Source organism: Rhinoderma darwinii, chromosome 1, assembly GCF_050947455.1.
Source record: "Rhinoderma darwinii isolate aRhiDar2 chromosome 1, aRhiDar2.hap1, whole genome shotgun sequence".
NCBI lineage: Eukaryota > Metazoa > Chordata > Amphibia > Anura > Rhinodermatidae > Rhinoderma > Rhinoderma darwinii.
Genome location: NC_134687.1, coordinates 233,918,508 through 234,062,686, shown reverse-complemented (window position 1 = coordinate 234,062,686; position 144,179 = coordinate 233,918,508). Strand labels below are relative to the sequence as shown.

General features: G+C 43.4%; 1 protein-coding gene across 1 annotated transcript; it reads left to right on the top strand.

Moving 5' to 3' along the window:
- Positions 1-27,141: 27,141 nt before the first annotated feature.
- On the top strand, positions 27,142-119,705 carry MFHAS1 (multifunctional ROCO family signaling regulator 1). The gene is made up of 3 exons (XM_075862331.1): positions 27,142-30,513; positions 100,885-101,215; positions 119,271-119,705. The coding sequence occupies exons 1-2, from the start codon at positions 27,633-27,635 to the stop codon at positions 101,013-101,015; spliced, it is 3,012 nt and encodes a 1,003-aa protein (XP_075718446.1). The 5' UTR covers positions 27,142-27,632; the 3' UTR covers positions 101,016-101,215; positions 119,271-119,705.
- Positions 119,706-144,179: the final 24,474 nt, after the last annotated feature.

Here is a 144,179-nt window from a genome sequence, read left to right as displayed (position 1 = left end):
CCCGAGGTCCTGCAGGGGATTTTTGAATCAGTGCCTGATCCACTTCAGACTTCATGCCAGGTCCTTCTCTTCGGATGACGTCAGAATCGCCTTCATCATCTCTCTCCTTACTGGCAGAGCCCTGGCATGGGCTAATCCTCTGTGGGAACATCATGGACCAGAGACCCGTGACTTGCAGTGCTTCTTACCGATCTTCCGCTCAATTTTTCAGGAACCTGGGAGAGTTTCTTCGGCTGCTGCATCTCTGCTGATCCTACACCAGGGAGACCTCTCCGTGGGCGCATATGCCATTCAGTTCTGTATCCTGGCTGCTGAGTTAACCTGGAACAACGAGGCTTTGGTGGCCACATTCTGGCAGGGACTGTCTTCAAGGATTAAGGACGAGCTGGCTGCTCGCGATCTGCCATCTAGCCTGGACGATCTTATCCTACTCGCCACCTGGGTTGACATGAGGTTCCGGGAGCGTTCCCAAGAGGTTTTCCGGGAGAGAGAACTTCCTAGGCTGGATTCTACTTTCCAGCAATCCTCCTCAGTCATCCCACCAGAGGATCCTATGCAGAGTAACCATGTCAAATTGTATATCCAGGAGAAACAACGCAGACGCACTTCTGGACTTTGTCTGTATTGCGGCCTCAGAGGCCATATTGTGCGTCTGTGTCCCCAGATCCAGAGAGACCCCATTGCCTAGGATTGGTTGGAGAGAAAACCCTAGGTAGAACGGTACCTAATAAAGCATTCTGTTCCAAGCGGACTATTCCTGTGACCCTAGTATCCGGCGAGAGTACACATCGGTTTTCTGCCTATCTTGACTCTGGGTCTGCGGGAAACTTCATCCAAAAGGCGCTGGTGGATCATCTTCAGTTGCCCACAGTTACCCTAGAGACATCTTTGGCTGTTGCCTCAGTGAATTGACTGCCTCTGCCGGATCCCATCGTTTCTAAAACCAAGCCGTTGAAGCTCCAGGTTGGAGTCCATCATTCTGAACTGATTTCTTTCCTTGTTTTGCCCATCAATCCTGTTCTGCTGGGCCTGCCTTGGCTTCGAATACATGCCCCAGTCCTGGACTGAAATTCTGGAGAGGTTCTCCAATGGGGCTCCAAGTGCCTTGGTCATTGTCTGTTGCAGATCCATCCTGTCCAGCCTCCTCTACCTCAGTCACTGGCGGGACTACCCCCCCAGTTTGCTCAGTTTGCAGATGCTTTCAGCAAAAGGGAGGCTGAGATGCTGCCTCCACATCGGACTTATGACTGCCCCATTGAACTGGTTCCTAATGCCTCTCTCCCCCGTCACAGAGTATATCCTCTCTCCTTGCCAGAGTCTTTATCCATGTCGGCCTATATCAAGGAGAATTTGGAGAGGGGTTTCATACGAAAGTCTTCCTCCCCGGCCGGGGCTGGATTCTTCTTCGTTAAAAAGAATTACGGATCCCTTCGACCCTGCATTGACTACCGTGGTCTCAACCAGATCACGGTCAAGAACAAATACCCGTTGCCACTTATATCCGAGCTGTTTTATCGCATTAGAGTAGTCCAAAAATTTTCTAAGCTAGACCTGCGGGGGGCTTATAACATAATCCGGATTCGCCGGGCTGACGAATGGAAGATGGCATTTAACACTCGGGAAGGGCACTACGAATTCCTAGTGATGCCCTTCGGACTGTGTAACGCTCCCGCAGTGTTTCAGGAATTCGTTAATGATATCTTCTGAGATCTCCTCTATGTCTGCGTTGTTGTTTATCTCTATGATATTTTGATTTTCTCCCCAGATCCAACGACTCATCGGAGGCATGTCCGTCAAATTCTACTGCGATTAAGAGAGAATCGTTTATACGCCAAGCTGGAGAAGTGCGTCTTTGAGAGGAGTTTTCTGCCCTTCCTGGGCTACATCATCTCGGATCAAGGTCTCAAGATGGATCCTGAGAAGGTGAGAGCTGTTCTGGAGCAGCCCCGTCCTCAAGGCCTAAGGGCCATACAGCGGTTCCTGGGATTCGCCAATTTCTACCGGCAGTTTATTCCAAACTTCTCATCTCTGACGGCTCCCATCTCTACCATTACCAAGAAGGGTGCGAACGCCAAGGTGTGGACTCCAGAGGCAGAGTCCGCATTTATTAGTCTCAATAAAGCCTGACGTATCTCAGCAGTTCTCATTGGAGGTGGATGCTTCCTCTGTTGGGGCAGGTGCACTTCTGTTCCAGAGGAGCTCCAAAGGAAAGGCAGTAGTATGTGGCTACTACTCAAGACTTTTTTCTTCTGCTGAGCGCAATTACTCGATTGGAGATCGGGAGCTACTGGCCATCAAATTGGCTCTGGAGGAGTGGAGACATCTTCTAGAGGGCGCAGCTTACCCCATCCGGATCTACACCGACCACAAGAACCTTACCTACCTTCAGTCCGCTCAATGACTAAATTCCCGTCAAGCCAGGTGGTCGCTGTTCTTTACCCGTTTCCAATTTGTGCTCCACTACCGTCCCGCTGACAAGGATGTGAGGGCCGATGCCCTCCCCCGATCGTTTGAGACAGAAGACACGGTGGAGTCCCTTCAGACTATCATAGACCCGTCCTGCATTGTCACTGCTAATCCTCTGCAGGTTAGAGACATCCCTCCGAGGAGGACGTTTGTTCGGTTGGCAGACAGGTGAAGAATTCTCCACTGGGGACACAGTTCTAAACTGGCTGGGCACGCTGGTGTCCGTAAGACCTGAGACCTGATTGCTCGTCACTTATGGTGGCCAACGCTGCCCAAGGATGTTGTGGACTTTGTCTCTTCCTGCACGGTGTGTGCTTCTAACAAAGTTTCTCACTCCAAGCCTGCCGGCCTGCTTCAACCTCTGCCTGTACCCAATGCCCCCTGGAAGCACATTGCGATGGACTTTGTCACAGACCTTCCCCCCTCAGCAGGATGCAACACTGTCTGGGTGGTGGTGGACCGGTTCTCTAAGATGGCACATTTTATCCTGCTGACCGGCCTACCTTCTGCTCCCCGACTGGCGAGTCTCTTCCTTCAACACATCTTTCGCTTGCATGGCTTGCCTCTTCACATTGTGTCCGACCGGGGGGGGGTTCAATTTACCTCAAAGTTCTGGAGAGCCCTCTGTAAACTCCTGGATGTGAGATTGGATTTCTCGGCCTATCACCCCCAGTCCAATGGGCAAGTTGAGAGGATCAACCAGATCATGGATAATTATCTCCGCCACTTCATCTCTTTACAGCACGATAACTGGGTACAACTTCTTCCATGGGCCGAGTTCTCGTACAACAACCACACAAGTGAGTCCACCACTTCAACTCCATTTCACATTGTGTACAGTCAACATCCTAGAGTCCCTCTTCCAGTGTCGACCACATCTCAGGTACCCGCTGCTGACTCTGCATTTGGGGACTTTCTGCAAATCTGGCAACAGACCCGGTCCCCTATTTTGCTGGCAGTCGATCGCATGAAGCGAAAAGCAGATACAGAGAAAAAAGCCACCTCAGTATCTTCTGGGTACCAAAGTCTGGCTTTCCTCTCAGAACATTCGTTTGAAGATGCCTTCATACAAGTTTGCTCCCAGGTTCCTTGGTCCTTTTGAGATTCTGCAACAAATAAACCCTGTCTCCTATAAGCTGCGGCTGCCTCCTACCCTCAGAATCCCCAACTCCTTTCATGTGTCCCTCCTGAAACCTGTGGTCCTGAACCGCTAAGGCAAGACTTCTAGTTCCACAGTTGCTCCCAGCGGTTCTTCTGGGTGAGGGAGATCCTGGACTGCAAGGGGGTAGGAGGAAGGACTTTCTATTTGGTGGACTGGAGAGGGTTTGGTCCTGAGGAGAGGTCCTGGGAGCTGGAGGAGAACCTCAGTGCTCCGGCTCTCATTAAGAAATTCCTCTCTCGCTCTGGCCCGTCTATGGCCACGGGCCGTCGGGTTTACTCACCTCCCGATGCCCGCAGCCATGGTTCCGTGAGCGCTGGTCCCCATCTCCTGCCTAGGAGACGCCAGCGCTCACTTCCGCTCCGGTATGCTGTGTACCGTAGGGTGCGCGCACATGCTCGTGCCTGTCACGGGCACAGGGTATGTGGACCCACTAGGCCGCTCCGCCGTAGCGGGGAGGCAGCTGACCAGGTCACAGTCTAAGCAGAAGTAAATGGCAGACAGTATGCTTGGGTACCTGAAATAGTCCGGGCGGTGGCTGTGGCTTCAGCGCGGATGGAGGCAGGTGCGGCAAGTGGTGCCAGACGTGGTGGGCAGTATCCGATGACACTTGACGTGGCAGGTGGCACTTGACGTGGCAGAAGGCACTTGACGTGGCAGATGGCACTTGACGTGGCAGAAGACACTTAACGTGGCAGATGGCACTTGACGTGGCAGATGGCACTTGACGTGGTAGAAGACACTTGAACGCGGGTAGGCACAGGAACAACACGGAATACAGGAACGGTAACAGGGCAGGGGTAACAGCTGGAACGGGAGACACTACGGAACCATTTGCGAGACAGACTGGGAAAGACTAACAACGCTCTGGCAAGGATTAGAAGACCAGGGGCCTTCTTATAGACCAGGAAATCGTGGCAGTTGATGGTGATGACGATTTCCTAATTGCGCGCGCTGGCCCTTTAAGGCCGGGCGCGAGCGTGCGCGTGCACCCTACGGGATCCAGCCGAACGGAGCGGAAGTGAGCGCTGGCATCTCCTAGGAGGGAGACGGAGGCCAGCGCTCACAGATCCATGGCTGCGGGCGTCGGGAGGTGAGTAAACCCGACGGCCCGCGGCCATGGGCGCTACAGTATCCCCCCTCTTACGCCCCCTCTTCTTGGGGCCAGAGTGAGAGAGGAACTTTTTAATAAGAGCAGGAGCACTGAGGTTCTCTTCTGGCTCCCAGGACCTCCCCTCAGGACCAAACCCTCTCCAGTCCACCAAATAGAAAGTCCTTCATCCTACTCTCTTGCGGTCCAGGATCTCCTTTACCTCAAATACATCAGAAGGACCGCTGGGAGCAACTGTGGAACTAGAGGTCTTGCTGTAGCAGTTCAGGACCACTGGTTTCAGGAGGGACACATGGAAGGAGTTAGGGATTCTGAGGGTAGGAGGCAGCCGCAGCTTATAGGAGACAGGGTTAATTTGTTGCAGGACCTCGAAAGGACCAAGGAACCTGGGAGCGAACTTGTATGAGGGCACCCTCAAGCGAATGTTCCGAGAGGACAGCCAGACTTTAGTCCCCGGAAGATACTGAGGCGGCTCTCTTCTCCTAGTATATGCCTTTCGCTTCATGCGTTCGACCGCCAGCAAAATAGAGGACCGGGTCTGTTGCCAGATTTGCAGGAAGTCCCCATATGCAGAGTCAGCAGCGGGTACCTGAGATGAAGTCGACACAGGAATTGGGACTTTGGGATGTTGACTGTACACGATGTGAAACGGAGTGGAAGTGGTGGACTCACTTGTGTGGTTGTTGTATGAAAACTCCGCCCATGGAAGAAGCTGTACCCAGTTATCGTGCTGTGAAGAGATGAAGTGGCGGAGGTAATTTTCCATGACCTGGTTGATCCTCTCAACTTGCCCATTGGACTGGGGGTGATAGGCAGAGGAAAAGTCCAAACTCACATCGAGGAGTTTACAGAGGGCTCTCCAGAACTTGGAGGTAAACTGAACCCCCCGGTCGGACACAATGTGAAGAGGCAAGCCATGCAAGCGGAAGATGTGCAGAATGAAGAGACTTGCCAGTCGAGGAGCAGAGGGTAGGCCGGGCAGCGGGATAAAATGTGCCATCTTAGAGAACCGGTCCACCACCACCCAGATGGTGTTGCATCCTGCTGAGAGAGGAAGGTCCGTGACGAAGTCCATAGCAATGTGCTGCCAGGGGGCACTGGGTACAGGCAGAGGTTGAAGCAGGCTGGCAGGCTTGCTGTGAGTCACTTTGTTGGAGGCACACACCGTGCAAACAGAGACAAAGTCCAGAACATCCTTAGGTAGCGTGGGCCACCAGAAGTGACGAGCGACCAGGTCTTGGGTTTTACGGACACCAGCGTGCCCAGCCAGTTTAGAACAGTGTCCCCAGCGGGGAATTCTTTTTCGGTCTGCCAACCGAACAAAAGTTCTCCCCGGAGGGATATCTCTAAGCTGCAGAGGATTGGCGGTGACAACGCAGGATGGGTCTATGATCGTCTGAAGGGACTCCACCATGTCTTCCGTCTCAAATGATCTGGACAGGGCATCGGCCCTCACATTCTTGTCAGCGGGACGGTAGTGGAGCAGAAATTGGAAACGGGTGAAGAACAGTGACCACCTGGCTTGACGGGGATTCAGTCGTTGAGCAGACTGAAGGTAAGTAAGATTCTTGTGGTCGGTGAAGATCAGGATGGGGTGAGCAGCGCCCTCCAGAAGGTGTCTCCACTCCTCCAGGGCCAATTTGATAGCCAGTAGCTCCCGATCTCCAATGGAATAGTTGCGCTCAGCAGAGGAAAACAGTCTTGAGTAGTAGCCACATACTACTGCCTTTCCTTTGGAGCTCCTCTGGAACAGAAGTGCGCCTGCACCAACAGAGGAAGCATCCACTTCCAGTGAAAACTGCCGAGATACGTCAGGGTGATGGAGGATTGAAGCTGAAGTGAAGGCTTTCTTGAGACTAATGAATGCGGACTCTGCCTCTGGAGTTCACACCTTGGCGTTCACACCCTTCTTGGTAAGGGTAGAGATGGGGGCCGTCAGAGAAGAAAAGTTCGGAATAAACTGCCGGTAGAAGTTGGCGAAACCCAGGAACCGCTGTATGGCCCTTAGGCCTTGAGGACGTGGCCATTCCAGGACAGACTTTAGCTTCTCAGGGTCCATCTTGAGGCCTTGATCCGAGATGACTAAGCCCAGGAAGGGCAAAGACCTCTTTTCAAAGGTGCATTTCTCTAACTTGGCATACAAGCGATTCTCTCTTAGTCGCAGAAGAACTTGACGAACATGCCTCCGATGGGTCATCAGATCTGGGGAGAAAATTAGAATATCATCGAGATAAACTACAACACATGTATAGAGGAGATCTCGGAAGATGTCATTAACGAACTCCTGAAATACTGCGGGAGCGTTACACAGTCCGAAGGGCATCACTAGGTATTCGTAGTGCCCATCGCGGGTGTTAAATGCCGTCTTCCATTCGTCACCCCGGCGAATCTGGATTAGATTATAGGCCCCCCGCAGATCTAGCTTGGAACATTTTTTGGCTCCTCGTATGCGATCAAACAGCTCGGAAATGAGTGGCAACGGGTACTTGTTCTTGACCGTGATCTGATTGAGACCGCGGTAATCAATGCAGGGTCGGAGAGATCCATCTCTCTTTTTAACGAAAAAGAATCCTGCCCCGGCCGGGGAGGAAGATTTTCGAATAAAACCCCTCTCCAAGTTCTCCTTGATATAGGCTGACATCGATAAAGTCTCTGGCAAGGAGAGTGTAATGGCAGGAAGGAGGTGAAGGGAAAGTGAGCCCTAATCTACCCACCGCCCTGTCCCTGCCTACTTGCAACGACCCGCCCTAGGCGACGAGGTACAACTGGGCGGCGGTCCCTACGCTGGCTAAGTGCACTGGAAGACAAACAGGGAACACGCAAGGGAAGGGGCAGTAGCCACGGAACGCCACGAGGAAACGGGGCGGCGAACGAACAGTCAGGACCAGGACGAAGTGAGTACACCCGAGCGGGCACGGAGACCGAAGCAAGCCAGGGCAAGCAAAGCAGGTCAAGCAGAACTGCAGCAAGGCAGAAGCACGGCAGAAGCAGGCTGGAGCAAGCAGCAGTGGGGCCAGGAATCCAAAAGAATTACAAGCACTGAGGGAGAGCACAGGGCAGGTAATAAAGGGCAGGGGGCGGAGCTAACTCCGAGAGACCAGGCCGCGATAGGCTCTCCCACTCCTGAGCCTGCCACCCTGGTTGGTGGGAGATGGTGTCAGTCGGACAGGTCTGGCCTCAGGTGTGGATTGATTAATCCCAGGAGTATAGCTAGATGAAGTACCTGGCAGATCCCTAACAGTACTCCCCCTTTTATGAGGGGCCACCGGACCCTTACTAAGGGGACCCGGTTTAGTGGGGAAGAGGAGGTGGAACCTCCTGATCAATACCCCAGCGTGAACATCACAGGCAGGTACCCAAGTCCTCTCCTCCGGCCCGTATCCTCTCCAATGGACCAGGTACTGGAGGGAGCCCTGGACCATCCTACTGTCCATAATCTTGGCCACCTCGAATTCCACCCCCTCAGGCGTGAGAACGGGAACAGGAGGTATCCTCGAGGGGGACCAGGACGGGGAGCAGCGTTTAAGGAGGGAGGCATGGAAGACGTCATGTATGCGAAAGGATGGGGGGAGCTCCAGACGGAAGGATACAGGGTTGAGGACTTCAATGATCTTATAAGGTCCAATGAATCAGGGAGCAAACTTCCTGGACGGGACCTTAAGGCGCAAGTTCCTGGACGACAACCAGACCAAATCCCCGACGACAAACCGGGGGTTAGCAGAACGTCTACTATCCGCCTGAATCTTTTGTGCGCTCTGGGACGCCTCTAGGTTCTTCTGAACCTGGGCCCAGACAGTGCACAGTTCCCGATGAACCTCCTCTACCTCAGGATTATTGGAACAACCAGGGGAGACGGAGGAGAACCTTGGGTTAAACCCGAAATTACAGAAAAACGGGGAGACCCCTGACGAGTTACTGACCCGGTTATTCAGGGAAAATTCAGCAAGGGGAAGGAATGAGACCCAATCGAATTGACAGTCAGAGATAAAACACCTTAAATATTGTTCCAGGGATTGGTTGGTCCTTTCCGTTTGGCCATTAGTTTCGGGATGGAAGGCGGAGGAGAAGGACAGATCAATCTCCAACTTTTTACAAAAAGCTCTCCAAAATAAGGAAACAAATTGTACCCCTCTGTCAGAAACGATATTGACTGGGGCCCCATGGAGACGCAGGATGTGTTTCACAAACAAAGAAGCTAACGTCTTGGCGTTAGGTAGCTTCTTAAGGGGCACAAAGTGGCACATCTTGCTGAAGCGGTCGACTACCACCCACACCACCGACTTGCCCTGAGATGGAGGCAAATCGGTGATAAAATCCATGGAGATATGGGTCCAAGGTCTCTGGGGAATGGGCAAGGAACGTAGTAGGCCCGCAGGTCGGGACCTAGGGGTTTTGGACCTAGCGCAAACCTCACAAGCGGCGACGTAAGCCCTAACATCTTTAGGCAACCCAGGCCACCAATAGTTTCTGGTAATGAGGTGTTTGGTGCCCAAGATGCCAGGATGACCAGATAGAGCGGAGTCATGGTTTTCCCTGAGTACCCTCAGCCGGTATTGCAGGGGAACAAACAGTTTGTCCCCAGGGACGTTCCCGGGAGCTGCAACCTGATCAGCCGCGATATCAGAAGCTAAATCAGAATCCGTGGCAGAGACGATTATACCAGGGGGTAAAATACAAGCGGGATCCTTCTCGGAAGGAGGATTGGCCATGAAACTACGTGACAGAGCGTCAGCCTTAATATTCTTGGACCCAGCCCTATAGGTAACCAAGAAATTAAATCTGGTAAAGAATAGTGCCCACCGAGCTTGTCTAGGATTAAGCCTCCGGGCCGATTCTAGGAAAACCAGATTCTTGTGATCCGTAAGGACCGTTACCTGGTGTCTGGCCCCCTCCAGGAAGTGCCGCCACTCCTCAAAAGCCCATTTAATGGCTAGAAGTTCGCGGTTGCCAATATCATAGTTACTCTCCGTGGGCGAAAACTTCCTAGAGAAGTAAGCACAGGGGCGGAGATGGGTGAGGGAGCTGGTACCCTGGGACAAGACGGCCCCCACTCCCACCTCGGAAGCGTCAACCTCCACAATAAATGGCTCCTCTTGGTTGGGCTGAATCAGCACGGGGGCCGAGATAAAGCACTTCTTGAGAGTCTCAAAGGCCTGGACGGCCTCAGGGGGCCAATGGAGGACATCGGCACCCTTGCGGGTGAAGTCCGTAAGAGGCTTAGCGACGACCGAGAAGTTGGCAATAAATCTCCTGTAATAGTTGGCGAACCCTAAAAAACACTGTAACGCCTTAAGGGAGGCAGGTTGGACCCATTCCGCCACAGCTTGAACCTTGGCAGGGTCCATGCGGAATTCATGAGGAGTGAGGATTTGCCCTAAAAATGGTATCTCCTGTACCCCAAAGACACATTTTTCAGTCTTAGCAAACAGATTATTCTCCCGAAGGACCTGGAGCACCTTCCTGACATGCTCCACGTGGGAGGACCAGTCCTTGGAAAACACCAGTATGTCATCAAGGTACACAACAAGAAAATTACCCAGGTACTCTCTCAGGATTTCATTAATAAAATTCTGGAAGACAGCAGGGGCATTACACAACCCAAAGGGCATGACCAGGTATTCGAAATGACCCTCGGGTGTGTTGAACGCAGTTTTCCACTCATCCCCCTCTTTGATGCGGATAAGGTTATATGCCCCCCGTAGATCGAACTTAGAAAACCATTGGGCTCCCTGAACCTGATTAAAAAGATCCGGAATCAAAGGAAGTGGGTACTGGTTCCTTACGGTGACCTTATTCAGGTTACGATAATCAATGCACGGCCTAAGACCACCATCCTTCTTCCCCACGAAGAAGAAGCCAGCACCTACAGGAGAAGTCGAGGGGCGAATGAAACCCTTGGCCAGGCATTCTTGGATATACACCCTCATCGCTTCACGTTCAGGACATGAAAGATTAAATATCCTACCCTTAGGAAGCTTGGCACCAGGCACCAAATCGATAGCGCAATCGTAATCTCTATGGGGGGGCAACACCTCGGAGGCCTCCTTAGAAAACACATCGGCGAAGTCCTGAACAAACTCAGGAAGCGTGTTTACCTCCTCCCGGGGAGAAATAGAGTTAACAGAAAGACATGACATAAGACATTCATTACCCCATTTGGTGAGATCCCCAGTATTCCAATCAAATGTGGGATTATGCAACTGCAACCAGGGAAGGCCTAAAACCAGATCAGACGATAATCCCTGCATCACCAGTACAGAGCACTGCTCCAAATGCATGGAGCCAACAAGGAGTTCAAAAACAGGAGTATGCTGAGTAAAATAACCATTAGCAAGGGGGGTTGAGTCGATACCTACTACAGGGATAGGATAAGGTAAATTAATACAAGGCATCTTTAGAGACATAGCAAATTCCACAGACATGATATTAGCAGATGAGCCAGAATCCACGAAAGCACTGCCCGTGGCAGACCGGCCAGCAAACGAGACCTGAAAGGGAAGCAAAATTTTATTGCGTTTCACATTAACGGGAAATACCTGTGCGCCCAAGTGACCTCCCCGATGATCACTTAGGCGCGGAAGTTTTCCGGCTTCTTATTCTTGCGCCTGGGACAGGTGTTCAGTAGATGCTTGTCGTCCCCACAGTAGAAGCAGAGACCATTCATTCTGCGAAACTCCCTACGTTGTCGAGGGGACATGGAGGCCCCGAGTTGCATAGGTACCTCCGAGTCCTCCGTGGAGGGGCGAGGAGACGGGACCTCGGGGGGAATCGCAGAAAAGTCAGAGGGGAGCACACTGAAGCGTTCTAGCTGACGTTCCCTGAGACGTCGGTCAAGTCGTACTGCTAGGGCCATAACCTGGTCAAGGGAGTCAGGCGAGGGGTAGCTAACCAGCAGATCCTTCAGGGCGTCAGATAATCCTAACCTAAACTGGCACCTTAGGGCCGGATCGTTCCACTGAGAAGCTACGCACCACTTCCTAAAATCAGAACAGTATTCCTCAACCGGTCTCCTACCCTGACGTAAGGTCACCAGCTGACTCTCGGCTAAAGCAGTCCTGTCAGTCTCGTCGTAAATGAGTCCGAGGGCAGAGAAAAAACGATCAACAGAGGAAAGTTCAGGGGCGTCAGGAGCCAAGGAGAAGGCCCACTCTTGGGGCCCTTCCTGGAGTCGGGATATGATGATACCCACCCGCTGGTTCTCGGAACCTGAGGAGTGGGGCTTTAGGCGGAAATACAGTCTGCAACTCTCCCGGAAGGAGAGAAACGTCTTACGGTCCCCTGAAAACCGGTCAGGTAACTTGAGGTCGGGTTCTAGAGGTGAGGTGAGGGGTACTACTAAAGCAGCGTCACCCTGATTGACCCTTTGGGCCAGGGCCTGGACCTGTAGGGAGAGGCCCTGCATCTGCTGGGTCAGGGTCTCAAGGGGGTCCATGATAGCGTCAGCGTAGGAGAAATGGTAGACTAGGTAAGGGCTTGTAATTATGTAATGGCAGGAAGGAGGTGAAGGGAAAGTGAGCCCTAATCTACCCACCGCCCTGTCCCTGCCTACTTGCAACGACCCGCCCTAGGCGACGAGGTACAACTGGGCGGCGGTCCCTACGCTGGCTAAGTGCACTGGAAGACAAACAGGGAACACGCAAGGGAAGGGGCAGTAGCCACGGAACGCCACGAGGAAACGGGGCGGCGAACGAACAGTCAGGACCAGGACGAAGTGAGTACACCCGAGCGGGCACGGAGACCGAAGCAAGCCAGGGCAAGCAAAGCAGGTCAAGCAGAACTGCAGCAAGGCAGAAGCACGGCAGAAGCAGGCTGGAGCAAGCAGCAGTGGGGCCAGGAATCCAAAAGAATTACAAGCACTGAGGGAGAGCACAGGGCAGGTAATAAAGGGCAGGGGGCGGAGCTAACTCCGAGAGACCAGGCCGCGATAGGCTCTCCCACTCCTGAGCCTGCCACCCTGGTTGGTGGGAGATGGTGTCAGTCGGACAGGTCTGGCCTCAGGTGTGGATTGATTAATCCCAGGAGTATAGCTAGATGAAGTACCTGGCAGATCCCTAACAGAGAGAGGATATACTTGCCCACGGGGAAGAGCAGCATTGGGAACCAGTTCAATGGGACAGTCGTAATTCCGATGTGGAGGCAACGTCTCAGCGTCTCGTTTGCAAAAGACATCCGCAAAACTGGCATACTGAGAAGGTAGATCGGAGAGTGACTGAGGCAGAGGAGGCACAACTGGACGGACTTGTAACAGGCAATGGCTATGGCATCTGGAACCCCATTGAAGAACTTCTCCAGAACTCCAGTCGAGTGTCGGGGCGTGTAGACGGAGCCATGGCAGACCCAGCAGGATAGGATTGATAGCCTTGGGTAGTACCAGGAATGAGATCTGTTCCGAGTGAAGAGCTCCGACCCGTAGTGTCAACGGCTCAGTGATGAGCATGATCGGATCAGGCAACGGTAGACCATTCACAGAAGCAACTGCCAGGGGTCTCTCCAGACGGACTGTGGGTAGTTGAAACCGGTCCACTAGATCCTGGTGGATAAAATTAGCAGCCGCTCCAGAGTCAAGATAGGCGGAGGAAGGATGTGATGCCTGTCCGGTGACGATGGCCACAGGTATCGACAATTTGGAAGAGGTTTTAACGTTTGGAGACGTTCCACCTAGAGTTGCCTCTCCAATCAACCCTAGGTACTGGAGTTTCCCGGTTTCTGTGAGCATTGGTGCACAAAATGACCCTTGAGGCCACAATACATACAAAGTCCAGAGGAGCGTCTGCGCTGCTTCTCCTGTTCAGATAACCGGACTCTGTCTACCTGCATGGGTTCCTCAGGTAGCGCACTAGGAGTGGACAATAGTGGTCTCTGGGCAGAGGGTGCTGGTCTGTGGGCCCGGCTCTCCTGACGAACCTCTTGAGAGCGCTCCCGGATTCTCATGTCAACCCGGGTGGCTAACAGGATGAGGGCATCCAAGGTAGAAGGAAGGTCGCGGGCTGCCAGTTCGTCCTTGATGTGAGAGGACAGTCCCTGCCAGAAGGTCGCCACCAGTGCCTCATTGTTCCATGCCAGCTCGGCTGCTAAGGTACGGAAGGAGATAGCATACTCCCCTACTGTGGAGCCCTCTTGCTTGAGGGTCAGCAGAGTGGCTGCGGCAGAGGATGTTCGACCGGGCTCCTTGAACACGGCACGAAAGGACTGCAGGAACAAGGCTAGGTCCGCGGATACAGGTCCTTGTTGCTCCAAAATTGGGTTTGCCCATGCGAGGGCCTTGCCAGCGAGGAGGGAGATAATAAATGCCACTTTGGCCTCCTCGGAGGGGAAGAGATTAGGCCGTAGCCTAAAATGCACTGTGCATTGGTTGAGAAATCCTCTACATGCTCTGGGGTCACCGTCGTAGCGAGGAGGAAGAGGCAGAGGAACTGAGGATCCGGAACAAACAGGGGGAGCAACAGGCAGTGGCACGGCAACAGCTTCAGGGGGAAGAACCTGGGGTGGAACAGCGAGTAGATCCAGGCGGACCAGGATAGAATTCACCGCCTCAAGGAGTTGATCCTGACGTGTGCGGAGGTCCTGCATCTCTGTCTGAATCTTCTGTACTGGGGTCTTGGGCTGGCCAGCGGGTTCCATGGCCTGAGCATACGGTCACGGGCACAGGGTATGTGGACCCACTAGGCCGCTCCGCCGTAGCGGGGAGGCAGCTGACCAGGTCACAGTCTAAGCAGAAGTAAATGGCAGACAGTATGCTTGGGTACCTGAAATAGTCCGGGCGGTGGCTGTGGATTCAGCACGGATGGAGGCAGGTGCGGCAAGTGGCGCCAGACGTGGCGGGCAGTATCCGATGACACTTGACGTGGCAGGTGGCACTTGACGTGGCAGATGGCACTTGACGTGGCAGATGGCACTTCACGTGGCAGAAGACACTTGACGTGGCAGATGGCACTTGACGTGGCAGAAGGCACTTGACGTGGCAGATGGCACTTGACGTGGCAGAAGACACTTGACGTGGCAGATGGCACTTGACGTGGTAGAAGACACTTGAACGCGGGTAGGCACAGGAACAACACGGAATACAGGAACGGTAACAGGGCACGGGTAACAGCTGGAACGGGAGACACTACGGAACCATTTGCGAGACAGACTGGGAAAGACTAACAACGCTCGGGCAAGGACTAGAAGGCCAGGGGCCTTCTTATAGACCAGGAAATCGTGGCAGTTGATGGTGATGACGATTTCCTAATTGCGCGCGCTGGCCCTTTAAGGCCGGGCGCGAGCGTACGCGCGCACCATACGGGATCCAGCCGAACGGAGCGGAAGTGAGCGCTGGCATCTCCTAGGAGGGAGACGGAGGCCAGCGCTCACAGATCCATGGCTGCGGGCGTCGGGAGGTGAGTAAACCCGACGGCCCGCGGCCATTGGCGCTACAGTGCCCGCTCTTAAAGGGCCAGCGTGCGCACCTGTAAAACAATCATCATTATCAACCACATGATTAACTGGTCTATAATAAGGCCCCAGCCCTTCTGATCCTTGCCTGAGCATTGTTAGTTATTCCCAAGTCTGTTTTGCAAATGGTCCCTTAGTGTTTCCCATTCCAGTTTTTTCCCGTGCCCTGTTACCTGTTCCTGTATCCCGTGCTGTGTTCTTGTTCCTGTGCCTACTAGTTGGAGTCGTGTCTACTGCACCTGCTGTTGCTTTTCCACGTCCCGTGTCATCTGCCACGTCCAGAGGGATTCACCATGTCTGGCGCAACCTGCGGCACCTGTGTCATCTGCCATGTCCTGAGGGATTCGCCACATCTGGCGCAACTTGCAGCACCTGCTGTCATCCGCCACGTCTGGCGTTACCTGCTGCACCCACCTCCATCCGTGCCAGAACTGCTGCCACTGTCTGGACTATCCAGGTATCCTTGTGCGGGACTTTGTATTTACTGGGGTTCCTGTTGTTTGGCCAGCTGCCTCCCTGCTACGGCGGTGCGGCCTAGTGGGTCCACATACCCACAAACCATGGCAGTATGTACCTTATAAAAAAAATCATAACATAATTACTTACCTGTTCCCACGACGGGTGGAGGATGCATCTCCTCCTCTGCACTGTCCCATGAGTGACTCGGTGCAGACAGGCGCGATGACGTCACTGCATCGTGCCTGCAAGCGCCGAGCCGCTCACGGCAGAGTGAATGCTGGAGCGAGGCTCCAGCATTCAACCTAACAGAATCTGCGTCCTGAGGACGCAGATTCAGTTGGAAGCGGGACCAGAACGGGCAGCGATGTGTGGCAACAGGGGCCCTTTTTAGGGGTCCGGTCGCAACCGCGACCGTTGCGACCCCTATAGCTACACCACTCCCCACAGCGGTAGTTAGCAGCGCTAGAGCGCTGCATAGTTTTTTAAGATTATGTGCGATTCGAACCACCCATATGATGATCCGCCATTGGGTCCGCGGGCCGGAGGTTCCGCACCCCTGCTTTAAACTATGTTGTTGCAAGATATCCAAGGATGATGTCCCGGACAGAGAAGGCAGATCTTTGATTGTTTCCTCTACATATGTCTTTCCTCTCTGCTGGTCCCCTTGCCTATGTTGGGACATCATTGCACACAACCATCAGCATTGCAAAACATTATTGTTACAGATGCACAGGCACAGACTATTTATTTCTTATCACTCTAGTTACTTATTTATTCAGTGTATATATATTTTTATATGTGCGTGTATCCTCGACTGCTGTGCACAACTACTAGCAGTATAAAACATCACATGTCCCAGGACGCCCTGGTGTTGTCACAAAGGGTCCCATTTTAACATTTCTTCACCAAGAAGAGGGACAGTCCACCCCCATTATTGATGGCCATGGGGTTCCCAGTAGTTAGATCCTACTGATCAGGCATTTATGACATATTCAGTGGGTATGCCATAAAAATATATAGACGGAAAACCCCTTTAGGTTATTTAGAGATGAACAGCCATCTAGCAGCTACAGCTCACCTGTAACTATGTTCCTGACCTGATTTCTACAGTCAGAGATAAGAACATTTTACTAGTGCAGACTTGACATCTTGGGACTATGGATCACTGCCAGTAATTTAAGACTATACTATGAGGTTGGTAAGTCAGTAGCTACATGGCAGTGGCCGCTGTAGCTACGTATGCAAGTTACAGCAGAGGTTAAAAAAAATAATGCACATGTTTGCAGGATATATGACTATTTATTTAGTAAAATCTCTTAAATCTATGCCACATCCACAACTAATATAATTCCCTGCTAGTCACAACTGCACCAGCTCACCATGAAGTTTGATCAGTATCAGGTGTCTTGGAATGTATGGAATGTCTGTGCTCTCTGTATTTCCTTTGTCCAAGTTCTTTTTACAGACATTGTATGGAATTCATGAGGAAAAGGTGATTGTAGGTGCAGCGAAAATGAGTCACACAATGGAGGAAAACATTGTGCATTTAAATGGTCAACTCAAGAGAATATTTAAGAAACGGAGATACATGCTTATAGATGGCAAAATGGAGATGACCACACTAGACTGGTGCATAAGGTGTAACATCAATATTAATCCCATTGATTAATAATAATTAACTAATTAATTAATTAATAAATGTATATATTTATTTATATAGCAGCAACATATTCCACAGCACTTTACAATTCAGAGGGTAACATAGTGACAGAATGAATGAACAATTCAAAGGAGGACCCTGCTCACAAGAGCTTACAATCTATAATGAAATAAGGGCGACACAAAATGTAAAAAGTGCTTGTTAAGTACAATGGTCCAGCCATCTTTTATACATATCGGGTAGTACACATGAGCGTTGGTCTTAATGACCAAGCATTTTTTTCTTTTTCGTTTTTTCATCTTCACATTCCAAGAGTCATAACGTTTTCATTTTTCTGTCGACATAGCCGTATGAGGGCTTGTTTTTTGTGGAATAAGTTGTTTTTTTCCAATAATAACGTTTTATTGAGGTTTTATAGAAAGGCAATAGAATGATAGCATTAGGAGTAAAAACTACAGAGTACACAGGATACAAGTAACTATTAGGACTCACATTCAGAAGACCAGTGTCATATCATCTACAGTAGAAAAACAAATTGAATAATAAGGTAGTATGAACGTTTTGGTTTTGTTCTTTTCACTGTCACCGAACATCGAGGGAGGAGACTAATAAGTAGAAGAGGGTGAGAAGTCTCACAGCAAAATACTAATTATGATTTTCAGACAGAGTTGGGTCTTCACACCAAAGGTGTTTAAAGAGGCTCTGTCACCAGATTTTGCAACCCCTATCTGCTATTGCAGCAGATAGGCGCTGCAATGTAGATTACAGTAACGTTTTTATTTTTAAAAAACTAGCATTTTTGGCCAAGTTATGACCATTTTTATATTTATGCAAATGAGGCTTGCAAAAGTACAACTGGGCGTGTTGAAAAGTAAAAGTACAACTGGGCGTGTATTATGTGCGTACATCGGGGCGTTTTTACTACTTTTACTAGCTGGACGTTCTGATGAGAAGTATCATCCACTTCTCTTCAGAACGCCCAGCTTCTGGCAGTGCAGACACACAGCCGTGTTCTCGAGAGATCACGCTGTGACGTCACTTCCCCAGGTCCTGCATCGTGTCAGACGAGCGAGGACACATCGGCACCACAGGCTACAGATGATTCTGCAGCAGCATCGGCGTTTGCAGGTAAATCGATGTAGCTACTTACCTGCAAACGCTGATGCTGCTGCAGAATCAACTGTGGCCTCTGGTGCCGATGTGGCCGACACGATGCAGGACCTGTGAGTGACGTCACAGATCTGCACTGCCAGAAGCTGGGCGTTCTGAAGAGAAGTGGATGATACTTCTCATCAGAAAGCCCAGCTAGTAAAAGTAGTAAACACGCCCCGATGTATGCACATAATACACGCCCAGTTGTACTTTTACTTTTCAACACGCCCAGTTGTACTTTTGCAAGCCTCATTTGCATAAATACAAAAATGGCCATAACTTGGCCAAAAATGCTCGTTTTTTTAAAATAAAAACGTTACTGTGATCTACATTGCAGCGCCTATCTGCTGCAATAGCAGATAGGGGTTGCAAAATCTGGTGACAGAGCCTCTTTAAAGCAGTCATTTTCGCAAAACGCAAACCAGGGTTCCCAGTTCTTGTGGTACTTGGCATGAGAATTAAATTCTAAATGTGAGAACTCTTCCATTCTCGCAAGTTGGGCTCCTTTACTAAGCCAGTGACTTATTGGCGGCGCAGCCTCGTCTTCCAATACAGTGGTATCTGAGATTTGGCTGCAGAAAAGGGTTGTAACCATAGCTCCTTGGGAGTCCCCCTAGGGTAAGTTGGCCGCATGTTTAAGAGCAACGCTCAGGGAGTAATATCGATGGAGGAGTGTGTGAAGTATTAAGGGTATTCCGTATATGTTCCAAGTAAGGAAAAGTTTTCTCACATTCCCACCATAAGTGTAGATAAGTTCCCGGGGCTTTATTACATGTCCAGCAGTTAGGGGAGATTTCAGTACATATTTTATTTAACACACAAGGAGTCTTATACCACCTAGAGGTCAGTTTGTATGAGGAGTCTTGTAATTTAATACATCTAGAGCAGGGGTCTCAAACTCGGCCGCAAATTGACGGGCCGCATTACTTTCAAATTTGATACAATACAAAGTTATTGTTAATCAATTAGTTATTTGATCTATTATAACACTATATTACTATAATAATAATAATACTACATTACTATAATACCGCTAGAACCCCAGAGCCGGAGTCCCGGAGCAGAGCACTAGTATATGCTCTGCGCCGGAACTCTGGGGAAGCCATTAACATCAGTGTCCATATATGGACAGTGATGTCAGGGGCTTGCCCAGAGCTGGAGTCCCAGAGCAGAGCCGCTTCTAGCAATCTGCCTGGGATTCCAGCTCTGCTCCTGACATCACTGTCCATATATGGACATGGATGTCAGGGGCAACCCCGGAGCTGGAGTCCCGGGCAGAGAACTAGTAGGCTCTTCCTGGGACTCCAGCTGTGCTCCTGACATCACTGGGACTGCTGATCTGGGGAAGCCCCTGACATCACTGTCGATGTATGGATAGCAACGTCAGAGGCTTCCCCAGAGTCCCAGAGCAGAGCCTATACTAGAGCTCTGCCCGGGACTCCAGCTCTGGGGAAGCCCCAGACATCGCTGTCCATATGTGGACAGCGATGTCAGAAGATTCCACAGAGTCGCGGAGCAGAGCCTATATTAGCGCTCTGCTCGGGACTCCGGCTTTGGGGAAGCCCCAGACATCGCTGTCCATATGTAGACAGCAATGTCAGGGAATTCCAGAGTCCCGGAGCAGAGTCTGTACTAGCGGCTTTGTGTCCCGCGGGCCGCAGATGTCCGCGTGCTTGAGACCCCTGATCTAGAGGTTCCAAAGCAGTTTCTAAAAATCTCCTTGAAGTAGTATTCAGATCCAACTACCAAGATTAAGATAGATAGATACATACATACAGAGGACCGGACAGTCTCCAAACCTACTAGTTTGTGACAGCACAAGGTCTTAGACCCGACAAGTTGTTTTTTTTTTCCAATGGCAGCATTTGCTTATCTTTTATTAACTTTTTTTCGGGAGGGAATTAAAAAAAACAACAACAGCTATTCCAGCAATGTTTTTCGCGTTTTAACTATGTTACGTTCACTATGCGGCGTAAATAACATGTTTCCTTTATTTTGTAGGTCAATTTTATTACAGCAATACCAAATACGTAGAGGTTTTTTATGTTTTACTACGTTTGCACAATAAAAACTTTGAAACAAAAATAATTTGTTTTTGCTTCGTCGCAATCTAGGAGCCATAACTTTTCCTATTTCTGTCGATGTAGCCATATGTGGTTTTTTTTGTGGGACAAGGTGTAGTTTTCATTGGTACTATTTTGTGGTACATGGGACTTATTGATTAACTTTTATTATATTTTTTTAGGGGGGAATGGAATCACTGTTGTTTTTTGCATTTTTTTGTGCGGTGATCATGATTTGGTTTAATAAATGTATTAATGTGGTTTTTTACACTTTTACTAAGTAAAACTACTTTTTATGGAAAAAAATGGGTTTAATTTATTTTTACTGTGCACCTTTTTTTTTTTTTTTAATTAACTATATTTAACTGTTTTTCATTTTCTTTATTTGTCTCACAAAGGGATTTCACAGCTTGATGTTCTGATCGCTGATATAATGTTTTGGTATACTCAGTGTACCAAGGCATTAAATGCCTCTGGCACGGCCTAATAAGCATATAGTAATGGCAGGCCTGGGGGCCATTGCTAGGCCCCCAGCTGCCATGGCAACCCATCGGCGGCTGGCGATTGCGGATGAGTGACAGAGGGAGCCCCCTCCCTCTGTAAACCACTTAGATGTCACGGTCGCTATTGACTGCGGCATTTAAGGGTTTAAACGGTCGGGAATGGTGGTTTCTCCAATCCAAGCCATTGCAACAGGAGTCCGGCTTGCAGTCACAGTTGGGCTGCCGCGGTAATCGTGCAGACACAGCTTCAGTGCCTGCACAATCACCATTACGTACATGCACGTCGGAGTGCGGGAAAGTGACACTTCCCAGGACATGCATTTATGTGATAATGCCGAAAGGGGTTAAAACTGTGAGTGTTGGGAACTAATCTTGTTGTCCAGGGTAGCGCATTACAGAGGACTGGTGCAGCACTAGAGAAGTCTTGGAGATGGTAGTGGGAGGTTCAGATTATGGAGGATGTTATTCTTAGATCGTTGGCAGAAGGTAGAGCATGGATAGGGTGGTAGACAGAGATGAGGGAGGAAATGTAAGGAGCTGCCCATCTGAATATAACTGCACTAGCAACGTGAATAAATGAAATCTGCTGCTCTGGATCATGAGGGCTTAAAGAGGACCTGTCACTAGGTCATATAAGTTGAACTGGTTGACTGACCGAATATCAAGTGGAGACATAGGCTGTATGGCAAGTCACCATAGGATGCCCTGGGCAGCCACAAGTTTTGGTAAAAACTACCGATATCTGCCCTAAGGGACAGGGTAAGTGGGAAATTGGCTGAACTCCACAATTTGTATAGTTATTTATATTTATTATTGCATTATCCTGAGGAAAGAGGCCACTGCCATTAGAAAATAACATTTCATGAAGGGGTGTACTTGATCTGTAGCAATGTTTAGGTAGGTGATACGTGTCAAAATAACATCCACATGAATGCCAGGACCCAAGGTTTCCCAGCAGAACATTGTCCAGAGCATCACACTGCCCCTGTCGGCTTCCTTCAATAGTGTATCCTGGTGCTATCTCTTCCCCAGGTAAACAACAAACACGCACCCGGCCATCCACATGTTATAAAAGAAAATGTGATTCAGTGGAACAGGTCACCTTCTTCCATTTCTACATGGTCAAGTTCTGATGCTCACATGCCCATTGTAGGTGCTTGGTGGTGGACAGGGGTCAGCATGGATACTCTGACTGGTCTGAACAGCCCCAGATGCAGCAAGTGTGTTCTAATACCTTTCTATTACAGCCAGCATTCACTTTTTCAGAAATTTGTGTTACAGTAGTTCTTCTGTGGCATTGACCCAGACGGGCAAGCTTTCGGTTCATCCGTTGTCCTTCCTTGGACGGCTTTTGGTAGGTACTAACCCATGGATACAGGAAACAACCCACAAGATCTGCCATTTTGAAGATGCTCTGACCCAATAGTCTAGCCATCACAATTTGGCCCTATCGAAATCGATCAGATCTTTACGCTTGCCCATTTTTCCTGCTTTGAACACATCAACTTCAAGAACTGACTGTTCACTTGCTGCCTAATTTGTATCATCCCTTGACAGGAGACATTAAAACAAGATAATCAAAATGATTCACTTCACCTGTCAGTGGTCTTAATGTTATGGCTGTGCCTGATTTGGTCTTGGGGTACTTATAGTTCTCAATTTACATGTAAAGTCTATTTGTATACAGGTAACAAAATTAAAGAATGTTCACAATTTCTTCCATAATCCTTCTCTAGTTTGCACAGATTAACGATTAGCTTACATTTGGCCTGTAGCTGTGAATTATTAACAATAGGTTATAAATAAAACATGGATTAAAAAAAACTATTTAAAGTAACATTGGTCAATCCGTAAAAATGAAGACCAAAGATCAGTCTAATGAAATGAAAGATAAAATTATCGACATACTCAACATAGGAAAAGCTTACAAAATAATATCACGTTTTTTGATATCCCAGTGAGCACTGGTGAATCAATTTAGCGGAAATAGGAGCTTCATTATATATAGGCACTGCCTGGAGCATTTTGACCAAAATTCAAAACCTAAGTAAGCAAAAAAATAAATAGGAAAATGATCCCATGGCCACAGCAAAATAGTAGTGGGTGAATAACTAAAAGATGAATCTTTTACAATGTCCAAGCCAAGAAATCAAACCAATTTGGAATCTATGGTACTAGTCGACAAGCGTCATCCAGCAAATCTTCCAAGAAGAAAGGGCAAAAGCAATGTGCAAAGCTGGTAGAAACTTACCCCAACAGACAAAAAGTTGGTCTTACAAAGTACAATTTTGAAGAGGATGAATAGCATGGTCTGCAGCGCTATTCTTGCTATCAAACACATCAGAACCCCAATAAAGACATGATGGACCCCTTTATAGGTTAATGGGATCATGCCGGCCATGGCTCAATTAAGATTTGAAGCCATAATTGTAGTGTAAATATATCCTTAGGCTAAATTCACACCATGTCACATACATAGACACATACCAACATGGTATATCTGTATGAACAGGTCTCATTTTGGAGGATTGGTGCATTTGCTAGGGCATGGCCATCATCCAGCAGAGTTGTCAGTGTGAACTGCTGCCATGTTTTGTATAGCCAAGCATGTATAAGGCAAAACACATATTGCCCAATTCAACACAGATTCTGAATATATTTGCTCAGAGAGCGAGTTTTTAAATAAAGCAAATTTCTATACTATAGTACTTAAAGCAATGATCACCAAACATTGCTGAACAGTCTACATACTATGAATTGTAGTATTAGTGAGCTCCAGTTTTTTTCAGAACTGCTCTGAACTGTTAAAGGGGTTGTCCCACGAAAATCATGTATCACCTATTCACAGACTAAGTAAAAAATGGTCCCGTGTACCCCCGTTTCTATGTAGCAGAGGACACTCATGCGCATTACTGCTTCATTAGTTTTTTATGGTACTCACAGGGATAGTTGAGCGTTGTAGTCAACTATTTCCGTCAGTCCATAAAGAATGAATTGAGCGCACACATGTTCACCGCACAAGTCAAATAGGGGACACAGGACCCTCGTTCTCATGATCGCTGGGGTCCCATTAGTTGGACCTTCCGTGATCATACATTTATCACCTATGCTGTGGATAGGTGATAAATTATTTTATTTGGACAACCCCTTTAAAGGGGTATTCTGCTTTTAGCATATAGGGATAATGTAAACAGCATTGGTTGGTTGAGTAGGGACAGTGTTTCGTGGTAGTTTATCCACTGCTGTATATGCAGCTATAAGGACAACCCAACCCCACATCCAGAAGCCTAAATTAAAGCACCCAATGTAAAATCTGTAACATGGCCCCCCACATACCATGTGCCATTAATGATACTGGTGCCTCCTTATGTGGCAGAGGGGCCTTTGGGCCCCTTAGGGCCCATGTTCAACTCTGCAGCCCTATATCTACACCCTGTCCGCTGCCTATGTTTGTGCTACAGGACTGCCTGCTCTCTAAATGTCACCGGAAACAGATGCAGGTCCATGTTTGTGCCAATTATTGTGAATCTCCAGTTCTATCACATCCCAATGGTGCTCCACTGGATTGAGATCTGGTGACACTAGAATACACTAGTCTCATTGTCATGTTTGTGGACCCAGCATGCAATGACATGGATATTAGTGCCATCCACAAAATCGCCCAAACAGTGCCAACCACACTGGTGAGTGCGTCTACAGGAAGAGATAAGCGGTTCCTAAGTAGCATTGTGGATCTCTGTATCTGACGTCATAATGTACCGATTATACAGTGAAGGAAATAAGTATTTGATCCCTTGCTGATTTTGTAAGTGTGCCCACTGTCAAAGTCATGAACAGTCTAGAATTTTTAGGCTAGGTTAATTTTACCAGTGAGAGATAGATTATATTTAAAAAAAAAAGAAAATCACATAGTCAAAATTATATATATTTATTTGCATTGTGCACAGAGAAATAAGTATTTGATCCCCTACCAACCATTAAGAGTTCAGCCTCCTCCAGACCAGTTACACGCTCCAAATCAACTTGGTGCCTGCATTAAAGACAGCTGTCTTACATGGTCACCTGTATAAAAGACTCCTGTCCACAGACTCAATTAATCAGTCTGACTCTAACCTCTACAACATGGGCAAGACCAAAGAGCTTTCTAAGGATGTCAGAGACAAGATCATAGACCTGCACAAGGCTGGAATGGGCTACAAAACCATAAGTAAGACGCTGGGTGAGAAGGAGACAACTGTTGGTGCAATAGTAAGAAAATGGAAGACATACAAAATGACTGTCAATCCACATCGATCTGGGGCTCCATGCAAAATCTCACCTCGTGGGGTATCCTTGATCCTGAGGAAGGTGAGAGCTCAGCCGAAAACTACACGGGGGGAACTTGTTAATGATCTCAAGGCAGCTGGGACCACAGTCACCAAGAAAACCATTGGTAACACATTACGCCGTAATGGATTAAAATCCTGCAGTGCCCGCAAGGTCCCCCTGCTCAAGAAGGCACATGTACAGGCCCGTCTGAAGTTTGCAAATGAACATCTGGATGATTCTGAGAGTGATTGGGAGAAGGTGCTGTGATCAGATGAGACTAAAATTGAGCTCTTTAGCATTAACTCAACTCGCCGTGTTTGGAGGAAGAGAAATGCTGCCTATAACCCAAAGAACACTGTCCCCACTGTCAAGCATGGAGGTGGAAACATTATGTTTTGGGGGTGTTTCTCTGCTAAGGACACAGGACTACTTCACCGCATCAATGGGAGAATGGATGGAGCCATGCACTGTCAAATCCTGAGTGACAACCTCCTTCCCTCCACCAGGACATTAAAAATGGCTCGTGGCTGGGTCTTCCAGCACGACAATGACCCGAAACATACAGCCAAGGCAACAAAGGAGTGGCTCAAAAAGAAGCACATTAAGGTCATGGAGTGGCCTAGCCAGTCTCCAGACCTTAATCCCATCGAAAACTTATGGAGGGAGCTGAAGATCCGAGTTGCCAAGCGACAGCCTCGAAATCTTAATGATTTACAGATGATCTGCAAAGAGGAGTGGGCCAAAATTCCATCTAACATGTGTGCAAACCTCATCATCAACTACAAAAAACGTCTGACTGCTGTGCTTGCCAACAAGGGTTTTGCCAACAAGTATTAAGTCTTGTTTGCCAAAGGGATCAAATACTTATTTCTCTGTGCACAATGCAAATAAATATATATAATTTTGACAATGTGATTTTCTGTTTTTTTTTTATTTATATATATATAATCTATCTCTCACTGGTAAAATTAACCTAGCTTAAAAATTCTAGACTGTTCATGTTTTTACAGTGGGCAAACTTACAAAATCAGCAAGGGATCAAATACTTATTTCCTTCACTGTACACGTTTTTATACTATTATCACAAACATGTCAATAGGAAAATCCCATTGTTGTGTTTTTATCTGCATGTATATCCATTAGACTTATATAGACAGTATGTAGTATATTTAGAATTCTTAGGGTATGTTCACACGGCCTATTTACGGACGTAATTCGGGCGTTTTTGCCCCGAATTACGTCTGAAAATAGCGCCTCAATAGCGCTGACAAACATCTGCCCATTGAAAGCAATGGGCAGACGTTTGTCTGTTCACACGAGGCGTAAATTTACGCGCCGCTGTCAAATGACGGCGCGTAAATAGACGCCCGCGTCAAAGAAGTGACCTGTCACTTCTTTGGCCGTAATTGGAGCCGTTATTCATTGACTCCAATGAATAGCAGCGCTAATTACGGCCGTAATAGACGCGGCGTTCAAGCGCCTGCACATGCCGGTACGGCTGAAATTACGGGGATGTTTTCAGGCTGAAACATCCCCGTAATTTCAGCCGTAACGGACGCCCTCGTGTGAACATACCCTTAGACATATGATAGTGGGCAAAGTCCTATTTGAACCACCAGACTCAGCGTTCTCTATAGAGACTACCATGTTGCTATTCTGCACGCCGGTGACTGTCTTGCGCCTTACGTCTGGAGACAGCTGCAATTATAGCCGTAAGCACTAGATGGCGCTTGATTTCCACAGACACCAGCAGGGAAGTGCAGTTTCACTTGTGATATGTCTCCTTCCCAGTCAGTCCCCACCCTGTGATTTTAGAGGGAGGGGTAAGAAGCAGGTTAAGAGTCATCTCCACAGAGAAGGAGAACTGACAATATAGCAGCGAGGCGCCGGCACTCCGCCTTCACCAAAGACATCCCCTCATTCTCAGTCCAGGGGAGAGCAGACGTCTTCACAGACAATAGCTGCATCCCCTCCCTGCGGCGCCTTCTATCTGCCACCATTGCCGTAGTATCATTGTATCGGCAGGAGGGAGGCGGGAAGGCAGCGCTAGCTTGTGGCCGTCATTTTTTCCCGGCACCTTCCTCCTATGGAGGGGGGTGAAGAAGCATGTCCTGGCCGTCACCATGTCAGCGGGCGGCTCCTGTGTGTGAGTGGAGGTGCCGTGCTGTGTGCTCCAGCCTCCTCCTCCCTCCAGTCCTGAGGCGGTGCCACCATCGCTGCACTAGGCTGTCAGTATCACATGCAGGGTGTGTGGTGAATGGTGAAGAGCGCACCATGATGCATCAGCAGCGCTGACAGGCGCCCCCTCCCCGTCTTCATGATGATGGCAGCAACAGCAGCACCAAAGGATGCCTGTGACCTGAAGACTGCCAGGCTATGGAGGGACGCGGCTCTGCGCTCCAGGAAACTGCGGAGCAGCCTCCGCCAGCTCACCCTGAGCTGCAGCGAGCAGAACAAGCTCATCCTCCCGGAGGACCTGGGCGATGTGGAGGTGTTGAATCTGGGCAACAACTCCCTGGAGGACGTGCCCGATGGCTTGCGGAGCCTGTCTGCGGGCAACCTGCACGTCCTTATCCTGCGCAGGAACAAGCTCCTCAGCGTCCCCTCTGCTGTGTACGAGCTGGGCAGGCTCACCGAGCTGGACATGAGCCACAACCGGCTGACCTGCCTGACAGAAGCGGTGGGGTTGCTGAGCCAGATGAAGAAGCTGTGCCTGAGCCACAACAAGCTGCAGACCTTGCCCAGGCAGATCGGCTCCCTGGTGCACCTGGAGGAGCTGGACGTGAGCTTCAACCGTATGAGCCACCTTCCTGACACCATGCAGAGGCTAGCCCGCCTCAGAGCCCTGGACCTGGACCACAACCAGATGGGCAGCTTCCCTCAGCAGATCCTGCAGCTACCTGCACTGGAGGAGCTGGACTTCTCTGGTAACAAGATGCTCTGCAGCAGCTGCTCCGGCTCCCTTCCTGATGGCATACGGGCCATGAAGCCTCTGAAGATATTGTGGCTGAGCAGCACTGGCCTCTGCGACTTGCAGGACTCTTTCTGTGAGCTGGACAATTTAGAAAGCCTCATGCTGGACAACAATAACCTGTCGTCCTTACCTGGGGGCTTCTGGGGGCTGCAGAAGCTGAGGATGATTAACCTGTCCTCCAACACCTTCCAGGAATTCCCCAGGACCCTGCTGCGTCTCCAGGAGCTGGAGGAGGTCTACCTGAGCCGGAATCTATTGACTGTGCTGCCAGAGGGCATTTCCAGCTTGTTCAGGCTGGTCACTTTGTGGCTGGATAACAACCGAATAAGGTACCTGCCAGACACCATTGTGGAGCTCGGCTTACTGGAGGAGCTGGTATTGCAAGGTAACCAAATAGCCATTCTCCCAGATAACTTTGGGAAATTGTCCAAAGTCAATATCTGGAAGATCAAAGACAACCCTTTAATTCAGCCTCCTTATGAGGTGTGTATGAAAGGGATCCCTTACATTGCTGCTTATCAGAAAGAACTTGCCCATTCACAGCCTGCAGTCAAGCCAAGGTTAAAATTAGTCCTCACAGGCCTGAAGGATGCTGGCAAAACTGTGCTGAGACATTGCCTGACTGATGGTCAGCAAGCCAGCTGCATTCTGGGAAATACAGGGATTGAGGTCACTAACTGGACAGCTGATGCAGAGCGAGGACTTACTTTTATAGTGTATGACTTAGCTGGGGACCAGAGCTATGACATCATCAACCCTTTCTTCCTCTCCCCCGGTGCTTTATATATCCTAGCAGTTAATCTAAAGTCCTATGTTTCTAAGCGCTTTTATACATCTGTAGGCTATTTTCTACATTTTATCAGTGCCAAGGTACCACATGCAGTTGTATGCATAGTAGGGACTCATGCAGATTTATGTCAGGAGATGGACATTGAGGAGAAATGTCTTGATATACACCACCAGATAGCTCTACAGGAGAAGAAGGATTCGGAGACCTTACAAAATCTGGCACAGACTGTTGATGAAGCTCTCAGCCAAGACTATGACATGCGTGCCTCAAACCCTCATGCATCTTATTATGGGGTCAATGATAAGAATCTGAGGAGGAAGAAAGCCCAGTTCCAATATTTAATGAATAACCGTCTTCAGATCCTCTCCCCGGTCCTCTGTGTCAGTTGCCACAATCACTCTAATATTAGGCGCTTGAGGGAAAAGCTCCTTTCTGTGGCGGAACACAGAGAGATTTTTCCAAATTTGCATAGAGTTCTTCCCAAATCCTGGCAAATGCTGGAAGAATTGCACTTTAAACCTCAGGAGCTCTGGCTGACCTGGTGGGACTCGGCTCGCCTAGGCCTACAGGCGGGCCTAACTGAGGACCGGCTGCAGAGTGCCCTATCCTACTTACACGAGAGCGGCAAGCTGCTCTACTTTGAAGACAATGCAACTCTTAAAGAGTATGTTTTTCATAATCTGACAAAACTGATCGACATTTTGAATGTCTTTTTCCAGAGGGATGCCTCTGTGCTATTACAGAAACTTATGGGTGACCCTAATGTGGACGACTTGAGGGTCACCCAGTTACATCATTACGTGGAAGGGTTTCTTCTTCATGGACTGTTGCCCACTCATGTCATTAAGTTACTACTTAAGCCGCATATCAAAACACAACAAGACTTGCAGCTCATACTAGAACTTCTGGAGAAGATGGGACTCTGTTACTGTATCAATAAACCCAAGTCTAAACCATTGAATGGGGCCACTGCTTGGTATAAGTTCCCATGTTATGTAAAGAACGAGGTGCCTCACGCAGAGGCTTGGATCAATGGTACAAACATATCAGGACAATCTCTTGCGGTTGAACAGCTACAGATAGAATACAGCTTTCCATTTATATTCCCACCTGGCTTGTTTGCCCGCTTTACTGTCCAGATCAATAGTCATATAGTGCACCGTTCAGATGGAAAGTTTCAGATTTTTGCCTACAGGGGGAAAGTGCCAGTTGTGGTGAGCTTTCGACCATCAAAAGGAGCCTTACAGTCCGACATTTTGTCTATTGCCAGCCATGCCTCACTGCCTAATATATGGACTGCATGGCAGGCAATAACACCCTTGGTGGAAGAACTGAATGCACTATTACAAGAATGGCCAGGCCTATACTACACAGTACATGTTCTATGCTCCAAGTGCCTTAAGAGAGGATCACCAAATCCACACACCTTCCCAGGTAAGATTTTGTTTGTCATTTGGAAAACTTTTATAGACGATGCTGTTCATTTCAAGTAATTTTTCACTATGATGTTTTGTTTAATGGATTGTGCTAGGAGGCATTGGAACATGTATATTGAGTTTGTTATAAAAAAAAAAAAAAAAATGTGCAAAAAAAAATATTCTTCGATGTGGCCACCTTAAGATGCAAATATGTCGGTTCTGGTTTGAAATGTAATGGATTGTTTTCTTGACCGTCTGAATGTCCCACAACAATGTTCTTCACCAGTACATCTAGTAAGCAGATCGGCGCCGTACTATTACGGTGCTTTGATTGAGTGGGCACTGTCATTGTGCCCACTCAATCAGGAGCAGGACTACGGCTGTAATACACCGCATCGGTCCTGTGTAAACGACGGAAATCTTAGAAACCTCTGATGTTCGTAGTATGACCTCCTGCATGCTGCGATCAAAGCAGACTGCAGCATACAAGAGGAAAACAAAGGGGGATCCCCATTTGTTAATATCACAGGGATATCCTGTAAATGATCTAGACCCATACGCAGATAGATCGTAGTCCAACATATTTGTACCCAAAATTGTTCTTTATTTTGATGCTGTTATGAGACATGTTACAGTTGTTTCCAAGACTCCATACTGAATATATGTACGATGACTAGATTTACAAATGTAATTTACAATTAAGGGGTATTCCCACATTAGGCATTTATGGCATATCCACGGAATATGCCATTAATGTCTGATAGATACGGGTCAAAGCTCTAGGACCCGCAACGATCTCGAGAACAGAAATCACCCGACCCAGCCGCATACAGCCAGATGAGGTAACCGCAACTCCAGAATTTCTCATCGTAATTAAGCATTAAAGGGGTTTTCCCAGAATCATAAATTATCACTTAACCACAGAATAGGTAATAATTTTCGCTGGGACCCTCACCGAACGCGAAAATGGGGGTCCCAAACCCCCAGATACTCCTCACTGCGCCCTCTGCAGTGAGGAGGAGCTTGAATGGAGCGGTGGTCAAGCATGCGGCCGCTGCTCTATTCATTGCTTATAAGAATGATACAAACAGCCGAGTGCTGTACTCGGCTGTTTCGTCATTGCCATAGACTTTGAATGGAGTGGCAGCCTGCATGCTTGACCGCCGCTCCATTTAACGTCCGCCTCACTGCGGTCGAGCAGTGAGGAGAAACGGAGGGTTCGGGACCCCCATTCTCACGATCGATGGTGGCCCCTAGCGATCAGAAAATTATCAGAGATCCTGTGGATGGGTGATAGTTTATGATTCTGGGAAAACCCCTCTAAGGAGTCTGTCACACCCCACAATGAGTAACTTCGCAGCTGCAAGTGGGTGACAATTCTGGATTCTTGTGGAGATCAATTAGCCCAGCTAAAACAAGGCCTCATACAAGTATGTCGTCCTCAGATAAAAAAAAGTTATGACCGCAAGAATGCTGAGAGGTAAAAGCGATAAAATTCTTTAGTACCTTAAGGCAAAAAATGGCTGGGTCTTCAAGGGGTTAAACATCTTTCTTAATAATAATAATTTCTTAACATCTTAGAAATAAAGCTGGTTAGTCATGAATGCAGAAGAGCATGTAAACAATGGATGTTTTCTTTCCGGTTGCCGTGGTTATGATCAGAGGCATCTAGTGTAGACTGTAGAAGATATGCTTATGTGTATACGTAGATTCATGGGCATAACCATGGCAACCATAATGAAAGTATCCATGGTTTATATTGCTAGTTTCAACAAAATCAAAAATAATCTCCATTAGTAATAAGGTTATTATTACAAAGTTAGATCCTTTTTCTAATTCGTGAAAAAAAAACCTGCCTAGATGATAGTTTTCTGAATCTTTAGTTCAGAAAATAGTGTTTATTAAATTCAGTCCTAAAGTTCTGATCTCATGACTTTGTCATAAGGCCGGGTCAACACGTAGCGGAAATACTGCAGATTTTTGTGTGGATTTGCATAATTGTCACCCACTTGCAGGTGCGAAGTTATTCGTTGTGGAGTCTGAAAGACCGTTTAATGGTTAATTACCATTAGAAATTCTGGAGTTGGGGTCCTCTCACCCAGGGGGATGGGGCTGGGACGAGTGATTCCAGTTCTCAAGATAGTTGCAGACTTTTATGGCATGTCTCGTGGATCTTCCATAAATGTCTAAGGTGGGAATACCCCTATAAATTATATTTGTGAAACTATGTACCAGAGGTTATACTCCTTTATGAATATATATATATATATTTAGTATTGAGTCTTGGAAACAGCTGCAACGTGTCCCATAATAGCATCACTAGACGTTTTCCTGTTTCTTTTGAGGTCATTGACACATGTTTTCACATTGAGATGTTTTCTAACAAAATGATTTAGATAAAAACATAACACAGCCTATAAGTGGAGGATGAGGATGTTCTGACATCTTGGCTCGTATGATCTAGAGTACATGCAGGCTATATCAGGGACTATAGAAGAGCCTAATCCTAGATGATGTAGAACAGACCTATGAAGGTAAGAGAAACTGGCAAAGATATCAAAGTTTGGCTGGTTTCCTTTAGTATGGATTGATTACTCTAAAATTAGCGGCTATCGCAGATATTATTTTTTTGTAACTGCGATCGGTTTTCTTTTCTCCTCTCATGCGGTTGCCATTACAAACGACAGGCAAATGGCGACACGATCATTTTTGGGTCAGCATAAAAGATGCGATCAATGACAAATGAGCGAATTATCAGTGATCGTTCGCTAGATGCACATGTTCACATTGGCCAATGATTGGGAATATTCACTCACACTAACAATCGTTCAGACGATTATCGCCCCCGTGTAAAAGGCATTTAAAGGGGTATTCCGAGAATCGACAATTATTACCTATCCACCGGATAGGTGGTCATTGACTGACTGATCACTGCCGGACCGCTGGGACCCTACTGATCACGGGAACTGAGGTCTGAAACCCCTTCCTTTCTGCTCAACGCACTCCCGCAGTGATGGGGAGATTGAATGGAGCAGTGGTCGAGCATTTGCCCGCGGCTTCATTCAATGTCTATGGGACTGATGGAGACAGCAGATCTGTTTTTCAGATTCATTTTTAGCCTATTAGAAGCAATTGTTTGTGGATTTCTCAGTTATTTCTTTACTTGTTCTGAAATTGTTGATCTGATTCCAAGTAACACTTTGAAAAGGCTGAAAATCCAGCTTGCGCTCGGATTGAAGGTGCCCACCCCAAAGCCTTAGGCCAGGGCTACACCTAGAATTTTTGTAGCGCTACTGATTGATTTTAACTATTGAGCTACAGCTGTAGTGCAGGTAAATAAAGTCCCAGGCAATTTTGAGGACTGCAGCTGCAGGGCTTAACCCCTTAATGACCGGACCATTTTGCACGTTAATGACCAAGGATTTTTTTTTTTTTTTTCACGGTCGCATTCCAAGAGTCGTAACTTTTTTTTTATTCCGTCGACATAGCCGTATAAGGGCTTGTTTTTTGCGGGACGAGTTGTAGTTTGTAATTGTACCATTTTTAGATGCTTATAATATATTGATTAACTTTTATTAACTTTATTTAAGGAGAGAATTGAAAATAAGCAGCTATTCCAGCATTAATTTTCACGTTATAAATTTACGCCGTTTACTATGCAGCGTAAATAACATGTTAACTTTATGCTATGGGTCGGCACGATTACGGGGATACCAAATATGTAAAGGTTTTGTTTTTTCTACGTTTGCACAATAAAAAGCCTTTTAGAAAAAAATTACTTGTTTTTGCATCGCCGCATTCCAAAAGCCGTAATTTTTTTATTTTTCCGTCGATGTGGCCGTATGTGGGCTTGATTTTTGCGGGACAATGTGTAGTTTTCATTAGTACTATTTTGGGGTACATAGGACTTATAGATTAACTTTTATTTTTTATGGGGAGAATTTTGACGTTGTTTTTTGCGTTTTCTTTGGACGCCGTTCATCCGGCGGTTTAATTAATCTGTTCATTTTATTGTTCAAGTTGTTACGATCGCGGGGATACCATGTATGTGTTATTTGTTTTGACAGTTTTACTAAATAAAACCACTTTTTGGGCCAAAAAAGTAGTTTTATTTGACTTTGACTGTAATTTTATTTCTTTTTTTTTTCACAAACTTTATTTAACTGTTTTTACATTTTTATTTCTTTTTTTGTCCCACCAGGGGACTTCACTATGCGATCTGCTAATCGCATATATAATTCTTTGGTATACTTCGTATACCGAAGCATTATTGCCTGTCAGTGTAAAACTGACAGGCAACCTATTAGGTCATGCCTCCGGCATGGCCTAACAGGCAGATGCTGAAGACAGACCTGGGGGTCTTTGTTCGACCCCCGGCTGTCATGGAAACCCGACGGCGACCCGCGATTTGTTTGCGGGGGCGCCGATCGGGTGACAGAGGGAGCTCCCTCTCTCTGTCAAACACATTAGATGTTGCTGTCACTATTGACAGCGGCATTTAATGGGTTAAACTGCCGGAATCGGAGCGCGCTTTCGATTCCCGCAGGAGCCAGGCTGTGTATAACAGCCGTGCTCCTGCCGCTGATCGAGTGGGTACAGTGGCAGTACCCGCACCATCTGAGGACGGATATATCCGTCCTTCGGCGTTAAGGAGTTAAACAAAATAACATTTTTAATAAAACTATATTTGAAATATGTTTAGTATGCCAAAACACATGCATTACATAAAAAAAAAAAGTCATGAAAGGTTTTCATAGCGTTTAAACCAGTGCCCCAAAAAAGTGTCCTGTATGACTACTGGGTACATGTCTAGACATAACTGTGAGTAATGGTTACTTCTTAGCTATCCCTGAATATCGCTTGTAAATTGTGCTCTCAAAGTCTGTCCCATAAAATATAGGGGGACTGTCCTAAAAGGGTAAGGCTATATTCACACGACATTATAAAAAAATCTCCATTAAAAACCGATCAGCTGTCAGTTTTTCATGGCCATTTTGCATCAGTGTGTCTCTCTAAATTTTCATCCATTTCCAGCCTGCCTGTCCATCTTTCAAGGCTGTTCAAAAAAAAAAAAAAAGGATGGATTTAATTTGTCTGTTGTTTATTTTTGTCCCAACCCCCTGAAAACACCACAGTGCCCATGTAGATAGTGCTTCAATGTCCCTGTAGATAATGCCCACATAGTACCACAGTGTCCACATAGTACCGGAGTGTCCACATAGTACCGCAGCGTCCAAATAGTGCCACAGTGCCCAAATAGTACCACAGTACCCACATATAAAGTGCCAGTGCCCACATAGTACTACAGTGCCCATGTAGATAACGCCACAGTGTCCCCTGTAGATAGTGCCACACTCCCCCAAATTAGGGTTGTCACGATACCAGAATTTGGACTTCGATACTGATACTTCGTGTAGTATGGCGATACTCGATACCAAAACGATACTTTGCCAACAATAGTAAAAATAAAAAAAAGTTCTTTCATTTTCTGATGTGAGGCACGAGGAGTGATGAATTTTGGACCTCCATGTGCTTCACATTAATAGTAATTAACCCCATACATGATGGGGTTAATTACTATTACTGTGCGGCACATGGAGGTTCAAAATTCATAATACCTCGTGCCTCATATTAAGTGAAAGAAAGCAGTTTTTATTTTATAACCGCGTCAAAATCATAAATGATATATTTTTGTTATTACCGTTGCGACGATTCCAAATATGTGTATATTTTGTGTATTGAGACTTGTTTTAATGTTTGTTGTAAAAATGTGTTCATTTTTTTTTTTATTTAACATTACTTTTATTTTTATTTTTATGTAACATTACTTTTATTTATTTTATTACTTTTTTTTTATTTTTAAACTTTAATGTACTAGCATATATGTATGTACTGATAATACACAGGCAGTTGTTAGGACATAGCGAAGTGTGCCCTAACAACAGGAAATATGGTCAGACAGCCCTGAGGTCCTCAATGGACCCTGGGCTGTCTGTCCATATATGGTATGTCCTTTGATCGCGTCACAGGGATTCCTTGTGATGCCCCCCCCCCTTCTCATTTTCCCCTTGAATGCTGCGGTCCGCTTTGATCGCAGCATTCAAGGGAATAGTGGCGGAGATGAGAGGTTTCTCTGATCTCCATCGTTAGAGCTGGGCTGTGTAATATAACCATTGCCCTGCCCTGACAATAAGTGCGTGCGCGATCAGCATGAGGTGAGGTAGCCGGCACTGAAGACAACATGGGGCGTTTTGCAGTGCGCCTGCCATGTTCTGTCTTCAGTGCCGGCGCTCATTAGTGCAGCGCTGGTCGCATCACATCATGCTGACCGCATGCGCACTTGTCAGGAGCGGGGCAATGGATGTATTACACAACCGCAGCCCGGCTCTGACTAAATTCATGTGTTACAATACTAAGCTGTGTGGCCGCATAGCTTCGTATAGAAATACATTATGGTATTGAACCGTTTGGGGGTGCACGGTATCGAAATAGTGTCGAAATTTCGATGCATTGTGAAACCCTACCCAAAATAGCACCCCCCTGTAGAAAGGACGCCCCCTGTAGATACCAGCCCCTTCCCTGTAGATAGTGCCACTGTAGCTCATTGTAGGAGCGGAATCCCTCTGGCCTGGGATACCTCATAGATGTGACGTCAGGAGAATTCCTCAGTGACGTCAGGAGAGCGGAATCCCCAGCCAGAGCGGGCCAGGGATTCCACTCCAGGAGTAACCACTTGACGTCACTGTCCATATATGGATAGTGACACCTTAGGCTTCTCCAGGAGCGGAATCCCCTGCCAGAGCCGGGTCTGGCTGTTGGGGATTCCGCTCCTATTGGGAGCTACAGTGGCGCTATCTAAGGGGGGATGGGGGGGTTTGCTATCTTCAGGCAAGGGGGTGCTATCTACATGGAGGGGTGCAATATACAAGACTGGAGTCCCCGGCCAGAGATCTTTCGATGCTCTGGCCGGGGATTCCATTGTTGAAAGCTCTGACTTCACTGTCCTTATATGGACAGTAATGTCAAGGGCTTCCCCGGGCTCAGTGCTCAAAGTAGTGCTGTGTGTGGGAAGTCTTCGGCCAGGATCCGTTTTTACCGGCCATTACAAGAATTGTTTCCTGAAAAACGGCCTGTAAAAACGACTCTATTGACTTCTATGGGAGCCGTCTGGCCGTGAAAACGGCCAAAAATAAGACATATCCTATTTTTTGACAGCCAATATTCATGGGCCATTAAAAAAACGGCCGTGTAAATACACCCATAGAACTTCATTGTTCTAAAAAATCGGCCATCACACGGAAGTGTGGATATTCTGGAATGGGCAGATTTTTTTAATTGTCTTTGTGCCTCGGTTCTTTGTGCACCTGTTTTCTTGGCGCATATGTTGTTGGCCAAAGCGTGCTTCAGAAAAAACCTTGATATGTGACATGCTCGCTGTGTCCGTGGTGGATTTGTCGAGTCCTGAAATGCGGCAGATTTATTACTTGCATGTGCCAGTTTTGTGCCGCCAGTTTTTATACTAATCTAAAGTATACCACCCAATAGGTGTAAAGAAGGGAAGGAGTCTAACATGCGCCATATCTATCAAACAGCGTGCACGTCATTAAAAATATTTGGCGCATCCTCAGTCTAACACCTCTAGCTTTAGGGTGTACTCACGTTGAAGTATGTGCCTTGTATTTCCTCAGACAAATTTCTCTAGTTCTTGCATTGCAAAATATTTTTCCAATAGGCATACATTGTAAAGTTTTCCGCAATAATATTTTTACGCTGTGAAATTACAAGGCACCTACGCCACGTGTGAGTGCACCCTATCAATCGATCGATCTATCGGCCATTATTAATAAATCTGCCCTTATCTGTATCTCTGTGTACAGGTAGTCGTTCATATAGAACGATCTATGATACTAAATTGCCTTAACCATTTCAGTAATTGTGAATATCTCCTCTTTTATACCTTGTGGTGTAAATATATATTTAGAACAGGATTAGAGTAGAAATCCAATTTATACTGGAAAATAAAAATATAATAAATGCCATAAAAACTTTTGTTTTTCATGATTTCAATTGCTAGGTAGTGGGATGAAACAATTTTTTGCCTCTGTTCACAGATATTCATGCTTACGCATGATTGATGATTTACAGAAATGTTAATGGTTTAAACTTTTATTATTATTATTAATAATAACCGTTTAATAATTGCTTATTCCTTTTTTTTTTTTTTTTTTTTTTTTAGTTTTATGGTGTGAAGGTAAAATTGTAGCATGAAAGTATTTAGGCTCTTTAGGGTATTTGCAGAAATGTTCAGCATCGGATCTGGATACGATTGGCACAAAAAGCTGCTGTTCGTAGAACAGTCGCTAAATGAAGTTGTTACGGAAAGAAGAATAATTTGTGTTCTCCACAGATGCATAGATACATGGACATAACTGTACTGCGGCGCTCGAGAACCTCGTTCTTACACAGATGATTTACTGCACAGCTCAAGACTAAACATTTTCTCGCTCTGGCAGTAGGCCTTAGAGATTCCTTGAATAACTTGGTGTTGGATTAAAGTCAGCTCCAGTATGCGCGCCATGGCTAAGCACACTGTGTCTGTGATCGTGACGTGTGCACGCTAGCATACCTACATCTCGGGATAGTCCTTTCTTGTGACCCATGTCCCTCTTTGCTTCTGAAAATTCCTGTTTTTGGAACTGATCAAGAGATTTGTGTTAATAAATGTACTATATTGCCGTAGTCTCGTTCCTAGGTCCCACCCTGTACACTGTTTTTTGTGTTTTTATTACTATTTCATGCATATATATTTGTTTATTTAGCTGACTTTTGTGGTAATGGATAAAGAATGAATTAGTGGATCTTTTGCCTTATAAATATTTACCGTCTCTCTTTGACCATGTGAAATGTAGGGAGGTATGACGCTCTAGTTTGGCATTTGTGACCTTGGCTAGTAACGGTAGCTTGTAACACTAATGCACAGACACAACTCCCATTATGCAGCTATTTGTTGTAGCTGTGACATGCAGAGTTAACATGAAAGAATTGTTGGTTCTGGACATTGTTTTGTGGATACAGGACTACGAGTACGTGTACACAGTGCTTTGTGCTTCTGATGATACTGAAAGCTCTCCGCTGAATAGACTTTTTTGGTTTGACTAGTCGAGCACAAAGGAATTCCTGCTGTTTATTCTTTGGAAATGCTTCCATGAGGAAGCTTAAAGTAAACCTGCCACTCAGAAGGAATGTAAACCCATCAAGTATCAGAGCATAGTTTCTATATAGAAATGGTGCGCCGCTAGTTTACAATTGATAACTCTCTTGTATAATCCGGTCCAGTTTTTATAACAATATCTATGTTTAGTGGATCCAAAAAGTAGGAAAAGTATAAAGAAAATACTGATATTTCTTCTTTCCTTTGTATCCATTCCTGTGTTTGGCTAAAAAAAAAAACGACATCAAAAACAGCATGTGTGATTCCAGCCCTAGGCCTCGGCATTATGACGGAGACGCCAAAATGAAACTAGATTGTGTGCCATGTATAACACTGTAATCTCTAAAGCTGGCCATACAAATCAGAGAAAAGCCGATCTCGTCGATCGGCCAACTGTCTATGCTGTCGGCGGAAAGAAGGACTTGGCATTTTGGATTTCAACATGCCTGATCCTTAGTTTCCACAGAAGATAAGCCACTGCTGCAGGAGTCTAGCAGCTGCTTATACCTCTCTCCAATAGCTATCTAATGTGTATGGCCAGCTTTAGAATCACTGAGGACTAACTGTGCTTCTAGAGGGGGATGTGGTTCAATATACAGCATCCAATGGAGCATACAGTTTGTTTTTAATAGGGACACTGTAGGGCTAGGTGAGTCATTTAATTTATTCCAATCATTTGCCGTTTCAATGCTCCATTGTTTGTTTTTTAACAAAATCAGAAAATCTAACTTTGGCCTGACCCCCACGGCAGTGGCTTCTCATCCGCCGCTGCCAATTCTTGGAGGTGTTGACATCACGTCGTCCCGTGTCTGTGCCCTCACAAGACCGCTTTCATGCTTCTTCCAAAGTGCACAGAACGCAGATGGGTGACCGGGAAGGGCATGTGTAGCGTCTGTCTTGAGAGGGGGTATCTTTTCTGGGGACTCTGGTCCATTTTGTGGATGACTGGTCTGGGGTTCGTATTGATAGTGTTATCTGCTCTGGGGTCTCTCAAGGAGTGGGTCTGCTCTGGGATCTCTGAGGGTGCCTGCTCTGGGGTCTCTGTTGAAGGGGGGATGCCTGCAATAGGGTCTGTTTGGTCCATTTTGTGAACGGCTGGTCTGGGGTCTGTCTTGATAGGCAGTGTCTGCTCTGGGGTCTCTGTTGAGTGAGGTCTGCTCTGGGGTCTGTGTTTTAGGGGGGGTTTGTCTGATCCATTTTGTGAATGGCTGGTCTGTGTTGAGTGGGGGTCTAGTCTGTCTGGAAAGGGGGTGTCTGCTCTAAATAGCGGCAAAATTCCGTAAATTCTAGTACGTACATAGGTATATTTGATTGTTTGTAATAAGTGTACGCATCTAAATAGTGAGTGTGCATGTTTTGTAGGTAATTAATGTGTGTTCCACAATGTTGTGAGTGTGCATGTGTAGTGAATATGCGTACGTGTGTGTGTGTACAATGCATTCGAAAAGTCTTTGGACCCTTTAAATGTTTTCACAGTTTGTTATGTTGAGGCCTTGTGCTATAATTTAAAAAAAATTCAAGCTTTTCCCCATCTTTCTGCACTCAATACCCCTTGGGGAAAAACTTGATTTTTTTTTTATTTTAGCACAAGGCCTCAACATAACAAAGTGAAAGGGTATGAATACATTTTCCGAATGCACTGTATGTATGTAGTAAATGAGAAAATGTATGTATGTGTGCATGTAGTAGTAAGAATGTATGTGTCGGTACATCTGGGCATACCTTGCTATAATGAGCGTGCCTATGTGTAGTGTATATCTGAAAGTGTATACATAGTAAGTATTCATGTATGTAGTGAGTGTGCACGTGCATCTATGTAGGACATCATGAACTGTTAGGCCTTGTTCACACAGTGTAGATTTGCTTCAAATTTTGCATGCATTATTTAAGCCAAAACTAGTATTCGATCCAGGAGAACAGACCTATAAGGCCTTTCTATCTATATATATATATATATATATATATATATCTTCTGTTTAGGTTCTGTTCCTAGTTTTGGCTTATGCAATATCTGCAGCAACTCTTTGCAACTGAAAATCGGTTCTACTCATCTGAATAGAACTTGCAGAAATCCATACACCTGCTGCAGAGAGAACCGCATTCAGATTAAAGGAAATTTCTGCAACAAAATCGTGACAGCACCCTAATACGGCCCTGTTTCCAGGTGATTCTACTGAAATTTTATTTTTAGGCCATATCGCCCTGCCCTATGTTTTGGTATGTTTTATAGTTAATTTAGCAAGAAAAAAAATTATCAGAATTATAATTTACAATTGTCCATAAATGTAAAAAAAAAAAAAGATTTATTTTAGGCCCTAGGACGCTGTTTTATGAAGATAAAAATATAACACTATGCATGCCTTCTTGGGAATGAACGAACACCTTATTAATGTTCCATATGCTGGGCAGGGAAGCAGTTAAAGTTTCCCTATATTCAATATTTATACAGTATATGCACCACCATATGAATCCAACAGAATAAAAATTGTGCCATGTTTCATCAGAGCTATTCTCCTCTAGAGGCATTGGCTCGCAGGACAACGGTGGGAAATTAGATTCTTTACCATTCCTTGATACCGGATCTCTGCCACTCATGATAGGAACAATTCTGCTAATAGAAAAATATTAAGGCATTACCGTATGTGAAGTTGCCTAATACATAAGCATATGTTCACCCAAGGTAAAGATCGTTTTCTTTTCATTATATATGTGTGTGTTTTCATCACTGACATGTGCCTGACATAGAAATAATGGTGGATCTTATCCATTGGGCAGATCAATGTGTGACTTAGACATTAATTACCAGTGACTGCAAGCCTCATTTTACATGCAAAGTTGACATTTCAGCCCAACCGTTTCTTGTACACTTGTTTTTATGTGCAGGTTCAAAGAGACTAGGCGTGGCACATGAGTGTGTATTGTAGCGAAGAAGGAAATAGTGACAGTAAATAGAGTATTGCGTGATTTATAAAGCATGTGAGGCAGCATTTCCTGCACCACATAGGAAAAATGGCACACAGTGATGTCATAACTGCGCCATGTTAACTATTACTACCACTTAAATTGCCACAGCATAGTTATTTTGAACGGTGGTACGGATGATATGATTAAATATATCACATTACTACTTTCTGTAGCTTCCTGAAGGCTACGTTAGGCTGATCACTGTGGGTCCAACTTCAGAAACCTCCGGCAATCGGTAGCAAGCCCCGGCTGCCCGTTCACTTCTTCTGCAGTGGAAAGGCTACACCTATTGATGCTTTTGAAAGATACGTTCCTTACTTACAGATCAGTCTTTTAAAAATGCACTTTCAAAATAGTGTAGTCGCTAAGTGGCCACAAAAGGTATTCATGATCTATATTTAGCACTGAACAAATCCCAGGAGCCAAGTAGCCAATGAGAAATTGGTTGGCGGTGCCTAACTTATTGGGTTATTTTCTATGGAGATCTATGGGAGTTCTTTTTGCCTGGCTGCTAGAAAAAGAAAATACTCTACTGGCTCTTGGAATAGTCTTATATGCTTTTTAAAATCTACAGAACCCTCTACTTTAAATTAGATCTTCACCGGTGCCCAGCCCTTAGTTACGGCCCTGCCCTTTCCATGTGTTCCCTAGCTTATAGAACCTATAATACCTAGACTTGTCAATTTTCACTTTAGCAATTTAAACGTGTCATCCTGGAATCGACAATTATCACATGATGGATAATAATTGTCTGATTGTTGGGAGGCCCAGCGATTGTACCCCACTGATCGCGAGAACAGGTGTACCCCCAGATCCTCCTAAGTGTAACCCAACAGAGAGAAGGAGCTTGAATGGAGCGGCAGTTGAGCATTCACCCGCTTCTCCATTCATTGTCTGTGACTGTCGGAAATAGCGAGCGCTGCACTCATCATTCCCATAGACTTTGAATAGAACGACAGCGGATATTCTCGATTGCCACTCCATTCAATGCCCTCCTCACTGCAGTATAACTGTGCAGAGGAACGAAGGGGTTCGGACCTCTGTTCTCATGATTGGTGGGGATCCCAGTGATCAGACAATTATCACCTATCCTGTGGATAAGTCATAATTGTCGATTCTGGGAATACCCCATTAATGCTATGTGCACACTGCTTTTGCGGCATACGTTCGATGCATGTGGCGGTATGCCAAAAAAGTGTCGTCCTGCGCCAACATACCACTTTCTCAACTGCACTAAAAAGCACAGTCGACTAGGTTTCTTTGCGGGCTCCCGCTGCACTGAAAAGTATATAGTGGGCAGTATAGGTTTGTTATGAATGGGACCCAATTGGTATCTTTGTAAAATTTTTACCTTCTATAAATCACTTCAATGTGGCACAAATCCGTACATAAATATGGTTTACGGGCACGAAAATGTCTCATTTACCCCTCCTTTTTTCAGACCTAGACATTTTCTAAAGCTTCACAAATGTTCCTTGCAAATATCCAGTGGAGATGTGGAATTATTGACTCAACAGAAAAAAGTTTGTCCCATTCTCTACCTGTTTTCTGGCATTTGTCCAGTCCTACAACATTACACATAGTTTCCATCTTTTGCAGAAATGGGAATTGAATAGGCTTCCCACAGTATTAATATTATATGGCATTATGCCTTGTTCCCATCCTTCATTACTTCTGTTCTTTTCATTTGTAGGTGGAGATGTTAGTTCTTCTCTTTAAGGCTAGATTCACACGAGCATGGGGAAACTGGGACGTGAAAAACGTGGCGTTTTTCACGTCCGAGGGGGCCCCCGTGCGGGTCCTGTTTTCATGGATCCCCATAGACTTTAGCCTATGGAGGGATCCATGAAAACGGAAGATAATAGGACGGCCCCATTGAAAAACATGCGTCCGTGTGACGGCCATTGTTTTAACGGCCATCACACGGACGTATTCAACGCTCGTGTGAATAAGGTCTTACATAGAACCCAATTCGGAAACTAGACACCACCTCAAAACTTTCCCGTACACAGGAAAATCCCACTCGAATTTGACATAATTAAACTATTGAGCTGAAAATCCAGTGCAGATGTCTGTAGTATGCGGATTCTAGAAGGCTTGTATCTGGCAGAAAGCTTTTATAGACTTCAGCTAAAGATATGATCATTAACATACCCTTCTGTTTTCTGTCTCATTTGATGTCATGTAACATTAGACATTCCCGCTGCACTGTTAGTTATGCTCAAATTAAGAAAATGCATTAGAGGAGCTCTTAGTGTGCGCTGTGTGACCTCCTGGACTAAAATGACTTGTACACAATCTTCTGTATTGCCTCTTACTAGTAATAGATGCTGGTTTCTATAGAGCTACTGTAGATTTGCAGAATAAATGATATCATATTTATCCGGATACCCATTAGTGTTTAATTCACAACTGTATACTATAGGACTTCTCTGTGTTTATGGTACAATTTGCCTAAAATTGACATGACTGATGTAGCAACCCAGTAGTCTTAACCCCTTAATGACCAGCCTATTTTAAACCTTAATGACTAAGCTATTTTTTACGTTTTTCCATCGTCGCATTCCAAGAGCTATAACTCTTTTATTTTTGCGTCGACATAGCTGTATAAGGTCTTGTTTTTTGCGGGACAAGTTGTATTTTTTAATAGCACCATTTTGAGGTACATATTATTTATTGATTAACTTTTATTAACTTTTTTTGGGGGGGGCATAGAAAAAAATCTGAAATTGTTCCACTCTTTTTTGCGTCCTAAATCTACGCAGTTTACCGTGTGATATAAATAACACAATAAGTTTATTCAGCGGGTTGTTACGATTGCAACGATACCAAATTTGTATAGTTTTTGTATGTTTTACTACTTTTACACAGTAAAAACGCTTTTTTTTCACAATTATTTGTTTTTGTGTCTCCATATTTGAAGAGCCGTAACGTTTTTATTTTTTCGCCGATGCAGTTGAATGAGGGCTTTTTTTTTGCGGGACGACTTGTAATTTTTATTGGTACCATTTTGGAGTAGATGCGACTTTTTGATCACTTTTTAATCAAATTTTTTTTAAAAGTCAGGATTCACAGAAAACAGCAATTTGTCCGTCGTTTTTTATTTAATTTTTTACGGCGTTCACCGTGCGGGTTAAGTAATGTAATAGCTTTATAGTCGAGGTCGTTACGGACGCGGCGATACCAAATATGTGTAACTTTTTAACTTTATTTTGGTTTTTAATACTAAAGCAGTTTGTCAGGGGAAAAAGTGGGTTTTTCATTTTTTTTTTTTTTCAAATTTTTTTTTAATTAACTTTTTATTAAACTTTTTTACTAGTCCCACTAGGGGACTTCACTGTGCGATCCTCTGATCGCTATTATAATACACTGCAATACTTTTGTATTGCAGTGTATTATGCCTGTCCGTTTAAAACGGACAGGCATCTGCTAGGTCATGCCTGCGGCATGATCTAGCAGGCAGTCGCTACAGGCAGACCTGGGGGCCTTTATTAGGCCCCCGGCTGCCATCGCAGACACAGACACTCGGCGATCTTATCGCCGGGTGTCGGGATGAGAGGGAGCTCCCTCCCTCTCTCCAAAACCACTCAGATGCGGTGCTCGCTATTGAGCACCGCATCTGAGGGGTTAAACGGGTGAGATCGATACTAATATCGATCTCACCCGGCAGAGCAGGTACGCCCCCAGCCCTCAGCTGCCTCTGGCAGCTGAGAGCAGGGAGATTTGACAGTTCCCTTCTCTGTTTACTTATTCCGATGCAGCGACGTAAAAAGTCTATGGCATCGGAATAAGGCCCGTTAGTGACCAACGTAAAAAGACTATGGGCCGGTCACTAACTGGTTAATAAAAGCTCACTAGACCGAATTTAGAAATGTGAGTATATGTATGTAAATGTTATAAAAACAACTGCTATTACAATTCACAGAATTGTATATTGGTGTTCTGGAGGTAGAAGTGATCATGCGAACAGACTTTTTCAGGACTTCTAGTCAGTGATGACATTACAATCCTCCTCAATCCGAGCTAAAATGACTGCTATATACAACCATAAATTTCATCGAACCGTACAGCACATTAAGATATAATCCACTTAATTGAGTAATGAGTAATTCGGGGTGTTGTCTAGTGCTTTTCAGTGTACGGAAAATGGAAAGTTGAATAACAGAGATTGTGGTCCACTTCTATTCTTCAAAACAGGCACAGGAGATAGCGGAGGGGAGAATGGGAGAAAAGATGGTAGTGTTTTACAAGAAGGTGTGCACAATATTACCCTGTAATCCAGAACTCATGAAGATTTGTGAAATCTGCTTCATGACTCCTAGTGAGTCAGACTCTGTTGGTGTATACTAAATGCACTCATGTCCGTACAGGCATTTTTTGCTATCGCTTTATAACGCATTAAACTGTTGTGTAAGGGGCAGTTTTGATCATTTTTAGACTGTTTTGAGTCAATAGTTTTGAGTTTTGAGTTCAAGTCCAGGCTGGATTTTCAGCATTTTATCAGTGTCTACCGGTTATTTTATTCACTCGGTGCAGATTTGTTGCAGAAGTTTCTGCGACTGAAGAATCCATTCCATACATCTAAATGGGGCTGTTTCTGCAAGATCCTTTCAGATGAATGTCCCAGTCCAGATATTTCTGAACTTTAGACATGTTGGCTGATTCATTCTTAAAATGAGCTTACACTCTCTACAGGTGAACCCTTTTGCTTATGGTTTTGGTAAACTTCTTCTTTTATGGCAGAACTAAAGATCTTACACGTGCTTTGGGTTGTTGGTACATGTTTGTCAATGAGTAGACAACTATCTTATTGGCAGACTAAACGCCATTTAAACGGTGCTTGTTTCCTCCATTCACTCAGCAATGATCAGAATGCCGGCAGCACATCTACCTGTGTAAGCAAGACAAGCGACCAAAAGATCCGTTTTTTTCGGCTGATCACTGCCCTGTTTACACCGTCTTGTTCGTGAGATCATCGGCCATGTAAAAGAAGCAGTTTTTCGGCACATTATTACACTGAGAACGAGAATGCGGGCAGTCACAATGGGACAGCCTTAGGATATCCATTAAGGAGTCCAATGTTTTTATAGCGTAACCAGGATTTTGTATGTCCTATTTATTTATTATTTCCACTTCTAAAGTAGGTCAGTTAATCTATTAACATAAATATAAAATACAAAAAAACACATGGATATTAAACAGTTTTGCAGCCCTACAGACCAGAATATGTATTTTATAGATTGCTGCACTTCTACTTATGCATAAAATATATAGCCACGACATATGCAGCTGTATTCCATACAGTTGGATATTTTACCCATCAATTGCTTTTTAATACAGTAAAAAAAATACAAATAAAAAAAATTATGCCAATGTATAGCACTCGAACGTATACTAAAGTCTTTTGCTATATGTTGAAGAAAGACTGTATATGTGTACGGCATTTACTACTCCTTGTCAATGAATTAGAATATCATCAAAAAGTTAATTTATTTCAGTAATTCAATTAAAAAAGTGAAACTCGTATATCATATAGATTCATTACACACAGAGGGATCTATTTCCAGCATTTTTTTCTTTTAATGTTGATAAATATGGTTAACCGTTAATGACAACCAAACATTTAGTGTCTCAGAAAATTAGAATATTAAATAAGCCCAATTTCAAAAATGATTTTTAATACCGAAATGTTGGCCTACTGAAAAGTCTGTACAGTATTTGCCCTCAATACTTGGTCGGAGCTCCTTTTGCATGAATTACTGCATCAATGCGGCGTGGCATGGAGGCGATCAGCCTGTGGCACTGCTGAGGGGTTATGGAATGCCAGGTTGCTTTGATATCGGCCTTCAGCTCGTCTGCATTGTTGGGTCTGGTGTCTCCTCTTCCTCTTGACAATACCACATAGATTCTCTATAGGGTTTGTGTCCGGTGAGTTTGCTGGCCAATCAAGCACAGTGATACTGTGGTTATTAAACCAGGTGTTGGTGCTTTTGGCAGTGTGGGCAGGTGCCAAGTGCTGCTGGAAAATGAAATCCGCATCTCCATAAAGCTTATCAGCAGAGGGAAGCATGAAGTGCTCTAAAATTTCTGGTAGGGGGCTGTGTTGACTCTGGAAGTGATAGAACACAGTGGACCAACACCAGCAGATGACATGGCTCCCCAAACCATCACTGACTGTGGAAACTTCACACTGGACCTGTAATGATGGGGTAAGGAGACAGACAGGTGAGCCCTAATCTACCCGCCACTCAGTCCCTGCCTACTTGCACGACCCGTCCTAGGCGACGGCGTACAACTGGGCGACGGTCCTTACGCTCAATACGCGCACGAGAGACAAACAGACAAGGGTACACAGAAGCTAAGGGAAATGGGGCATTTGCCCACGGCAACAAGAGTAGTGAACGAGTAAAACCAGGAGTGTACGAGGTACCAAACGCAGAGCAGGAGCGTCGTCCGTAAAGCCAGGGTCAAAATGAAGCTTAGGTCAATAGTAATAGCTGGAACAGCAGAGCCAGGAAACGAGAGAATCCCAGGCAAAGACAAGAAGCAAATGAAGGTATACATAGACCGAGGGCAGGAGCTAGAACCGTCTGGCCAGGCTGTGATAGGGTCTCCCACTCCTCAGCCTACCAGCCTGAGTGGTAGCAGATCGAGTCACTCTATCAGACCTAGGAGCAGATGCAGACTGATTAACCACGGGCGTCGACACAGAAGCTGTGTCTGGCAGATCCTTTACAGGACCGCAAGCAACTTGGATTGACGCCTCTCCACTCTTCCTCCAGACTCTGGGACCTTGATTTCCAAATGAAATGCAAAATTTACTTTCATCTGAAATCAGGACTTTGGACCACTGAGCTGCAGTATTGGTCCACTTTGGTCCAGAGTCAGCACAGCCGTCTACCAGGACATTTTACAGCACTTCATGCTTCCCTCTGCTGACAAGCTTTATGGAGATGCTGATCTCATTTTCCAGAAGGACTTGGCACCTGTCCACACTGCCAAAAGTACCAATAAATCTATAGAATATAAGTTTCACATTTTGAATTGAATTACTGAAATAAATTAACTTTTTGATGATATTCTAATTCATTGAGAAGGACTAGTATATTAAATCTATTATGGTTTTCCATTAGCTTGTTTTCAGCTTTTGCTTATTGTAAATATTTCCAATATTACGGAAGTAGTAATTACACTTCTCATGAAACATTTTCATTATTTAGTTTAACAAACTTTAAACTGATGAGCCAAAGCATTAGTCAAGTAATTTTACATTGGGTTCTCATGTTTGCTCAGTGAATATCAGATGTGTTCACCAGACGCTTATCTTTTCTGCCTGGACATATCCATCACCTAAATGAAGTTTTGTCATTTGCACGAAGGAAAGTCTATCTGCACATCCGTCCGCTATGGAATTTCTCAAACTATGAATATTTACCTGATGATTGCTAACTGTAGATATAGCTACAGAGGTTGAAATGTAACTGCGCGAATAGGTTGCTCCATTGTATTTTCAAGCCGGAGACTGACAACATATATCCAGGTAACACTACCTTGTATGTGCAGTATATCCCAAATGCTTGCTGTGCTACTGGTCCTCTGTGAAATCTGCCAATAGAGAGGTTCCACGTACAGTGATCACCATGTAGCAGAAATCTGCTGTAGTGCGCTGTGTTACCTGCATGCTACCATCTATGTACCTGTAGCCTAAAACATGCATTAAATGGAATGGCAAGAACCAAAACCGGGAAATAGAAATGTACACTTACAGAAACTATCTGCAAATAACTACTCATGATAATTATCAGAGTAGATGCAGAGAAGTAATGGGATAAGTAAGTGGGGATGTATGGGGAGTATTCTATAATTGTCTCACCAGGGACCATAAACTGATCAATATCTTCCTACTTTACCACCATCCTATACTATCTGTCTGTATGCATAATAAACTTGGCTTCTTGTAATCAAAAATACGTCAGAGGAACAAAACATTTCCTAGTAACCAGTTAAGGGCCTGTTCACATCAGTGTTTGGTTTCCGTTGTTCAGTTCCATTCAACATTTTTATCGGAGGGACCAATTAATGGAAAGCCGAACGGAAACTATAGCTTCCGTTTGCATTACCAATGGTTTCAATGGTAATGTTTCCGTTCCATAAAGTTTCACATTTTTTTTCACGGACACAATAGCGTAGTCGACAGCACTTTTGTTTCCGTGAAAAAAAACTGAAACTTTACGGAACAGAGACAAGCGGAAACCAAATGCAACGGAAGCATTACCATGGGTGAACGGAAACCAAATGCTGATGTGAACACACCCTAAGGCTCTGTTCACATCTGCGTCGGGGTCTCGTTCTGGCGTTCCGTTCGGGCGTTTCGTAGTCGAATACGCTATTGCTTCCGGCAAAACGACGGGTCCGGCGCACAACAGAGACAAATGGAAACCATGGGCACCGGATCCGTCACCATTGAAATCAATGGTGATAGAAATGGCAGTTTGTGTCTGTTCGGGGTCCCGTTCTGATGGAAAGCTCCGACGGAATGTCAGAACGGGACCCCAACGCAGATGTGAACAAAGCCTAAATCCGATTTTTCATTCTTCCACTGCGGTTTAGAGAATGAAAGCTGAACTCTGCTTGGTTGCTGTGGGCAGCTTGAGCACAGTTGCCCCAACTTTCTCACATGAGTATACAGTGTTACATTAATACACATTTGTTACGTTTGTGCAAAATTAATTTCCAATGTGTTTGTTTGAGATGTATCTTTTTTCCGTATTAGTTATTAGTATATTTTCCTTTTTATAGATCATCTTTGCGAATTAGCTGAAGTTTTTTTGGTTTCCTACTACAACTAAACTTCTAGATATTAGACTACTTACCAGAGTAATGGCTTAGTGGAGCGAGGCTGTATCTGTAACAACCTGCAGCCGGCTGACTTCCAAAAGATGATCTGTTCAAAATTTGATCTGCCATGTTGGATTTGTCTGTTTGTAATCTCTGATATTTTTGATTTGAATGTCCGATTTCGGCGAGAAAGCATTATGACAGAGCAAGCTTTTCCCACTAGGGGCTATTTTTACTGAGTTCATTATACTGTACTAAAAAAGAAACACACCGTATGTGTGTCCGTTTTCAGAAATGTTTGTGAAGGGCCTATCCGGTAAAACTGAAGTTGTATGACCAGACATCCAATGTATATGGTCAGTTTCTCAATGGAAGGTATTTGCAGAACACCGCGGAAAGTAAAAATATCAATGTATACTGCAATTCTATTCCATCAGGGAACATTTCATATGTGGAAGAAAATGAAAATCAATGAGAAGGATTGAAAGTGAGAAGCTGTGATGAGTCATTCTGGCTCCAAGTCCTGTCAATCTGCCAGTAAACTGAACAATTACTATAACATTAGTAGAGTATTTAGCTTACCTAACAGGAAGGTGGGGAGCTCTGAAATAGGATTTACAAGCCACATCGTCCCACCTTTGTGACTGTTCCCCTCTCGGCTGGGCTGAGACCTGTCCGTTACTAGCTGCGGCTTAGTAAAACTCTGTACGGTTTACTATAACTAATAGGAGCCATGTTAAGAAGATGAGTGGAGGTCATTTCATTTCATTTTCCATGTTTCTGAGGTAAAAACTGCTCAAAAGTCATTTTAGTGGTAGATTTCGGTCTGCAAAAATGGGGCAATTTTATTGTAATAAAGATCAGCAGTTACATGCAGAGCTATTGAATCCAGCACCTATGAACAATTCCGTCAAACATACCTGTCAATAGATAATACATCTAGTATACTTGGTGCATTACTGAAATGTCACAAAATAAATGAGATGTCACATCTTACAACTCCAGTGTGCTTCACCTCACCCCTAAATATCCCTTGTAATGGGTGCTGGGAGTCATGATTATGCTTTATACCAACAGAGCAGCCTAGCGTCTCACACCGAAGCAACAGTACAGCTTTTACAATCCTAATATCAAAATGCTTTTTTTTTTTGTTTTGTTTTGTTTTTTTAAGTGATCGCCTGTAAGAGTGTGATGGTTTTTCATTCTATCCGGTAGAGAGTCAACCATCATTACTGTGCATAAATACACTGTTGGGACTGGTGGAGTAACAAGACCTAAATGGACTGCGTAATTTCTCCCCAGGATAATGTCCAATAAGCTGCAGGGCAATGTTGTAAACGGAATATAATATTTTTGCCTTATAAGTCAACAAGTTTGTAAATGTACAGATTGAAATAAAAAAGGGCATTGATAAATATGCCCTTGTGTGTCTGTCTTCACATGCTGCCAGGAAATCGGACTAAAGTATATAGGTTTTAATTGGCTACAATCCTGATTTCTTGATATAGTAGTGCCGGAGCATTTAGGCTATGGCTACGTGGCAACATCTGCCCTTGCTGCTGCACAGTAGACCGCATCCTACATGTGACTATGCCACACTAGTGAGATATTCTGTGCCCTATTGTATAGCAGTCGCATTACATCTTACATGTTTCTAGAAGGGTATGATTTAGTTATTTTTGTTCTGATAGGATCTGACATGAATATAAAATTACATTACGTCTATTGTTTCCATTTAACTCTAGCCTTCGTTCCAGGTAAATTTTGGAAAACCCTTTCACTGTTCTAGACGTGAGAAAATAAAGATCTTTTAAAGAAGACCTCCAGTGGAAACACAACTTTCCATGTTTGCATTCCCCACCTGACTATATATCACGCTCTACACTTTTATGTAAACTGGACTTACTTTTTGAACTGCTGCCTTGTCTGTGCTTTAAAAAAAGCCTCCACCTTGAGTCTTAGATTTCCACAGCTTTCTCTTCCTGTCTGCTTTGCTATTAATCCCATGATGCTTCAGCACAGCATCACATAACTAGCTAAAGACCATACCATTTCTGCATGCTGGGGGACACTGTGATTATCATTCTCTCTATATTCTCCTAAATAAGCTGAGAAATCATAAGTATACAGACAGGGAGGCTGCCCTATATTCTTCTACATCACACTAGTCAAACCTGTGGCCTTCCAGCTGTTGCAAGGCTACAACTCCCAGAATGCCTTAAAAGCATGCAGCAGCCAGGGAATGCTTGGGAGTTCTAGTTTTGCAACCGCTGGAGGGCCACAGGTTTGACACCACTGTTCTACATTATACCTGTGTGACAGGAACCTGTCTTTAGTATCAGTGGTAGCTGATGACAGAAGTTTCTGTCCCCCCCCCTGTGCAAAACTAGTGTGGTACAGGAACTACTGAAGCCTGTGATGGGTGACACACAGATCTTCATAGAATCGAGTAGAGAATGCGTGTCACCGAGCCAGATTCACGCTGCTGCTAAGCAACCATCCCGGTCTGATATATAGAGATAGAAGCAGCAAGAAACATAACAGGTGAGAGATTGACACATGGAATACCATAACGGTACACCTGGGGAAAATTTAGTTTTGGCGAGAGTGTCCCTTTAAATAAACCTACAGTATATTTACACTGCTGTGGCCCGCTGCTTCAGCCGGCACTGGGCGTCACTTCCCATGGCCAATTATGGCAAGGCACTGTGGATGCAAAACATTATATTCAAACTTAATTGTAGTTCTATGAATAGTGCGATCTCATTATGTGGCCCTTGGGCTCAAAAATATATGCACCCCTATCTTTGGGCACCCTGAATATAATGTAGTCCTGAAAACTTTAATTGAAGCTAAAGTGTTCATCACTGATCAAATGAATGGCCATAACACTAAGCCAGACAGTTGCTAAGTCGTCTAGCAGTACATACAAGTGCACTGTAAAGTGGAGGCATTAGATAGGAAGGAATGACCTCACTCTGTAGATGACTTTGTTAATCACGACTGACTGTGGATTGTTTTATGAATAATGAATTAGTCTGGAAAAGAACATCCTGCAAGACACACTTCTAAAAATACAGAGCTATGCTGTCCGGAATGTTCTTCATTTTATGGCTATGTTACTGCCAGGGTGTGTAAGAGACCTACTAGTTTGATATTCTTTATTCTTGGATATTAGAAGCTATACACTGTTCAATAATAGGACTACTTTGTTTATACTCTGGGTTCTTACAATTCCTTGGTTGGTTTTTTCATCTTAAGATCCATATAAATAAATTGTAAGTTCTGACAGCTCTTGTTTTAATAACGGCCCAAAATGTGTCCCAAAAATGATTATAATAATCAGAAATGTACAATTTTTTTTAAATTTTGTTGCCAGTTTGAGATACCTTGACTTTTTACTAGGCCATCTTGGCACATAGGCTACCTGACTTCCTCGATTTTGTTGAGCCCTAAGGCCCTGTTCATATCACATTTGTGATGTATGTTTAGCGAGTGCACCAGGAAAGCTACCGACATACACGCTATAGGTGTTAATTGGGCTCCAATACCCAGTGGAGGCTAAAAGAATGTAATTTTGGCCTCCGTCTGGCTGGTATATGTTGGTGTACTTTTTTTTTTTTTTCCCGAGTTATGGAATAGCGTAGTAGACTCTGCTATTCCATACAACAGGATCCTGCAAGAAAAGTATACAACGTGGTATTTTTCCAATACATTAACTAGTTGCCGACACAGGATGAGAACACTCGTCCTGAGTGGCAGGTGCTTGGCACATTAGGACGAGTATTCTCGTCCTCTGTGACAGCCAGTCTCCCGCGCGCCATGATGAGCGGGGCAACGGCTGTAATATGCAGCCGCAGCCCCGCTCTAACAGCGGAGAGAAGAGAAACCTTGGTCTCTCCGCCGTTAACCCCTTTAATGCCGCCAACAAAGCTGAGCACGGCATTCAAAGTGAATAGGAGAAGGGGGGACTGCCCTTTCTTCACGTCACAGGACACGATCAAGGCCCATAAGTTGTATGGCCAGGCAGCCTAGGGTCCATTGAAGGACCCCAGGGCTGTCTGACCATATTCCCTGTTAGGGCTTGCTGAGGTATGTCCTAACAACTGCCTGTGTACAATCAGTACACAGGCTAATGTACTGGCATATAGATATATGCCAATACTTTAAAGTTAAACAATTTCAAATATAAAATCCCTCTATGGGATTTTAAAAAAAAAGTTACATTAATTTAAAAAAAAAAAAATTGTAAAAAAATACACAAATACAATTTTGTTACAATGAATAAACTTTTTAAAATATAAGTCCCACAACATGAAATAATATAGACATATTTGGCATCGCCACGACCGTAACAACCTGTACAACAAATGTATGAAATTATTTATGATCGGTGTAAGGTGTAAAAAAAAAAACATTAACTGGGTTTTTTTTTCTTCTACATTTTTGCCAAAATAATATAAGTTATATAAATTAAACGATAATGTATTCGTACCAAAAAATGGTACCTACATAAATACAACTTGTCCCGCAAAAAAAAAAAAGTCATGCAACTACGTCGTACAAAAAAATTATAAGCGCCGGGATGCAAAGAGGGAAATATAAAAAAATTGTTCTGTCCTCAAGGCCACAATTGTCCGTGTCCTTAAGGGGTTAAACTGATACGCCATGAGCTTTTCAATAGTATTTCATGACGTATATGTTAAACAGATGTCATAATAGTCTATGGGTTACGGATAACACTGTTAGGCAGTTACATAGTTACATAGTTACATAGTTCGTACGGCTGAAAAAAGACACATGTCCATCAAGTCCAACCAAGGGAAGGGAAAAGGGAAGGAAAAATTTCTACACATAGGAGCTAATATTTTTTTGTTCTAGGAAATTATCTAACCCTTTTTTAAAGCCATCTACTGTCCCTGCTGTGACCAGCTCCTGCGGTAGGCTATTCCATAAATTCACCGTTCTTACTGTAAAGAAGCCTTGTCGCCTCTGCAGCGTGAACCTTTTTTTCTCCAGACGGAGGGAGTGCCCCCTTGTTTTTTGAGGGGGTTTTACAAGGAACAGGATATCACCATATTTTTTGTATGTGCCATTAATATATTTATATAAGTTAATCATGTCCCCCCTTAGTCGTCTTTTTTCAAGGCTAAATAGGTTTAATTCTTTCAATCTTTTCTCATAACTTAAATTCTCCATGCCCCTTATTAGCTTCGTTGCTCTTCTTTGTATTTTTTCCAACTCCAGGGCATCCTTTCTATGAACTGGAGCCCAGAACTGAACTGCATATTCTAGATGGGGCCTCACTAATGCTTTGTAAAGTGGCAATATTACATCTCTGTCCCGCGAGTCCATGCCTCTTTTAATACACGACAATATCTTGCTGGCCTTTGAAGCAGCTGATTGACACTGCATGCTGTTATTGAGTTTATGATTTACAAGAACACCCAGATCCTTCTCAACAAGTGAATCCGCCAGTGTAGCTCCCCCTAGGACATATGATGCATGCAGGTTGTTGGTACCCAGATGCATAACTTTACATTTATCTACATTAAACTTCATCTGCCAAGTGGACGCCCAAACACTTAGTTTGTTTAAATCTGCCTGTAATTCATGAACATCTTCCATAGTCTGAACTATATTACATAGCTTGGTGTCATCTGCAAAAATAGAAATAGTGCTATTAATCCCATCCTCTATATCATTAATAAATAAGTTGAATAGTAGTGGTCCCAGCACTGAACCCTGGGGTACACCACTTATAACCGGTGACCATTCAGAGAAGGAATCATTGACCACAACTCTCTGGATACGGTCCTTGAGCCAATTCTCAATCCAATTACAAACTATATTTTCTAAACCTATAGTCCGTAATTTACCCATTAGGCGTCTATGGGGGACAGTGTCAAATGCCTTTGCAAAGTCCAAAAACACTAAATCCACAGCGGCCCCTCTGTCTAGACTTCTGCTTACCTCTTCATAAAAACAGATTAGGTTAGTTTGACAACTTCTGTCCTTAGTAAAACCATGCTGGCTGTCACTTATAATGCTATTTATTGTCACATAATCCTGTATATAGTCCCTCAATAGCCCCTCAAACATTTTCCCCACGATGGATGTTAAGCTTACTGGTCTATAATTACCCGGGGAAGACCTAGAGCCCTTTTTGAAAATAGGCACCACATTTGCCCTGCGCCAGTCCCTTGGCACTATACCAGTCACTAGAGATTCTCTGAATATTATGAAAAGGGGGACAGAAATAACTGAACTAAGCTCTTTAAGAATTCTAGGGTGTAACCCATCTGGTCCCGGAGCCTTGTGCACATTTATTTTATTTAATTTAGCTTGGACCATCTCTACATTCATCCAATTCAGTATATCAGCCGATATATTAACAGCACTGGCACCGGCTACATCAGCTGCTCTTTCTTCAGTTGTATATACAGAGCTAAAGAACCCATTTAGTAACTCTGCCTTCTCTTGATCCCCTGTGATCAACTCCCCATTACCATTATCTAGGGGTCCTACATGTTCAGACCTTGGCTTTTTTGCATTTATATGCTTGAAGAATTTTTTAGGATTTGTTTTACTATCCTTGGCCACCTGCCTTTCATTTTGTATTTTTGCTAATTTTATTACATTTTTACAGATTTTATTAAGCTCTTTATATTTTACAAAGGCTACAGCTGTACCCTCAGATTTGTATTTTTTAAATGCCCTTTTTTTGTCATGTATTGCCCCTTTCACAGAAGGTGTAAGCCATGTGGGGTTTAATTTGAGTCGTTTATACTTATTACCTGTAGGAATAAATTTTGCACTATAATAACTCAAAGTAGATTTGAAAATCTCCCATTTATCATTTGTTCCATTATTTGACATTAGTTCTTCCCAGTCCATATCCTGAATTGCAGCCCTCATCCTGGGGAAATTGGCTTTCTTAAAATTAAATGTTTTTGCCCTCCCAGCCTGCGTTTGTTTTTTACAGTATAGGTAAAATGTAACTATATTGTGATCACTGTTACCGAGGTTTTCACGAACATTGACATTCCCAACAAGATCTGCATTATTAGAAATGACCAGATCCAACAGAGCTTCACCTCTAGTCGGGTCTTCCACAAACTGGCCCATAAAATTTTCCTGCAACAGGTTGAGGAAATGTCTCCCCTTTGCAGTTGAAGCCGAACCATGACACCAATTAATATCCCGGAAATTAAAATCTCCCATTATCACTACAGTACCCGCCTGTGCAGCCCGCTCCATCTGTTTATATAGCTGAACTTCCATCTCCTCAGTTATATTGGGGGGTCTATAGATTACACCATAAGTAATTTTTTCAGTGTTTACCTCCCTTTCTAGTTCCACCCACAAGGTTTCAACCTCCTCACAGTCTTCACCCACTATTGTCTCTTTCACACTCGCCTTCATATCACTTCTCACATACAGACATACACCACCACCTTTCCTATTTGTCCTGTCTTTACGAAAAAGTGTAAAACCCTGTAGATTTACAGCCCAGTCATGTGAAGAGTCCAGCCATGTTTCAGCAACACCAACTATATCTATATTTTCTTCCAGTATCAAGGCCTCCAGCTCCCCCATTTTACTTGCTAGACTTCTGGCATTTGTGAACATACACTTTAACTTGCCTGTCAGTTTTTCACTTTTATTATCAGAAATGTGATTTGACATTAATCGGTCCTTTTTATTTACACTGATGTTTTGTAACGAAAGGATCTCCTTATCCTGTTGTCTAGTCCTCTCCCCACATTCTGTTGGGAGCTTTTTTCCGGGGTATACTCTAAATGAAGACCAAAAAACGGGATTCACATTGTGAAATCACACTGTGCTTGTGCGTACACCAAACGTATCCATAAGCGCCCATTTACCCGACATAGGGAAAAAGCGTGTCCATTTGGCCACCGTTTTATACCTTTCTTTCAACTGTATGGAATAGTGTAGTCCACTGTGCTACAACCAGCAAAAATGTATACATGTGGGAGCCTTTGGTTGACTGCTGTCACTGTATGCCTTTACAGTGGGATCAGTCTGTGGTATACATTGAGAAATTTTCATTTATGTGTAATAATAAATACACTAATAGTAATCTGTTACACATGCATGTAAATTCCTCAAACCTTTTTCGCCAAAAAAAGATTTATTAATTCCGAACATCCTGCATTTCTGTGGTGGTCTTTATGTATTTTATTAACAAAGTAATGTCTATACTTCGAACAAGGGTCATTGGTGTAAAAAAATGGATCAAAACGCCATTTGTAGAATTCCAGTTTGTTTATAAACCATTCATATCACCGTCACAATCTCAAGTTTTCTGCATGCACTTCTGATTTGTTTGCACGCGATCATTTATGTCAACCTTGGCTTACATAGGCTAATGATAAGACTATGAAACTGAGTGCTCTTTGTAACGCAAACGAAGAGTCACCAAAAAGGTAACTTTTTATACCAGATAAGACCTTTTGACGTGCAGGAAAACCTTTCATACAACATATGTCTGTAGGTACCTTGCCCATTGATATCAATGGAGAGCAATGTGGATACATAATTCCCGTCCAACCAAACTGTTTTAAAAGCCGAGGGAGCTTATCCACCCCACAATGGATTCATTGTGTACATTTTTTTTTTTCCTACTAGTGGGATGTAAACTGGCATCATAACAATAAAGAGCTTCTGTGCTAAAAATTTAAGCATATCTTAATTGGACAACATTCCCTTATTCGGAATTTCCACCTTTTGGAACCCATTTAAGGGTTTTATTTGGAAATCAGTAGAATATAGACTTGTGTACACCCCTCAGTACATTGAAACGGTAGCCTTTACTCTGCTACTATTTAAATTGCCTGTAGTCCTGCTTACTTCACCCACACAAAGTTTGACTGACGCGTTTTGCTGTATAAACATACATGCAGGGAAAGCTGTTAATTACTCTGTGTGGTGGGGGGGGGGGGGGGGGAAGCAGGACTCACAGACTTACTCTATGGCCCACATTTATTATACAGTTTATACCTGATTTAGGCGGAAATTGAACAACATAAAAAATTGCATCTAAAATTTGTTCAAAATTTCTAACATTTGTCTTTTCACTTCAAACCATTAAACAGGCGAGTAAAGGTGAGCGTGGTCAAGCTGTAAACAAACTTTTAGCCTAGTTTATTAAATGAAAATTTGAAAAATAGCATAGATTAGTGGGGCAAAAGTTAGTAGGCGCAAAATGAAATTCATACAGTCAGACAATTCCAAACGCATCCGAATTATTAAGAGCTATGTGCCTCTTCATTAGGTGCAAATCTCACCAACTGCCCTCTGGCCCTTCATTGGCTCAAAACACGTCATTAATAAATATGGATCTATGAGTCCTGACCACATTAGAAAATCTTCTGCTACCCTCAGATAGGAGACAACTCACTTTGATATAGGGCTTGTCCATACACAACAGAATTGCTGCAGAAAGTTTATGCAGCAATTCTGTTTGAAAGTCAAAGGCTTTCCGCTGCGGCAAAAATGCACCATTTCCTGCGGTTTTTGCAGCAGAAAGTGGTGCGTATTTTGCGGCGTTTTTTTACAATGCTAGGAGATGCTGACATCTCTGAAAAACGCAGCAATTCTGTCCACATTACGTAGCAGGAATTGACATGCTGCGGTCTGAAAAATACCCAACGCAGGTCAATTTCGGCTTGGAAATTTTACGCAGCATGTGGATAAGATTTGTTAAATCTCATCCACTATGCTGCTACTGAATTCTGCTGCGTTTTTTCCGGCCGGAAATAAAACGCGGCATTTCTGTTACGTGTGGACGAGCCTATAGAGGACAAGTTTACAATCTGGTATTCCTGGAACCATAGAGTCACCCTGTAAAATTATTTCCTAATATAATGTATCAGAAAATGCTACTATATTCAGTTTATATGGCCTACGGAGCAGCAGGGGAGAATTTGATTTCTCATTAGTTTCCCAGAAGGGCAGTTCTAATAACTTTCATATTATATTTAATTGCCAAAAATGTAATTCACATAATCGATCTTCACGTTAAGACCTTATTCACATGAACGTGTCCGTTTTGCGCATGTAAAAAACGCAGCATTTTTCCTGTGTTGCAGTTCCGTGTGACATCAGTGTATGGTGCGTGTCTGCTTTTTTTACGCGTGTATGTCATCCGTATGTCACGCGTTTCACGTCAGCAAAGTAAACTGAAGGAGGTGTTTTTCTTTTTTTCATAATTTCTTTAGCAACTCTTGCGTGAATCACGGATGTGCGTCCGTGTGCTGTCCGTGAATTCAATGGGTGCGGGATGCGCAAAAAACGCACAAGTATAGGACATGCAGTGAGTTTCACGCAGTGGACACACGCTGCGTGAAAAATACTGAATGTCCCATTGACTTGCATAGGTCCGTGTGACGTGCGTTATTTTCATGCGCGTGACACGGACATGAAATACTCTCGTGTGAGTTAGGCCTAAGAGAAGTATGCTGAAAAGTTACGTATATTTTTAGTAAGCAGTCAGAGTTAAAAACTGACTGCTTTTTACAATGAGTAGGGGAAATTCCTCTTTTTGAAAAATGTAATTGTTCCAGTAAGGGCAACAGTACAAATAAATGAATAATCTTTGTGTTCGTACTCCTAGAAACTCTTGGCAGAGCAGAGGATAACTTGTGTTTCATAGGCTCTTACTCATAGCTGAATGATTCATCTTAAAGGAAATCTATCAGTAGTTTTGAGGGGTCCAAACTGCTGACACTTCCATATAGGACAGGCAGAGCAGTGTAACCAGACCTGGGGTAAGGGTCATGCAGGTTACATGACCCAGAAATCCACGTTTTAAAGTCCCAGCACTGCGATCGCAAGTGCCCCTTCATGTTCAGTGCTCCGGGCTCTCTTCACTGAATGCTCCCTACTTTGAAAAGTACCATACTTGAGATCCTAGTCTTTTAAAAACGTTTTCAAAAGTTTGCCATACACGTAGGGTTGCTACCTTTTCCACCCAAAAATACCTACTATGTTTACAGCATGTTTCACATGACCGTTTTTTTGTAGCCACGAAATCAGCATGTTTAAATATACCCTACACGGTTAAAAAGTGGGTATGGCATTGGGGTGTTACTACACACATAGGTCAGACAGACATCAACTCGGCCAGTATCCTCCACCCTCTGCTCTTGAGGCCTTATTTACACGAACGTGTGCGTTTTGCACACGTAAAAAAAAGCAACGTTTTGTGCGCGTTGTAGTTCCGTGTGTCATCAGTGAATGGTGCGTGGCTGCTGGCTTTTCACGCATATGCCATCCTTATGACACGCGGTTTTGATGTTTAGAAAAAGAAATGAAGGAAGTGCTTTTATTTTTTTCCTTCATTTCTTTATCTACTGTTGCGCGAATCACGCGCGACACACGGAAGTGCTTCCCTGTGCTGCACGTGATTTTCACGCACCCATTGGGCGCGTGATGCGTGAAAAACGGCCAAATATAGGACATGCCGTGAGTTTTACGCAGCGGACACACGCTGCATGAAAATCTCTCTGTGCTAGTAGTATATGATCATTGATCGTTCTGCAGACCAGTGGATGACCAGGCTTCCCTCCACAGGAGCAAGGAAATTAGATGTTGTCACATACTTCCTGCAGTGTCTGTCGCTAGGCAACAGGCCAAACATATTTAGGTGCTGTCTAGCCAGCAGAGAGACTACAAAATTATTCATTAGGGAGTTTCGGTGACTTTGTAATGATTAATTATACGGGAAAACGGTTTTTCTAGGTTTTCCCTTAAAATGATCCAGTCACTGAGGCAGCACGTTTAGTCTCAGAAGCTTGAAGTTGCCCGTGAAGATACAATTTTAGTTGTTCTTGTTCACATCACATTCTTGTTTCACATACATACAATCATAAATCGTTTCTTATCACTGGTGACTGCATATTTGAACTTTGTCTTTGTGGCAGACCTGAGTCCCTGCACGTTTTTTTTTACTCTAGTAAAAAGTATGATCTGTGCCCTGCATGTGTCATATAGTGAAAGGCTACTACAGAACAATCGTTGCTTTTATTGAGACCTGTAACCTATGTTTGCTCAAGAAATATGCAAATATTTGTGTCATTGACCTACCTCATGATATATTAGCGTGTCCAACTGACAGACGTTAACCATTACTTTCCTCTTTTGTCTGTTTATAGCGTACTATAATTTTACTCCTGTACTTATGTCATATTTAAAGAAATTGTTCAAATATTGTAATTAAATGTTAATAACAATAATAGAGACAAAAAGTTACTAATGTATGAATGAGATTTATCATAATTAACCCCTTAATGACTGGGCCATTTTGCACGTTAATGACCAAGGATTATTTTTTGTTTTTTCACGGTCGCATTCCAAGAGTCGTAACTTTTCTTTATTCCGTCGACATAGCCGTAAAAGGGCTTGTTTTTTGCGGGACGAGTTGTATTTTGTAATTGTACCATTTTTAGATGCTTATAATATATCGATTAACTTTTATTAACTTTATTTTATGAGAGAATTGAAAATAAGCAGCTATTCCAGCATTGATTTTCACGTTATAAATTTACGCCGTTTACTATGCAGCGTAAATAACATGTTAACTTTATTCTATGGGTCGGCACGATTACGGGGATACAAAATATGTAAAGGTTTTATATGTTTTCCTACGTTTGCCCAATAAAAACCCTTTTATAAAAAAAATACTTGTTTCTGCATCGCCGCATTCCAAGAGCCGTAACTTTTTTATTTTTCGGTCAATGTGGCCGTTTGGGGGCTTGATTTTTGCAGGCCAAGGTGTAGTTTTCATTAGTACTATTTTGGGGTACATAGGACTTAACTTTTATTTAATTTTTTATGGGGGGAATGGGAGAAGAGATAATTTTGCCGTTGTTTTTTTGGACGCTGTTCATCCGGCAGTTTAAATAATGTGTTCATTTTATTGTTCAAGTCGTTACGATCGCAGGGATACCATATATGTGTATGTTATTTGTTATTGACAGCGGCATTTAATGGGTTAAACTGCCGGAATTGGACCAATTCGATTCCGGTAGTTGCGGCAGGAGCCAGGCTGTGTATAAGGGTATGTGCACACGTAGTGACCAAAAACGTCTGAAAATATGGAGCGGTTTTCAAGGGAAAACAGCCCCTGATTTTCAGACGTTTTTTGAGCAACTCGCGTTTTTCGCGGCTTTTTTTACGTCCGTTTTTGGAGCTGTTTTCATTGGAGTCTATCAGAAAACGGCTCCAAAAACGTCCAAAGAAGTGCCCTGCACTTCTTTGACGAGGCAGTCATTTTACGCGTCGTCGTTTGACAGCTGTCAAACGACGACGCGTAAATGACAGGTCGTCGGCACAGTACGTCGGCAAACCCATTCAAATGAATGGGCAGATGTTTGCTGACGTATTGGAGCCGTATTTTCAGGCGTAAATCGAGGCATAATATGTGTGAACCCAGCCTAACAGCCGTGCTCCTGGCGCTGATCGCGTGGGTACACTGGCAGTACCCACGCGATCAGAGGACGGATATATCTGTCCTTTTGCGGGAACTAACTCCTTCACAGGACGGATATATCCGTCCTTCGTCGTAAAGGGGTTAAGCAGCACGGTTTGCGGTGGAAAATATCTGCAGCGTCTGATCTTTAGGCATCCAGTACACTTCAGTGATTTTCTTCAGTGTGCTATCTGTTTTTTTAACTGATGGCACACTGACCCATTCATTTCTTTGCACACTTTTGTTATTTTCGCGGATCCGTTTGTCCGTTCCGCAAATTATAGAACAGGTCCTATTCCTATCAGTTTTTGCGGATCAGTCTCAGCAATTCTATTCATTGGAAGCCATCCGTGTGCGGTCTGTGTTTTGTGGATCTGTTATTTGCGGCCGTATAAAGGGCCACGGATTTGTGTTAGGCCTAATACTTTTATGTGTTAGGCCTCATGCACACGAACGTGTTTTTGCGTCTGCAATTTATCTGAAAGTGCGGATGAATTGCGGACCCTTTAATTTCTATGGGCCCATACACACGACCGTGATTTACACGGACCGTGTGGGGGTTTCACTAGTGGACCGCAAAAACTCAGGACAAGTAATTTTACGATCTGCAATTGCGGTCCGGCACCATTGAAATGAATATGCACATAAAAGATATGCAGTCAGTGATTGCGAACGGCCCGCGGATGGCACTCCGTGGCCGTCCGTGCCCGTAATCATCCTTCTTCGCTCGTTTGGCGCCTCTGCCCAAACTCCGCCTCCTGACGTCAGCCGCTACGTCCCCCCACGTGGTCAAGCCGCTCCCCCCTGACGTGCCGTTGTTCCCGGGCTGTGGCTGCGGACGTGTTCATGAGGCCTTAACCCCTTCCCGCTCCTTGACGTACTATTACGTCATGGCAGCTGTATCGTTCGCGCTCCATGCCGTAATAGTACGTCTCGGGAGTAACGGCCGTTTCGGCCGTCCTCCCGACACATACAGGAGCTGTGACGCTGCTGTCTTGTTCAGCAGCTGTCACAGCTCCTACAGCGGGGACCGATCGCTGTGTCCCCGCTGATTAACCCCTTAAAAGCCGCGTTCTATAGAGATCGCGGCTTTTTAGGGGTTAAGCTGCCATCGCCGGCCTGCTACGCGATAGCGGCCGGCGATGGTGACTATGGCAACCGGACACCAAACAATGGCGTCCGGCTATGCCATAGACGGAAGCCTAGTGGGTCCTGACAACGTCAGGACCCACTATGCTTGCTGTCAGTGAGTAGCTGACAGTTCTAATACACTGCACTACGCATGTAGTGCAGTGTATTAGAATAGCGATCAGGGCCTCCTGCCCTCATGTCCCCTAGTGGGACAAAGTAATAAAGTAAAAAAAAAGTTAAAAAAAGATGTGTAAAAATAAGAAAATAAAAGTTTTAAAAGTAATAAAAGTAAAAGTCCCACTTTTTCCCTTATCAGTCCTTTATTATTAATAAAAATATATAAACAAACAAATAAACTATACATAATTGGTATCGCCGCGTCCGTAACGGCCTGAGCTACAAAATTATTTTGTTATTTATCCCGCACGGTGAACGCCGTAAAAAAAAATATTAATAAACCGTACCACAATCACAATTGTTTGGTCACTTCACCTCCCAAAAAATGGAATAAAAAGAGATCAAAAAGTCGCATGTACCTAAAAATGGTACTGATGGAAAATACAGTTCGTTACGCAAAAAAAAAGTCCTCGCACGCCTTTATTGATTGAAAAATAAAAACGTTCTGGCTCTTAGAATAAGGTAACACAAAAAGTGAATGATTGTTTACAAAACGTATTTTATTGTGCAAACGCCATAAGACATAAAAAAAAACTATAAACATCTGGTATCGCCGTGATCGTATCGCCCCGCAGAATAAAGTGAATATGTCATTTATAGCGCACGGTGAACGCTGTAAAAAAAAAAGTATACAAAAACAATAGTAGAATTGCTGTTTATTAGTCACCACGCCACCTAAAAATGGAATAAAAACTGATCAAAAAGCCGCATGCACCCCAAGAAAACTACAATGGATTCCTCAAGGGGTCTAGTTTCCAAATTGGGGTCACTTTTGGGGGGTTTCCAATGTTTTGGCACCACAAGAGCTCTTCAAACCGGACATGGTGCCTAATAAAAAAGAGGGCTCAAAATCCGCTAGGTGCTCCTTTGCTTCGGAGGCCGGTGCTTCAGTCCATTACCGCCCGAGGGCCACATGTGGGATATTTCTCTAAACTGCAGAATCTGGGCAATAAGTATTGAGTTGCGTTTCTCTGATAAATCCTTTTGTGTTATAAAAAAAATGGTATAAAAAGAGTAAATTTCACCTCTACTTTGCTCTAAATTTCTGTGAAACACCTAAAGGGTTCATAAACTTTCTAAATGCTGTTGTGAATACTTTGAGGGGTCTAGTTTCTAAAATGGGGTGTTTGATAGGGGTTTCTAATACATGGGCCCCTCAAAGCAACTTCAGAAATGAACTGGAACCTAAAAAAATAAATAAATGAGGCAATACTTCGCTTCTTACATTATACTGATAATGAGCCGTGCCCACTCCGAGATGACCCCAGTTTTGACCGTTTGTATAAACGGAGACCCCTATTAGACCGTTCCAGTGCCCGGTTTTCCCAAGCATACACCCCCGAGAAGTGTTTTTCTATTGATGAGTCCCTGGTACATTTTAAAGGGAGGGTTCAATTCCGCCAGTACCTGCCAGGTAAGAGGGCAAGGTATGGCGTGAAGATGTATAAGCTGTGCGAGAGTGCATCAGGGTATACCTACAGGTTTAGGATATATGAAGGAAAGGCCACCCCCAAACCAGACTGCATCCTGGACTACAATAGGTACATGGGAGGGATGGACTTGTCAAATCAAGTCCTGAAGCCCTACAGCGCCATGCGGTGTGGTATAAGAAGCTGGCCGGGCACATCATACAGATGGCTTTGTACAATGCGTATGTGCTACGTCGATGTGCAGGCCAGAGGGGAACTTTCCTGGAATTTCAAGATCTAATCTTTAGGGACCAGGAAGGGGGGGCACCCAGTACTTCTGGAAGCGAGGCCACACGCATCGTACCAGGGCAACACTTTCCAGGAGAAGGTCCCCAAACCGGTGGAAAGGGAAAGAGTCAAAAGAGGTGCAGAGTCTGCTATAAGAGGGGGATAAGGAAGAACACAATATACCAATGTGACACGTGTCCCGAAAAACCAGGGCTCTGTATAAAAGATTGTTTTAAAATGTATCATACATCCCTTGATTTTTAATTTACCCTGATGCACTCCGCACAGCTTACCCCCCTCATCTTTCCCTTCTGAGCCCTGCCGTATGCCCAGGCAGCTGATAACAGCCACATGTAGGGTATTGTCGTACCCAGGAGAACCCACATTACAATTTAAGGGGTGTATATCTCCGGTGGCGCATGCTGGGCACACTATATTGGACACTGAAATGGCATATACATATATAAAATTGCAAATCTCACACTGCACCATCTGCTGCGCATTATCTTTTACACAGTACCTGTGGGGTCAAAATGCTCACTACACCTCTAGATGAATGTCTTAAGGGGTGTAGTTTTTAAAATGGGGTCACTTCTCGGGGGTTTCAACTGTACTGGTACCTCAGGGGCTTCTGCACACATGACTTAGCACCAGAAAAGCTCCAGTAGGCCAAATGGTGGTCCTTTCCTTCTGAGCCCTCCCATGGGCCCAAACGGCAGTTTATCACCACAAATGGGGTATTGCCGCACTAAGGACAAATTGGGCAACAAAATGGGGTATGTTGTTCCCTGTGAAAATAAGAAATTTTGATCAAAAATGACATCTTATTGGAAAAAATATAATTTTTTTCATTTCACAGCCCAATTCAAATAGGTGCTGTGAAAAACCTGTGCGGTCAAAATGATAACAAAAACCATAAATGAATTCCTTGAGGGGTGTAGTTTCCAAAATGGGGTCACTTCGGGTGGGTTTCCATTGCTTTGATACCTCTGGGGCTCTGCAAATGCGACATGGCACCCGAAAACCAATCCAGCAAAATCTGGACTCCAACAAACACATAGCGCTCCTTTCCTTCTGAGCCCTCCCATGGGCCCAAACGGCAGTTTATCACCACAAATGGGGTATTGCCGCACTAAGGACAAATTGGGCAACAAAATGGGGTATGTTGTTCCCTGTGAAAATAAGAAAATTTGATCAAAAATGACATTTTATTGGAAAAAATATCATTTTTTTCATTTCACAGCCCAATTCAAATAGGTGCTGTGAAAAACCTGTGCGGTCAAAATGATAACAAAAACCATAAATGAATTCCTTGAGGGGTGTAATTTCCAAAATGGGGTCACTTCTGGTGGGTTTCCATTGTTTTGATACCTCAACGCCTCTTCAAACCGGGCATGCTGCCTAAAATATATTCTAATAAAAAAGAGGCCTCAAAATGCACTAGGTGCTTCTTTGCTTCTAGGGCTTGTGTTTTAGTCCACGAGCGCAGTAGGGCCACATGTGGGACATTTCTAAAAACTGCAGAATCTGGACAATACATATTTAGTAGTGTTTCTCTGGTAAAACCTTCTCTGTTACTAAAAAAAAATTGAATAAAATTGAAATTCAGCAGAAAAAATGAAATTTGCAAATTTCATTTCCACTTTGCTTTAATTCCTGTGAAATGCCTGAAGGGTTAAAAAACTTTCTATATGCTGTTTTGAATACTTTGAGGGGTCTAGTTTTTAAAATGGGGTGTTTTATGGGGGTTTCTAATACATAGGCCCCTCAAATCCACTTCAGAACTGAACTGGCACCTTCAAAAAAAGGCTTTTGAAATTTTCTTAAGAATATGAGAAATTGCTGTTTATGTTCTAAACCTTGTAACGTCCAAGAAAAATAAAATAATGTTCAAAAAACGATGCCAATCTAAAGTAGACATATGGGAAATGTGAACTAGTAACTATTTTGGGTGGTATAACCGTCTGTTTTTCAAGCAGATGCATTTAAATTCTGAAAAATGCTATTTTTTGAAAATTTTCTCTAAATTTTGCAATTTTTCACAAATAAAGACTGAATATATCGACCAAATTTTACCACGAACATGAAGCCCAAAGTGTCACGAGAAAACAATCTCAGAATCGCTTGGATAGGTTTAAGCATTCCGACGTTATTACCACATAAAGTGAAATATGTCAGATTTGAAAAATGGGCTCTGAGCCTTAAGGCCCAAACTAGGCTGCGTCCTTAAGGGGTTAAACTCTGACTGACTAGCCACAGTGTACAAATAACACTCCATCTGTTCTATATAACTATATATTTCATACTGGTCAGCACATACTTGGTTAAAAATTGTTTCTTCTTCCCAACATTATCAGCAGCAAGAAGAAACCTAAGTAAGCCTGCTAGTGACACAACTTGTGTGGTGCCCTAAGCTCAGGTTCTTCTGAACTATTGGAAGGGTCACTTGGCCTTTGGCATCCTCCTTGAGCTGCAATGCGGTTCATATTTCTTTAGATCTCACTAGTGATATGATATAGTTATTATTGTGAATATCGGATTACTTGTTTTTTTTTTTTTAAGATAATGTCAAGTATACAGATTTTTTTTTTTATGACACTTTAAAAGTGCAAAATTTGTTACTATTCGTTATTGTACACCAGAGTTTTCAGGGATGAATTTGTTTTTACTGTTTGGTTTTATTCGCCTTGAGATTGTGAAAAGATGTTAATATCTGAAAGCAAATGATAAATCCGTTTCGGTAGATTCTTGTCATTCAGATCTTGGGCTATATTCACATGACTGGGTGTCAAATCGGCCGGGAAAAAAAGCCAACATGATGTTCAAAGACATTTTAGAGAGATCAGGGAGGGCATTAACGCTGGGCTTCCAGAGTCCAAAATTAACTAGTATTAACCTGCCAACTCTTCAAAATTGCATTGTATAGGTCTCACTATTGAAACGTTCACATCAATTAGGCCAGTTTACATATAGCGTCCAAAATTTGAAGGTTGTCAGGACCACCTCCGTTTTTAAAATGAGTAACTCTTCATTTCATGGTGGGGAATTGTCCTGATAAATCTCAGAGATCCTGTGAATCATATGTACATCTGTATCGAGGAATAATGCCATAAATCCTGGCCAACCTTATAGGATCCAAAATATATGGGAGGTATTGATCAGAAATTGGTGTTGCATTGTCCGACTTGTAATATTATAGCTAGAATTTATTTATAGATGTGTACAGCCCTAGACGAATTATATATGGTAACAGTAATGTAATGGCCTGGCTTCCTCTTACTAATGTCAAGGCCTTTAGAGCACAGTAAACATAGATCTGAGCTACAGCATTGCCATTGATCTGCCCAATCCATGCCATATCCAATCTGGAGCACAAACACCTATAGTAATAGGATCCCCATTTTTTTAGTTCCATATTGATTTATTTAACGGATTTAAAAAGATCTTCATGGAAAATTCATTCAATGACAAAGAAATTGGGAACCACAAAGTGAATGGACACCATATTTTGACAGTCCCAAGATTTTGCGATATGATGCCTAAAATGTTGAGTTGTATTCGTAATGGAGATCATGCAGAGAGTGTATATGAGACTGTGTGTGTGTGTGTGTGTGTGTGTGTGTAATATATATATATATATATATATATATATATATAATCTCCCTAAAGCAGAACTTCTCATCCTTCAATCCATAGATCTCTGCTTGTTAAATCATCCTTGAGATGCCCTATATGGTGCAAGTCTGTGGGCATATCCACACATAAAAACATCCTCTTTTCCCTACTAGCGGGTGTTTGATGCCCGTTACAGTATTCTCATTTATTTTTGTACGTCGAATTGATCAATTAAAAATGTTTATATTGCTTCCAGTGTAATTGTTTTATATTTTTAACTGCTCAAGGGTGGATGCCACTGCTGCCAATTCTAGCTTTCCATCCATTGACCCTATAACTGGAAGGAAGTATAAATAAAAATGATTTATATGTAAAGCATAGTCCTATATTTATTAGTAGTACACTAACCTATGAGAACACAGAAAAGGTACTAGTAAGCTGAAACGTTGTGTTGACATCGACAATTTGTTTTTATCATTGTATATTCTAAACATAGTTGGACTTTTTGGAGAACTGGTTACCAGTGAGATGTATGGTACAGCTTTTAAGGTTGTATGATCCCTGATTCTGTTCCTCTGCAAGTTCTGGATGACTTTGACTTTTCCTGATTTCACCTCTTGGAGATTGGACACTTTCCCAAGGCTGACAGTCAAGATGCAACTTCTGCAAAACCTGGGCATGAGCACCGTGGTATATTTACAATCACTATGCCAACTGCATGACAGAGTCTCATCATGTTCCTTTTTCTAGCTGGTGTAAATCACGCTGATATATTGAAGGGACTGTTAACTTTTATACTCTGTAATATTCACTTTAAGTTATACATTATTTTATTCATTTTTCAATCAATATTAATTCACATAGGATCTAAAAGACTGAAAATCTAGATAGTAAATCTAATAATATGGAAAGTTCTAACATGCAATCTGTAAGTATCAAGGCATTTTCACAGAAACCTGAGTATAAAATAGGGAATGTTGATTATCGCTGCCACTTGACTGCTGCCATGTTAACCGTCACTGGGCTACAGACTAATTGAGGGCCGTTTATAGCCTGTGCCCGATAGGCAAGCTGTAGACTATTACATATGTAGACCACACAGGCCCGCTGCAATACTGTATTATGCAGTTCACAGCAGGAATACAATGCATACTGGGAGACCTTTTATAAAATGCGTCATTATGCAAAAAAAAAATTCTGTTTAATTATTTTTTTTGTAATATTGACTGCATCAAATTAGTGCACAGATATGTGAGAATTTGTTTTATATGTTGGAAAATTTTGCGTACGCTTTATAAAATTAAGTGATCTAGGTTACTAAAGAGAGGAAGGTGAAATTGGATTCCCTGTAGTAAACTGGAAAATGTGTTCTTTAATTTAAATGGGTTGTCCACTTTCAGCAAAATAATGTTAATTTTTGTATAATTAAAATGTATACAATTTCCAATATACTTTCTGTATTCATTTCTCACAATTTTCAAAATCTGGAACATTCATTGTTTACTTCCAGTGGATAAAATTCTGTCCATGGTCATGTGATCGACACACAGGTGCACTGCTCGTTACAGTATGTATATCAGAGCTGCGTCTTCTAACGACTCCAGCACCTGTGTCTCCATCACATGACCATGAACAGAATTTTATCCACTGAAAGTAAACAATGAATGATCCTACTGAATAACAACAAGCAGAGATCTTGAAAGCGGTGAGGAATTAATACAGAAAGTATATTGTAAAAATGTTAACTTTTTTTTTAATTTTTACAAAAATGTATATCAATTTACTGAAACCGGACGACTACTTTATTCTCAGAAAGTGCTTATCGCTAAGATTGAATTGTGTGCGCTCTTAATGATGCCTTTCCTGAGTAATTCAGCAAAACAAAATATGTCATTTATATATAAATATGTTAACACATGGAAATGTATCATTCTACTTATTATGTGTAAACAAAGTTCCTAATATATGTAATAATTATTTACATAATCTACTTACAAGGTAGCAACTTGCCTCCAACCAGAGGTGTGACTAGAACAATTGGCGCCGCTGATTGTAGGAGAGTCCATTGTCCTAACTGCCGATGGGCATCTATTCAAATATCTATCTGACATTGCAGCGCTCGGACCAAAAAGGCTTGTGCAGCCTTGCTGTTGGCTATCATACTGTACATGGCAGCCCATATTCTTCCTAAAGCTACATGGCGAGATTACATTTGTAGCTATTTTACACATATATGCACATAAGACAGTTGATATTGCCTTTTGTTTTTGGCATGGAAACCTTAGTCCGTGCACCCAAAAGATGGAGTTCATAGTAGAATTTAGGATCTATGGCAAGCAGGTGACCCATTTCAAATCACAATACAGAAGAAAGACGTATTAATTGAATTTCTTGACCCTTGTGTTTCTTAGGCACTAAAACTGATGTATTTCCCAATGTTAGTACAATATTTATTCTATGGATAACATGATATACCCTTGTTATTGAGTAAATTGATAACTTTTTTTAAGAGAGACGCGACGTTGCACAGAATTGTTCTATTTCAGCACACTGTATTGTATTGGCACTGCCTTGCTTGCCCTGTCCTAAAGACGTGATGTCTTGCAGTTGTACATTTTCTTATAGTGGGACTTAGCGTATCACAAACACAGTGGAAATTGAAACCCATCAAACGAAAATAAACGGAGAATCCGTGACCCCCCCCCCCTACTCTTTCCCCTTAACCTTTCCATGTTCCAGGTCCACAAACATTGAGGTGCTAAAAATGCTGATTAAGCGCTCTGAGCTGGGCAACTAATCCTATTAAATGCCACTTATATTTGGCACATGCTTGCTGTCTACTGTACAAGGGAATCGGACACCTCTCATCGTATGCCTTCTGACACATCTCCAAAATGCTGATCAGTATATCTTACAATTTCAGTCGCTACAACAAAGTGTAAAGGGAGGGGACACATGTTTATTTACTTTAAAGGGGGGCAAACACATGGTACCCATTTCTAAAAGTTGTTGAATAAACTATGAAAGCAACTTTATAGCAAGTTTAAATATTTCTAAAATAATATTACTTAAAATGGACATGCTACAACATCTATTTTATTTCTTATCCAGCAGTTAAAGCAATAATAAAGATGTATGGTAGATAGACACTTATTTTTTTTTTCCTGTACCTTAGAATTTGTCCTCTCTTTTATTTGCATCTTAGGCTATGTTCACATCTGTGTTGTGCTGTTCCGTTGTTCTGCCTTGTCAGAGGAGCAGAACAAGGGAATGACAGAACCAACTATTCCGTTACACAACGGACACCGCCGGTTGCAGACGGACCCCATTAAAGTAAAATCCATCAGCGTGTCCGTGATTTTACTGCGCTATTGTGTCCGGTAAAACCCTGCTGGATCTGCGACGGAGGCCCCTAACATCAATTTAGTAATGCATGCCTGTTTTATTTATTTGTAGTACGCTTTTACCCACCTAATGTCAAGGAAGCAATACCCAAAAAAATGCACCAAATACAAAAAAATCATTGGCGCTTATATGATGTCACTGTTGCCCATAGAAACTTATAAGATTCCAGGTTATCAGAGCAGGTTTCAAAAAAAAGGAAAGAAGTGATTTGATTGGCTGCTACGGTTTTTATGCATGATGCCCAAAGTGTAAATGGAAATTCCTATTTTGTCACTGTTCTTTAGCATCAAAGTACAAACTATCTTGTTATTCGCGTTCACTGCTATATAAATAAAATGGCATTTCAGTCTGTTGCCAGTGAGCAAGTGACGACCAACTGACAGTAAAGCCCTTCCCGCAAAATTACGTACATTTACGTCATAGAATGACTTCAGTTAAAGGGGTTGGCCACTATCGGCATACAATTTCAAAAGTGCCCCAGACAAAGAAAGCCCTAATGAATTTGTTATGAGGGCAAATAAAGTAAATAATATATGATTTATGTGACCTCTCCACCTTACCATAGTCCAGTAGCAGCGCTCTCTCTCTGCAGGCTTGTGTGGGCAGGACATGTTAAAAATGAAAGTGAAAATCCCAGCATGCAACATTCCCAGCACATCCTTCTCTGCTTGTCATCTTGTGAGAAGTATGTATATATCTCACATATATATCAATATAAGATATATACATACTGTACAGATATATATATATTTTTTTTTTTCTTACATATATAGATATATATTTGAGATAGATATCTACTGTACATATATCCAAAGAATGAGCAGCAACTCCAATATTGAGGGTGAAAAAAAGTGGGTACTTTATTGCCCGTGCAACGTTTCAGCTCCGTTCACTGGAGCCTTTCTCAAGCAAAGCTTGAGTACAAACTATCTTGTTATTAGCGTTCACTACTATATAAATAAAATGGCATTTCAGTCTTTTGCCAGTGAGCAAGTGACGACCAACTGACAGTAAAGCCCTTCCCGCAAAATTACGTACATTTACGTCATAGAATATATGTATAGGTATTTTTTTTTATCTGGCAGTTCAATTTATATACATTTATATTTTCTCTCACCTAAATAACAATATAAAGACCCCTTATGGCCAATCTTTATTAAAAATGTCAGACTACAGAGTTTCCCAACCTTTTTGGACTTGAGGCACCCTAGGAAAAAAAGATAATTTTCCTCAGGGCACCCTAGAGACTGAAAACGGCTAAAAACAAGCACTCCACTCTTAGAGTATGTTCACACAGCGTTTTTTGTAAGGCAGAAAAAATCTGCCCCAAAATTCATTCAGGAATTTGAGGCAGATTTTGAATTGCCAGTGTTATTTCACGTTTTTTTTGCCTGTGTTTTTTTTGTGCCATTAAATCTAATGCAAAAGACGCAGGCAAAAAAGCACTCCAAACGAGTGCCGCAGGTTCTTTCTGCCTCCTATTAATTTCAATTGGAGGTCAGAGGTCGAAACCACTTGAAGACCATCAGCCCCCACTCACAGTAAAATGACCATCAGCCCCTCACTTCCACTAAAATGACCATCAGCCTGCCACTCACAGATGCCCCTTGTAGGTAGTCACCCAGCCCCCTTGTAGGTAGTGCCACACAGCCCCCTTGTAGGTAGTGCCACACATATATGGACAGTGACATCAGGGGCAACCCCTGAAGCGGAATCCCCGCCCACAGCATTGCCGGCGCTGTGGCCGGGGATTCCATTGCAGGTGAAGCCCCTGGCGTCTCTGTCCATTTATGGATAGTGATGTCATGGGCTTCTCCTGGAGACTAATCACCGGCCACCAGACGGCATGGATGAGCTGAATCTTCTGCCTCTCCATGGCGCGCGCTACCATCATGGGCTTCTCCTGGAGACGAATTACCGGCCACCACTCCGTAATGCTGTGAACGGGGATTCCGCTTCAGGAGTTGCTCCTGATGTCACTGTTCATGTATGGACAGAGCCATCAAGCACTCCGTCCAGGAGCGGTATCCCCGGCCACAGGGGGATTCCACTCCTTCAGGGAGCTACGGTGGCACTATGTATAGGAAGGAGGGATGGTGGGGTGCCATCTACAGAGGTGGGGGTTGCCATCTACAGAGTCAGGGGGTGCTATATACAAGTTGGCTGCAAAAAATTTCCTCTGTTTACGGCCCGAAAAACGGTCGAACGTAAGCCGTGTGAACATACCCTAACAGTTGTAAATGAAAATTATGTAAACGGGCATCTTCTGCAGAAGCTTCGTGTCACATTAATGACTGCACTAGCTCTATTTCCAAATAATCCGCGTAGGCCCTCAGTCATGTACTGAAGAATGCAAATCTGCAGTGTGATGACTTCCCAGCTCGAGGAAATGTTTCCTGGCAACTGCTGCTCCGCAATAGATTTAACGGAATGAACAACAACCCGCGCTGATGAACGCGGTGGAAATAAATGTTTTCAGATACCAGCACTAAATATAGTCCAAAAAAAGCTTCCCCTAGGAAATCATTTATAAGCAGTTACTAAGTTGGTATTTCATTGTTATCGTTATCTTTAATACAAAAAAATAGTTGCATGATCTCATATAAAAAGTTTCCTCTCTGTATAAGGCTGGATTCACACCCAGCGCGTTTTCAGTGGCAGATTTTTGTACCCAAAAACTCTGCAGCTTGATGTTGCTTTGAAGTCTGTAGTAAAATAGGAGAAACACTACATACAAAGCATTTTAGTTTGTAGGGTTTTTGTAGTGGTTTTTGGGTCAGTGGCAATTTTTTCAAAACACAACATGCTCTAGGTATGTCGTTTTTTTTCTTATAGGCTTCTCTGTAGGACTTTAAAATCTCCAGGACAAATGCCTGCACAATGTGACACAAAATAAAAACGGCACTAATGACGCAAGTTAAAAACGCCATTAGGAACGTTTGAAACGCATGGCAATTTTTACGTGTTTTAAACTGCTGAAAAAAAATATGGGTGAAGGAGGCCTAATAATAGCCAGCATGGGAGCCCATTTTTTCAAATCTGACATATTTCACTTTATGTGGTAATAACGTCGGAATGCTTAAACCTACCCAAGCGATTCTGAGATTGTTTTCTCGTGACACATGGGGCTTCATGTTCGTGGTAAAATTTGGTCGATATATTCAGTGTTTATTGGTGAAAAATTGCAAAGTTTAGAGAAAATTTGGAAAAAATTGCATTTTTCAGAATTTAAATGCATCTGCTTGTAAAACAGACGGTTATACCACCCAAAATAGTTACTAGTTCACATTTCCCATATGTCTACTTTGGATTGGCATCGTTTTTTGAACATTCTTTTATTTTTCTTGGACGTTACAAGGCTTAGAACATAAACAGCAATTTCTCATATGTTTAAGAAAATTTCAAAAGCCTTTTTTTTTAAGGTACCTCTTGAGTTCTGAAGTGGCTTTGTGGGGCCTATGTATTAGAAACCCTGATAAAACACCCCATTTTAAAAACTAGACCCCTCAAAGTATTCAAAACAGCATTTAGAAAGTTTTTTAACCCTTCAGACATTTCACAGAAATTAAAGCACAGTGGAGGTGAAATTTGCAAATTTCATTTTTCTTGCTGAATTTCAATTTTATTCATTTTTTTTCTGTAACACAGAAGGTTTTACCAGAGAAACACTACTAAATATGTATTGTCCAGATTCTGCCGTTTTTAGAAATGTCCCACATGTGGCTCTACTGCGCTCGTGGACTAAAACACAAGCCCTAGAAGCAAAGAAGCACCTAGTGCATTTTGAGTCCTCTTTTTTATTAGAATATATTTTAGGCAGCATGCCAGGTTTGAAGAGGTGTTGAGGTGCCAAAACAGTAGGAATCCCCCAATAGTGACCCCATTTTGGAAACTACACCCCTCAAGGAATTCATTTATGGTTGTTGTTACCATTTTGACCGCACAGTTTTTTCACAGCACGTATTTGAATTGGGCTGTGAAATGAAAAAAATTTCATTTTTTCCAATAAAATGTCATTTGTGATCAAAATTTCTTATTTTCACAGGGAACAAAATACCCCATTTTGTTGCCCAATTTGTCCTTAGTGTGGAAATACCCCATTTGTGGTGATAAACTGCCGTTTGGGCCCATGGGAGGCCTCAGAAGGGAAGGAGCGCTGTGTGTTCTTTGGAGTACAGATTTTGCTGGTTTGGTTTTCGGGTGCCATGTCGCATTTGCAGAGCCCCAGAGGTATCAAAGCAATAGAAACCAACCACAAATGACCCCATTTTGGAAACTACACCCCTCAAGGAATTCATTTATGGGTGTTGTGACCATTTTGACCCCATAGTTTTTTCACAGAACTTATTTGAATTGGGCTGGGAATGAAAACAAAATTATTTTTTTCAAATAACATGTCGTTTTGGCTGAAAATGTCTTATTTTCACAAGAAACAAAATACCCCATTCTGTTGCGCAATTTGTCCTGAGTGCCGCAATACCCCATTTGTTGTTAGAAACTGCCGTTTGGGCCCATGGGAGGGCTCAGAAGGAAAGGACCACCATTTAGCCTACTGGGGATTTTCTAGTGCGAAGTCATGTATGCAGAAGCACCTGAGGTACCAGTACAGTTGAAACCCGCAAGAAGTGACCCCGTTTTAATAACTACACCCTTAAGGCATTCATCTAGAGGTGTAGTGAGCATTTTGACCAGAGACCTACACCCCATAAACTGTAATGTGGGTTCTCCCGGGTATGGCAATACCCTACATGTGGCTGTTATCAGCTGCCTGGACACACAGCAGGGCTCAGAGGGGAAAGACGAGGGGGGATAAGCTGTGTGGAGTGCATCAGGGTAAGTAAAATTGGGGTAAATTATAAACCAAGGGATGTATGATACATTTTAAAACACTTTCATACAGAGCTCTGGTTATTCGGGACACGTGTCACATTGATATATTGTGTCCTCCCTTACCCCCTCTTATAGCAGACTTTGCACCTCTTTTGACTTTTTCCCTTCTTTCCAGTTTGGGGAACTTCTCCTGCAAAGTGTTGCCGACTTGGTACGATGCGTGTGGCCCCGCTTCCAGAAGTACTGGGTGCCCCCCCTTCTTGATCCCTAAAGATTAGGTTCTTGATAATCACCTCTTGAAATTGCAGGAAAGTTCCCGTCTGGCCTGCACATCGACGTAGCACGTACGCATTGTACAATGCCATCTGTATGATGTGCCCGGCCAGCTTCTTATACCACACCGCATGGCGCTGTAGGGCTTCAGGATTTGATCTGACAAGTCCACACCTCCCATGTACCTATTGTAGTCCAGGATGCAGTCTGGTTTGGGGGTGGCCTTTCCTTCATATAGCCTAAACCTGTAGGTATACCCTGATGCACTCTCGCACAGCTTATACATCTTCACGCCATACCTTGCCCTCTTACCCGGCAGGTACTCCCGGAATTGAACCCTCCCTTTAAAATGTACCAGGGACTCATCAATAGAAATACACGTCTCGGGGGTGTATGCTTAGGAAAACTGGGCACTGGAACGGTCTAATGGGGGTCTCCGTTTATACAAACGGTCAAAACTGGGGTCATCTCGGGGTGGGCACGGCTCATTATCAGTATAATGTAAGAAGCGAAGTATTGCCTCATTTATTTATTTTTTTAGGTTCCAGTTCAGTTCGGAAGTTGCTTTGAGGGGCCCATATATTAGAAACCCCTATCAAATATGCCATTTTAGAAACTAGACCCCTCAAAGTATTCACAACAGCATTTAGAAAGTTTATGAACCCTTTAGGTGTTTCACAGAAATTTAGAGCAAAGTAGAGGTGAAATTTACATTTTTTTTTTTTGTCAGAAAATCCTCTTTATACCATTTTTTTTTATAACACAAAAGGATTTATCACAGAAACGCAACTCAATACTTATTGCCCAGATTCTGCAGTTTTGAGAAATATCCCCCATGTGGCTCTCGGGCGGTAATGGACTGAAGCACCGGCCTCCGAAGCAAAGGACCACCTAGTGGATTTTGAGGCCTCTTTTTTTATTAGGCACCATGTCCGGTTTGAAGAGGTCTTGTGGTGCCAAAACATTGGAAACCCCCCAAAAGTGACCCCAATTTGGAAACTAGACCCCTTGAGGAATGCATTGCAGTTTTCTTGGGGTACATGCAGCTTTTTGAACAGTTTTTATTCTATTTTTAGGTGGCGTGGTGACTAAAAAACAGCAATTCTACTATTGTTCTTTTATTCTTTTTTTTTTTTACTGCGTGCACCGTGCGCTATAAATGACATATTCACTTTATTCTGCGGGGCGATACGATTACGGCGATACCAGATGTTTTTTTTTATGTCTTATGGCGTTTGCACAATAAAATACGTTTTGTAAACCATCATTTACTTTTTGTGTTTCCTTATTCTAAGAGCCAGAACGTTTTTATTTTTCCATCAATAAAGCCGTGCGAGGACTTATTTTTTGCGTAACGAACTGTAGTTTCGATCAGCACCATTTTTCGGTACATGCGACTTTTTGATCTCTTTTTATTCCATTTTTTGGGAGGTGAAGTGACCAAACAATTGTGATTGTGGTACGGTTTATTATTATTTTCTTTTACGCCGTTCACCGCAAGGGATAAATAGCGAAATAATTTTGTAGTTCAGGCCGTTACGGATGCGGCGATACCAATTATGTATAGTTTATTTGTTTGTTTATATATTTTTATTAATAATAACTTGAGGGCAGGAGGCCCTGATCGCAATTCTAATACACTGCACTACATGCGTAGTGCAGTGTATTAGAACTGTCAGCTACTCACTGACAGCAAGCATAGTGGGTCCTGACGTTGTCGGGACCCACTAGGCTTCCGTCTATGGCATAGCCGGACGCCATTGTTTGGTGTCCGGTTGCCATAGTCACCATCGCCGGCCGCTATCACGTAGCAGGCCGGCGATGGCAGCTTAACCCCTAAAAAGCCGCGATCTCTATAGAACGCGGCTTTTAAGGGGTTAATCAGCGGGGACACAGCGATCGGTCCCCGCTGTAGGAGCTGTGACAGCTGCTGAACAAGACAGCAGCTGTCACAGCTCCTGTATGTGTCGGGAGGACGGCCGAAACGGCCGTTACTCCCGAGACGTACTATTAGGTCATGGAGCGCGAACGATACAGCTGCCATGACGTAATAGTACGTCCAGGAGCGGGAAGGGGTTAAAGTTTAAAAATAAAAAGTTAAAAAAATAAAGTAATGTTACATTTAAAAAAAGCACACATTTGTTTTTTACAGTAAACATTAAAATAAGTGTCAATACATAAAATATACACATATTCGGTATTGTCGCGGCCGTAATAAATTTATAGCGTAATTTATGATGTGTACGCTGTTAGAAAGCCGTTTTTATTTTATTTTATATCACTTATTAATATGAGGCACGAGGTATTATGAATTTTGAACCTCTGTGCCTCACAAAAATAGTAATTAACTCCATCATGTACCTCACACATTAACCCAATGTTGTCCATTATGACATGATGGGGTTAATTAGTATTAATGTGAGGCACATGGAGGTTCAAAATTAATAATACCACGTGCCTCACATCAGAAAATGGAAGGACCTTTTTTATACCATCAACCTTGCAGAATATGATCGTCATAAAGCCACATAGGAAGTTGCTTTGAATATACTCAATGATAATTGTTTCAGTGCAATAACAAAGCCAAAAAAAGCAAAGGTATTAAATGACAATACATGAAAGAAATGAAAGGGACACTCGATCGTGTGATAAAGCATGCGCTTACCTTGTTGTGTTGTGCAGATGCCTGGCACAACGCTACTAGATAACTCCAATTTGCGCTGTTCATTGACGGTTCTCAAAGCTCCATTTCTTCCTATGTACCGGCTAGGTGGCAACATTACACAGGGTTATACTCCTTCATAAAGAGAATACGCTATTCTTTCTGCCACGTAGTCTTGTGATGATTTCATTTCTTGATCGACATAATACACATACACCTAGTAAATTGATTTAAGGGATTTTTCTACTTTAGGAAGTGGTGGCGTATAGTTAGGATATGATATCACTTCATCGGTGGGGGTCACTCCCTGCATTGCGATGCTCCCGGTCACCCGCTGTGCAACACAGCCCCAATCTCTTGTGAAGGGATTGATCCAGAGATATATAATTATTTCCATATTTAGAGTCTACATAAGGATTCTGATGCTTTTATACAAAGTTCTAAATTAAAATCTGGTAGCTAACCTATAAGCTCCACTCTTAGCAATCGATTTATCATTGTCTATTTTTACTACTACAGCATTACCAATTTATATTGATAATAATTAGATGGGCAGAGAGTAGAGGTTATTGTTTAGCTCATAACCACCTTTTCTGAGAATATGGGACTCAAAGTTATTAGGTAAATCTTTAGTTTTCAGTTTGTGCTCTCAGTTTATATGGAATAAGATAAAGAAAATTGAAAAGGCTCTGTAGTGTTAAAAATTTGACACTCATTTGTAACCTCTTCTATACTGAGATGGCCAAAAGCCGTATAGACCATCTCTGTAAAGTCTTTTGAAAGTGATTGTCCCATTTGGAGACCACTTTGTGTTATTCCTGCCATGTAAATGAGATAGCTGTGCTTGGCAGGCTTGCTTAGCCGACAGCTATTTCTGTTATCTCCATAATAAACATTCAACCTTGGCTGAGTGTGCATGTTAATATCAATGCCAGACTCCTCTGGTAGTGCATATCTTCCAAGGTAATAAAGGATCAGACAGACAGCAGGTCTCCATACACATAATATACTAGGCCCATCTGTCACGATGGGTGTGTGGACCCACTGGGTCATACCACCGTATCGGGATAGCAGCTGGCCAAACAGAATACCAAGGCAAAGTCAATAGTTTGAATACGGGTACCTGTGGCAATACAGACAGTAGCGATGGCAGGCTCGGATGGGACCTTGGCAGCAGACAGACACTAGACGGAGTGAAATACAGCAGGCATAGTAAACGACACAACACGACTCCAACTCTCTACGGCACAGGAATAAGGTAGCATGGGATACCTGTAGCAGGAACGGGAACACTGGGAACTGGAAACCACTAAGGGACCATTTGCACAGATAACACGGGTAAACACAAGAAAGCTCAGGCAATGAAGGAAGGGACAGGGCCCTTCTTATAGTCCAGAGTGATCATGAGAGCAATCAGTCAATCTAAAACGTGTGTGCTCCGGCCCATTAAGGCCGGGAATGAGCTTGAGCACACACCCTAGTGGTCACTGCAGGAAAGGACTGCTGCATGTGCAGGCATCTCTGGGGAGGAAGACGTCTGCAGGATGATAGGAGTCTGCGGTCTGCGACCGCGGACGTTACACTAGCCCATCTATCTTAGCGGTTTCAGATGACTTTTCTCTCATCCGTATGATTTGCAGAGAGATTGTTGTCGCCTCTTGATCAGTGGTTATAGTCAGGGTAACCAAACCATAGGGGAATTTATTAAGACAGACGTTTCATACGCCAGTCTTAAACTAAACTAAATCGGAGTGAAATGCGCCTCTTAATAAATTTGGCGCATCTTTGGCTGAAAATGCGCCATAAATTCAAATCGACGACTGCTATGAGCAGGCGTATGCTTGCACTATAATTTACGCCAATTTCTGGAGTAAGTGATAGTAAATTTGTCAAGCAGTAGGAGGCCCTGCCCCCTCCTGTCTAATCATGCCCACATTTCTTGCCACTTTTATAGACTGGTGAGAGGAGTGAAAAGTTGCAAATTTCGGCGCAAAGGAGTGTAAAAATGTGCTACTTTGCTCTGTCACTAAAGTGGTGTAAATAGGCATTTCTAGTTCTTTATTTCCGCTGAAGTGATGCCCTTTAGTATACGAATATACTGCAATACTAAACTGCAGGTTTCATCTTAGAAGCTCCTCTTTCACTTTTAATTTATTGAAAATAACCTTTTTTTTTGTTTTTCCTTGGGCAGAAGTGAGCTTGTAGAGACTGGAAGTGTAGCTTTATACGTTGGGTTATAGTCAGGCAAAATACATGTTTATTTGAAGAACGTAATAGGCTCCGCATCTCTATTCATGGTCTGTCCACTTAGTGGAAGTGCAGTATAATCCATAAAAATGAACGTCTTGGAAAAACTTGAAAGGACAAACGCTCCATAAAAAGTACAAAATGACAATGAAGGGAAATAGTTTGTCTTCTGTCACAGGAAATAATGCGCTCTGCTAGATGGCGCATGAAGCTTCCGGTACAGAACAGGGGATTCCAGGTGGCTGGGAAATAAAAGAAATGGCTGTAAATACTGCAGCACGTTGCATGACTAGACCTATACATGGATAGAAGCTTCTATGTATTCTGATTGTAAATCCACAACAAAAGAAGGTATAATATGGTGGTTATACCACCACCCAAGGAAAAGGCAGGGCGTCCCACAAGGAAATGCTCACATCTAGCATATGGCTCTGACTTACACTGTTGTATTGAAACAATGGTAAATTTGATTCCCTCAAAGGACGGGACAAGTACACATTAAATAAAATCATATTGCGTACACGCAGGCAGAAGGCAAAAGACCGTTTTGCTAACATTTATTTGTTTTGTACTTGGCCGACATTTATTTCTCATGACTGCCCCATAAACGTGCATGCTCTTCTAGGCCGATCGTGCGTGTTGTTTTCAATGAGGAAGAGTCATAAGCTGCTGCAGAGACACCTCTGGTAGCGCCTTATCTCCAGTAGGAAAAAAGGATCGGGCATGCCAGATCCTTCTTTCCCCTAACATCTTCCGTTGGTATACACATTAGATGGCTGAACGTTGTGTAATGTTAATGGCCACCTTAAGGGGGTATTCACAAGATCTCACCATTAATTTTCTATAATGCATTTTACTTTTAGTTATGCCCCCCCCCCCCCCCCCGATAATCCATACAATACCAGTTTTGTCATTTTGTTGTTACTTGACATGTCCTCCAGTAGTTCTTGACTTTCCCAGTCGAGTATGCGTGTTTTATCACTGCTGGCTGTGTATTCTTTCACTAACTCTCTCTGTGCGGCAAGTCTACATATGTGAGATTTCCGCCATGTGCAGTGAAAAGCGCTGTCTTCCTGGCATCCCTTATTCAAGCTGCCTCTCTGTATTCACTACGCGCCACTCGACTGCGTTAGGGTATGTGCACAAGCTTACTAAAAAAGTCTGAAAATACGGAGCTGTTTTCAAGGGAGAACATCTCCTGATTTTCAGCCGTTTTTTAAACAAACTCGCGTTTTTCGCTGTCCTTTTTTACGGCCGTTTTTGGAGCTGTTTTTTTTTTCTTTTATAGAGTCAATGAAAAACTGCTCCAAAAACGTCTCAAGAAGTGACATGCACTTCTTTTTCGCGAGTGTTTTTTTACACGGGAGTTTTTTCAAATTCATCTCTAGATGAATGCCTTAAGGGGTGTAGTTTTTAAAACGGGGTCACTTCATGGGGGTTTTAACTGTACTGGTACCTCAGGGGCTTCTGCATACATGACTTCGCACGAGAAAATCCCCAGTAGGCCAAATGGTGGTTCTTTCCTTCTGAGCCCTCCCATGGGCCCAAACGGCAGTTTATCACCACAAATGGGGTATTGCCGCACTCAGGACAAATTGGGCAACAAAATGGGGTATTTTATTGCTTGTGAAAGTAAGAAATTTTGAGCCAAAACGACATCTTATTGGAAAAAATTTAATTTTTTTAAATTCCCAGCCCAATTCGATCAAATTCTGTGAAAAACCTGTGGAGTCTAAATGGTCACATCACCCATAAATGAATTCCTTGAGGGTGTAGTTTCCAAAATGGGGTCAATTCTGGTGGGTTTCCATTGCTTTGATTCCTCTGGGGCTCTGCAAATGCGACATGGCACCGGAAAACCAATCCAGCAAAATCTGGACTCCAAAGAACACATAGCGCTCCTTCCATTCTGAGGCCTCGCATGGGCCCAAACGGCAGTTTATCACCACAAATGGGGTATTGCCGCACTCAGGACAAATTGGGCAACAAAGTGGGGTATTTTATTCCTTGTGAAAGTAAGAAATTTTGAGCCAAAACTACATCTTATTGGAAAAAATGACATTGTTTTAATTTCACAGCCCAATTCAAATATGTGCTGTGAAAAAACTATGGGGTCAAAATGGTAACAACAACCATAAATGAATTCCTTGAGGGGTGTAGTTTCCAAAATGGGGTAACTTTTGGGGATTCCTACTGTTTTGGCACCTCAACACCTCTCCAAACCTGGCATGGTGCCTATAATATATTCTAATAAAAAAGAGGCCCCAAAATGCACTAGGTGCTTCTTTGCTTCTGGGGCTTGTGTTTTGGTCCACGAGCACACTGGAGCCACATGTGGGACATTTCTAAAAAACTGCAGAATCTGGACAATACATATTTAGTAGTGTTTCTCTGGTAAAACCTTCTGTGTTACAGAAAAAAAATTAATAAAATTGAAATTCAGCAAGAAAAATGAAATTTGCAAATTTCACCTCCACTTTGCTTTAATTCCTGTGAAATGCCTAAAGGGTTAATAAAAACCTTTCTAAATGCTGTGTCTAATTCCATAGGCCCCTCAAAGCCACTTCAGAACTGAACAGGTACCTTAAAAAAAAAAGGGCTTTTGAAATTTTCTTAAAAATATGAGAAATTGCTGTTTATGTTCTAAGCCTTGTAACACTCAAGAAAAATAAGAGTGTTCAAAAAACTATGCAAATCTAAAGTGGACCTATGGGAAATGTGAAGTAGTAACTATTTTGGGTGGTATAATCTGTTTTATAAGCAGATGCGTTTAAATTCAGAAAAATGCTATTTTTTTCTAAATTTTTTCTAAATTGTGCAATTTTTCACAAATAAACACTGAATATATCGACCAAATTTTACCGCTAACATAAAGCCCAATGTGTCACGAGAAAACAATCTCAGAATCGCTTGGATAGGTTTAAGCATTCCGACATTATTACCACATAAAGTGAAATATGTCAGATTTGAAAAATGGGCTCTGAGCCTTAAGGCCCAAACTAGGCTGCGTCCTTAAGGTTAAGGGAATCTACAATACAGTCCTCAAAAGTAACGTATTCTATAATGATATGTGGCTATCTTATTGATATGTGACTATCTTATAAGAGCTCTGTCATCAAGAGTGATGCTTTATTGTACCTTTTACCTTACGGTTTCTGTGCTTTCATTATTTCCAGAGACCTCTTCTTTTTTCTAAAATACAAATGGTGATGATGCTTGCGAATAAGGTTTTTTTTTTCTCACAAATGTAAGCTATCATGACTGAACTAAGCGAAATGATGTAGGATAAAAGAGTTATGGTCAGCGGTTTACATACAGAGGAGTCTCTCTTGGGCTTACAACATAGAACTGAATATCCTGTTTACTGCGGTTTGTGCCATTTTCTTGAACCTGCATGACTTGTTAGCTGGAACAGTCATGATGGGATCAAAGACCTATGAAACTGGGAGAACTGGACCATTGTTTAAAGAGTATATGAATTTCTGATGTTAAGCCTTCGCCTTTAGGCCTGATTGTACGTGCTAATATGTGTGTCCTAATAATGCTAGTAGTTCCCAAGAAGAATGACATAAGCGTCTCCTCTACATGAATAATATCTAATGAGCATCGCAACACATGCTAAGAGCATGTTTGTGAGAGAAGTTTGACTAGAGCTCTGTTCAATCTATAGTACTCGAGATTGCTGTGCCGTAAGTTCTCTGGTAGTCTTTCTCTGCTACAGTAACATGTGGAAGACTAGGTACTGTAGTCCTAACCTTTAAGCTATACAGTTATTACACAACAAAAAACATACAAATTATATATATATATATATATGTAATACATATGTAATATATGTAATATAGCAAAGAGAGAGCGGCACTCCAAATGTTGGCTTAATCTAAATATTATGTTTTATTCACCCATAGTGGACAGGCAACGTTTAGACTATTCCATAGAGTCATTTTCAAGCCTATGGCAGAGTCGAAACTTTGCCTGTCCACTATGGGTGAATAAAATGTGATATTTGGATTAAGCCAACATTTGGAGTGTGGCTCTCTCTTTGCTATATTCTGTTACGATCCAGGTTAGAGGTCAAAATGGTGAACTGAGTTCCCTTCTGGGATTTAAAATCCTTTGCGCAGTGCCGCCCTACTTCATTTTTCTTTGCATGTATTATGTATTATCACTCGCTATTGACATGAGTGAAAGGGGGCGATTTATCAGAGTTGCAAAATGGGATGATTATTGTCTTTCGGGCCAAGGGTGGCAGTATTTCTCAAACAGCGCAGTCTGTGAACTGTTCGTGTGCTGCTCTGGTGAAAGTATATAGTGAGTGGACAAATGGCACCATTGGAAATAACCGACAAGGAAACTGGAGCACCATTGATGTGAGAGGTGAACATCGGCTACGAAGGTGCACAGAGGACGAACAACGCGCTATAGTGGAGCAGCTCACTGTGAAAATCAACCAGGGGGCTACCAGACGTATGTCTAAAACAACAGTTCAGCGAACCCTACAGTGTATGGGGCTCTGAAGCAGATGGATGGTCACTGCCTCTTTGCTAACAAAGGAGCATCGGAAAAAAGGCTTCAATTTGCACGGCAGTACTGGAATTGGACCACCGATGATTGGCAAAAGGTTGCCTTCTCCAATGAGTCAAGTTTTCTACTTCATCGAACGGGATCGACGTTGGTGTGTCAGGCGAGAAATATCAGAAAACAAACACCCTGCAACCATTGTTGGAAGAACACAAGCTGGTGGCGGCAGCGTTCTGGTCTGGGGAATTTTTTCATGCCATTCTCTGGGCCCACTCATCCATGTAGTAGACATTCTGAACCGATTTGGGTATGAATCCATCGTTGCAGATCACATCCACCCATACATGCTGTTTGTCTTCCCTTGGGCATATGGAATCTTCTAGCAAGACAATGCGACATGGCTAGAAATGTCAGACAGAGGTTGGAAGAGCACGACCAAGACTTCCAAGTACTTCCCTGGTCCCCTAATTCGCCAGACTTTAACCCTATTGAGCATCTGTGGGACCACCTCGATCGTCTTGTTTGCTCTTTGGATCCTCCCCCACGCATCCTCCAGCAAATGTGGGATGCACTGCAGTCAGCATGGCTCTAGATACCTGAGACAACCTACCAGCACGTTATTGAGTCACTCCCAGCCCGTTTAGCTGCTGTCAGTGCTGCACACGGCGGTTACTCTGGATATTAGCTGGTGGTCATAATAATGTGACTCGACTGTGTGTATGTGTAAATATATGTAATGTTAAATTTTTCATTGCTGCACAAGCTTATCTATCATGAAATTGCTTTGTTTGTCATAAGTCTTCGAGATAAATCTAGGCCATTAATGTTCTTCATTTCTTCAAGCATGTCTGCACTATGCTGTTATCTTGTATGGAATTTATGCCAGGCTTTGCAGACTTTCAATTGACAATCTACAATACTATATAATGAATTGTTCATCTCTATAATAAGAATCCTAGCCAGAAAGATATAAAGCTGACTCACAAAAAACCTTGATATCCATCTACTGTAAGGACCCCATGCACATTCATAAAGGATTTATTCTTCACCATGATTAGAAGTGCTTCATGTGTTTTCTCCATTGTACAGTATTTATCACATCAATTTAGAATCAACTTGAAAGGGTATAGAAAATTCTTCTATTGTCTATCAATAGATCACTAGGACAGATTGTGAGAGAATGGTGACAATTGTTCATCATATGTTTTTATTTAGGAGGTCAGTTTAATATTAATTAAAAATACCAATGCTGTGAAAATATAATCATGTTAGACACTGGGTTTAAGTTTACTTCTAAACTATGTTTCCAGCTATTTGTTCAGTTTCCTGTAGAACTGAGCTTCCAAAATGTTTGCTTATAGTTGAATTTCTAGTCAGAAGGGCAGCTCTGGAGAACACACTGCGGCTCTAACAAGCAACACTGCAAATATTTCCCAGAATCCCCAAGAGTTTGTGTGTTATTATTTTGGTGGAGAGGTGCAGTAAACACCATAAAAGCAACATTAAACAATAAGGCTGGGTTCACACACAGATTTTTGACGAGTTTTTTGACGTGGAAACCGGGTCGCAAAACTCTCCAAAAACCGGCCGAAAGTGCCTCCCATTAATTTCAATAGGAGGCGGATGCGGTTTTCTCTCGCGAGCGGTGACATCAATGGGAGGCAGAGAAAGCGTATTTCGCGGAATTTTATGCCCGCGGCGCACAATGGCCGTGGGCGAATAACACCGCGAAAATGGGCGTGCAGGCAGAGGAAAATCTGCCTCAAACTTCCAAATGGAATTTTGAGGCAGAATTTGCTCCTGTAAAAAACTCTGTGTGAGCCCAGCCTAAAGGTGTTAGCATACTATATTATGTAAAAAATATACATATATATTTTTCTTTATTTGTAAATAGTCAAAGGGTTACAAAGATTTCGATTATGGAACTTTTGGATTGTCTGTCTGTCTTCAATAGAATTGCTTTTACTGGAACTTCTGTTGATACTCCAGTCTGCCATTATTAAAAATGTAGATAACCTAGAGCGTTTCTGTAGCTATCTCTTCTTAAAATGTTCATACTTCTCACAAGACTACTCATAGATGCTTGGCATGTGACATGTCAACAAATATAAAACCACTATACAAGTATAGAAAGCATTACACTACATCAAGCTCCTAGAAATAATACAAGGGGTTCCCGAATGAAAATATTTTTCAGTGATTCTTCCATAGTACTAAGGTTAGTTGCGCTAGTCTAGACTTATAGTGAATTACATATTTCTCTATTGCACTGCTAAGCTTGGTTGCATCTTCTGTTCTCACATCACATTAGTTGTCAAATTAGGACATCTTCTCTTCTATCCATTTTCCCTTTATGACCGATTTTCCATAATGTATCCTTTCATTACTGAGTGGTAGCAGCTTTTTGTTTTAGATAATGTGTGTTCATTTACTGTGCTTTCTGGGAGGCTCATGGACATTAAATTATGTTTTGTTACACAATAACATATATGGAAATTGGTACTTGAAGATGCATAAGAATTATGTATTTATCTATATAATAAAACCTAACATAAAATGGATACCTTGGACACGTATTACCACAACTGTTCAACCACATTTAAGAACAGTATTTCGATCTCTGATATCCATGGTTGACCTAGTCCAGCCGCTCTTTATTTGCTGGAGCGGAACAGGCTTTCTGGCACCTGTGTATTGTTAACTGGACTCAGCCCAAGAATTAATTCCTGGGAAGCCAACAAAGCTCTTTCCTTGGATAATAACTTTCCTTCTGTAATGCCCTCATCCGGTATTAGAATTAGCAGCTTAGAGACTGAAATGTATCCATCTCATTGATGTAATCTTTGAGTTAGGAGATTGGGAGACTGTACTGAGTATAGATAGACCGGGTTGAACGTTATCGAGTGGCACCAAGGAGAGTTTCCTTTTTTTTTTTTTACTCATTTTGTTTATTTCTTTCTGTATTGTTGTAATGTCCACTGGGGATGTGGACCCACTTGGCTACTCTGCCGTAACGGAGTAGATGCTGGTCAGATTGCAGGTAGTGGAAGCAGGCTGGTGCAGGGTAGCTGGATGCAGGCTGGTGCAGGGTAGCTGGAAGCAGGGTAGCTGGATGCAAGCTGGTGCAGGGTAGCTGGAAGCAGGCTGGTGCAGGGTACCTGGAAGCAGAGTAGCTGGATTCAGGCTGGTGCAGGGTAGCTGGATGCAGGCTGGTGCAGGGTAGCTGGATGCAGGCTGGTGCAGGGTAGCTGGAAGCAGGCTGGTGCAGGGTAGCTGGAAGCAGGCTTGTGCAGGGTAGCTGGAAGCAGGCTGGTGCAGGGTAGCTGGAAGCAGGCTGGTCCAGGGTAGCTGGAAGCAGGCTGGTCCAGGGTAGCTGGAATCAGGGTAGTTGGATGCAGGGTACCTGGAAGCAGCGTAGCTGGATGCAGGCTGGTGCAGGGTAGCTGGAAGCAGGGTAGCTGGATGCAAGCTGGTGCAGGGTAGCTGGAAGCAGGCTGGTGCAGGGTACCTGGAAGCAGAGTAGCTGGATGCAGGCTGGTGCAGGGTACCTGGAAGCAGAGTAGCTGGAAGCAGGCTGGTGCAGGGTAGCTGGAAGCAGGCTGGTGCAGGGTACCTGGAAGCAGGGTAGCTGGATGCAGTGTACCTGGAAGCAGGGTAGTTGGTGCAGGCTAGCTGGAAGCAGGCTGGTGCAGGGTACCTGGAAGCAGGGTAGCTGGATGCAGGCTTGTGCAGAGTAGCTGGAAGCAAGCTGGTGCAGGGTAGCTGGAAGCCGGGTAGCTGGTGCAGGGTACCTGGAAGCAGGGTAGCTGGAAGCAGGCTGGTGCAGGGTAGCTGGAAGCAGGCTGGTGCAGGGTAGCTGGAAGCAGGCTGGTGCAGGGTAGCTGGAAGCAGGTTGGTGCAGGGTAGCTGGAAGCAGGCTGGTCCAGGATAGCTGGAAGCAGGCTGGTCCAGGGTAGCTGGAAGCAGGCTGGTCCAGGGTAGCTGGAAGCAGGCTGGTGCAGGGTAGCTGGAAGCAGGCTGGTGCAGGGTAGCTGGAAGCAGGCTGGTGCAGGGTAGCTGGAAGCAGGCTGGTGCAGGGTAGCTGGAAGCAGGCTGGTCCAGGGTAGCTGGAAGCAGGCTGGTGCAGGGTAGCTGGAAGCAGGCTGGTGCAGGGTAGCTGGAAGCAGGCTGGTGCAGGGTAGCTGGAAGCAGGCTGGTGCAGGGTAGCTGGAAGCAGGCTGGTGCAGGGTAGCTGGACACGTCACGGACACTGAGCATGGATACTGGATTCGTCACGGACACTGGACTTGTCACGGACACTGGTTTCACGAACCTTCTACTGAACCTTTGCAGACTAACACTGGGTTAGTAACAACATTGTTCAGGCACTGAAGAAGTGGACAGAGTTCTTTTAAGTAGTCCAGAGTCTACTGTCATAGGCAGGGAGCAATATTCCTGGTGCGCATGCTGGCCCTTTAAGAACTGGGTTGAGTGCGCGTACCCTACAGGCAAAGGCCAGGGGGGGGGGAAGCAGAGCGTGCCGGCGTTCCTGGCAAAGGAGACGCCGGCGATGAGGACACGCAAGCTGGGGGTCGCTGGGGTGAGTGAGGCCCGAGGTTGTTAGTGCTATAATTGTTAATCAAATTTTTATAAAATCCAATTCAGGAGGTGAATTTCTTTACATTGATAAAAGATTATCTATGGAATGTTGTAAATTATGTCCCTGCACAGCCAATGTCCTGATTTCAGTCGGCTCAATATTGTCAAGGTGTTGACATCACTGAGAACGCTCACATTCTTTACAGTCAAGCATGTTCATGGATGTCTGGGGGATGACTGAGTTCACATGAATAGGTAAACAAATAATCCAGTTGTAATGCACAGTGATACACCATGTATAGATACACTACAGTGTCTTGCCAAAAGTATGTGGACACCTGACCATCACCCCTATATGAACTTGTTGGACATCCTATTCCAAAACCATAGGCTTTAATATGGAGTTGGGCCTCATTTTGCGGCTATACCAGCTTAATTTTTCTGGGAAGGTGTCTTTGGGAACGTGTTAGATTGGGGTGAGGTCAGCGTTCTGCAAACCATACTCATCAAACCATGTATTTATGGACCTTGCTTTATATAGTTTCATAGTTACATAGTTACATAGTTACATAGTTAGTACGGCTGAAAAAAGACACATGTCATGCTGGAACAGAAAAGTGCCTTCTCCAAACTGTTGCCAAAAAGTTGTCTAAAATGTCTTGGTATACTGAAGCATCAACATTACTCTGGACTGGAAATAAGGGGCTTAGCCAAAAGCCTGAGAAACAGCCCCAGACCATTATTCCTTCTCCACTAAATTTCACAGTAGGCACTATATTCTGGTAGGTAGCGTTCTCCTGTCCACCAAACCCAGATTCGTTGATTAGACTGCCAGATAGTGAAACATGATTCATCGCTCTGGAGAACATGTTTCTTCTGCTCCAGGGTCAAGTGGCGGCGTGCTCTCCACCACTTCAGCAATGGCGATCTTAGGCTTTTGTGCAGCTGCTCGAACATGGAAACCCAGTGATGCAACAGAGCACAGGTGACTTTTACAGGCGACGTGCTTCAGCAATCGGCAGCCCCGCTCTGTGAGTTTGCTTGGTCTACCTCTTCGTGGCTGAGCTGTTGTTACTCCTATACGCTTCAACTTCACAATAATAGTACTTAGTTGATCTAGCAGATCAGAAGTTTCATGACCTGACTTGTGGCAAAGGTGGCGTCTCAATGTTTGTCTAAGGAGATTGCATGATTGTGTGCTTGATTTTATGCACCCGTTTGCAATGGGTATGGCTTAACCCCTTAAGGACCAGGCCATTTTTGGCCTTCATGACCAAGAATTCTTTTTAATTTTTTTGCTCCCAAGAGTCATATTTTTTTTATGTTTATGTCGACATAGCCGTATGTGGTCTTGTTATTTGCGGGATGAGTTGTATTTTTCAATTGCACAAGTTTTGGGTGTTTATATTTTATTTCTTAACTTTTATTAAAAAAAAAAAATAGGGAAGGATTTGAAAAAAAAAAACCGCTATTCCAGCATTATTTTTTGCATTTCAAATTGACACCGTTCACTATGCGGTGTAAATAAATTGTTAACTTTATTCTATGGGTCCGTACGATTACTGCGATATCAAATATGTATAGGTTTTTTATCTTTTACTGCTTTGCACGATTAAAACACTTTGTATCGCCGCTTTCCAAGAGCCGTAACTTTTTATTTTGTCCGTCGATGTAGCCATTTTTGGGTTTGTTTTTTACAGGACAAGTTGTCGTTTTTATTGGTTTCATCATGTTTTTTTGCACGGCGTTCACCGGGCTTAATTAATGTGTTAACTTTATTACTCGAGTCATTCCAATCGCGGCGATTCCATATATGTGTATGTTGTTGTTGTTGTTGTTGTTTTTTTTTTACACTTCTAGTAAATAAAACCACTTTTTATGGGGAAAAAAATGGTTTTATTTCCATTTTTACTGTAATCCTTTTTTCTTAATAAACCTTAACAGTTTTTTTATTTTTTATTTTTTTTTAGTCCTAGGGGATTTTACAATGCGATATTCTGATCGTAAATATAATGCTTTGGTATACTCCGTATACCAAAGCATTATTGCCTGTCCAGAGTAAGGCCCTATCTTGAGGCGGTTTCCGCCTCAGACACCCCATTGAAATCAATATGGGACAGAAAAAAAAGCTGCGAATAGCTGTGGCCGTTTTTTTTTTTAATGCGTTTTATGGCAAGAAACGCTCACGGTTTTTTCCTTTGCCTGTTGAAGTAAGAAGTAAAAAAAAGACTAGAAAAATGCCACAAAATACGTCTGTGTTGGAAAACCACTTAAAAGAACTGGAGCTGATTTTCCAGGCAGAATTTTCTGCCAGCAAAAAACTCAGTGTGAACAGGGCAATCATTTAGGCCTTGCCTCTGGCACAGTATAATAGCCATATAGCCAGCGCAGGCCTGGGGGCCTTTGTTAGGCTCTCGGCTGCCATGGCAACCCATCGGTGCTCAGCGTTCGCGGGCCCCGATCAGTGACAGAGGGAGCTCCCTCCCTCTGTCAAACCACTTAAATGCAGCGGTCGCTATTGACAGCAGCATTTAAGGGCTAAACGGCAGGGATTGGAGGTTTCTTTCATTCACAGCCGGGCTACCATGGTGATCGTGCGGGCACTGCTTCTTTTCATAAAGTAGCTGCTTCTAGTCATATGATTGCTGACATGATCAGAACAATGCACAAACATCATACGAATGATGAAGGCCACAGACAAATCCCAGATACGCTGCAGCATTGTCATGTTCAGGTATCACAGGGACTTGTAGCACCTTCTATTTACTGAACCCTATCCTTCTTGCCATACATGTTATTTGACATAATGTTAATGTATATGGTACACTTGTGGTATAAAATATAATTTCTCTGTCACTTGATTTTGCAGAAGGTACCTTTGCTACTCTGGTTTTGTTTGATTTGCTCCATTGTCTTTATACCCTATTGTTCTTGAATATAGTCCAAAGGTGCTAACATGAGATATGGGTTCTTTTACATGGGCAGATAAACTGCCCACAAGGAGCACCATTCAATGATATAGGAAGTCAGTTGGCGCGTGAATAATTTCATTTTCATGTAACAATGATCATGAGGTGGTTCATATGAACAATTTTTTGATATGGTAGTTGATAAAAGCACATTCATGTGACCGCTCAGAACAATGACCATTAATGATCTTAAATTGATGTTCTGATTTAGAGCCATGTTACTATTAAATTAGGGACTTGCAGTGTGAGCAGATTTGATACTTTTATGAGTGGAAATGATCTACGAATAAAGCGGGACAACATAGAGGAAATCAAATTCCTTTCCTTTTCACTGCATTTTCAGGCATGGACAGGATCCTCATCGTCACTTTGCAAAAGCGCATGAGAATACCATTTAGGGCCTAATTCAAATGGTCATGATCGGGATCTGTATCACAAAGGTTCTAAATACGTAGTTCATAGAATTCTATGGGTCCAGACCTCCATGTGTCTCTATCACGTTTTTGTAGGAAACGCATGCAGTACTACAAAGGTATTCTCCCCTAGAAGCATTGCTTTTAGGAGAGAATACAATGCCTCACAGATTCATTACATGGTGGCACACAGACTGCATAGGTCAGCATGCACCCTACCATACATGTCTGCTCACAGCATTGCTGTGTGCATGAGCCCTTACGGAATTCTGACTTCCATAAACTACTATAACTTCTAAGAGCAGTGATTCCAATAGTAACATTATATTAGGGAATTGTTCTGTAAAGGATCTGCCAGACACAGCTTCTTTGTCGACGCCCGTGGTTAATCAGCCTGCATCTGTGCCTAGGTCTGTTAGGGTATGTTCACACGAGGGCGTCCGTAACGGCTGAAATTACGGGGATGTTTCAGCCTGAAAACATCCCCGTAATTTCAGCCGTAACGGCATGTGCAGGCGCTTGAACGCCGCGTCAATTACGGACGTAATTGGCGCTGCTATTCATTGAAGTCAATGAATAACGGGTCCAATTACGGCCAAAGAAGTGACAGGTCACTTCTTTGACGCGGGCGTCTATTTACGCGCCGTCATTTGACAGCGGCGCGTAAATTACGCCTCGTGTGAACAGACAAACGTCTGCCCATTGCTTTCAATGGGCAGATGTTTGTCAGCGCTATTGAGGCGCTATTTTCAGACGTAATTCGGGGCAAAAACGCCCGAATTACGTCCGTAAATAGGCCGTGTGAACATACCCTTAGAGTGACTCCATCTGCTACCACTCAGGCTGGGAGGCTGAGGAGTGGGAGAACCTATCACAGCCTGGCCAGACGGAGCTAGATCCCGCCCTCTGTCTATTTATACCTTAATTTCCTGCTTGTCTCTGCCTGTGATTCTTTCCTCTTTCCTGGCTCTGCTGTTCCTGCTATTATTATTGACCTTGCTTAATTTTGACCCTGGCTTTACTGACTACTCTCCTGCTCTGCGTTTGGTACCTCGTACACTCCTGGTTTGACTCGGCTCGTTCACTACTCCTGTTGCTCACAGTGTTGCAGTGGGCAACTGCCCCATTTCCCTTAGTTTCTGTGGACCCTTGTCTGTTTGTCTGTCGTACACATATTGAGCGTAGGGAAGTTCTCGTATGTAACTTTTAATGATTTTGTTTGACAGAAGATTTTAAGGGTTGTCTGTAATTATTATTAGTTCTATTTTAGATTCTTGTATTGGAAGAATCAATGGGCGTCTTTGATAATTTCTTCGCTGATTTAATCGGCATCTTATGCTTTTGCATATCATGTGGTTTTTGGAGATCAGCTCTGTTTTACGATCTTATTTAAAAACATCACTCACTAAGAACATACAGTACAGAATAGAGGAATATCATGTTTATGAGCTATACAGAACATGCTGTGGTGCTAACTGTAAGATAATATTGATCAAATATTATTAATTGGGAGCATTTGTAAATATTGTGTGTAGAGTGTCAAAGCTTTCCTCATAAAAATATATCCCCAGTATATATAAGGCTGGGTTCACACAGAGTTTTTGGCAGGCGGAAATTCTGCCTTAAAATTCGGTTTGGATGTTTGAGGCAGATTTTCCTCTCCCTGCATGCCGATTATCGCGGCGTTTTTCGCCCGCGGCCATTGAGCGCCGCGGGCATAAAACTCCACAAAATACGCTTTCTCTGCCTCCCATTGATGTCAATGGGAGGTCAGAGGCGTAAACGCCCGAAGATAGGGCATGTCCCTTCTTTCTTTATGCCCGTATTTTTTACGCGGAAACTGCGCTGCAAAACTCGTCAAAAACGGCCCGAAAATGCCCCCCATTGATTTCAATGGGAGGCGGAGGCGTCTTTTCCCCGCGAACGGTAAAACCGTCTCGCGGGAGAAAGAAGGGACATGCCCTATCTTCGGGCGTTTACGCCTCTGACCTCCCATTGACATCAATGGGAGGCAGAGAAAGCGTATTTTGTGGAGTTTTATGCCCGCGGCGCTCAATGGCCGCGGGCGAAAAACGCCGCGATAATCGGCATGCAGGGAGAGGAAAATCTGCCTCAAACATCCAAACCGAATTTTAAGGCAGAATTTCCGCCTGCCAAAAACTCTGTGTGAACCCAGCCTTAGTATTCTGTGGACTTCTGTGTTAAAAAAAATAAATCCATTTCCTATGCAGATCTACGTATTCCCCAATCCTGGCAAACAATTACCTCCATAGTGACCACCTTAAAATGACTGCTGTTTTATTGAAAAATAAGAAACCGATCTACAGTAACAAAATAATAGAATGTTTAACAGCTTGATAGAAGAAGACCGCATAGAGCCACATAGTGCCCACATGGAGCCATACGCTGCATACATGGTGCCATATTGTGCCCAGATAGGGTGTGTCAAATTTTGCCCAGACAAATTGTGCAACCAGTGCCTCTATCTAGTATACAGATAATATCTACAATCATCACAGAACCAGTCCCATCCCAGAGCCATTCAAATATTACATCCACTACCATTTACTGCCTAGTCAGGACCTTTAGGACTCGGTAGAACAGGGGAGGGAAAATATCAGGACAGAGTCCAAAATATGTGACCCTCTGACTGGAACCGGAATTCATACGGGAATAATAATACTCTAATAGGGAATACATTGTTTTGACCCAAACATAGGGTCTCACAGGTCAGCTCATACCGGACTTCTAAAGCAATGTCAACCGTGCACCTACTAGAGAGCACTTGTTTGCATTCTAGAACATTTCTCGGAACATGGTTTCCCTTATTTCCAGTGTTTTATATCCAACTGTACGTGTTGAAATTGCTCAGTAGATCAGCACTGCCAGAAATACAACAGTTTATCTCCCATTACAGTCCGGTTGCCCTGTAAACATCCATCTAAAACTCTCCTAACATGGTATTGGTTACGATCTTGGATTCAATCTCTAGAAGGAATTATCATAGTTCTCTAACACGAGACAAATGTGGAAAGTCTCTGCATTTCCCAGCTTTTGTTGTGTATTAGTTTTGGTGTAAAATAGTCACAAATGAAGGCAAGCAGGGAAGGTTATTGTAAAAGCGATCTTCAGCAAGGCAGGCAAGAGAACTTTTGTGGAACTAGTGGCGCCTACGGCTGTCGTGTGCTTGGTCAGTCTCTACAGCGTACCACGGGTCAAAATAGAGCATTTCTCATTGCTACACCCATGTTTAGTGGGGCCAGTGTCACATACAGACGCGGAGATGCTCCCATATTACGTTTGTGTGAAACATAATAATGGATTTATTCTAATATTTTCTTATATGTATTTCTTTTTGTAGGAGAGTTACTGACTCAGTCAAGACCAGAAGGGTTAAAGGAAATAATCTGTCCCAAAAATGGCAGTGAGCGAGTGAACGTTGCCCTGGTTTATCCCCCCACACCTACAGTGATCAGCCCCTGCTCCAAGTGACTTCCCAATATCCCACTTCTCTGCTGCAGTATTTGTGAACTATGAAAGCAAAGATCGAAAGGAAGCAACATTTTACAAATGAGACAATCAGAGCACCCAAAAATATTTATCGAAGAATCGGGATATTGCGATATTTGGATTGCAGCAAAGGCACATCTCTTATTAACTGACAAGCAACAATTTCACTTTAAAGCTTTAAGGTAGGTGAATATTCTAGACGTCATGTGTGCAGTCAGACTTTAACCCCTTCCCGACATTTGACGTAAATGTACGTCATGGAAAGCATTGACTTCCCGCAAAATGCCGTACATTTACGTCAAATGTTTGGCACCGGCTCAGAAGCTGAGTCGGTGCCATCATCGTCGGATCTCAGCTGTATCTTACAGCTGACATCCGACTGTAACGGCGGGGACCGAAATTAGCTTCGATCCCCGCCATTAACCCCTTAAGTGCAGCGCTCAAACGCGATCGCTGCACTTAAGCTGTTTGCAGCTCATCGGAGCCCCAGCAATGAAATTGCCGGGGTTCCGGTGGCTGCAATGGCAACCGGAGGCCTAATACTGGCCTCCCGGTCTGCCTAGCACCGAAGCCGGTCAAGATCCGCCCGGCGGCGGAGCCTGATCGGCTTCCGTAGCTGCCGGCAAGATGGCGCCGGGTCAGGAGCTGATCCGGCGTCATCAGCGGTGGAAGTCAGCTGTACTGTACAGCTGACATCCACCTGTAACGGTAGGAACCGGAGCTAGCTCCGATCCCTGCCATTAACCCCTTGGATGCAGCAATCGAAAGCGATTGCTGCATCGTAGCGGTTACTAGCAGATCGCCAGCCCTGAGAGGCAATCGGGACTGACGACTGCTGTTATGGCAACAGGAGACACAATGGTCTCCTGCTCTGCCATTACGGAAGCCGATTTAGGCCCCGCCGGGAGGCGAAGCCTAATCGGCTTGCTGTCAGTGAATGACTGACAGATCTAATACATTGCACTACATAGGTAGTGCAATGTATTAGAAAAAAAAAAATCTGACCTTTTGGACCTTCAAGTCCCCTAGTGGGACTTGAAGAAAAGTGTAAAAAAAAGTATAAAAAAGTGTAAAAAAAAGTGCAAAAAATAAAAGTTTGAAAACAATAAAAGTTTCAAGTAATCAAATAAAACACAATCCCCCTTTTACTCTTATCAAGTCCTTTATTATTGAAAAATAATAATAAACCATATGTATTTGGTATCGCCACGACCATAACGACCTGAGGTATCAAAATATTATATTATTTATTGCACGCGGTGAACAGCAAAAAAAAAAACGTAAAAAACTTTACCAGAGTTTCTGTTTTTTGGTCACTTTGCCCTACAAATATTAGAATAAAAAGTCGCACGTATCCAAAAATGGTACCTATAAAAACTATAACTCGTCCCGCAAAAAACAAGCCCTCATACATCTCCGTCGACAAAAAAATTAAAAAGTTATGGTTCTCACAACTTGGCGACAGAAAAAATACATTCTTTTTACAAAAGTAATTTTATTGTGCAAAAAGTTGTAAAACATAAAAAAGTGCTATAAATTAGGTATCGCCAGAATCGTACTGACCCACAGAATAAAGTTAACATGTAATTTATAACGCATGGTGAACGCTGTATAAAAAAAAAGCTGTGCCAGAATTGCGTTTTTTTTGTTTACCTGGCATCCCAAAAAATAGGATAAACGGTGATCAAAAAGTCGCATGTACCCCAAAATGGTACCAATAATAACTACAGCTCGTCCCGCAACAAACCAGCCCTCATACCGCTACGTCTATGAAAAATAAAATTAGTTATGGCTCCAATAAGTCAGGAAATAAAAATATGCGGTTGTGCCCGAGGGAAACATTTCTTCTGTTTCAAGAGGCGATTTATCAAGGACCTAAAATTAGGGAACCAGGAAAGGGAGGGCCCAAACATATCCACTGGAAGCGACGGTGCCCGTATTATACCAGGACAACACTTTCCCAGCAAAATTCCCCAAACTACAAAAGGTGCGGAGTGTGGACCAAAAGGGGGATAAGAAATGACACCATTTATCAGTGCGACACTGGCCTGTGCGGAAAGGATTGCTTCACAGCGTAACACACATCTATGGATTATTATTATTTTTTTTATACCACCTGACTATGCCCCTTATATACTCCGCCCCGCTTACATGTACACCCACATTATAAAACACCAGCAATACTCAAACAAATATAGTACCAAGCAAAATCCGCTCTCCAAAAGCCAAATGGTGCTCCCTCGGCTCTGAAACCCACAGTGTCCCCAAACAGCAGTTTCCTTCAACATATATGGCATCGTCATACCCGGGAGAACCCTTTTAACAATTTTTGGGGTGTGTGTCTCCAGCGTCATAAGCTGGGCATGACATATTTGCCACTGAATGGCATATCTAGGGAAAAATATAAATTTTTAATTTGCACCATCCGCAGCGCATTCATTTATGGAAAAGACCTGTGGGGTGAAAATGCTCACTACACCCCTTAATAAATGCCTTGAGGGGTGCAGTTTCCATAGTGGGTTTTTTTTTTTATTATTTCACATCTGAGCCTCTGCAGTTGTGAACCAATACTTTGTAAATCGCCAAATTAGGCCTCCACTCCGCATGGTACTCTTCACTTCTGAGCCCTGTCATATGTCCAGACAAAAGATTAGGGCCACATGTAGGGTGTTTCTAAAACCGGGAAACGCCGCATAATAATTAGAGAGCTGTCTTGTTATGGTGGCACAAGCCGGGCACCACATATTGGCATATCTATGGAAAAAAATCCCATTTTCACTCTGCAACATCGAGTGAACACTAATTTCTACAAAACACCTGCAGGGTTAAAATGCTTACTACACCCCTTGGTAAATGCATTGAGGGGTGTAGTTTCCAAAATGGGGTCACTTCTGGGGGGTTTCCACTGTTTTGGGCCCACAGGCGCCCAGAAACCAATCCAGCAACATTTGCACTCCAAATGGCGGTCCTTCCCTTCTGAGCCCTGCCGTTTGCCCAAACAGCAGTTTATGACCACATATGGGGTATTGCCGTACTCTGGAGAAATTGCTTTACAAATGTTGGGTTCTTTTTTTCCTTTATTTGTTGAGAAAATGAAAAAATTTGCGCTAAAGCTACGTCTTATTGAAGAAAAAGGACTGTTTTTATTTTCAATGCCTAATTCTAATAAATTCTATGAAACATCTGTGGGGTCAAAATGCTCACTACACCCCTAGATGAATTCCTCAAGAGGTGTAGTTTCCTAAATGGAGTCCCTTTTTGGGCGTTTTCATTGTTTTGTCCCCTCAGGGGCTTTGCAAATGTGACCTGGCCTCCGCAAATCATTCCTGCTAAATGTGATCTTAAAAAGCCAAATAGTGCTCTTTCCCTTCTAAGCCCTGCCGTGTGTCCAAACAGCCGTTTATTACCACATGTGGGGTATTGTTTTACTCGGGAGAAATTGCTTTACAAATTTTGTGGTGCTTTTTCTCCTTCAGTGCTTCTGGAAATGAGAAAAAATTAGCTAAACCTAGATTTTTTTTGAAAAAATGTAGATTATTATTTTCAGGGCCTACTTCCAATAATTTATGCAAAAAACCTGTGGTGTCAAAATGCTCACTATACCCCTAGATAATTTCCTCAAGGGGTATAGTTTCCAAAATGGGGTCACTTGTGGGTGGTTTCCACTGTTTTGTCCCCTCAGGGGCTTTGTAAATGTGACATGGCCTCCGCAAACCATTCCTGCTAAATGTGAACTCGAAAAGCCAAATAGCGCTCTTTCCCTTCTCAGCTACGCCGTGTCTCCAAACAACCGTTTATTACCACATGTGATTTATTGTTTTACTCGGGAGAAATTGCTTTACAAATTTTGCAGTGCTTTTTCTCCTTTAGTCCTTGTGGAAATGAGAAAAAAAATCGCTAAACCTACATTTTCTTTGAAGAAATGTTGATTTTAATTTTCACGGCCTACTTCCAATAATTTCTGTAAAAAACCTGTGCGGTCAAAATGCTCACTACACGCCTAGATAATTTCTTTGAGGTGTCTAGTTTCCCAGATGGGGTCACTTTTGGGGGATTTTTACTGTTTTGTCACTGCAAGAGCCCTTCAAACCTGACATGGTGCCTAAAATATATTCTAACAAAAATAAGGCCCCAAAATCCACTAGGTGCTCCTTTGCTTCTGAGGCCAGTGCTTCATTCCAGTAGCACGCTCGGCCACATGTGGGATATTTCCTAAAACGGCAGAAACTGGGCAACAAATGCTGAGTTGCATTTCTCTAGTAAAACCTTCTGTGTTATAAAAAAAATTGTATTAAAAATGTATTTCTGCTGAAAAATATGAAATTTGTAAATTTCACCTCCATGTTGCTTTAATTCCTGTGAAATGTGTAAAGGGTTAAGACATTTTCTAAATGCTGTTTTGAATACTTTGAGGGGTGAAGTTTTTAAAATGGGGTGACTTTTTGGGGGTTTCTAATATATAAGGCCCTCAAAATCACTTCACAACTGAACTGGCCCCTGTAAAAATAGCCTTTTGAAATTTTCTTGAAAATGTGAGAAATTGCTGCTAAAGTTCTAAGCCTTGTGAGGTCATAGAAAAATAAAAGGATGTTCAAAAAACGATGCCAATCTAAAGTAGACATATGGGTGATGTTAATTAGCAACAATTTTGTGTGGTATAACTGCCTGTCTTACAAGCAGATACATTTAAATTGAGAAAAATGCTAATTTTTGCAATTTTTCGCTAATTTTTGGTGTTTTTAACAATTAAATACTGAACATATCGAGCAAATTTTGCCAATAACATAAAGTCCAATGTGTCACGAGAAAACAATCTCAGAATCGCTTGGATAGGTGAAAGCATTCCGGAGTTATTACCACATAAAGTGACACATGTCAGATTTGAAAAATGAGGCTCTGTCAGGAAGGTCAAAAGTGGCTAAAGAGGGAAGGGCTTAAGATGTTAAGGAGCGTACTGCAGCCTAATGCTTTTCATACCAGTGAGTTCACACAACCAGAATATTTAATGGTTAATTAGACCCTTGAAAATGAGTTGCTTTACCTTTGTGCCATTATAAAAAGTCCAGATATATCTCTCTCTTACCAATCAATAATCAAATATTGCAGCAATTTGCAAATAGTTAATCGAAGCAATGTTACTAAATCCACCTTGTAGTTTTTATAATGTCCTCCAGGTGGCAGCATGCGCCTAATCAGTTTTTCACATCAGATGACATTAACTATACTCATATAGCATCAACATATTCTGCCGCACTTTACTCTCAGGGTAACCCTACAAAATGACAAATAACGAAAAGAAATGTAAATATATATATAATGAAGACGTGAGAACCCTGCCTTTTAAGAGGTAGGCATTTAAAGGGGGTAATGGGAGGGATGCAGTAGAAATGAAGTGCAAATTTTGTCCAGTGGACCAGCGTCACCAAATATAACAATTTCGACATTCTGTTTTGTGTCTATATATGGGATTAAAGTGACACCCAGGTCCCCACAAAAAAAGAAACTAGAAATAGTAGAATGATTTTTTCCTAGTGTCCATCCCGTTGGTTCTTCTCTCTCCGTTGCCTTCTTCTCGCTCCCCGTCGTCTTCCATCCACTTGCACAGGGAGCGTAGTTTGCACATCTGAGACACGCCTCCTTCACTGCCCTCTAATGGACCAGCGCTGATGACGTCTGCACTGGTCCATCGCTACTGACGCTTCAGAGGGCAGTGAAGGAGGAGGGGGCGTGTCTCAGACTGCAGACTACACTCCCTGTGCAAGTCTGAGACAACGGCCGCCATATTGGATGGAAGGCAAGGGGTCCGAGAACGAGTCAACGGAGAGAGAAGAACCAACGGGGATGCACAGTAGTAGGTAAGTTAAAAATCATTCTACTATCGCTAGTTGTTTTTTTTGTGGGGACTGGAGGGTTGCTTTAATGATCAGTCGTTCACCAACTTTTATTTTGTCATTTTCATTCAGCACAGAAGTAAGATGTCAATAAGGCCTCATTCACACGGCCGTGCCTGTAAGCACAGACGGCAGCGGATAGTCGCCCGCGTTTTCGGGCCGTGTTCCCATACAAAGTATGGGAGCACGGACTGTAAAAAGCAAAAGATGAGACATGTCCTATTTTTTGAGGTACACTTCTACGGCCTGAACACTTTCCAGTAAATAAACGGGAAGGTGTCCGTGAACAATAGAAGTGAATACGTCCTTAATTGCGGACCGTAATTTCAGTCCGCTTTTACGGTCGTGTGCATGGGGCCTTAGACATTTTTTACATTTATAATATACACTAAAGCCTTACTAAAGTTGCCCATAGGTGCCCATTTTTGGCAGGGTCTGTTGATCTAATGTCTTTGGTCATCACCAGACGCCACCAGTTGTCCATTGTGAAAAGGATCACTTGTCTTAGATTTTTTTTCAGACAATAATCTTTTGTTCTCTCCAGGAATATAGTTGGTAGTTGGTCCCCGGCTGCTGCTCACCCTTCCTTTCTCCATACATAATTCATAATGTTTTTCAGTTTAAAAAAACAAAACACCTAGTTAACAGATTACATTAATTTCTTTGGGACTGCAAATGCGCATCAGTTCCTTTTTGATAATTTCTCTACAGGATGTGTCTTTTTGTTAGTTTTCTTTTTATTATTGTGTTCACTGGGTAACATATTTAACCCCTTCCCGCTGTGGCCACTTTTGACCTTCCTGACAGAGCCTCATTTTTCAAATCTGACATGTTTCACTTTATGTGGTAATAACTCCAGAATGCTTTTACCTATCCAAGCGATTCTGAGATTGTTTTCTCGTGACACATTGGACTTTGTTACTGGCAAAATTTGCCCGATACATTTAGTATTTAATTGTGAAAAACACCAAAATTTAGCGAAAAATTGCAAAAATTAGCATTTTTCTCAATTTAAATGTATCTGCTTGTAAGACAGGCAGTTATACCACACAAAATTGTTGCTAGTTAACATCCCCCATATGTCTACTTTAGATTGGCATCGTTTTTTGAACATCCTTTTATTTTTCTAGGACGTTACAAGGCTTAGAACTTTAGCAGCAATTTCTCACATTTGCAAGAAAATTTCAAAATGCTATTTTTACAGGGGGCAGTTCAGTTGTGAAGTGGCTTTGAGGTCCTTAGATATTAGAAACCCCCAATAAGTCACCCCATTTTAAAAACTGCACCCCTCAAAGTATTCAAAACAGCATTTAGAAAGTTTCTTAACCCTTTAGACATTGCACAATGCTATTTTTACAGGGGGCAGTTCAGTTGTGAAGTGGCTTTGAGGTCCTTAGATATTAGAAACCCCCAATAAGTCACCCCATTTTAAAAACTGCACCCCTCAAAGTATTCAAAACAGCATTTAGAAAGTTTCTTAACCCTTTAGACATTGCACAGGAATTAAGGCAAAGTAGAGGTGAAATGTACAAAGTTCATTATTTTTTTCCAGAAATTCATTTTTAATCCATTTTTTTTGTACCACAGAAGGTTTTACCAGAGAAATGCAACTCAATATTTATTGCCCAGGTTCTGCAGTTTTAGGAAATATCCCACATGTGGCTCTAGTGTGCTACTGGACTGAAGCACCGGCCTCCGAAGCAAAAGTAGCACCTAGTGGATTTTGGGCCTCCTTTTTATTAGAATATATTTTAGGCACCATGTCAGCTTTGACAAGGTCTTGTGGAACTAAAACAGTGGAAACCCCCCAAAAGTGACCCCATTTGGGAAACTACACCCCTCGAGGAATTTATTTAGGGGTGTAGCAAGAATTTTGACCCGCCAGTTTTCTGGCAAAATTTTTTGGAAATAGGCCATGAAAATGAAAATCTACGTTTTTTCAAATAAAATGTAGGTTTAGCTAATTTTTTTTCATTTCCAAAAGAACTAAAGTAGAAAAAGCACCACAACATTTGTAGAGCAATTTCTCCCGAGTAAAACAATACCCCACATGTGGTAATAAACGGTTGTTTGGACACACGGCAGGGCTTGGAAGGGAAAGAGCGCCATTTGGTTCTTGGAGCTCAAATTTAGCAGGAATGGTTTGCGGTGGCCATGTCACATTTGCATAGCCCCTGAGAGGACAAAACAGTGGAAACCCCCAACAAGTGAGCCCATTTTGGAAATTACACCCCATGAGGAAATTATCTAGGGGTACAGTGAGCAGTTTGACCCCACAGGTGTTTTACAGAACTTATTGGAAGTAGGCCGTAAAAATGAAAATCTAAATTTTTTTCAAAGAAAATGTAGGTTTAGGTATTTTTTTTTTTTCATTTCCACAAGGACTGAAGGAGAAAAAGCACCGCAACATTTGTAAAGCAATTTCTCCCTAGTAAAACAAACTTCTGTTTGGACACACGGTAGGGCTCAGAATGGAAGGAGCACCATTTGGATTTTTGAATGGTTTCTGGGCGCCATGTCACATTTGCTGAGCCCCTGTAGTACTAGTACAGTGGAAACACCCCAAAAGTGACTCCATTTGGGGAACTGCACCCCCTGAGGAATCATCTAGGGGTATATGAAAATTTTGATCCCAAAAGGTTTTTTGCTGAATTAATTAGAATTAAGCCATGAAAATGAAAAATAATAATTTATTTTTTTCCAACAAGATGTAGTTTTAGATCAACATTTTTCATTTTTACAAGGAATAGAGAAGAAAAAGCACGCCAACTTTTGTAAAGTAATTTCTCCCGAGTACGGTAACACCCCATATGTGGTTATAATCAGCTGTTTACGTATATGGGAGCATTCAGAAGAAAAGGAGCGGTATTTATCTTTTGGAGCGTAGATTTTGCTGGAATGGTTTGCGGACGCCATGTTGCATTTGCAAAACCACTGATGAACCAAACAAAAGTGACCCCGTTTTAGAGACTACACCCCTAAAGGCATTCATCAAGGGGTGTAGTGAGAATTTAGACTCCACGGGTGTTTTTCAGAAATGAATACGCAGTGGATGGTGCAAAGTGAAAATTTCAATTTTTCCACTGATATGCCCATTCACCGCACAATATGTTGCACCCCTAGAGAATCTTACCCCATAAATTGTTAAGCGGGTTCTCCCGGGTATGGTAGTGCCTTACTTGTGGCCATAAATTGCTGTTTGGGCACGCTGTAGTGCTAAGAAGGGAAAGACCGCCATTTTGAGCATGGATTTTGCTTGGTAGTAGTTCTGTTTGAGTTTTACTGGTATTTCAGTTTATAATGTGGGGGCATATGTAATCTGTGCGGAGTACATCAGGGCATAATAAAAGGGTATAATAATGGGGTAAATAATACAATTATCCATAGGTGTGTGTTACGATCTGAAGCGATCCGTTATGCGCAGGCCGGTGTCACACTGATAAACGATTTTCTTTCTTATCCCCCTTTTGTAACACTCTGCACCTTTTGGGGACTTTTTCTCCTTCGTAGTTTGGGAAATATTGCTGGGAAAGTTTTGCGCTGGTATAATACGGGCGCCCTCGCTTCCAGCGGATGTGCTGTGTCCCTTCCCTTTCCTAGTTCCTAAATACTAGGGCCCTGAAACTGAAGGAATGTGCCCCTCCGGCCTGCGCATTGAGATGTTTTTTCATCACCGCATTACTAGTGCCATAACTTTTTTATTTTTCAGTTGATTGAGCGGTGTGCGGGCTTGTTTTTTGCGAGACGGGCTGTAGATTTTATTGGTACCATTGTAGAACACATACGACTTTTTGATCACTTTTTATTTCATTTTTTGGTAAAGAAAATTGCCAAAAACAAGCAATTCTGGAATAGTTTTTTATTGTTTTTTTTTTTCCGGCATCCACAGTGCGCCCTAAATTACATGTTCGCTTTATTCTGCGGGTCGATACGATTACGGCGATACCAAATTTATATAGTTTTTTTTATGTATTGCAGCTTTTGCACAATAAAATCAAATTTTTTATAAAATCATTTGTTTTCAGTGTCGACATATTGTAAGACCCATAACTTTTTTATTTTTGCGTGCACAAAACGGTGTCAGGGATTATTTTTTGCGGGACGGATTGTCGTTTTTATTAGTACTATTTTGGAGTAAATGTGACTTTTTGATCACTTTTCATAGCATTTTTTGGAAGGACATGTGACCTAAAAACAAAGATTCTGGCGTTGTTTTTCATGGTTTTTTTTTGTAACGGCGTTCACCGTGCGGGATAAATTACATAATAGTTTTGTAGTTTGGGTCGTTACGAATGCGGCGATACCAATTATGTATCGTTTTTTTTTCATTTTTACGGCTTTTCCCATAATAAAAGACTTACTATGGGAAAAAAGTCAGTTTAGCTTTTTTTTTATTTGAAACGTGTTGTTTTTATTGTTTTAACACATTTTTATTACAATTTTTTAACTTTTTTGACTTGTCCCACTAGGGCACTTGAGGGCCTGATGCCCCGATCGCTACTCTAATACACTGCACTACATACGTAGTGCAGTGTATTAGCGCTGTCAGTTATTCACTGACAGCAAGCCTATGAGGACGCACCGCAGGTGGGTCCTCATCGGCTCCCGTATAAGGCAGACTCGGACGCCATTATCTGGCCTCCGATTGCCACAGCAACCCAGCGATTGCGTCACTGGGTTGCCGGTCGGGTTAAAACCTATCAGATGCTGCGCAATATTGAGCGCACCATCTGAGGGGTTAATCAGCCGGATCGGAGAATAGCTCTGGTCCTGGCAGTTACAGGAGGGTGCCAGCTGTGTAATACAGATGTCACCCCGCGGTGATGGTGCCGGCTCTGCTTCTGAGCCCGCACCATCACTGCGACGTAACTGTACTGCGGTTTGCGGGAACACCTTCCCGGCAGCGCCGTATATATACGGCGAATGTCGGGAAGGGGTTAAAGAACTCACATAAACTAAGAAGGTAGCTCACACAGAGTATTTTGCAGGCAGAAAAAAATCTTTTGACCAAAGATTTTGACCTCCCTGCACTTCTTGCTGCGGTTTTCGTGGCGTTTTTCGCCCGCGGCCATTGAGCACCGCTCGGGAAAAAAAACGCCTCCGCCTCCCATTGAAATCAATGGTGGCAGTTTTGGTAGTTTTTTGGCGCTGATTCCGATACGGGTTCCGCGGCAAAATCAGTAGCAAAAAAACTCAGTGTGAACTGGGGCTAATACAAACTGATGGAAACTGCAAGTAATGTGCCCACGCAACTCATTTTATTCGCTGCAGAGTAGGGTTGTCACGATACCAGAATTTGGACTTTGATACCGATATTTCGCGTAGTATTGCGATACTCGATACCAAAACGATACTTTTGCCAGCAATAATAAAAAAAAACAACAACTTCTTCCATTTTCGGATGTGAGGCGCGTGGTGTGATCATAAATTTTGAACCTCCATGTACCTCACATTAATAGTAATTAACCCCATCATGTTCCTCAGTCATAATGGACAACATTGGGTTAATGTGTGAGGTACATGATGGGGTTAATTACTATTAGGCCGGATTCACACGAGCGTGTGCGTTTTGCGCGCGCAAAAGGCACTTGACAGCTCTGTGTCATCCCTGTATGATGCGCGGCTGCGTGCTTTTCGCGCAGCCGCCATCATTATGACACTCCGTTTGGATGTTTGTAAACAGAAAAGCACGTGGTGCTTTCCTGTTTTCATTCATCCTTTTCATAGCTGTTGCGCGAATCACGCGCGTCCCACGGAAGTGATTTTCACGCACCCATTTACTTCAATGGGTGCGTGATGCACGAAATGCGTTCAAAGAACGGACATGTCGTGAGTTATTTGCAGCGGACTCACGCTGCGTAAAAATCACGCAACTGTCTGCACGGCCCCATAGACTAATATAGGTCCGTGCTATGCGCGTGAAAATCACGCACGTTTCACGGACGTATATCCCGTTCGTCTGAATAAGCCCTAAATGTGAGGCACATGCAGGTTCAAAATTTATAATACTTCATGCCTCACATTAATAAGTGAAAGAAAGCAGTTTATTTTATAACAGGGTAAACATTAATGACACTATAAATGTGTTATTACGGTTGCGACGATACCGTATATGTGTATATTTTATGTATCGAGACTAATTTTAATGTTTTATTGTAGCGTGTGTGTGTGTGTGTGTGTGTGTGTGTGTGTGTGTGTGTGTGTGTGTTTTTATTTAACATTACTTTATTTTTTTTATTTTACTTTTTTTTATTTTTAAACTTTAATGTACTGCCATATATCTATATGCCAGTACATTAGCCTGTGTACTGATCGTACACAGGCAGTTGTTCAGACATACCTAAGTATGCCCTAACAGGAAATATGGTCAGACAGCCCTGGGGTCCTTCAATGGACCCTGGGCTGTCTGCCCATGTATGGTATGACCCTCGATTGCGTCACAGGAATTCCCTGTGACGCGATCCAAAGGGTATCTCCCCTTCTCGTTTTCCGCTCGAATGCTGCAGTGGTGGTCAGCTTTGATCGCAGCATTCAGGGGAATAGCGGTGGAGATGAGAGGTTTCTCTGATCTCCACCGTTAGAGCGGGACTGCGGCTGTGTATTACAGTCATTGCCCCGCTCCTGACAATAAGGCCTGATTCACACGAACGCTGCGCATCTCGGACATGAAAAACTGCAGTTTTTCACCTCGGAGGTGCATCCGTGCTCAGCGCTGCAGGATGCGATGTCTCGCATCCCCCATAGTTGAGAGTCTATGGAGTGATGCGTGAAAAGATAGGACATGTCCTATTTTCACACGGACCCTTCACACGGTCTGTTGAAACAACGGATGTGTGAACGGCCACATTGAATAACATAGGTCCGTGGGACGGCCGCTGTTTCAACTGCCATCCCACGGACGTTTAACACGTTAGTGTGAATCAGGCCTAAGTGCACGCGCGATCAGCGTGAGGTGATGCGGCCGGCGCTGCACTAATGAGCGGCGGTTCAGGCACTGAAGACAGAACATGGTGGTGTTTTGTAGTGCGTCCGCCATGTTCTGTCTTCAGTACCGCCACTCATTAGTGCAGCGCTGGTGGCATCACATCATCCTGACGGTGCGCACTTGTCAATACTCAGAAGCGGGGCAATGGCTGTATCACACAGCCGCAGCCCCGCTCTCATACATTCATGTGTTACAATGCTAAGCTGTGAGGCCGCACAGCTTAGTATCGAAATACATGAAATAACGGTATCGAACCGTTTGAGGATGCACGGCATTTAAACAGTATCGAAGTTTCGATGCGTCGTGCATCCCTACTGCAGAGTGGCCCGAATAGCTGTGCACTACTGAGAAACTGCTGGCTGTTATAAATGGCAGCCAGTATTTTGCGTATTGCTCCTGCAGTGCAAAGGCAGGGAATTTACAGCGTCGCCAGTTTACTTTAAGGATCAGTTCACACGTTGCGTAAATACTGCGTTTTTTCCGCAGCGGAATTTGTTGTGGAAAATCTGCAGCAAATACAGTAGCAGCAAAGTGGATGAGATAAAACAAATCTCATCCACACGCTGCATAAATACGAAGCGGAAAAAAACGCTCAGAAATTTACCTGCGGTTCAGATTTTTATTCTCCAGCATGTCAATTGTATTTGCGTAAATGCTGCTTATTTGTTGCGGGTTTTCCCCATTGCATTCAATAGGAGGTAAAACCCACAACAAATAGCAGTTGTTGCGTTTTTTTGCAGCGGGTTCGCAACTCCCAAAAAAAACAATCTCATACTTACTCAGAAGTCTGTGTTCCTCTCTCCTGCACGGCCTCCTGGGATGACGTTTCATTCCACAGGCTGTAGCGGCGGTCACATGGGATAAAACGTCATCCCAAGAGAACGGCTGGGATGACATCAGAGGACCGGCCTCCTGGGATGACGCTTCGTCCCATGTGACCGCCACTGCAGCGGTCTCCTGGGATGAAACATAGCGGACATTCCGGGCGAAAAACTGCACCACGGTTTGGTGCGGTTTTTCGCCCAGAATTCCCTGTGGCACAGGGCGGATACGCTACGTGCTATTACGCAGCGTATCCGCCCCGTGTGAACTCAGCCTAAAAGGTGGTAATACCAATAATTGCATTATATTAGAAATTGCTAATACAAACTTAGGCCTCATTTACACGAACGTAATATACGCGCGTGCGACGCGCGTGCTTTGCACGCATGTCGTACGCACCTATATTAGTCAATGGGGCAGTTTAGACGATGCGTGAATTGCGCTCAGCGCGTGTGCGCAGAAAAAAACTCACGACATGTTCTATAATCGTGCGTTTTTCGCGCACTCACGCACCCATTGAAGTCAATGGGTGCGTGAAAACCACGCATGCCGCACGGAAGCACTTCCGTGCGAACTGCGTGATTCGCGCAAGAGCTGTCAAACTCCTGAATGTAAACAGAAAAGCACCACGTGCTTTTCTGTTTACAAACATCCAAACGGAGTGTCAAATTCGAGATGAGCGCACCGAACTTCACCGGGTTCGGCCAAACTCGTTTTGACCGAAACCGGTAAAAAATGTTCGGGTACGCGACGTCAGGAGACAGTCACTGTCCACGGTGCTGAAAGCGTTAAACTGGTTCAGCACCATGGACAGTGCCTTCCGCTCCGAAAATCCATGAACCTGTAAAAAAAAAAAGACGTTCTGACTTACCGATAACTCCGGTCCGACCTCCCGGGATGACAGTTAAGTCCAAGTGACAGCTGCAGCCAATCACAGGCCAAGCACAGGCTGCAGCCAATCACAGGCTGCAGCGGTCTCATGGACTGCGGCGTCATCCTGGGAGGTGGGGCCGGATGACAAGAGTGGGACGCGTCACCAAGGCAACGGCCGGGAGCCCGGACTGGGGGAAGCAGGAAGTTCTTGGTAAGTATGAAAGTCTTTTTTTATTCACAGGTTGGTGTATATTGTGTTCGGCATTCACTGTCGAGGGTGCTGAAAGAGTTACTGCCGATCAGTTAGCTCTTTCAGCACCTTGGACAGTGACGGGCGTCGACTAGCCTCATCTCTATGATGGCGGCTGCGCGAAAATCACGCAGCCGCGCATCATACACGGATGACACACGGAGCTGCCAAGTGCCTTTTGCGCGCGCAAAACGCACACGCTCGTGTAAATGAGGCCTTATAGTGAATAGATTTAAAGAGAATTTTAGGTGACCTGCATTAAAGTTTGCACACAAAGTAAAAAAGTTACATTTTGTGGGAGTGAAACATAGGTGTGGTAAAGCAGGATAAATGTAGTAAACTGAGTTTTATTCAAGAGTATAGGTTGGAACAAGAAGAAAACTAGAAACACCCTGGAACAGTTTAGGTCATGAAATTACATATTACCTAACCAACCACATGAAATAACAGATTCTTCATGTTTCATATACTGATAATATGATTCATAGCATAGGTACATTATGCTTTGTTTAGGGCAAATCTTCACAGGCTCTGTGACCAAAAGTGCTTTAATACGAAGTTATTTCATTTAAGTATAGCGCTACATGGCGACAGGACATTGCCCACAAGTCATAACTGAGGTAAAATCACTTCAATAATTACCAATAGGGAAAAAAGTCTTAAGCAACCATCGGCAAATTTAAAATATGGTTGAAATTTTAGCATTGGTAGTAAGTGTCCTTATGTTTTTTTTCCAGTAGGGAAACATTGAATTTAAGGCGCAATTGCAATTTTACATCGACTCGTGAGCCCGAGCTTCAACCAATGATGCATTTTTCTCAGGCATAGATTTTAAATCTAGTAACTAAGCAGTAAAAATAACTTGCCCATTTCAGTTTTCTTGTACTGGAAGTAAAGTTGTAGAACAATACAACCCTAAGGGCTTATTCAGACGAACGTATAATACGTCGGTGCTACGCACGTGTTTTTCCACGCATGTCGCACGGACCTATGTTAGTCAATGGGGCCGTTCAGACAGTCCCGTGATTTTCACGCAGCGTATGTCCGCTGCGTGAAACGCACGACATGTCCTATATTTGGCAGTGTTTCGCGCTGCACGCACCCATTGAAGTCAATGGGTGCGCGGAAACCACGCACGTCACACGGACGCACTTCCTTGTGACGCACGTGATGCGCGCTACAGTAGTCAAAACTATGAATGAAAACAGAAAAGCACCATGTGCTTTTCTGTTTACAAACATAAAAACAGTGTCATAATGATGGCGGCTGCGCGAAAATCACGCAGCCGCGCATCATATGCTGCTGACACACAGAGCTGTTAATGGACCTTTTGCACATGCAAAACGCCGTGTTTTTTGCACGTGCAAAATGCACACGCTCGTGTGAATCTGGTCTTAGGGTATGTTCACATGCTTAACAAAGAACGTCTGAAAATACGGAGCTTCAGACTCTGATCTTCAGGCATTTTTGAAGCTGAAAATGGAGCTTCTTTTAATTTGGAGCTTCTTTTGAGGCTTCTTTTCAGGCGTTTTTCATAGTGTTCAATGGAAAATCAGCTCCAAAAAACACCTCAAGAAGTGACATACTACTTTTTACAGAGCGTCTTTTTACACTACGTTTTTTAAAACAGCGGTGTAAAAAGACGCCCGATATGAACTAAATGCTGTTTTTCCCATTGATTTCAATGGGTATGTTCACACACAGTGTTTTCAGCCGATTTTCGGACCGTAAACGTCCCAAAAAAACGGCTGAAAAATCTGAAGCAGAAGAGCCTACAAACATCTGCCCATTGGTTTCAATGGGAAATATGGCGTTCTGTTCCGATGGGGCGTTTTTTACGTAGCCGTTTTCCAAAAGCGGCACGTAAAAAGACGCCCGCCAAAAAGAAGTGCATATCACTTCTTGGGACGTTTTTGGGGACGTTTTTCATTGACTCTATAGAAAAACAGCTCCAAAAACGGCCGTAAAAAACGCCGCCAAAAACGCGAGTTTGATTAAAAAATTGCTGAAAATCAGGAGCTGTTTTCCCTTTGTTTAGTAAGCGTATGAACATACCCTTAGCCTTTTGGTGTGTCCTATAGCTTCTGCCAGCTGAATTTCAACAATCACACCCAAAATGGTAGCCGGACACTGCTTAGCAATTTGAAGACACCTTTTCCTGGCTTGTAGGAGGGGGGGGGGGGGGGTGAGATTCCCTCCCACATTTACGGCAGCTGTGAGTCAGGTTGCTTTGCCTTATTCACCTTGCTGTAATTCTGGGAAGTGTTCCCTCTGTTGGCCAACATAGGAAAACATGTCAAATTATTATTTAATTTTTAATACTTTCTACCATGTGAAGAAAAAAAAAATACAGCAAAAAGCTTAAAAAATATAATAGAAATAAGTAACTTACTTAAAAAAAAAAAAAGTTTAATTCGTGACACATTCCCTTTAAAGAAAACTTGTAAAATTTAAAATGCTATTCAACCTGCAGGCTACATGTTTTAGAGCGGAGGAGCTGAGCAGATTGATATTGATTTTGTGCCAAAAGATTCAAGATAAACTGTAATGTATTTATTTAAATCCCTGCTCACTGTGGGCGGGCTCAACCATTGATTGACAGTCTTTCCTGTATGAGTGTAAATATAAAGCAGCCAATCACTAAGTAGGACCGCCCACTGGACTCTTAAGCCAAGAGTTAGCAGGGATTTATATCAATAAAATTCAGGTTATCGTGAATCTTTTACTATAGAACTTGCTATCAATCTGCTCAGCTCCTTCTGCTCTATGGCATGATATCCACAGATTGGACTGTTTGTTCGATGTTACAGGCTCCATTTAACTATGTTTCGTTCTAAAGTACTTCAGTGTTTAAGAGAAATCCTAGTTTTAGTAAGTGCCGGGCTCAAAGAGAATTGTCCGCTTCTCCATTGATAATTTTCCTTCCTATACACAAATAAAGAGATACCTGGCAATCAAGCTGAGCCAGACGGGGAGAAGTCCAGTGGACACTTCTCACCGAGCCTGGCACTTAACACTGCACTATCGGTGGTATCTGGAATAGAAAAGTGCCTAAGGCTATGTTCACATCTGCGTCAGGGCTCCGTTCCATCGGAGCTTTCAGTCGGAACGGAGCCCTGACTGAAACAAACTGAAGCCAAAAGGTTTTCGTTTCCATCACCAATGATTTCAATGGTGACGGATCCGATGCCAATGGTTTCAGTTTGTCTCCGTTGTGCAAGGGTTCCGTCGTTTTGACAGGATGAATACCGCAGTCGACTAAAATCCGGGCACCTGTCGTTATATCTTGCTACCGGTTCGCGGTTGGGGCGGCATGAAGGTGCTGACTGTTTCCATGTAATGTAAGAAAAGGAGCAATGAAATGTGTGTTACTTTCTTATTTTCTTTTGCTAATAACGCTCTTCTCTTTTCTACAGGAAACATGAAGAATTTATTAATTTATTGCTACATATGGTTTATGGGCAGATATGGATTTGCTGCATCTCTGGACACGTGAACTGTTTTTTTTATTGAAGGATGGACTTTCATGGACAATAAAGATTGTTGTTGGTGTTGGGTAATGTGCTTACTCCACTGTATAGATATCTTTCAGCTGTTATATATCACACAAGAGTTGTGGCAATTAAACATATGTTATGTTAATGGCTTCTCAGGGATTTGCTTGCCATGCACTTATAAGCCATAACATGGAACATTGTAGTATTGTGAAGATATGCTCTTTAAATGTAAAACAAAATCCACTAAAGTTCACTGGTATTTGACTTGAACAAAATATCATAAGTTTCTTTTTAAATATTCAGAAGAAAAAGCACATTAAATTTTATACATCTCACAAAATCTGTTTGGTTGTGGTAATAATGCGCACTTCTTGTCTTAAAGGGAATATAGCAACCAAATGTATAATGACAGATAACTGTCAATTCTATATAATAAAAAAAAAAGCCCTATATCTCAAGCTGGCCATACACTTGAGATTAAAGTAATCTGAAGCCGCAGATTTTCGCTGATGACCTCATGTGTATGTGGACCCCCAGACGGCAGACGTGTGGGGGAATCCAGCATGTAGGATTTTAACATGCCTGATAATTTGTTCCTGCTAGAGGTAGGCTTCTGCCAAAAGGCGTCTAGCAGCGGCCTAGTCCCTTCTTCCAATTGAAACACATAGTCATGATCGGCTGACAGCTTTCTCAATTGTCTGTCCAGCTTAATTTATGTTTATACGCTAGTATATAGTTAGTACACATATCTTACTTTAAAGAGTGCCTATCATTATACCTAACCTCGTGTTATAAAGATTAAAGGCTTATTCCCAACTTAGACATTTATAGCATATCCACAAGATATGCCCTAAATATCTGATAGATGCGGGTCCCAGCTCTGGGCCCCATACCTATGTCGAGAATGGGTGTCATCCGACCTCTTTTTTTGCCTAGTGAAGCACCTGCTGGCCGCAGATTCTAGGCAGGATCTAGTGGATAGGGGGCAGCTCATGCACACCGCGCTCTATCCATTCTGTTCTATAGGAGTTACGAAAGCAGCTGAGCAGAGTTTGCTCGACTGTTCCCGTACCCGCATGGAGTAGAATGGAGAGAGACATAAATGTCTAAAGTAAGGATTACCCCTTTAATTTAATTCCCATAATAATAGGGGTTAGACCACCGTTTCTTTACTACACATCTGTAATTCTACAGCTTACTTTGGATACTCTTGTTTGCTAAATATACAGATTTTGGCAATCGTTACTAGGGGAGCAAAGTAAAAACAGATTCATACAGGTTCATTGAATTTCTTGAGTTAGTTAGGCGGGATTCACACGACCGGGTCGCGCCCGAGTGCCGGCCGGTAAAATCGGCCATTCTGCCCGGCCGGTTTGCATAAAGTTTTGCATCCGGGCCGGGCAGATCTGGACAGTGACATCAGCGGCAACTCCTGAAGGGGAATCCCCATGTGTTCGGGGATTCCGCTTCAGGAGTTTCCCCTGATGTCACTGCCCAGATATGGACAGAGACATCAAGCGCTCTGTCCAGGAGCGGAATCCCCGAAAACACGGGGATTCCGCTCCTTCAAGGAGCTAAAGTGCGGCTAGCACATAGCAGAGCGGGGAGATACCTCCCTGCTCTGCTATAGTGGCGTCGTTGCAGTAGTAGTAGCAGCCGCCGCAGCAGCTGCTAGCGGCGCCATGGAAGGTGTCGCCGGGCCAGGGCGCTTTTAAAACAAGCAGGGGAAGGGAGCCAGCGCAGCGCTCCCTTCCACCTGCTGTACACCCCGGCCCTGCCACACAGTGTACAGCGCAAAGCCATTCGTCAGAATGGCATCAACTCCTCCTCCTCACATGCACTCTGCGCTGTGAGGAGGAGGAGATAGAGCGCAAGCGCCGGAAAACCCGGCCATCACTCGGGACACATCCCGGTGATGGCCGTGTATTACCTGGCACCATAGACTTCTATGGGAGCCGGGCGGCCGGGTACCCGGCCGAAGATAGAGTATGTCCTATTTTTTGATGGCCGTTTTCCAGGCCGTCAAAATCTGTCGTGTGAATAGCCCCATTAGGGGTCTATTATTCCTAATGCAGCCGGGTGCCGGCCGATTTATGAACGGCCGGCACCCGGCCGGGAAACCCTGTCGTGGGAATGAGGCCTTACAGCTATCCATGGTTATGGGCAGATGTAAAGAAAAACTGATCTACTCCATATACGTAAGTAACCTTACTGGATAAAGGTGCTATACGGTACTTGTGCCTCTTCAGAGCTCATTTGCTGCTCGTTTCCTCCCATCATCTGTGTCCCATAAGGCTGGGTTCACATGAGCATGTTATGTCCGTAAAGGATGGAACGTATTTCGGCCGCAAGTCCCGGACTTAACACACTGCAGGGAGCCGGGCTCCTAGCATCGTAGTTATGTACGACGCTAGGAGTCCCTGCCTCGCTGCAGGACAACTGTCCCGTACTGTAATCATGTTTTCAGTACGGGACAGTAGTTCCACGGAGAGGCAGGGACTCCTAGCATCGTACATAAGTATGATGCTAGGACCCGGCTCCCTGCAGTGTGTTCGGTCCGGGACTTGCGGCCGAAATACGTTCCGTCCTTTACGGACCGAACATGCTCGTGTGAACCCAGCCTAAGGCAACATCTTTTTTTCTGGACCATTTATGCCATTTTTTATGAATTGGAAAGGCAAAATTAAATCATAAAGATTAAAAGTGATGCATGTCTATAGCTCAGTTATATGAACACATTAGCAGCATTACTGTGACCTTTAAAATGATGATAATTACAATAACAACCTGCACAAGCTCCTCCAGTCCAGTCACGGATCTATTTGTTATCATGGACGTCGGCCCGAAATCACACAAGTTTGACTGACATTTTGGAATTTACAGGCGGCAACCTTGCCCATAAGCTGGGAAGTGGAATCCACGGATGTCCCCCTTTACTTCCTTTCACAGCAATTGTTCTGCCCCTGCTTCTGCGGCACGTCTATGTTGCAGTCTTCATGTGCTCATGAAACTGTGGAAACCTTGTACCTGCTTCTATGCAGCTTCCTGCAGGTTGGGGCTCTGTAGAGCAGGGGTGCAACTATAGGGTGTGCCGAGGATTGCATTTGTACCTATGTCCTGGTAATTGAGAAAGCACTCGCTCTCCCCCTGTCACAAGTACTCAAGAGTATATGAGCACTATATATAGTAAGGCTGGGTTCACACGACCACATTAACGTCCGTAATCGACGGACGTATTTCGGGCGGAAGTCCCGGACCGAACTCAGTGCAGGGAGCAGGGCTCATAGCATCATAGTTATGTACGATGCTAGGAGTCCCTGCCTCTCTGCAGGACAACTGTCCCGTACTGTAATCATGTTGTCAGTACGGGACAGTAGTTCCACGGAGAGGCAGGGACTCCTAGCATCGTACATAACTGTGGTGCTAGGAGCCCGGCTCCCTGGACTGAGTTCGGTCCTGGACTTCCGCCCGAAATACGTCCGTCCATTACGGACGTTAATGTGGTCGTGTGAACCCAGCCTTCGGGATGGTTGAAGTTTTGCATCAGGGCCTTAATCTTAAAGTTAGGCTACATTCACACGAGCGTGACCGATTTACGTGCGTAAAAAAATGTGTGTAAATCTGGTCCGTGTGCGTTGCGTTATTGCATCTATGCTTTGCGAGTGGTAAGTGTTTTTCATGCACTCGCAAAGCACATCTTTTTTTTCCAATGGAACTGATGTGCAAATTACGCACAGCACACGGCTTCAATGGGCGTGTAGGTGCGTGAAAATGAACCAATATAGGACATGCAGTGAGTTTCACACGATGGACTCTCGCTGCGTTAAAACTCCTGCATGTATGAACAGCCCCATTGAAATCAATGGGTCCATGTGCTGTGAGTGATTTCCATGCACAGCACACAGATGAGTTTTACGCTCGTCTGAATGAGCCTTTATGCCTATGGTCAAGAGCAGGGGTCAGCAACCTATGGCATCTGTGCCACAGCTGGCTTGAGGAGCATGGTTTGCTGGCCCACTTCCGTATCCCACTGTCCAGCACCATTGTGTGTTTGGCGGCACTGAACACAGGGAGAAAGAGCAGCGCTGCTTTGTGTGTATGGCAGCGCTGAACATTGGGAGAGCGCGCGGCACTCCATTGTCTGTTTGTCGGGTCTGAACACTGGGTGGCGCTGTATTGTGTGCTTTGCAGTACCGCTCTTTTGCCTAGTGTTCAGTGCCGCCAAGCACATAATGCAGCACTGCTCTCTCTTGATGTTCAACGTGGCCAAGATGGAGTTCAGTAGCCATTAAAATCACAGTTGTATCTGAAAAAAAAAAAAAAGATGATTTCCAGCACTCAAACTGCAGATTCAATGTAACTTTAAAAATGGGTTCAACAAGCCACTCTCTCCTTTTTTGCAGCCATCCCCCGAGCTGGTGTTCAGTAGCCACTCTCTCTCCTGTGTGCAGTAGTCGCTCTTAGTATATTCATATTATAATATGGCAGCTAGAAGCGCTAAATTAGACGATGGTTCATTTCAACTGTTGACCACTCTATGGCCTGTGTTAGCTCAGTCACCTCATATGCACCACAGATGGATTATCTTTGCAAACAAAGTCAGTGACAAGGGTGACACTGAAATGTAAGTTTAAATAACTGATGGGTTTATGTCACATACGGGGTAACGGTTTGTGTTATGACTTTCGTGTTTGCATGGTACCCTGAGTACTTCATTTTTTATATATTTTTTTTATTGTTACGCCATACAAAAATGTTTGCCTACCCCAGGTCTAGAGACATGTGTAACCAAGACCTATTGTATTCAATTGGAGAACTGTTAACATTAGTTCAGAGACCTTCATAAATACGGATACAAAGAACCTAAAAGTGGATGTACACTTTAAGTTTTACTTAGGCTTTATTCACATCGCGTTTATGGCATACGTTTAACATATACAGCGAGAAAAGCTCCTGACAGACGTTGAAACGCAGGTTGTGACGGATGCGTAACACAAAAAAGGTTGGTCAAGACATCCTAGCAAAATGAAAAATGTACAGGTGCAAGAACGCTGTGACTGCAAACAATACATGTAAAGAAAAAAACATTGCAACAACACTCTGCAAACGCTAAGACTAATACTCTGTATATAGATAAATTTGCATTACTGCTACGTTTACTGACAAGTGAGGTTGTTAGCGCACATTTTGATCGAATTGTGTTATCTCACCTGGCACGACAAGGCGACCTCTTTTAAGTAGGTCACTAACCTAAAAGTGCACCTCTGTTCTTGGTCTGAGCCTGCAGAATATACTCAGGGTAGGTAGGAACCAGCTCTACTTTGATTAAATGCATACCTCTCAACTGTCCCGAATTCAGCAGGACAGTACCGGATTACGGACAGAGTCCCTCTGTCCCGGGCCGCCGGTAGGATTTCCCAATTTTAACTATCTGCGTCCTCGGGACGCAGATACAGTTGAATTCAATGCTGAAGCAGGGAACAGTCAGCTCCATGGTTCAGCATTCACTATGTGAAGCGGCTTGGCAAAGACAGGCGCAATGCATTGACCTCATGCCTATCTGCGCTACTCCGCACAAAGCAGATCTCCTCCACTCATCATGGGAATAGGTAGGCTAGGTATTTATTTTATTATTTTTCTATTAGGCACTATGGGGCATTATACTGTATGGGGCACCTACCAAGGGAGCATTATACTGTATGGGGGCACCTAAAGGGGGCATTATAACATATGGGGCACCTGCTAAAGGGGCATTATATTGTATGGGGGCACCTGCTAAGGGGGCATTATACTGTATGGGGCACCTGTTAAGGGGGCATTATACTGAATGGGGGCACCTGCTAAGGAGGTAATATACTGTATAGGGCACCTGCTAAGGGGGCATTATACTGTATGGAGGCACTTGCTTAGAGGGAATTATATTGTATGGGGGCATCTGTTAGGGGGCATTCTACTGTATGGGGGCACCTGTTAAGGGGGCATTATACTGTATTGGGGCACCTGCAAAGGAGGCATTATACTGTATGGGTGCATCTTTGGGGCAGCTATGGAGACATTATACTGTGTGGGTGTAATGACAGGGTAGGGAGACAGACAGGTGAGCCCTAATCTACCCGCCACTCAGTCCCTGCCTACTTGCAACGACCCGTCCTAAGCGACGGGGTACAACTGGGCGACGATCCCTACGCTCAGTAAGTGCAAGACCGACAAAACAGACAGGGGTACACAGAAGCTAGGGAAACGGGGCAGCTGCCCACGGAACACCGTGAGCAACAAGAGTGGTGAACGAGCCGAGTCAAACCAGGAGAGAGCGAGGTACAAAACGCTGCGCAGGAGAGTGGTCAGAAAGCCAAGGTCAATAGCAAGCAGAGGATCAGTAGTACAAGCAGCAGCAGCAAGCCAGGAAACAAGCATAGAAGAATCACAGGCAAAGGAGGAACAGGAAAGGCAGGTATAAATAGACAGTGGGCGGGAACTAGCTCCGTCTGGCCAGGCTGTGATAGGCTCTCCCACTCCTAAGCCTGCCATCCTGAGTGGTGGAAGATGGAGTCAGTCTCACAGACATAGGAGCAGGTGCAGACTGATTGCCCACGGGCGTCGACACAGAACCTGTGTCTGGCAAATCCTTTACAGTGGGGGCAGCTATTTGGCATTATAGTGTGGGTGGCAACTATGGGGGCATTATACTGTGGGGAGGCACTATGAGAGAATGATACTGTTTGGGGGGGGGCACTAAGAAGCATGATAGTGTGTGGGGGGCACTATGGGGTCATTATACTGTGTGGGTTCTATGGGGCCATTTTACTGTGGGGAAGCACTATGGGAGCATGATACTCTGTTAGCTGATCTGGGTGTATATGGGCGGGGTTAGAGGCATGGTTCTAACGTTTGTGCCACTTTGCAATACTTGAAAGTTGGGAGGTATGTTAACCCTTGGGCACAATGAGACAAGTGCACGATCAAAAATTGAGGCAGTTACCGCATGTACAACATGAAACACAAAAAAGATTGGTCAGCATATCCTAGCAAAATTAAAAATATACAGGTGCATGTACGCTGTGACTGCAAGCAATACATGTAAAGAAAAAAACATTGCAACAGCACTCTGCAACGTCTAAGTCTACATAATACACTGTATATAGATAAATTTTCATTACTGCTACGTTTACTTACAAAAGTGAGGTTCTTATTGTGCATTTTGGTCAAATTGTGTGAGCCCATCTGCCACGACAAGGCAACTTCTTTTAAGTGGATCCCTAGCCTAAAAATACACCTCTGTTCTGGGTCCAAGTCTGCAGAATATATTCGGGGTAGGTAGGAACCCGCTCCAGGCAGGCTTTCATGTGTCTGTTATTGAGGAGGCAATATACAAAGATGGCGACAGCACTCTGCAAACACTAATGCCACCTAAACACTATAAATAATTAAATATGCATTGCTGCTGAATCTACTTACAATAGTGAGGTTCTTAGTCCACATTTTTACTGAGGAGAGGCTACTCTGCCATAAATACCAGATTGGTGGAGTCTAACTAGGCCCAGAAGACCCCTTACAGTGACAATAGACACTTTATCAGGGTCGATTCCCCATGTAACTGGGGCTGTGGGTATGAACTACATAGCGTATTTCACATTGAAATCAATGGGAACTACAATTCATTCTGTAAATCTTGACATAAGTATTCAGACCCTTTACTCAGGACAGAGTGGAAGCACCTTTGGCAGCGATAACCGCCTACAGTTTTCTTGGGTATGATGCCACAAGGTTTGGACACCTGGATTTGGGGGTTTTCTTCCATTCTTCTCTCAAGCTCTATCACGTTGGATGGGGACCGTCGGTGGACAGCCATTTTCAGGTCTCTCCAGAGATGTTCGATTGGGTTCAAGTCAGGGCTCTGGCTGGACCACTCAAGGAGTTGTCCCTAAGCCATTCCTGTGTTGTCTTGACTGTGTGCTTAGGATCATTGTCTTGTTGGAAGGTGAAGGAGTAGGCCAAATTGCACCAGTGAAATAAGGTCATGAATAATTTATTAAACAAGATTGTCATTTACTATCATACGGTAAACTGTACAGGATTGATGTAAAGACCCATAGGGTTGTTACTTTGTTATCAGCACCGTTAATGTATTGTTACTACAGACCATTTAGCTGTTGGTCCTGTTAACTATGACCGTGCTCAGTAAGTGGTTCTTCTGTACTGCACAATGAAACATTCAGAATCCCTTGATACAGTTGTTTTCAGGGACATGTAGAAGCTGAAAATGACAATCCTAAGGATTGTGCAAAAGAGGGGAAACATGATTCACTGAGAATTTTCGTAAGAATTGCAAGTGTTTAATAATACCAGTGCTCCCTCTAGTGGTAATATACGAAAAAAAATCCAAATAGCATTTACATCAGTATCAAAACAAAAATAAACGACACTATCCAAACTCATTTTAGGCTCCAGGCACATCAGATTTTGGGCGTACGTTTAGCTCCCGACATACACGCTAAACGTGTCCATAGGGCCGCTTTAGCCCAACTGAGGCTAAAAGTATGTCGGTATAGTTTACGTCAACATACTTTTTTTTTTTTGAGAATAGAATAGTATAGTAGACCATGCTTTTCCATACCAAGAGATCCCGCAAAAAAATATATACCGCTCGGTATAAGTTTTTTTTTTTATCATGATGTCTATGGGTGACATATGCCACTTTATGGCACACATCACATGTAGGCGTTCAACATACAGTGCCCACCAAAAGTTCCGGAATACCCTCATAACTTTTGAACGGCTCGAGGTAGAGGGTTGAAATTTAATGGGGTCGTAAAATCTACCAGTTAACGCCCAAAAAAAACACCCCACCCCCATGGGGGCAGCAAATTCTTAAATGGCACTTAAAAGCTCTTTTCAATACAAAAACTATGCTGCAAACAATTTTGAGATAGGATTTTTTTTCGCTGAGATATTTATCGTTAAAGTTATCATCTTTATTATCGGCTACCGCCGGTGTTAGCATTACCCAAAATGTACCGCGCGGGTAAAATCCTAAATGTCTGTGGGCGCGCGTGTGTGTGTGTGTGTGTGTGTAAAAAATGGACCTTGTCTACGATTGTAATATGATTTCATGTGTACATATTTCGGTAGTTGCTTGTGAATTTCAGAGAGCGCTAATTCGGAGAGTAATTTTCATTTTTGTACATTTCTTTTATCATATCACAAAATGCATTTGACCGAAACGGAAAGGATCACTTTATTGATGATGAGAGGGTATGGCGAAGAAAAAATAAGATCCTATCGAGAAGTAGCGGCTTTATTCAATGCCACTTATCCTATCCGTGATCCAATCTCATTGTCAACTGTTAAAAGAACTGTTCATCGTTTCGAAATAACCGGTTCAATTAAAAACACACCAAGATCCGGAAGACCCAAACATGCTAGTAATGATGAAAACGCTTTAGATGTTCTGCTCACTGTACATGATAATCCTCATACATCTGTCTCGAGTGGAGCACAACAAGCGACTACCGAAATGTGTACACATGAAATCATGTTACAATCGTAAACAAGGCCCAGTTTGTATCGCCGAGGCCGATTGTAATAATATGTAATTTAAAGTCACCTTGATGTGACATTCCCAAGCTCACACACGCGCCCACACACATTTAGGATTTTACCTGCGCAGTACAATTTGGGTAATGCTAACACCGGCGGTAGCCGATAATGAAGATGATAACTTATCCTATCTCAAAATCGTTTGCAGCATAGTTTTGGGCTTTTCAGTAGCCTTTCATAACATTTACGTTAAATGCAGGCCATTATAGTCTATTAGTGACGTATGCGTTAGGCTGGGTTCACACGAGCACATTAACGTCCGTAATCAACGGACGTATTTCGGCCGGAAGTCCCGGACCGAACTCAGTGCAGGGAGCCGGGCTCCTAGCATCATAGTTATGTACGATGCTAGGAGTCCCTGCCTCTCCGTGGAACTACTGTCCCGTACTGAAAACATGATTACAGTACGGGACAGTTGTCCTGCAGAGAGGAAGGGACTCCTAGCATCGTACATAACTATGATGCTAGGAGCCCGGCTCCCTGCACTGAGTTCGGTCCGGGACTTCCGGCCGAAATACGTCCGTCCATTACGGACGTTAATGTGCTCGTGTGAACCCAGCCTTAAAGGGATGCCAAATAGTGGCCAATAATTTTTTATTGAAATAAAAACTCTCCCACACAACCTTTGTTAACCATTTTATTAAAAAAAAAACAAAAACGTAGATCATCGAAGTAGTCCAACGAATCTACGACGTAGTCCAAACAATCCAGAGGAACCTGCAAAACAAAACAAAAAAAGTTAGTATGAAAAATAAAATTAATAATATTAATATTAATAGTTATAAATAATTTTGGTGCATCATGGAGGTCCCATGCGCCACAATAGCTAATGCAGGGACTTCTAAAGTGATCCTGCATTAGCTATTTGACCAGGGTTATTTGTGGTCACATTGAAAGCAGGTCAGTGACCTACTTTTAATGTGACTTCTGGTAAGCCCGGTCACATTAAACTTTCCATTCATAAGAAATTGATCGCCTATCCTCAACATAGGCCATCAATATTTGATCGATGGGGGTCCGCTTCCAAGCAACCCCGCCGATCAGCTGCTTTTAAGGAACAGCGGCGCTCATACGCTGCTGACCCTTCATTCCCTGTTACTACTGTGAATCCCCGTTATGCTTGTAGCCTTTGAATGGGAGAAGGCAGTAATACTGTGAACCGCTGCTACAAGCATAATGGCGATTCACAGTAGGAGCAGGGAATGAAGGGCAAGCAGCAGCGTACGAGTGCCGCTGTTCCTTCAAAATAGCTGATCGGTGGGGGTGCCGAGAATCGGAGCCCCACCGATCAGATATTGATGGGCTATCCTGTGTACTGCGCATGCCACAGAGCATGCGCAGTCCACCGCTAGAACGGCACCTGCCTAGGAGATGGGGTTGGCTCCCCTATGCTCTGAGTGTGCCGTATACCACCTGTGTATGTGTCGTGCAGAGACACATACACAGATGCTAATAAGGATGGCTGACTCCACAAAAGTAAAAACACACAAATAAATAAAGTTACATTAGGGAACACATTAAAATAAAATAAAAAATAGGCCCATAAAAGTCAACACATCTGAAATAAATAAAAAAATTCATGACGTATACGTTCTAACGTACACCTTAAACTCTATGGTGACAGATAGCACTGCTAAGACATCCGTTACAGCTTATGTTCAATGTATATGTCGGGCGTATACGTTACGTAGGCCAAAAACGTGATGTGCACATAGCCTTAATCTTTATTCGTATCTTGTTTCTGTTAGGCTGGGTTCACACGACCTATTTTCAGACGTAAACGAGGCGTATTATGCCTCGTTTTACGTCTGAAAATAGGGCTACAATACGTCGGCAAACATCTGCCCATTCATTTGAATGGGTTTGCCGACGTACTGTGCAGACAACCTGTCATTTACGCGTCGTCGTTTGACAGCTGTCAAACGACGACGCGTAAAAATACATCTTCGTCAAAAGAAGTGCAGGACACTTCTTTGCTACGTAATTTGAGCCGTTCTTCATTGAACTCAATGATGCACAGCTCAAAATTTACGGCTGTCAGAGAAGCCTCGCAAAATGCGAGGAGGAGCAATTACGGCTGAAACGAGGCAGCTGTTTTCTCCTGAAAACAGTCTGTCTTTTCAGACGTAAATACCTGCTACCATGTGCACATACCCTTAAAATATTTGATGGGATGGCTAGACTTGAGAACTATCACTTGTGCAGAAAGGAGCAGATTCAAACTTTGTTTGGAGGTGATCTATACTATTGGTTACTTTTATATATTAGGTCTCATGCACACGACCGTAGCCATGTGCGCGCCCGTGATTTTCGGGTCGGCCGGCAGCGGACTGTCAGCCGCAAGCCGCCCGCAAATCGCGGGCAATTCACATGGCCGCGGCCATTATTTTCAATGAGCCCGAACCGCAGAAGACGGCCGTAATAAGACGTGTCCGTTGTTTCTGCGGTGCAGGCTCCCGGGCCATGCACAGACCGTAAAAACTACAACTACAAACTGCAATTCTCCCGTGGATTTTCGGGGGAATTGTGGCCAAAAAAGCACGTTCGTGTGCATCCCGGGCCTTAGTCTGACAGTTTATGTCTGCCGTGACTTCTGGTCTTATAAAATTCTGGGTTATCTTTTATATCTGTGCAAGCCAGAAATGTCAGACTATCAGAATTTAAGGATTATTGGATGCACTCAGCCAGATTACAAACCTCTACAAAATAATCTACATTCATTACAATTCTAAAACATAAAATAATTGGATACATAACTATTTAACCCTTCAAGTAACTATTTGTTAGGTTCCTTGCCCATCACATATGGGAGTTCCAAGAATTATTGTCTAGGTGAAGAAGCCTTCCACTAACTTGTACATAAAGAGGAAATAAACTTTCTATGGATTATATAAAATGTCTGTAGTGTGTTCTGGAATTGGACGTGTTCATATGCAGTAATAATACCGTCTTGATACTTTTAATCGTACTAATTCACTATAATTGCCGTTTACTATGTTTATGTAAATTAGAACTGGGCGACAGTAAAGGCCCTATTACACCGGCCAATTGGCCGATGCAACGAGTGCCGATCATCGAGACAGGTCGTTGATCGGCGCTCTATTGCTCCTGTCACACGGAGCTATGTATGGGGAAGAGCTGTCGTTACTCTGATCGCTCGTCCCCATACATTATCATCATGTCGGCAGTGCGTCTCCCTGTTTACACATGTGCTGCCGACAACGATAATCTTTTACTTTTTTTAAAACGATACGATCAGCAGATGAACAAGTGTTTGTTCGTTCATCTGCTGATCGCTGCCCTTTTTACACAGGGCAATTATCGGCCACGAGCGTTTTGTGAACGCTTGTCTGCCCGATAATTGCCCAGTGTAAAACCCCCTTTAGTTAGGTGAAGAGTTTCATTCACAGAAGGAAGATACAAAATCTGTGATTCCAACAAACTTAATAAAATTTCCCTATGCACAGTCAATTTTCTTATGCATTTGCATATGAAAGGACATTTTAATCTATACATAACAAATCTATTACTAACAAAGCATAATCTCATTAAATACAACAGCCAGGTAGAGGGAATGGTAAAGGGGGTTTTACGCAGGACGATTATCGGGCAGACGAGCGTTGCCGATAATTGTCCTGTGTAAACAGGGCAGCGATCAGCAGATGAACGAGCAAACGGTCGATCATCTGCTGGTCGTATAGTTTTAAAAAAAGTAAAAGATTATCTTTGTCTGCAGCACATCTCCCTGTGTAAACAGGGAGACGCGCTGCCGACATGATAATAATGTATGGGGACGAGCGATCGGAGTAACGAGCGCTCGTCCCCATCCATAGCTCTGTGTGACCGGAGCAACGATGTCGCTTATCGGCCGGTGAGTACAGGTATAGAGTAAAAAGTAAATGGATAACAAACAATAGAAGTTGAATTTATTTCGTTTTCTGAATTGATTTTTAGAATGCATTTTTTTCCAATGTATGTTTTCATCACATATCGCTGTAATGATGACACGATTGAGGTCCATAGCTTAAAGGGTAACTAAACTTTCAGAAAACTTCTGACATGTCATAGTGACGTGTCAGAAGTTTTGAACGGTGGGGTCCAAGCACTGAGACCCCCACTGATCTCTAAAACGAAGACACAGAAGCGCTCGGGTGAGTGCTGAGCTGCTTGGTTTCTGATCCGTGTTTTCTCGGAAAACCAAGCAGTTGGTGTAGGGGCTCATAGACTTTCTATTGAGCCCGTACACCAATAGCTCGGCTTTCTGATCAAAAACATAGTGGCTTAGTGCTCACCCGAACGCTTCTGCCGCTTCGTTTTAGCAAACAGAAAACTTCTGACATCTCACTATGACATGTCAGAGGTTTGTTGAAAGTTTAGTTACACTTTAAGTGTCTTCCAACCATTTTACCTCTGGTTTCACCTATTTCCCGCTTCTATCCTTTCCTTTTTAGAAACATATATCCTACCCCTTTCATGTTTATTGTTATCAATACCTTATGTCTTCTAATTGTGCATTCTGTTCCATCCTTTATGCGCTTCAATATGCCTACCAACATTATCCCTCTCATGCATCTCCTAGAAAACCCCTGTTAACAGTCTTCAGCGTATGCACTAATCCTGCAACGCCAAAATACCTACAGCGCATGCGCCCAGTAACCAGCTCTCACACAAGATACCCCGCCCTTCTCCTTAGCGTCTATTAACCTTGGCAACGCAGGTCCGATGTGCTGCTGAAACGCTGAGCTTGAGCAAACTCCACTTTTCCTATGAAAATCCCCTAGGAAGGGGCCATTCACATATATCCGTTATCCCTATCAGTTTCCCTCCGGAATGTTGCAGAAAAGCCGGAGGGAAACGTATTCCATAGCTTTCTATGGGATCTGTTCTGGCACATGGGGCATAAGTTGTGGCGCCGGACCTGAGCAGGAGCTGGATCCAAAAACGTTATCTGCAGCGGTTTTGTCACCGGCTCCCTGGGAGGTCCAGCGTCGTATCCTATCTTACTGTATTGTTCGCCGGGTGCTGCAGAATTCAACTTCCGGCAGTATTACCAACACTCTGGCTCCTGGAGGAGCCCCTGACATCACTGTCGAAATATGGACTGTCACGTCAGGGGCTCCAGTAGCGGAATCCCCGGCTAGAGTATTGCCGACGCTCTGACCAGGGATCTCGCTACTAGAGGGAGCACCTGACGTCCCTGTCCATATAGGTACAGTGACGTCACTGGTCCTCCTGGACCGGAATCCCCGGCCAGAGCATTGGCGACGCTCTGGCCGGGATTCCGCTCCTGGAGAAGATAGTGCCACACAGTCCCCTGTAGATAGTGCCACACAGCCCCCCCCTGTAGATAGTTTCACCCACGCCCTCCTGTAGATAGTGCCACCCACGCCCCCCCATGTATATTGCGTTACCCCCCCTGTAGATAGTACCATTGGGCCTCCCTCTAGCAGCGGAATCTCCAGCCAGATCATCTGCCAAGCATGTATGGACCCGTGACACAGGGGCTCCCTCTAGGAGCAGAATCCCCAGTCAGACCGTCGGTAATGCTCTGGCATGGGGATTCCACTCCAGGAATAGCCCCTGACATTACTGTCCATATATGAACTGGGACATCAGGGGCTCCCTCTAGTAGCGGAATCCCCGGCCAGAGCGTTGCCGACGCAAAGAGAATTGTGGCATTATCTACATGGGGTGTGTGGCATTATTTACAGAGGACACTGTGGCATTATCTACAGAGGGCACTATCTACAAATTAAATTCACCTGTTTTTAAAACGGACAGTGAAAAATGGATGTAAAACAGGTCACAATCGTCTGTCAAAAATGGAAACACGGACACGGAACGGATGCAAAACTGCCCTCAAAAATGGACCAAGACGGATGTTTTTTAAGGCCAACACCTGGACCCTGTCGTGTGAATAGAAACAACAGCAATCCCGGCGTGGTGTTGGGTGGGTACGAGATGCAGGGTGGAATTGAGTAGCTGTGAAGGCGCCAAAAACTAGCTCCTCCCTGAAGTTAGGGCACTGCACTGAATATGACACACGTTATTACTACTACTACTACTACTACTACTACTACTGTGTAACTATGTGACATTACAATGTGTGTGTCAGACTTCAGTATAGTGCCAAGGGTGGAGCAGAGAAGGAGAGCCCTGACATGCCAGGATCACGTCAGAAGATTAATGAAATGACAAGTACACAACATGTATCTAATCTATCATGTATCCAATGTATCACAAACTATGCACCACTCTGATAAAATTGGCACATTTTCAGACCCTAGACTACCTTTTTGGTGGACAATTGCGGTAAGAACTGATGTTAAAAACGTATGGTAAAAACTGATGACAACCGATGACAACTGATGGTTTTGTAGTAAAAAATTGTTAAAAAGCCTGATGGCAACTGATACATTTTTACATCAGTTTTTACATCAGTTTTAATCACTTGAGAGACAAGAAAACGAATGCTGATGCAACTGATATATGTGAACACACCCTTAGGCCCCATGCACACGAATGTGCCCACAATCACGGCCCGCGATTGCAGGCACGGCCGTCTGCTGAATCCCTCTGTATGGGAGCACGGCCCGTAAAACACGAAAAAACGGACATGCTCCATACTTCCTACGACACGGACACCCATCCGTAGCAATATGGAAAGTGTCCGCGGCCAATAGAGCTGAACAGGTCTTACGGTCGTGTGCATGGGGCCTTACTGGTCGGATCACATCAGCAAACTCTTTCAGCAGCAGCTAATCCCGTCGATCTGCTCATCTACACTTCTAGCTGAAGTTCGCCACACACGTCAGTGCTTGCCTTAACACTTACAGTATGTAAGCTTGCATCTTTTCATGTATTTAAAGTTTGATGTAATCTTCCAGCTATTGTAAACCTAATTATAGACATTGTAAAACATTGTAACAACTTGTAATGTATGTTTCTCATGTTTGTTATCCATTTACTTTCCACCCTGTACCTTCCACTAATTTAACTCCTCCATTACCTGGTGCTATTTTTGTATTTAAACCCCACACCATGTAACCTCAAAATGCGTAATATACGAGAATTTAACACAAAAACTTTATCTTGACTACTACGAATTTCAGTTCTGGTCTACAATCCCGATGGTTGCGCCTGCCTATCCATGTCCTTTTTGCTAATTTCTCTCTACTAATGTGCCGATGAGCAAGCAACAATCCTCGAAGACACCAGCACCTTCAATTTCTACCATAAACCCTACAAGTTGTGTCTTCTATACAACACATATAGGTGAGCATAACTATATTTGTTTCTGTATGTGACAGATCACCGCTACATACTGTTCTATGAGACATTCTGCTCTATTGTTTTTTTATATCCAGTATCTATCATAAAATACAAGGGAAGGCGCAAACTGAAAATCAAGAAAACATTAACTTTTTCCTTCACCTTGAAGCCTGCATATCAGGGTCAGTTCCAATATGCAAGGCAAACAGCTATACTGTTGTATTCTATTCTGAATATTCCACTCTGGTATCTTCATGGTAACAATAAAATAAACTTTTCTATTAGAGCATAAATATTCGTGTACTTGAGCTTCTTTCTTTTATAATCTGTAAACAATGACGGAGAAAAAAGGGCACTGTAATGGTTTAGTATAGTACCACCTGTCCAGCATGGTGGACACAATCACAAATTACAAGGCAACACCTGTTTTGCGCTATCCGCATTTCATCTGGCGAGATTATATGGATTATACACAATAGAGTCAACAGCATACAAAAGAATTATACGCAGAATACATTAATTCATTCAGATGAGAAAAACAGGAAATTTTAAATTTGCTGAATTAATTGTTAGGGTATGTGCACACGAGAACTGTCTTTTACGTCTGAAATGACAGACTGTTTTCCGGAGAAAACAGCTGCGTCGTTTCAGATGTAAAAGCTCCTCGCATTATGCGAGGCGTCTTTGACGCCCGTAATCTTGAGCTGCTCTTCATTGACTTCAATGAAGAACGGCTCAGATTACGTTGCAAAGAAGTGCCCTGCACTTCTTTGCCGAGGCTGTCAATTTACGCGTCGTCGTTTGACAGCTGTCAAACGACAACGCGTAAATGACAGGTCGTTGGCACAGTACGTCGGCAAACCCATTCAAATGAATGGGCAGATGTTTGCCGACGTATTGTAGCCGTATTTTCAGACGTAAAACCAGGCATAATACGCCTCGTTTACGCCTGAAAATAGGTCGTGTGAACCCAGCCTTAGATCCAATATCGCTCTGTTTTCTGAAATACTATTTGACTTTCAGTCCTACTGGACTTTATTCATAAGTGTCTGATACTCTAAGATAATTAAAAATAAGGTCTGGAAGAACTGAAATATCATTTAATATTGTATATAAATGGATCGACATTAGATTAAGCAAATTTTAAATAGCTTACTTTTTCATTTGAATGAATTGAAGAGTCCCGCATTTAATTTTGTTGTGTGCTGTCATAGAACAGCCTGTATTCTGCTGAGTCTCATGAACAAGTGCAAGGTATTTGAAATTCTTTGCAGTATGGAGTCTGTATGTTCCATCTATGTTTGCATTGGTTTCCACCATGTTCTCCGGTTTTCCCCACTGCTCCAACCATAATACTGATAGGTTAATTGGCTTCCCTTGACATTGGTCCTTGTGTTTGCTTGGGTAGTGAATGGGTGCGGACACATGTGAGTGATGGCAATCTCTGTATAGCGATGTGTGTTGCGCTATATAAGCAATAGGAAATCATATTAATAATTCCCGTACGTTTTTAGCAGAATGTTCAACAATAGAAATTATTGGCATCTAGTGATGAGATTGCTGGTATTATTTTTCTCTGGGATCGTGAACTATGACTATCCTCTGGAAGAACTGGAATGATCTGTAGAGCTATGTTCCCATCTGCGTTGGAGGTGTTTGTCATTTTGATGGGAAAAATTGCACTGCATGACGTAAACTGCGCCTATCCCTTGTCCTGCCCCTGCGGGTTTGACACATTAATTTGAAATGGATCCCAACTAATCCTGACAGATACTATTGACTTATAATGAGGTCCATCAGGTTTCTGTCAGGATTCCAGTGTTTTTGACAGCAAGAATAGCACTGCATAGAACCTACAAAGAATTCCTCGCCTATGAAAAACAAGGGGTGCCTTAATGCATATAGCAACACCAAAACAGAAATATGAGAAAAAGAATGCCCAAGGCAATGAAGCAAAATATAATATATTATTGGTTTATTAAAAATATGAAAATGCAAACAATCAGTTGAAAATAGAGGAGATAGAGGGACCACACAAATATGGCCCACCACTACAAGGTATATGGAAAGCAGAATCCAAGAAGCCCTCCATTCCATACACAAACACACACATATAGAGGATGTGAATATAAGTACACGCTGGAACCCCCAAAAGGTAGTCTGTATATATGGAAAAAAGCCTCAACGATGCACGCATAAAAGGAGGGGGAAGAATGTGCAAATTACTGCACACTGTACACAGTGCAGGTAAAAAGGTAATAATAATGAAACGAGCTATTGTAAAATAATGTAATGATATATTTATTATACAGACAACTGTGCAATAGGGTACACAGTACTAGGTACAATGTCAACAACCTAAGTATACACAAATGGCAGAGTAACAAACCAAAACAGTTGTGTATGAGGAAAGTGTCATTTACCCCTAGACATGGTATTGGCATGGTGGATAACTTGGAAAAATGGCAACTGCCCCAACGCACGTTTCGCTATGCTCTAGCTTCGTCAGGAGCACTGCAGTTTACACAAATTTTTTCGTCAATAGCATTAGAGCCCTAATGGTACGAAACTCAGTACCAATGTGAATAGGGCCTAATATAGAGAATATTCAGAACCTAACTCCAACTAACCTACTTATGAGGTAAAGTCTTGAGTGTCATCATTTTTATTATATTCAGTTTTTTTTCAAATCAGCACAGAGTGCTGTTCTATCAGGGTGAGACGTAGTTTGAAACCACTGCTTTGAGCCCCAACAGAGCTTGTCCTGCCCCTGAATACATGTCATGGCTGTTTTAATTGGGTATTGTATTTTCAACGGATAAAGTTTATTCATTGTATAATGAAGAGTTATACAATTTCCCAACCCATTTTCTTTAATAATTCAACACGATTTTCAAGATCTCTACTTGCTGTCATTCAGAAGGAAACTTTATCTTTACTCCAAGTGAATAAAAATCTATTCATTGTCATGTGAGGATATGATACAAAAAAATAGAACTTTTCGTTACACATTGAATAAGCTTTTCTGTCTTAAACCATAATGCTTTAAATCACGCGCGTCGCACGGACGAATAACATGCTCGTGTAAACGAGCCCTTAGAGATATGAGAGATAAGTGAAGATTTTTGCTTTCCCTTAGTCTTACCAACAGCACAATTTTAGGGTATTTTTTTCTCTGTGTACTAGTGTCAAGGCTGTAGGGTATGTGGACCCACTAGCCAAACAACAGTCAATAACAGGCTCTCGAATATGAGTACCTGGGTAGATGATCAGGCAGATACTCCAGGTAGCAGACACGTGGTGAAGCAGGCTCAGATGATGCTTGGCGTAGCAGATGACACTGGACATGGAAGATGAAAACAGATGTGGCAGATGGCATCAGACGTGGCAGATGAGATACACACAACTCCAACAATAGGTTTAGGCTCAGGAACAAACAGCAGGATACGGGAAGGAGGATACGGGAACACTGGGAGCAGGATACAACTAAGGGACTATTTGCATAGGCGAACACAGGAATATAAAACAACGCTCAGGCAAGGAGAGGAAGGGGCGGAGTCCTTTTTAAAGTCCAGGGTGTCAATGGGTTGATTGGGAAACTTTAGACAGCTGGCCCTTTAAAGAGGCTCTGTCACCAGATTTTGCAACCCCTATCTGCTATTGCAGCAGATAGGCGCTGCAATGTAGATTACAGAAACGTTTTTATTTTTAAAAAACGAGCATTTTTGGCCAAGTTATGACCATTTTTGTAGTTATGCAAATGAGGCTTGCAAAAGTCCAAGTGGGTGTGTTTAAAAGTAAAAGTCCAAGTGGGCGTGTATTATGTGCGTACATCGGGGCGTTTTTAATACTTTTACTAGCTGGGCGCTCTGACGAGAAGTATCATCCACTTCTCTTCAGAACGCCCAGCTTCTGCCAGATCACGCTGTGACGTCACTCACAGGTCCTGCATCGTGTCAGACGAGCGAGGACACATCGGCACCAGAGGCTTCAGTTGATTCTGCAGCAGCATCGGCGTTAGCAGGTAAGTCGATGTAGCTACTTACCTGCAAACGCTGATGCTGCTGCAGAATCAACTGTAGCCTCTGGTGCCGATGTGTCCTCGCTCGTCTGACACGATGCAGGACCTGTGAGTGACGTCACAGCGTGATCTGGCAGAAGCTGGGCGTTCTGAAGAGAAGTGGATGATACTTCTCATCAGAACGCCCAGCTAGTAAAAGTATTAAAAACGCCCCGATGTACGCACATAATACACGCCCACTTGGACTTTTACTTTTAAACACACCCACTTGGACTTTTGCAAGCCTCATTTGCATAACTACAAAAATGGTCATAACTTGGCCAAAAATGCTCGTTTTTTAAAAATAAAAACGTTACTGTAATCTACATTGCAGCGCCTATCTGCTGCAATAGCAGATAGGGGTTGCAAAATATGGTGACAGAGCCTCTTTAAGGCTGGGAGAGCGCGCACACAACCTATGGGACACAGGAGAACGCTGCTGCTGTGTGTGTCGGCGTCTCTGAGGAGGGAGACGCCTATATGAAGATATAGTCCTGCGATCGTGGCTGCCAGCAAGTGGGACATCCCGGTGGTCAGCGATCATGGTCATAACAACTAGTAGGACAGATGGGATTTTTTTTTTAAATCAAATTAATCACTAATTAACTAGAGCCCCCTGACCCTATAAAAGGGCATCTGGCCCCACCCACCTTGTGTTTTTTGCTGTCCTGTGTGGACTTGGATAGATGGTTTGCTCTGCTTATTTGCTTTGCATTATGTTCCTGTTTTAATTTATTATGCTGGACTGCACTTGGAGGTGTACAAGGGTCTTTCTTAACACTATGCAATCTGTGAAGCTGTTGCTTGCAGCCTGCTATTGAATGTCTAAATTAATTTTGTTCTTGAAAGGGAATTACTGAAGGGATGTCCACAAAACATGGTTGCCGCTGATCAATACTTTCCCTTACATCCTACCAACCACTCAATATTGGGGTATTTCTGCCCCTGTGTACTAGTATGACAGTTGCAATTTTTTATTTAATCAAATTAAACATGAATTAACTAGAGCCCCCTGACCCTGTAAAGGGACATCTAGCCCCTCCTACCTTGCGTTTATTACAAAGTAGTAGCCTTAATTAGGGCGGGAAGCTTGTGCTGCTGTTAGGACTAAGTGAAAACAGAATAACGTTAGAAATCTACACTTCCCTTACGTCCTACAGCAGCACAGTAATGGGGATTTAGCAAGAAGTAACCCCATAGGTTGTCTGATGAAACTCAAAATTGACCGCTCAAGAGCTGTCTTCTCCAAGAACCAAAAATGTAGCCTATAATGGTTGATAAATATTAAGTGCAAGCTGCACAGCAAATCTGATCCAGCTGGATCAGACTTTAGTCAGCCTAGGAGTTGGACACTGCTCTACTAGAGTGGGCTTTAGAAAAATTTGAATTCTAACAATGTACGCCAGTCTAATGGCCTCTTCACTCCATCTACCCAGTGTAGGTTTGGTGGATTTTAAGACTTTGTTTCTTTCAGGAAATAATAAATGCTCAACCTTCCTGGTCTTACTCCAAGCTAAATAGATATCAAGACATTCTAGGAATGGAGATTACTTTACTCATGTGAGGAAGGCTCATGACAGAACACTGGAAGGGTGCTGACCTGACTACAGGTTACAAATGAGGGAACTTTGTAGGTTAAATTTGACAGTAGCCTTAACAAACCCATGTCATGGAGGAATCTGATGTATGGATCCACTGATGAAAAAGCTTGAAGCTCCCCTATTATCTTGATAGATGTTATGACCAGGGGCGGACATACCACATATGCAAACCATGTAGCTGCAACGTGATTTGACACTATAAACTATTGGAGAGCATGGGGTCCCATGTTACATAGTTCGTACGGTTGAAAAAAGACACATGTCCATCAAGTTCAACCAAGGGATGGGAAAAGGGAAGGGAAACATTTTTCCACATAGGAGCTAATATTTTTTTGTTCTAGGAAATTATCTAAGCTTTTTTTAAAGCCATCTACTGTCCCTGCTGTGACCAGCTCCTGCGGTAGACTATTCCATAGATTCACAGTTCTCACAGTATAGAAGTCTTGTCGCCTCTGCAGATTGAACCGTTTTTTCACCAGACGGAGGGAGTGCCCCCTTGTTTTTTGAGGGGGTTTTACATGGAACAGGATTTCACCATATTTTTGTATGTGCCATTAATATATTTATATAAATTAATGATGTCCCCCCTTAGTCGTCTTTTTTCATCGCTAAATAGGTTTAGTTCTTTTAATCTTTCCTCATAACTTAGATTCTCCATGCCCCTTATTAGCTTCGTTGCTCTTCTTTGTATTTTTTCCAACTCCAGGGCATCCTTTCTATGAGGAAAACTACAGACGGAAAAACGATGAACTCTAGCACAGACGTGATGAGTATAAATATACACATTTTATTAGAGACAGATACAAACAATTTAAAAAGTTGAGTCACACAATGAGAAGGCGTCCACCTGTGCAAGACCAGATGATATATAATAAGGGTATGAACATACATACACTACCGTTCAAAAGTTTAGGGTCACTTCGAAGTTTCCTTTTTTTTGAAAGAAAAGCACAGTTTTTTTCAATGAAGATAACATTAAATTAATCAGAAATACACTCTATACATTGTTAATGTGGTAAATGACTATTCTAGCTCCAAAAGTCTGGTTTTTAATGCAATATCTACATAGGTGTATAGAGGCCCATTTCCAGCAACCATCACTCCAGTGGTACATTGTGTTTGCTAACTGTGTTAGAAGGCTAATGGATGATTAGAAAACACCTGAAAACCCTTGTGCAATTATGTTAGCACTGCTGTAAACAGTTTTGCTGTTTAGAGGAGCTATGCAACTGACCTTCCTTTGAGCTAGTTGAGAATCTGGAGCATTCCATTTGTGGGTTCGATTAAACTCTCCAAATGGCTTGAAAAAGAGAGCTTTCATGTGAAACTCGACAATCTATTCTTGTTCTTAGAAATGAAGGCTATTCCATGCGAGAAATTGCCAAGAAACTGAAGATTTCCTACAACGGTGTGTACTACTCCCTTCAGAGGACAGCACAAACAGGCTCTAACCAGAGTAGAAAGAGAAGTGGGAGGCCCCGCTGCACAACTGAGCAACAAGACAAGTACATTAGAGTCTCTAGTTTGAGAAATAGACGCCTCACAGGTCCTCAACTGGCAGCTTCATTAAATAGTACCCGCAACACGCCAGTGTCAACGTCTACAGTGAAGAGGCGACTCCGGGATGTGAAGATATGAAGCCATATCTGAGACTGGCTAATAAAAGGAAAAGATTAATATGGGCAAAAGCACACAGACATTGGACAGAGGAAGATTGGAAAAAAGTGTTATGGACAGACGAAGTTTGAGGTGTTTGGATCACACAGAAGAACATTTGTGAGACGCAGAACATCTGAAAAGATGCTGGAAGAGTGCCTGACGCCATCTGTCAAGCATGGTGGAGGTAATGTGATGGTCTGGGGTTGCTTTGGTGCTGGTAAAGTGGGAGATTTGTACAAGGTAAAAGGGATTTTGAATAAGGAAGGCTATCACTCCATTTTGCAACGCCATGCCATACCCTGTAGACAGCGCTTGATTGGAGCCAATTTCATCCTACAACAGGACAATGACCCAAAGCACACCTCCAAATTATGCAAGAACTATTTAGGGAAGAAGCAGGCAGCTGGTATTCTATCTGTAATGGAGTGGCCAGCGCAATCACCAGATCTCAACCCCATAGAGCTGTTGTGGGAGCAGCTTGACCGTATGGTACGCAAGAAGTGCCCATCAAGCCAATCCAACTTGTGGGAGGGGCTTCTGGAAGCATGGGGTGAAATTTCTCCCGATTTACCTCAGCAAATTAACAGCAGAATGCCAAAGGTCTGCAATGCTGTAATTGCTGCAAATGGAGCATTCTTT

Bases quoted from the DNA above. Each gene is read 5' to 3' on its own strand.
- MFHAS1 (XM_075862331.1), top strand. From the start codon at position 27,633: ATGATGATGGCAGCAACAGCAGCACCAAAGGATGCCTGTGACCTGAAG. The intron at 30,514-100,884 runs GTAAGATTTTGT...TTCTTTTTGTAG, and splicing joins AAATCCACACACCTTCCCAG to GAGAGTTACTGACTCAGTCA.